The sequence below is a fragment of the Nuphar pumila genome, chromosome 13 (assembly GCF_984573655.1).
Source record: "Nuphar pumila chromosome 13, dmNupPumi1.hap1.1, whole genome shotgun sequence".
NCBI classification, from domain to species: Eukaryota; Viridiplantae; Streptophyta; class Magnoliopsida; order Nymphaeales; family Nymphaeaceae; genus Nuphar; species Nuphar pumila.
Window position 1 is genome coordinate 103,113,477 of NC_143261.1, and position 144,179 is coordinate 103,257,655.

General features: G+C 37.4%; 2 protein-coding genes across 3 annotated transcripts; both read right to left on the reverse strand.

Annotated features, from left to right (window-relative positions):
- Positions 1 to 982: 982 nt before the first annotated feature.
- LOC149819553 (uncharacterized) lies at positions 983 to 75,845 on the reverse strand. Of its 2 annotated transcripts, none has more exons than XM_089985728.1 (6): positions 74,957 to 75,845; positions 74,675 to 74,743; positions 73,708 to 73,869; positions 2,126 to 2,342; positions 1,619 to 1,927; positions 983 to 1,517 (listed from the first exon to the last, which is right to left on the reverse strand). In XM_089985728.1, exons 1-6 carry the CDS (start codon positions 75,716 to 75,718, stop codon positions 1,354 to 1,356), a joined length of 1,683 nt encoding a protein of 560 aa, XP_089841854.1. In that variant the 5' UTR covers positions 75,719 to 75,845; the 3' UTR covers positions 983 to 1,353. The 2 variants fall into 2 exon arrangements, with proteins under 2 accessions (XP_089841854.1, XP_089841853.1); XM_089985727.1 differs by having other exon boundaries at positions 1,619 to 1,957.
- Positions 75,846 to 115,571: 39,726 nt separating this feature from the next.
- UVH6 (RAD3-like DNA-binding helicase protein) lies at positions 115,572 to 127,261 on the reverse strand. Its single transcript, XM_089984798.1, has 11 exons — positions 126,321 to 127,261; positions 125,917 to 125,999; positions 125,416 to 125,819; positions 125,112 to 125,305; positions 124,701 to 124,881; positions 124,355 to 124,479; positions 123,689 to 123,778; positions 123,401 to 123,479; positions 123,146 to 123,222; positions 118,982 to 119,090; positions 115,572 to 115,879 (listed from the first exon to the last, which is right to left on the reverse strand). The coding sequence occupies exons 1-11, from the start codon at positions 127,124 to 127,126 to the stop codon at positions 115,766 to 115,768; spliced, it is 2,262 nt and encodes a 753-aa protein (XP_089840924.1). The 5' UTR covers positions 127,127 to 127,261; the 3' UTR covers positions 115,572 to 115,765.
- Between the last annotated feature and the right edge of the window lie 16,918 nt (positions 127,262 to 144,179).

The following is a 144,179-nucleotide window of genomic DNA, read 5'->3' on the forward strand; positions in this document are numbered from 1 at the left end:
TTTAAGCCTTGAATATTTATGAAAATCTTAGAATATTGATTTTTAAACCTTATAAAAACTACTCCAAGAGTAAGAGTCGATTCTTATAAAGTCAAGCATGCAGAAGTACACGTGTGGTCAGATTTAAGAAAACATGGAGAAACCCTTGAAAAGCCCGTGAGGTTGGCAGTAGGTTAGAAAAGTACTAGGTAGCTAGGTGATATTATACCACCATAACCTACGGTGATACACACTTGGTTTACATAAATCAAAGCTCCAAACACGAAATCTATCATTTTGATGATGTTTAACATGTCCTATTTACTATTTGCTTGTGTTAAAGTTTAATCAAATAGGACAGTATACTATTTTTAAGCCAGCCCTATTTTCGTGAATTGTGAGCCGCCGTCTCAAAAAATGAATATGATGGTATATTAGACATGAAAGAACCTTCTGTTAGATTAATCATTTGGTGGCTAAATCCATACAAACAAGAGTGTATTACCAGGCTCAACTTTCACTTGTCTTGCTTTTCTTTCTGACGACAGATTTGCCATATCTTTTCATAGGAGCCTTAGCTCCCACTTGAATTGTTTCAATATGATTATGTGCACCTCAGTCTCTGACTCCCTACAGGTGATCGTTTAGCCAGGGAATTCCAATTTCAAATGGCTTCAAGGAAAACGCACAGGCCTCTTCTTTGACTAAAAATACCAACTATTTATTTAAAGGAAAAGACTTCATCAAAGGGTTTAATGTCTAAATGCCTAAAAATTACAGCTAATAGCTGAAACAACTGAGATTATCATGTCCCGTACCCCACCAACAAATCAAACCCCAATAATGCCGACAATAGGAATTGGAGAATGAAACGACAGCTTTTGCAGTTCCGCTAATAGCTATTGGAGCGTGAAATTATTAGAACTTGTGATGTTGCAGCTATGAAAACAGCAGAAGACTTTCTCTTTCGGTTGCAAACAAACAGGAATAGCCAACACCAATATAAAATGTTCAAAGCTCACAAAATATGTGAGTGATGAATCACCAAGGGCAAAAAGTTCTTTTTTACAATTTTCCTTATCATCTGTGTTGCAAATAAATAGGAACTGACCAACTGAACTTCCTAAATCTGTGGGTGATCGGCCTTCAGTGCTCTAGTTTACAGAGAAAAATTTGATAAAGAAATATCAAAGAATGAATAAATAATACAACCTGCACCAATTTCTTTGAAGCAAAATTCAAGAATCAAACACAGCCTTGCAGTTCACAATCCCAAACGACTCATTTGTTGAGCTGATTATCCAGTAATGCCACTAAACAGGTTGATGCTTCGAGTGATTTTACTCTATGCCATCTCAATGCGACTGTCAACACTTAAAAACTGGAACCTGAGATCAACTTATCATGCAGTCCCAGTAGCCCACTGCTGCCAATAGATATGCGTGGCAACCGAGGACATTCAGGTGAGATGAGATTCACCCACAAGTTTGCCAGCGTCAAAAAAAATTGCTGCCCATTCCACAAAACCGATTTCATGCCTGAACAACAAGACAACAAGCAAAATTAATGATTAAAAGTGACTGCATTTCATGTAATCAAACAAATTAACTGAACATGCATAATGCATTCCTTGGCATACCGTGTAAACAATTCAATGGCAGCAAAGAAAAATGACATAAATGAGCCAGTCCGAATACAGAATTTTGAAGATAAACAAGATCCACACTCTGAATAGATTCAATAGATTCCAACAATGACTTTATCTTCTCCCTGTCTTGAAGTTTGATTGGAGAAATACTTGCAAGCACTTCTTTTAGTCCAGAGGCATTCCACTCTGAGGCACATTCCTTCAGAAGGATGGTTATCTCCCTAGAGGTTCCCTTGCGTAGAAGAATCCACGGTTTGTACAGTTCACATGTTACCTTCAGCACCTCTGAGGCTCTGTAAACTTCTCCAAGGGAAAGAAAATATATCATGCCTATACCAATCACAACATCAGGAATTAACCAAATGATATCATGCAAAACTAGGACAGCGCAGAATAGAATGGAAGGGTCCAACTTCTTGGAAATGTTCAAATCCATTCAAGCTGAATTTGAAGTGAATCAAGAATTTTACATCATAAAGGGATTTTGAGGCGATTTACCTCGGGTATCGTCAAGGATTGCTTTATCCACCTGATTCTCTAATGCTTGTCTCCAAATCAAAGCACCATGCTGCAATTCCTTGCAACATGCTGAAATTATCTTAGACCATGCACTTGTGTAAGCAAATTGCTCTTGAATGTTTGCAACGGCTATGATCCGTAGCACTGAAATAGTATGCTCAAATAATTCCAATGCTGAGCTCAAGGATTCTTTTGCCTGGTATAACCATTAAAAAACAAAATAAGTTCAATAAACTCAAGACGACTGAAAATGCAGGAGACTGCATTTAACATCAACCTAATTATACTACAGACACTTGCCAATACTGACTTTAATGGAGTCAAGTTCTAAAATTTTAGCTATCCTGTTAAAACTCAAAAATTTCTGCAAAGGTAAAAAAAAAAAAAAATCATCTCCAATGTAACTCATGAGAATGAGGCCATGTTTTAGTGGAGTTAAAATTAGAAATAATACAGATCATCTGTGCTGGATCTAGGTAGATCCAAATCCAGAACTGGCCTTCATCAATGTACTGTGCCCAAATCTAGGGCTGCAGAACAAGCCGAGCTTACTCGAGCTCCATTTAAGCTCAGCTAGAACTCATCCGAAAAACTAAACGAGCCAAGCTTGAACAATGGCACAAGCTCGATATAGATAAACAAGCCAAGCTTGAACAGGTCGGGCTTTTTCATTTTATGTTTAAACCGAGACCATACAAATGTGATCTATGTTCTTAATTTTATAGGGTTAGATCTTGGAGTGTTTGTAATAACCTCAAATTTTGTAATTTATTTATTTAAATTTATTTGAAAATAACGAGTACTTTTCTAATTTTGGGCCTCGGATCCATTACCGGATCCATAAAAAGAACATGTAAATAACCCACAATGGGGTATTAAAAATATACTTATAATAGTTATAAATAATTAATAGTATAAAAGAAAAGAAACGAAAAGAAAAACCGAGTATTTAAGGTTGGATCCGTGTTTGGATCCAAATGGATCCAACATAGGGATCTAAGATCCAAAAAAAAATGGTCTTTATATCCATATTCATAATAAAACTAATAATATAATATATGAATAAAATTAAAATTTTTTTTTATTATCCGAGGATCCGCAGTTGGATCCATTCGGATCCAACTGATGGATCCACATGGTTGGGGGTCGGGTTACGGGCCTCGGGTCCGGACCCGAGCCGCACCCCCTGTGTAACCCTTTTTAAAGAAAGGGGCAACCCGATAAGGGTTGCCCGTTAGGTCTTCAGCAAAACAGGAAAGGGGGGAAGGGGGGGGTTACGCAGGGCGTAACCGACCTCCCCCCATCTCGGCGTGAAGGGGGGAGGGGTCTTGCCCGATAAGAGGGAGTGGAGAGGGGACTCTCTTCACTCGCCTCTCTCTCTTTCCCTCATCTCCCTCGTGTCTCTCTCCCTCTACTCTGTCCCCATCTCTCTCCCTCGGTCTGTGTGGGTGCGCCGGAGGCAGGGAGGTCGCCGGCGAGTTTCTTTTGGCCACCAGCCACCCCAGGCCACGGCAAGCAACCTCGGTCACGGCAGCCGCGTGGAGCGACACCAGCAACTCGATCTTCGCGTCTCCAGCCTCCGATCGCCGGAAAGATCGCCGGAAAACCAGCGAAACAGGTACGGTGCTTCTTAGATTTCGGGTGAGGGATCGAACCTAGGTTCGATTCCATGTGGGGGTTTGAGGGTAGGATTTGGGGTTTACATCAACCCTAAACCGAAAACCCCAAATCTATGATTTGGGGGTTTTCGGATTTTCATCATCAAGGGGATGTGTGATTTCGATTTTTCTGAGAAAAAAAAAAGGTTTCCTGTGTGTGTGCAATTGATCCCCTTTGATGAAAATCTTAGAGATTTTTAATGGGTGTTTCGGTAGATGATGTTTTTGGACGTTGGTATTGTTTTTGGAGCTATATAGCCTTTGGATCTGTTTGTTTTACTTGTTTTTCTTCATTTTGGATTTTCTTGTGGTGTTTAGTATGTTTGTATTACGTAAAGAGTTGAATTGCTTAGGAAAAATAAATAGCCTGGACAGAGATTGCTAATTTGGGCGATTTTTCTTCAAGTTGGTATTTGTGAAATAGCAAAAAAAAACTGTTTTGGGGCACGTAAACTGTTGGGTTTCAGTGTTGATGTTGAATGGGGAGGAGGTTATGAAGGTTGTCAGAAACTCTAATAAATCAGATTTGGGGGATTCGGTTGTCATTATCAAATTAAAATAAAACTTTATTTGGGGTTTCGTTATCATTGTATGTGCATAGGGAGAGTCATGTATAACCTGACTTGGGTAGGTTACACGATGTGCATTAGGTGCATCATATAAGTCTTTATGAAGTTTCTTGTAGACAAAATCTTTTTATGCTATTGGATTAAAATGTTCATATTAAGCCCTTGAAATCATAACACCCAGACTTATGAAAGGCTGCATGATATAAATGAAATTTGAGTTGCAAAGCTGGTAGTCAAGAAGGTCCTAGAAAGAAGAGGTTTCTACCAGAAGATGATGATTTTTATCAAGATAGAACTTCATGAGTCTTGAAGGTAGGAGAACCGATGGCGTACAAGTAAATGTGAATTATGAAACACCGAATGAGATTTGGGAGGTGAATCAAATTCTGTCTGGGCACACATGACCTAGTGATTCACTAGAGAATGAATCAGTCCAGTTGCCTGTCTAATATCCAAATTTGTTGAAAAACATAAATAGGTGGTCGCATGGTCAATTTAGTGGTATTCTTTTTACCATTTCTTAAAGGACAGTTGATGAAATTACATAATTCAGGATATGCGATGTATAGAGGCAGCTATTTTAAGAAGAGAGAAAAAAAAAAAATGAAACACCGAAAACTCAGTAACTCTTGGGAATTAGAGGAAATTGGCCTTAATATGGATGCACCACATGCCTGATGATTATACCTGCAGTGATGATATGCACATAAAATTCTTGACTATTTAAAAGTTATTTTTCATGTTATTCAAAAATAAAATTTATGGTCATACTAAATTTCTAGATAAGTGGTTTAGGTTGTGTAGGCTAACGTGGTATAGCTCGGTTCTTGTGATGGATCAAACTTTGAGCATTTTAACAACATAGAATGCCTTGCTTGTTTTAGACTGCTTGTGCTGGTCATCCATGTAGACTGATGTTTTAAAAAAAAAAAAATATGTGCATGATAGCATGTTTTCAGCTGTACACTTATTATCAATTGTGATTGCTTGTGTGTCTAGCCTTGTATGTTTATTTCATTTTTTTTTAGGGAAAGTCTTGTATATTCATGAAAATGCTAATATGCTTAGACTTGATTGTTATGCTTGATTGGGATATTGTTGTCTAGTTGTTTGCATGGGCATGAGCAATCATGGAAGTAATGTTTGATTTCTTGAATCTACATGCATGGGTATTCACATGATATAATAAAATCAATCAAGGAATGACAACATGCATTTTGGTATAAATAAGTGAATCCTTGCACATGAATCTTTGAAGCCATGCTTGTGAGTGTTGTTTCATGACCATGGTTATATTGGCACATATGGATATGCATTTGGAAACACTTGTCGTGGAGGTTTATGCTTTCATTTGACTGTTATGATTATGGTACTCATGGGTGTGAGCATGATTCAGTTTTTATTAATTCTTCTTGAACCGGAACGCTTGATTATTGGGTGAATTGGTACATGTACACTCACACACTTAAAGAAACCATGGATTTGGTTAAATATGTGATGTAGGTAACACACACATATTGAAAATGCATATGAATGCATTATGACATGCATATGGTTGGATTTATGATAAGTGCACATGCCTTTGGCACTTTGGCTTAGTGTTATAAATAAAACACTACTTTTGTTTTGTGATGTGATGCTTCGATGGCCTAAATGGACTGTCATCGGCCTGGAGAGTCGTGGGTTTGGTTTTCTTTTACTTATGTTTTAAATGCATCACTTAAACCACATAAGATGGTTTGGGCACATTATTATACTGTTCTAGTGGTTTATACGGGCTAGAGTCCCGAATGGGTCCCTGCAAGGGCGGATGCGGGGTTTTCACTTTACTTTTGCATATGTGTGGCAAACTTAAAGAAATGGACTTAATGAATAAGAACAGTGTAATATACATTCTGGGATATCTCATCTGGAGTATGAGAATCTTAGATATCCGGTCTTGGGGAGACTGTGAGGATACAAAAACTCCGTGTGCGTTGTTGCCCCTGAACCCGATATTGAGGTTCTTCTCCTGGCCACGGTTTTAGGGAGAGTCCGCCACTTTACCCGGGAGTGGTGTGTTGGTCACAGCTGTGAGTTTGTTTTGGTATACCAAGAAAGTGGCGCCAGTGGATGTTGTTTTCCCTGGTGTCCCCGACTTTGGATGCTGTTTTCCAAGGTTCCGATGGATGGTGCTGTTTCCTGATATCGGTCGAGGGCTAAGTTTGGAACCCGGTAACAAAATACAAATTGTGTGAAGCTACCCCGGGAACCCTACTTAACCTCGGGGATTGTACCCGTTTGGTGTATCCGCGGGCCACTGTAATTAAAAAGAGGAACTTAAGGATGTGTGCATTTAATAGGACATGCATATGGAAAGAGGAAAACTTAAATGGAAGATAATAAATGGTTCATGCATTGCAGACAAATCATGCATATTCCTGCTATGCATTAGTTCATGCATATTTACCTGTTCACTTAGTTGTTTATGTTGATCATTGTATGATGTTGATCTATTTTACATTTAATTGCCTTATTGATTAAGTTATGATCAATGTTGCATATTTCGTGTTCCCTCCTGTTAACTGTTTAATTATGCATGAATGGTTAATTGACTTAAGAATTGAGTATAATTGTATTTCTTCAAAATATTACATGGATCTTATTTATGCTCTTTTTCTTATTTGATTCATTAGGGAAACCTGTACGCAGAATTCTTCGGATTTCTGACCCTCTTATTTTATTGGTTTTTTCCAGGCACAGGTGAGCAGTGAAGTCGACTAGCTTCTGAGGGATACGAGGGTCACAATTGTTTCAGACGGCTTCACTTACGGACAAAGTGGCTCTACTGTTATTTTCTTTTAGTTCTTCTGATTTCCTGCAATTTGATATTTCACTGTTGATATGGAACATATTACTCTTATTGATTCATTAATAAAAGAGTTTCAGTGGATTGGTTATGATTGATAAATGTAAGTTGCCTTGTGGTGTGTGGTTATCCAACTGAAATTGGAACTGTAGGGACCCCAGGTCTCTGGGAAGTTTTCCGCGACTCTTAGAAAAAAAAAATATTCCGCATTTTTCAAAGGTAGGAGTTGGGGTCGTTACAGTGTTAGATTCTTACAGATGGGTGGGCTTTTATAGTGTTGAAAAAACAACAATCCAAAATCTTTGTAAAATTTTGAGGCTGTAAATATCGTTTTTTCATAAAAAATACATGATCCTAGTAAATCGACTATGCCGAACACATCTACGGGATTGGAATTGCGAACAAAACACCAAAAAAGCTTAAAAGCCCATTTGGCATGTTTCATTTGGCTATTTCATTTAGCATGTTTGTGTCTTTCTTTCTCTCTCTCTCTCTCTCTCTCTCTCTCTCTCTCTCTCTCTCTCTCTCTCTATATATATATATATATATATATATATATATATATATATAACTCCGCCTGTGTATAACTGTTTAGTTATACACTGCCGGTCCCAAGCCCGGATAAAGGAGGAGGGTTGCGGTAGGCCAGTGACAAACGGGCAAGGGTTGCTAGGTCGTCGCCCAGAAGCGACGCGTCACACCGGCGCCCGGGTGTGGTGTCAAATAGGCAAGGGTTCCCTCACTTTGTTGGACGGGTGGTGGTAAAGAAGATAGTTCAAGACCATAAAATTAGGTTAGCCACTTGAAACATAGGGTCTTTAACTGGTAAGTTGGTAGAGTTAGTAGATGGTATGTGTAGGAGAAAGATGGATATTTTATGTCTACAAGAGACCAAATGGGTAGGTTAGAAAGCAAAAGTGATAGAACCTTGAGGATATAAGATTTGGTATATATGAATAAATAGGAATAAGAATGGAGTAGGGATTGTTATTAGTCGTGAGTTTATAGATAATGTAGTTGAGGTCCGTAGGAAGGGTGATAGGATTTTACTTATTAAATTAGTATTAGGTACGGATATTATTAATATTATTAGTGTTTATGCACCTCAAGTAGGTTTAGATGATTCCATTAAGCGTCAATTTTGGGAAGATTTAGATGGAGTAGTACAAAGGATATCTTATGGAGAAAAGCTTTTCATCGGCGGTGACCTTAATGGGCATGTAGGCATTAGTAGGGATGGATTTGAGTGTATCCATGGAGGCTATGGTATAGGAGAAAGAAACGAAAGTGGAGAAAGGATTTTAGATTTTGGTTTGTCTTATGATATGATCTTAGCAAACACTTGGTTTAGGAAGAGGGAGTCTCACCTAGTAACATTTAAAAGTGGGGTTAATACGAGTCAGATAGATTTTTTCCTACTTAGAAAGATAGATAGGGGTTGTTGCATCGATTGTAAGGTTATACCGGGAGAAAGTGTAGCTACACAACATAGAGTCTTAATTTTAGATCTTAGAATTAGAAAATGCCGCAAAAGGGATAGACATAGGATAAATCCTAGAATTAAGTGGTGGGCACTGAAATGAGCTAAACAAGGAATGTTTGTAGAGCAGGTAGTTAAGGAAGTTGATTAGTGTCTCGAGGAGGATTCAAAATCAATGTGGAATAAGATAGCGGGTGGCATGAGAAAGGTGGCTAAGGAGGTATTGGGTTAGTCTAAAGGTGGTGCACCGCTCGGTAAGGATACATCATGGTGGAACAAGGATGTCAAATTAGCTATTAAGGTTAAAAGAGAGTGTTATAGAAATCTAAGTAAGAGTCGTGATAATGAGAATTTGGAGAAGTATATGATAGCAAAGAAGGAAGCTAAAAAAGTAGTTCGGAACGCGAGGGATAAGGTATATAAGGAGGTTTATGACAAGTTGGATACCAAAGAGGGCGAGAAGGATATTTATAGGCTTGTAAAGATGAGAGATAGGAAATCGAGGGATCTGGGTATGGTTAGATGTATCAAAGATGAAACGCAAAGGGTTTTAGTCAAAGATGAGGAGATTAAGGAGAGATGGAAAGATTATTTTGATAAGCTATTTAATGAAAGTCATGCTCAGGATCTTGGAGTCTTCTCCATTCCTTTTCATGAGATGAATCGTGACTTCATGCGCAAGATTCAAAAGAAAGAAATTGCAGAGGCTTTGAAGAAAATGAAATCAAGAATGGCAGTTGGCCCAGATGGTATACCTATCGAGGCTTGGGAGAGAAAGGTTTAGAATGGTTGACAAATCTTTTTAACAAGATTTGGCGGACAAATAAGATGCCTAATGAGTGGAGGAGGAGTACTTTGGTGCCTCTATATAAGAATAAGGGTGATATACAAGATTGCACAAACTATCGTGGTATAAAACTCATGAGTCATACTATGAAACTTTGGGAGAGGATGATTGAGTCTAGGTTGAGGAAGGTTGTCATGATATCGGAGAATCAGTTTGGTTTTATGCCTGGAAGATCAACTATGGAAGCTATACATCTTCTTAGACAACTTATTGAGAGATATAGAGAGAGGAACATAGATTTGCATATAGTTTTTATTGATTTGGAGAAGGCATACGATAGAGTACCTAGGGATGTTCTCTGGTGGACAGTGATGAAGAAAGGTGTTTCTCTCAACTACATTAGTATAATTAAAGATATGTACGAAGGAGTAGTAACCAATGTCCGCACTTGTGAAGGGGTGACAACCAATTTTCCTATAACGGTTGGGTTACATCAAGGATCTGCATTAAGCCATTTCCTATTTGTTATAGTGATGGATGAGCTTACGAGATCAATTCAAGAAAATGTGTCGTGGTGTATGTTGTTTGCTGATGATATTGTTTTGATTGATGAGTCTAGAGTTGGGGTTAATGCTAAGTTAGAATTATGGTGACAGACATTGGAAGCAAGAGGTTTTAAGTTGAGTAAGAGTAAGACAAAATATATGGAATGTCGGTTTAGTAAGCAACGAAGTAGTGATGGGAGTGTAGTGAAGCTTGGTGAGCAAGAAATACCGGTGGATGACTGTTTCAAATATTTGGGATCTATCATTCAAAAGTACGGAGAAATGGATGGAGATGTAAATCATAGGATAAAGGTTGGATGAATGAAATAGAAAAGTGCAACTGGAGCGTTGTGCGGTCGTAGAATGCCATTGCGGTTGAAGGGAAAGTTTTATAGGACGATAATTAGGCCCGCTTTACTATATGGTACGGAATGTTGGGCTGCCAAGAAACATCATATTCAAAAAATGAGTGTAGCTGAGATGCGTATGCTTAGATGGATGTGTGAAAATACAATAAAAGATAAGATTCAAAACGAGGAGATACGTAAGTAGGTAGGCATTGCATCCATTGAAAATAAGATGAGAGAATCGTTTACGGTGGTTTGGACATATTCGGCGAAGGCCTAATGATGCTCCAGTTAGAAGGATGGAGAAATGAGAAAATATATTAGTTAAAAGAGGTCGGGGTAGGCCTAAGAAGACTTGGATGGAGATGATAGGAAAGGATATGAATGCTTTGAACCTCACCGAGGATATGGCATTGGATAGAAATGATTGGAGGAGAAGGATTCATGTGGAGGACCCAGAATGATTTTTTTTTGGGTTCATATCGCCGACCCCAATTGTTTTGGGATGAAGGTGTAGTTGTTGTTGTGTGTGTGTGTATATATATATATATATATATATATATATATATATATATATATATATAACGGTGAAAAATATAAATGTGATGAAATTCTTAGAACTAGCTATGAAATGTTTCCTTTGTCCCTCCAATCTGTTTATGAGCTTTGCGTATATGTGTGTTGCCAATCTAGTGGGTCTTCTGTAGATCTAATCTGCTCTGGTTCTCAAAATTAAACCCAGCCATATATGGATTTGGGTAGGGCTGCACACGAGCTGGGTTTAAGCTGAGCTTGGGCTGGTTCGAACTTGGCTCATGAAAAAATAACTGTTCAAGCTCGTCTCGGGCTTGAGCTGAGCTTGAAATGTCTCTGTTCGTGCTCGGATCAGCTCAAAATGAGCATCTTCACTTTTTCAAAAGTTTTGAGAACAGAACAGCTTTGGGATTTGATATCAGCACTTCTCTATAAATGCCCAATGTCTGATCCGTTTGGGTAAGATTCCTTTCTTTGATAGTTTGCCAACAATAAAACTACATATCAAACTTAGGGCGTCATATACCTATATGACCCGAGCTTAATCGGGTTAATCGAGCTTGATCAAGCTCATCCATTGAGCATGTTTGCATCTCTCTCTCTCTCTCTCTCTCTCTCTCTCTATATATATATATATATATATATATATATATATACATATATATATGTGTGTGTGTGTGCTAAATGAAACATGCTACACACACACATATATATATAGGGTTTATATTCAGTACAATCGATTGTACCTATAATCTTGTTTGATCGAACAATACAAGTTGTTTTGACACAATCTAACCTCTTAGAAGTGTTCAACATGCTTGATTTAGTAGGAATTGACTCTTGGATCATGTTTTTTCAACAAAAAAACATGCTTTTATGAGTCGGGAAAAACCAGAGTTACCGGAAACGCTTATAGAATAGGGGAAGCGTGCTTCCCCGGGACGCGTTTCGGAAGCGCGAAACGCAGCGCTTCCGAAACGCGAGGGGAAGCGCTGTAATGAAGTGCCGGATGAAGTCTCCAAGCGCAAAACAAGAGAGCACGCACATACACAAATAGCCACTAATGGGCAAAAGAACAACACAACCACTTAAAGTGGTAAGGCACCCAAAAGAAGAGGAAAAATATATATTCCACTCAAAAGGCTTCAAAGAAGCATACTTTACAATGGGGATAAACCCCTTTATTTATAGACAAAAGAGGAGGCCTTGGAAGGGCTCCTAGAGGGACGTTGGAGCCCTTCCAACGGTCATAAATATGACCGTTGGATGCTCCAACGTCCTCCTAGGTGGGGGCCATTCCAAGGTGGAAAAGAAAAGAATAAAGAAAATAAAAAAAGGGAAAAAAGAAATAAAAGAAAAGAAGAAAAGTTACAATATGCGATAAGAAGTAAAAAGACTGTTTTACCCCTATTGGTCTATTTTACAAAAGATATAAATATATATATATATATTTATATATGTAGATAGACACATAGACATATATATAATTAATATATATATGTGTATGTGTCGTGATCTATATATATAAATATATATATGTACAACATATTTTAACACCCCCCCTCAAACACACGGTGAGATCACCGAGAGTTTGCTAAGGAGAAAGAAGAAACGAGGCGATGGCAAAGCTTTGGTGAAGAAGTCCGCCAACTGGTATTCGGTTGGAACATAAGGCAATTGAATGGTGCATCGTAAGAACTCATCACGAACATAATGACAATCCATCTCAATGTGCTTTGTTCTTTCATGAAAGGTGTGATTGCTGGCAATGTAGATAGAGCTCTTGTTGTCGCAGCACAGCTTTGAGGGAGTTGAGAATGAGACTCTCATATCTTTAAGCAAACTTCTTAACCATACGATCTCCGTGGTGGTAGTGGCCATCGCACGATACTCGGCTTCAGTAGAAGAGAGTGAAACTTTCTGTTGCTTCTTACACCTCCAAGAGATAAGTGACTCTCCAAGAAACACACAATATCCTGTGGTAGAAATACGATCATCGGGGTTACCACCCCAATCAGAGTCAGTATAAGCAAGTAAAGTAAGAGGTGAAGAGGAGGGTAAGAATAATCCTTTTGTTATGGTGCCTTTCAAATATCTGATAATTCTCATGACAGCAGCCATGTGAATGGTGGAGGGAGCGGTCTGAAATTGACTTGCACTATGAACTGCATGAGAAATATCGGGCCTAGTGATGGATAAGTATGTGAGAGACCCAATCAATTGACGATAAGGTGTGGGATCAGCTAAAGGAGTGTCATCACTGGCTCTCATCTTGGCATTAATTATTTCTGGCGTCTCCACCTTCTTGTCATCAGTCAGTCTAGACCGATCAATAATGTCGGAGGCAAGCTTCATCTGAGAGAGAACATACCCTTTGGGGGAGTATGCAACTTCAATACCTAAAAAATATCTTAGATAACCAAGATCAGACATATCAAAATTTTCTTTTAGAATATTCTTAATAAGGTCAATACCTCTCTTATCATTACCTGTGATAATCATGTCATCAACATACAATAACAGAATTGTAATGTGATCATTAGAATTTTTAACAAACAAAGCAGTATCAGAATAACATGAAGAGAAACCATTATCAAGAACTACTTTGCTAAAAAGATCATACCAAGCTTTAGGTGCTTGTTTAAGACCATAGAGAGCTTTATTTAACTTTAGAATATTTCCTTTACCAATTTCAAGACCTGGCGAAGGATCCATAAGGACTTCTTCATATAAATTTCCATTTAAAAAGGCATTTTTAACGTCAAGTTGATATATAGGCCATTGTTTGATGGAGGCTAAGGCAATTAAAGTTCGCACACTAGTCATCCTAGCTACGGGAGCAAAGGTTTCCTCATAATCAATTCCATATTCTTGGGCATAGCCTTTTGCAACCAAACGAGCTTTGTATCTCTCAAGAGATCCATCACACTTGGTTTTAACTTTATATACCCATCTACACCCAATTGCCTTTTTTCCTAGTGGTTGGGGAATAATACTCCAAGTTTGAGCTTTGTTAAGAGCCTCTAATTCAGCTTTCATTGCATCAATCCAATGTGGATGATCTTTAGCTTCTTTAAAAGAAGTAGGCTCATGATATGAATGAATTAACATGAGACAAGCCCTATAATTAGGTGAGAAAGATTCATAAGATACAAATTTTTGTGGAGGTCTACTATTACGAGAAGATCTCCTAGGTGCATTAACAGGTTCTTCTAATGAGAGATCTTGAGAATATCTTTCAAGAGCAGGTTGATGTTCATTTCCTGACCGCCGGGTATATACATTTATTTCATTAAGATTTTCAATTTGAGAATCATTATCATGTTGAAGTATATCATTATGATGTGAGATGCCATCACAAGTATTATCGCAAGTAATTGCATATGGTGTTTCAACTCTAGGAGCAAGATCAAATAGGAAGGAATAGTCAAAGTCTTCTCTAGATGTGTGAACATCAAATCCATTTTGATCTTCAAGAAAATTTACATTTCTTGATATATAGAGTTTATTATTTCGAGTATCATAGCATCTATAACCTTTTTTATTTTCACCATATCCAATGAATGCACATTCAATAGCTTTAGGTGATAGTTTATCTTGTCCTTGAATAAGCACAAAACATTTACATCCGAATATCCTTAATCTATTAAAATATGAAGTAATTTTGAATAATTTTTCAAAAGGTGATACATTTTTTAAAGAAGCAGAGGGCATACGATTGATTAGATATGTTGCGGTAAGAACAGCTTCGGCCCAAAAGTTTTTAGGAACATTTTTAGAAACAAGAAGTGTTCTTGTAGTTTCAATTAAATGTCTATGTTTTCTTTCCGCAAGACCATTTTGTTGGGGGGTTTTAGGACAAGATCGTTGATGTAAAATTCCATTTGTTTTGAAATAATTTTGAAAATCTTTAGACATGTATTCTCCTCCAGAGTCTGATCTAAATATAGCTATATTGTTTTGAAATTGGTTTTGAATAAGAATATGAAATTCTTTAAAATTATTAAAGACATCGGATTTGTTTTTAATAATGTATACCCATGTATATCTAGTAAAGTCATCAACAAAACTAACATAGTAGGAGTAGCCTCCCTTGGACAGAACGGGTGCCGGTCCCCATACATCGGAATGCACAAGTTCAAAAGGTCTTTTTGACACAAAATTACTATGAGAATACGGAAGCGAATGAATTTTTCCAAGGATACAATCATTGCATGTGAATGTATTTGTATTACAAAATTTTTCCAAAAAAGGAAAGAGATACAATTTAGAAACACTAGGATGTCCAAGTCTTTTATGCCAAGTCTCAATATCTTTGGATTGAACATGATTACAAAATGATTTGGTTGGCAATGACAAAAAATCCATATAATAAAGATCCCCTCTTCTATGGCCTTGCCCAATCCGCTTCCCGGACCGGAGATCCTGCACATAGCAATGGGTAGGTGAAAAAGTGACATTACATTCAAAATCGGTAATTTGGGAAACGGAAAATAGATTTAAATTAAGTTTTGGAATAATTCGAATTTTGGGAACAAAAAATTCTTTGTTTTCATTATAAGTTTCCTCAAGATTCCCAATGCCTTCAACATCCAAGGATGTTCCATCGGCAGTGGAGACAAAAGATTTAAATTTGTTGAGACTTGTTTTTGATAAGAGTGATGCATTCGGAGTCATATGAAAGGAGGCACCCGAATCAAGTATCCAAGAGGTCATACCTGGGAAGGAGGAGATAGCGGCGCCGGAAGTGGATGGTGTAGAGGAGAACTGAGAGGAGCTCATCTTCATGAATTGTTGAAGAGTTTCGGTAAGATGAGCAATGGACTCTTTTATGTCACCATCTTTCTTTGAGTCTTCATTTGGAGGAGCTTCACCAACGGAGGCCACCTTCTTTTTAAATCTTGGGCAATCCGGACGAATATGGCCCGGTTCATTACAATTATGGCAAATAATTTTCCTTCCTCCACCACCATTATTTTTGAAAAAATGAGGTGGTTTGTATGGCCTTACATTGTTGCCGGGTCTAGACACGGCATGAACTTCATCAACATCTCGTTTTAATGCCAAACGAGTCTCTTCTTGACATAGGTCGGCCAAAATATCACTTAGAGGAGTAGAGGCCCTATGGAGAAGGGATCCTCTAAGTTGCTCAAATTCGGGGCGAAGCCCATGAATAAATTGGAAAAATCTTTCTTTTTCCATTTGCTCTTGCCTCATAGCAATAGCACTACCTTCCCATTGGGGTTCGAGAAGGACAAGTTCATCCCATAAAGAAGATAGGGCACTATAGTAGTCCTTAATACTCATATAACCTTGTTTGGTAGCTCTTACCTTTTCTTGTAGAAAGAAATGCCTAGCAAGGTCCCTTTGAGTGTACATGCCTTTCATAAAGAACCAAGCTTCATTAGCCTTCTTGAATTTGGCGAGATTTGCACAAATCTTTAATTCAACATTGTTCATGAACCATGCTAAAATTTTAGCATGCTCACTTTCCCAATCTTCTAATTTAGAAGAGTAATCAAGAATAGCCTTCTCTTTTTCCTCTTCGTTCAAAGCTTTTTCCTCATTACCTTCAAACTTTGTTAACTTCAATTGTGGTTCCGGAATGGTTCCACATACATAACCCCAAAGTTTTTTACCTTTGAAATTGTTTTCCATAGCGGCCGCCCACATGTGATAATTGGTCCCATCCAATTTGAATGAGAGGTCGATTTTTGCATCCTTGTTGGCCATTTGTAGAAGAGGAATATGAATGCACGAAAGAGAGGGATATTGCTTGTCAAAAGAAGATCCGTTGAAGCTTTATCAACCAAGGCTTTGATACCATGTAATGAAGTGCCAGATGAAGTCTCCAAGCGCAAAACAAGAGAGCACGCACATACACAAATAGCCACTAATGGGCAAAAGAACAACACAACCACTTAAAGTGGTAAGGCACCCAAAAGAAGAGGAAAAATATATATTCCACTCAAAAGGCTTCAAAGAAGCATACTTTACAATGGGGATAAACCCCTTTATTTATAGACAAAAGAAGAGGCCTTGGAAGGGCTCCTAGAGGGACGTTGGAGCCCTTCCAACGGTCATAAATATGACCGTTGGATGCTCCAACGTCCTCCTAGGTGGGGCCCATTCCAAGGTGGAAAAGAAAAGAATAAAGAAAATAAAAAGGGAAAAAAGAAATAAAAGAAAAGAAGAAAAGTTACAATATGCGATAAGTAAAAAGACTGTTTTACCCTTATTGGTCTATTTTACAAAAGATATAAATATATATATATATATATATTTATATATGTAGATAGACACATAGACATATATATAATTAATATATATATGTGTATGTGTCGTGATCTATATATATAAATATATATATGTACAACATATTTTAACAAGCGCAGGTTCAATTGAGGAAGTGCGTCCCCCTTTAAAGGGAAGCGCGTCCCCCTTTAAAGGGAAGGGCGTACCTCTTTAAAGGGGTACGCGTACCCCTTTAAAGGGGGACGCTATTATGGAAAGGTCGAGTTTGCCCTTAATTTTTTTTTTTACACATGAATATATTTTTTACCGAGGTTAAAATGGGTATTTTATAAAACCCGTGAAAAAATAAAATCAAAAGGGGCTTAGGGTTTTGTTTTTTCACGCGTTCCGACTCCTCTCTCTCTCTCTCTCTCTCTCTCTCTCTCTCTCTCTCTCTCTCTTGAGTTTTCGGCGAGCTCCGAGTTCCGGCGACCTCAAAAAATTCCGGTGGCCTCCACCGACTTCCGAAGATGTTCACCTTCAGGTACGCTATCCCCCTCTCTCACGCTCTGTCACTCTCTCTATCTCTCTGTCGTGCGAGCTCCCCTCCAGTCAGCAACACCAGTGGGATCCAATAGGGTAGTTTTGGGGAAAGTGATCAAGGGTTTTTTCTTTCTCGGTGTAGATCTATCGCAGGGTTTTTTTTTCAGGGTGTATATCAAGGGTTTTTTTGTTCCTGTAGATCAAGGGTTTGTTTGTAGTTTTTTTAGTTTCTGATTCATTATCGCAGCCGTTTTTTTTATTCATTCTGCATGAAGCAGTGGGTTGTTTTTTATTGTCTCCATGATACTAGTCTATTGATAGCGTAAGCAATGTAATATTAACTTCTTATCTAAACAGATGGTATGCATTCGTCACAAAACTTTTCTGATATAGCTGGATTGTTAATTTGCATTGGCCATTATGTGCTGTAGCTTCTTATTTAACTCTTCAGTTGTTTATGATATGATGGTGATAGTGTATGTGGAAGTTCATTTTATACTTCATCAGTTGGCAAAGAAAATCAGTGCACCGGATGGGGTGGAAGTATCATTAGAGATAACATGATATTGTTGATGGTTTTAATGATCTTAACTATTCTACACTGATGAATAATTTTTTTGCTAATTGGTGTATAACGGGTATAATATGCAATATTATTGTTTTATTGGAGAGCATTTGAGTGTGCTGTTCCCACATTTTAAAAGCTATTTCTTCAGTCCGATGTACAGTGAGAGGCTGAGAGCTGCTGGAGGATGTGAGCTGGTACAAATAGTAAATGAACATTATCATGAAGAAGATAACCGTAATGATTTAGAACCTCAGTTCTAAGTCTATTGTCTCAGAGATTAATGTTTGCCAAGGCTGGTAGCACTTTAATGTTCTCCATTTGTGCAAAATTAAGTTGATGGGTACTTGGAGAATTTCCCAATGAGTCGGGTATTGAACTTTAGTGGAGTCCTGAAAGAAAACTGGATTTATATGTTCTTGATCTGATTTAGCAGTTCAATCAAACTATTTTCTCTCTCTATATTCTCAGTTATTTATGTTGCTTGTTTCTTATTAGAACTTGAAGTGCCTGTTTGAGTATTTAGTTCAGTGATAGTCAGATTGCACGTAATTTCCCCCCCTTTTTTAGCTTAGTCTTTTGTTTACATCCCCATGCTTTGTGTTCTTCACTCTCCATTATTTACTGTTAATAATAGCTTTTTTTAAGTGTTTTAGGTTGATTCTGATACTTTTATGATGCAGATATATTTGCATGTTCTTTGCTTCATTAATGACCATCTCAAGCTATGATCACGATAATTCTGATGACGATGACGATTCTTTGTACAATTTGGAGCATGAATCATCTAGTGGTGTTGGGAAGGGCAAGAAGAGGTCTTCTGCTTGTCCATATCAGTTTGAGGACCGAAACGAAAATTGTTTTGATGAGGAAGATGAAGAAGAATATGACTTGGATGACTACTATTCTGAAGATGACCAAGATGATGAACCACCTAGCATGCATAAAACAACAATGCTATGGCGCCATGTATTGAAACAAAAGAAGAGTGGGCAAGGAAAGCAAGGTGGAACCCAAGTTTTTATGTGCAGGCACTGCAAAAATATTTATCATGGGTCATATACTCGAGTTTTTGCACATCTCATGGGATCTCCAAAGGGACAAAGTGTTGGGATTGCCTTTTGCCCTGAAGTTGCAAAAAATGCAGAATTGGCAAAAAAAATTAAGAGGCAAGTTCGTCGAGTGGAGGTTTCATCAAGTGCATTTGAGTTGAGGAGATCAAGAATTGATACTCCGAAGAAGCCTATTAGTATGACTACATCATCTAGTGGAAGCCGAAAAACAGTTGATATTCGTGATACCTTTAAAAAGGTAGAAAGAGATTATATAGATCACAAAATTATCAGATTTTTGTGTGCAAATGGCATACCTTTCAATGTGCTTCGATCACCATATTGGGAAGAGATGATATCTGCAGTTAGTAAAGTGCCCGGATATAAACCCCCATCATATGAAAAAGCGCGAACAACGTTGCTTGACACTGAGAAAGAGTGTGTTCACAGGGAGTTAAATGAATTTCGAGAAAAGTTTTAGGAGTTTGGAGTTTCCATTGTTTCAGACGGTTGGACAAATATCAAGAACAAACACTTGATAAATATACTTGCCTCAAACTGTTTTGGCTCGATGTTCTTATATGCAAGCGATTTTTCTAATGTGCAACAGTCAGCTGCAAACATTGCCGAGTTTTTGAAGACGGGATTTAAACTTGTGGGGCCTTCTAATGTAGTGCAAGTGATTACAGACAATGCAGCAAATTGCAAGTTAGCAGGTGAAGAATTAAAACAAATGTACAAGTATATTTTTTGGTCACCTTGTGTTGTGCACACACTTAATTTGATCTTCAAGGATTTGGCACATGAGTTTCATTGGTTGGGAGAAACATATTTGCAGAGTAAATAAATTGTGAAGTATATCACAAATCATTCAAAAGCACTAGCAATCTTTAGAAGCAATGAAAAATTAGAATTAATAAAGATTGCAAAAACAAGGTTTGCTTCACATTATACTACTTTGAAACGCTTGCTTGATGTGAGGGAGAGCTTAAGGCTCACAGTAATTTCAGATAGATGGAGTGATTGGAAGCAATCATGCACAGATGAAATTATGAAAAAAAGGGTTGTTACAACAGAAACAACTGTTCTTGATGAAGAATATTGGGATTCTGTACGTTTAGCATTATTGATTACAAAAACCATCTATAAGATGATTAAATTTTGTGATCAGGAAGGCCCTATAATTGGTGAAGTGTATGAAGGCATGGACAACATGTTGGGGAAATCAAAGACAATCTAAAAGGACAACCAGATTTATATGAAAAGATTCATAAGATTGTCTCAAATAGATGGGACAGAATGAATGTGCCTCTCCACATGCTTACTCCAAAATATTACGAGTTGGAGTATCTCAAAATCCCAGCAGCAGGAGGGGTCAAACGAGTTTCTGCTGGTAAAAATTTAATTCTATCTATTTAATAAAGTTTAAAGTTAAATGATTTAATTATTTTATTATTTCATTTGCATTTCTCTTGTTATAGTTACTAAACATTTTTTTTTGCAGAAAAGGATAATGATATCTTAGACGGTGCAATGCTTGCGCTTGAAGTCATATCTTCTGGAAATGAAGAGTTATCTACACTTTATAGGTCACAACTTGTGGCTTTTGCATCAAGAAGTGGAAGATTTAGCCGAAATGCAGCACGAATAGATGCACTGAATCCTACAATGTCAGTGCTTAATTGGTGGCGTTTTTATGGTGGTGATACACCGGAGTTGAGAGCATTAGCCATTAAGGTTTTATCTCAACCTATTAGCACATCTTCTGCAGAAAGAGTGTGGAGCACCTATAGTTACATTCACAATGTTAAAAGAAATAGGCTCAATGAAGATCGTGTTGATACCTTAGTGTATATTCATTCCAATCTTCGATTGATTGACAGATATAATTAAACTGTGTTGTACTTTTGTTTTGGTATTTTTTTTTCTCTTTTTTTATCATTGATTGTTTATTAGCATTCATATTTTATATTCTTGTTATAAAAGGTGCAACAATCGCTATAAAGAAGGGCCTAGTCGAAAATGGGATATCAATCCAGAACTTCCTATTGTAGAAGAAAATACGTTGAGATTAGAGGATATGCGATGGAGAGATTTGGATGATAGTGCACAACAATCAAGCACTATTTCCAAATCCAAACATAAAGATGCACAACCAAGAGCTCCATTACCTCCAATAATTATACGTACAAATGAAGTTCAAGAGGATACAAATCAATCCATCAGAGCTAGTAGAACTGCAGATATACAAGAGCGACCATCAGTTCCTCATGGTCGGATTGATCGTTTCTTTAGCCGGAGACCTAGGCAAGGTATGTTGATATTGTGTTTTTTATATTTTAAATTATGGTTTTTGAACATTTTAACTTTTTAACGTATTCATTATAGGAAATGAAGGAAGGAGCAGAAGACATGGTCGTGGAGGACAAGATGCACGTGATGATGCAGAAAGTTCGTGATCTATTGCTGACTTGAAGGAGAAGAGAAAGATGACAGATTGATGAACTCTTGAATTATTATTTTTTTTTATGATGTAGTTGGAGTTGTCCAACTTAAAAACTTTTATGTTACTTTTTTGTCATGGTCTTATAATATTTTTTTGGTATACTTTTATTTTGAATCTTGCATGATGAAGTGAAGTAGTGGATTATGTTAATTTTAAGGTTAGACTTAAAGTTTAGAACATTGTAGCTTATAATTTACAATTTAGAAATTTATAGCTTCTTAGGTCGCTTCCGGTTCGCTTCCTATGTCGCTTCCGAGACGCTTCCTATGTCGCTTCTGAGACGCTTCCCGGTTCGCTCCTAAGTGGTCCCACGCTTCCCGCTTCCTAAATTTTTGAAAGTGCCTCGCTTCCGCTTCCCGTATCGCTTCCCGCTCCCGCTTCCTCGACTGGCAACTCTGGGAAAAACAATGCCTTCATAGCTGTTGATTTTTGGATCGCCGGAAAAATCTATATACAGGTTGGATTTCGGTAATCCAAAAGTCGATTCCTACTAAACAAAACATGTAGATCACATCAATGGTGTTAGATGTGAGAAAAAAAATCCAAACGAGGTGACTCCACCCCATTTGCGATGTTGATTGCACCTACAACCAACTGTAGCAAATCTTAACCCATATATATATATATATATATATAGAGAGAGAGAGAGAGAAGGTAGTAGCTGCCTAAGGCAGCCTACCATGAGCAAAAAGGAGGTGGTGGGGGGGGGGGGTGAGTTTTTCCGAAATCTGACCGCACATATGTGTTCGACATGGTTTATTTGCTACAAAACAACACTTGGATCATGTTTTTCGATAAAAAACGTGATTTTTTAAGCCTTGAATATTTATGATATTGATAAAAAATTTACACCATCGATTTTCAAACCTTATAAGAACCTAACAGGGATCAGCTATTTGAAACAACCAATCACACAACAGCATTTCATGTGGGACCTGCACTCTGTAGCTGTGGGCCCCAGGCAATGTTGTCATATGATTGGCTAGTGTCACATAGCCATGGCACTTAGCCGCTCCTTTGATCTCAACTCTATAATACATGCATGTAGGAATCGAATGATGCAAGAGCCCATTCCTATAAAATTAAACACATAGAACACATTTGTACGATCAGTTCGAAAAAAATGTGGAAAAGAACCCTTCAAAAGCCCCATAGGCACTGATTGGTATATGCAGCTACTCTCTACACTATATATATATATATTGCAAGGTTGTTAAATGCGATGAGGCGAAGCGAGGAGTAAGCCTTGAGGCGTTGAAGCGTAAGCTTCATGATCAGCCTCTCTTGCAACACCAGAAGGAGAAGCAGAAGAAGAAAAAGGGGAAGGCGACCGATTCTGAGACCGAGGATACGCAACTCCGCTCGCTCATGAAGCAATTCCTCCCTGTCATCTCCCGCCTCCTGAAGATTTGCCATAACCTCCTCTTGAACCCGTCATCAGACGGAGATGATCGTTGTCGTGCCCTAGAACTCTTTGAGATCTTCAAGATGGCGCTCAACTACTTCGGTTGTATCTCACCCTGCCTTAATGTGAAATCTTTCAAGGCTGAACTGCAGAGGTATCGTCTCGTCCGTCGGTTGGAAGCCTGGAGGCTCCACGATGATGCGTGGGAGCAGTGCTACGTGATCCTGATGCCGGGCCGTTTTCATTTCTCTGGTCCATTGCAATGGGGTTGGTTGGTTGGACTTCGCGCGTACCAGTCAATTGTTAAAATACAAGAATACGAAAGTCATACTGAATTTAAGTAAGGGTACATTCATCATTAACAAAAAGAACCAAAACCCTGGGGTTTCCGTAATTTCTTTCGTTGTTCAATTTTTTTCAACAAATTTTTTAAATTTATTTCATATGATAACCCATCCACCATCCGTCGTCGTCCCTTTTTAATAATCATTTTTTAACTCAGAGAGAGAGAGGGAGAGGGATTTTAATAATCGTTTTTTTATAATTGCATTTGAAATTTTCACGCGTCTTGTAAGCTCGTTGGGTCGTTCTTCTTCGTCTATAAAAGGGGCACTCCTGCAGAGCGCCTTTTGTATCAGAACTCGCTCATTGTCTTCCTCGGAGTTGGAGATTGCAGAGCTCAACAAAAATCGTAAGATTTTTGGGGATTTTTAGTGTTTCGTGAGGCAGATTTCCTTTTCTGGCGTTCTTTTTTAGTTTAACAGAGAATTTGCGTTATTTTTCTTTTTCGTTACGTAGGCAGAGCGCCTTCTATATCAGAACTCGCTCTTCATCGTCCTCAGAGTTGGAGGTTGCAGAGCTCAGCAAAAATCGGTATGATTTTTAGGGATTTTATACGGTCTCGTGAGGCAGATTTCCTTTGTTGGCGTTCTTTTTTAGTTTAGCAGAGAATTTGCATTATTTTTCTTTTTCGTTGCGTAGGCGAAAATTTGAACCCAGAAGCAAAAGTCGAGAGAGAGGTTATGATCGAAGCTCGGGATGATTTGGAGATATTTTTGCCTTTTAGTTGATAAAATCCTGAAAAATTAGCATATTTTGGAATATTTTTGTTGTTTTTTTTAAGTAGCTAATTTTAGTGAAATTTTTGGTTTTCGGTACATTTTAGAGAAATTAGGTATCTATTGTCGAACGTTTTCGGCGTGGAGGCCGAGCCTGGTGACGCGGATGCGTACGCCTTAGAAGCGAAGCGCGTCTCGACGCGAGGCGCACGCTTCACCGATGTGAAGTGTGCGCTTCCAGATTCAAACGCTTCACTACAGCGCCTCAGTACCTTGAGCGTGCGCTTCGCCTGTGAAGCGTACGCTTCAGGTACTGAGGTGTTCGCCTCTCACAACACTGATATATTGTAGAATAAATAATAGAATATGCAGAAAAGAGAGAGAGGGAAAGACGTCAAAATCTTTATTAGGTCTAATCTCTTCTAGTTTAAATAGAGATTAGCCAAAAGAATAAATTTATATTTGGGTCCCTCATTATTTAGAAAATACCAAAACAGCCTTAAGAATAAATAAACTTTAACGTGGTTGACTTATCTTAACACTTCCCCTCAAGCTGGAGCATAGATATCAATCATGCTCAGCTTGCCGCAACATTTAGAGAAATTGGACCTGGCAAGAGGCTTCGTAAAAATATCTGCAACTTGATCCTCAAAGATTACATGCTTGGTAGAGATATGTCCAGCTTGAACCATATCTCTCTTATGTAGTGGCAGTCAACTTCAATATGTTTTGTCCTCTCATGAAATACTGGATTATTGGCTATATATGTAGTCACCTTGTTATCACACATCATCACCATAGGAGATGAAACATTCACTTGAAGATCAGTCAGCACAGTTCGAACCCACATCAATTCAGTTGTCGTTTGGGCCATAACTCTATATTCTGATTCGGCACTCGACCTAGCAACCACGGTTTGCTTCTTGCTTCTCCAAGAAAATAAGTTACCTCCCACAAATACACAGAATCCTGTGGTAGATTCTTGTAATGAAGTCCCAAATGAGAGAGGTGAAATCTCCAAGAGAAAGCACGGAAGCACGTACATACACAAGAGGCCACAAATGGGCAAAATAAACCACAAAAAGTGGTCAAACACACAAAGAGGTAAAAAAATATATTTTACTCATAAAATGCTTCATAAGAAGCTTAAAGAATACATGGGGTCATGCCCCTTATTTATACACAGCAAGGGACCCAAGGAGGGGCTCCCATAGAGTCGTTGGAGCCCCTCCAACGGTCATATTTATGACCATTGGAGGGGTCTAACGACTCTATGTGGACCCCTCTCCAACAATAAAAAAGGAAAAACAAAAAAAGTTAAAAAAAGAAAAAAGAATAAAGGAAAAAAGAAAGAGAAAGCATATCTAGAATATGCGTGTACATGTGAAATGACAGAAATACCCCTATCGGGTATTTACAAAATAAATATATATATTTATATATGTAGATAGACACATAGACATATATATGATAATATATATGTGTATGTGTCGTAATCTATATATATATATATATAGATATATATATATATATGTATATACATCATATTTTAACACCCCCCTCAAACACACGATGAAATCACCGAGAGTTTGCTAAGGAGGAAGTAGAAGCGAGGCGATGGCAAAGCTTTGGTGAAGAAGTCCGCCAACTGATATTCGGTAGGAACATATGGGAGTTGAATGGTGCCCCGTAAGAACTCATCACGAACATAATGACAGTCCATCTCAATATGGTTTGTTCGTTCATGAAAGGTGTGATTGCTAGCAATATAGATAGAGCTCTTGTTGTCGCAACACAGCTTTGAAGGAGTTGAGAATGAGATACCCATATCTTTAAGTAAGCTTCTTAACCATACCATCTCACTTGTGGTAGTGGCCATCGCCCGATATTCTGCTTCGGTAGACGAGAGAGAGACTTTATGTTGCTTCTTACACCTCCAGAAGATAAGTGACTCACCAAGAAACACACAATAACCTATGGTAGAAATACGATCATCTGGGTTACCCCCCCAATCGGAGTCAGTATACGCAAGTAAAATAAGAGGTGAAGAAGAGGATAAGAATACTCCCTTAGTTATGGAATTTTTTAAGTATCTGATAATTCGCATTACTGCTGCCATGTGAATAGTAGAAGGAGCAGTCTGAAATTGGCTTGCACTATGAACTGCATGTGAAATGTCAGGCCTGGTGATAGATAAATATGTTAGAGATCCAATCAATTGACGGTAAGGCGTGGGGTCTGCTAAAGGAGTGCTATCACTGGCTCTCATCTTGGCATTGATCACTTCTGAAGTCTCCACCCTTTTGTCATCTGTCAGCCCAGACCTAGCAATAATGTCAGAGGCAAGCTTCATCTGAGATAGGACATACCCTTTGGGAGTATGCAACTTCAATTCCTAAGAAATACCTTAGAAAACCCAGGTCAGACATATCAAAATTTTTCTTAAGAATATTTTTAATAAGGTCAATACATTTCTTATCATTACCTGTGATAATCATGTCGTCAACATATAGCAACAAAATTGTTATGTATTCATTAGAAGATTTAACAAACAAAGCAGTATCTGTGTAACATGAGGAAAAACCATTATCAAGAACTACTTTGCTAAAAAGATCATACCAAGCTTTTGGTGCTTGTTTAAGACCATAGAGAGCTTTGTTCAATTTTAGAATATTTCATTTTCCAATTTCAAGACCCGGCGGAGGATCCATAAGAACTTCTTCACACAGAGTTCCATTTAAGAATGCATTTTTAACATCAAGTTGATATATCGGCCATTGCTTGACGGAGGCTAAAGCAATTAAGGTTCGTAAACTAGTCATTCTGGCTACAGGAGCAAAGGTTTCTTCATAATCAATCTCATATTCTTGGGTGTAGCCTTTTGCAACCAAGCGAGCTTTGTATCTTTCTAGAGACCCATCACATTTGGTTTTGACTTTATATACTCATCTACACCCAATTGCCTTTTTTCCTAAAGGTTGAGGAATAATGCTCCAGGTTTGAGCTTTGTTAAGAGCTTCTAATTCGATTTTCATAGCTTCAATCCAATGTGGATTATCTTTAGCTTCCTTGAATGAGGTAGGCTCATGATACGAATGTATTAACATGAGACAAGTCCTATAATTCGGAGAAAAGGATTCATAAGACACAAATTTTTGTGGTGGCCTACTAGTACGAGAAGATCTCCTAGGTGGATTGTTGTCAATAGATTCTTCTAAAGAGAAGTCTTGAGAGTACCTATCAATAGCAGGTTGATGTTCATTTCCTAACCGCCGGGTATATACATTTATATCATTAAGGTTTTCAGTTTGGGAAACATTATCATGTTGTGGTATATCATTATAATGTAAGATGCCATCACAAGTAGTATCACAAATAATTGCCTCAGGGGACTCAATTCTAGGAGCTAAGTCAAAAAGAAAAGAATAATCGATGTCTTCCCTAGATGTGTGGATATCGAAACCATTTTGTTCTTCAATAAAGTTTACATTTCTCGACACATACAGTTTGTTGTTTCGAATATCATAGCATCTATAGCATTTTTTATTCTCACCATAGCCAATGAACACACATTCAAGAGCTTTAGGTGACAACTTATCTTGTCCTTGACTAAGTACAAAACATTTGCATCCAAAGATTCTTAGTCTATTAAAATCTAGAGTAATTTTAAATAATTTTTCAAAAGGTGAAACATTTTTTAAAGAATAAGAGGGCATATGATTTATAAGATATGTTGCGGTAAGAAGAGCTTCGGCCCAAAAGTTTTTAGGAACATTTTTAGACACAAGAAGAGTTCTTGCGGTTTCAATTAAATGTCTATGTTTCCTTTCCGCAAGACCATTTTGTTGCGAAGTTTTAGGACAAGATCGTTGGTGCAAAATTCCATTTGTTTTAAAATAATTTTGAAAATCTTTAGACATGTACTCACCTCCCGAGTCATATCTAAATATGGCTATATTGTGTTGAAATTGATTTTGAACAAGAACGTGAAATTCTTTAAAATTAGTGAAGACATCGGATTTATTCTTAATAATGTAAACTCATGTGTATCTAGTAAAGTCATCAATAAAAGAAACATAGTAAGAATAGCCTCCTTTGGACATAACGGGTGTCGGTCCCCATGCATCGAAATGCACAAGTTCAAAAGGTCTTTTTGACACAAAATTACTATGTGAATATGGAAGAGAGTGAATTTTCCCAAGAATACAATCATTGCATGTAAATGTATTTGTATTACAAAATTTTTCCAAAAACGGAAAAAGGTACAACTTGGAAATACTAGGGTGTCCAAGTCTCTTATGTCAAGTCTCAATATCTTTAGATTGAACATGATTACAAAATGATTTGGATGGCAAAGACAAAAAAACCATATAGTAAAGGTCCCCTCTTCTATGGCCTTGCCCAATCCGCTTCCCGGACCGGAGATCCTGCACATAGCAATGGGTTGGTGAAAAAGAGACATTACGCTCAAAATCGGTAATTTGAGAAACGGAAAAAAGATTTAGATTAAGTTTTGGAATAATTCAGATTTTTGGAACAAAAAATTCTTTGTTTTGGTCATAAGTTTTCTCAAGATCTCCAATGCCTTCAACATTCAAGGATGTTCCATCGGCGGTGGATACATATGGTTTAAATCTATTGAGACTTGGTTTTGACAAAAGTGATGCATTTGGAGTCATATGGAAAGAGGCACCCGAGTCAAGAATCCAAGAACTCATACCTGGAAAAGAGGAGATGGCGGCACCGGAAGTGGAAGGTGAAGAGGATGATGTAGAGGAGTTCATCTTTATAAATTGTTGAAGAGTTTCGGTTAGATGAGTGATGGACTCCTTTATGTCACCATCCTTCTTTGAATCTTCATTGATGTTTGGAGGAGTTTCTCCCACGGAAGCCACCTTCTTTTTGAATTTAGGGCAATCCGGACGAATATGGCCCGGTTCATTACAATTATGACAAATGATTTTTCTTCCTCCACCACCATTATTCTTCCAAAAATGTGGTGGTTTATATGATCTAACATTGTTGCTGGGTCTAGACACGGCATGTACTTCATCAACATCTCTTTTTAAGGCCAAACGGGTTTCTTCTTGACATAAGTCGGCCAAAATGTCACTTAGAGGAGTAGAGGCCCTATGAAGAAGAGATCCTCTAAGTTGCTCAAATTCGAGACGAAGTCCATGAATAAATTGAAAGAACATTTCCTTTTCCATTTGCTCTTGTCTCATGGCAATAGCACTTCCTTCCCATTGCGGTTCGAGAAGAACAAGCTCATCCCATAAAGAGGATAGAGCACTATAGTAGTCTCTAATACTCATATCACCTTGCTTGGTAGCTCTTACCTTCTCTTGTAGAAAAAAAGTGCCTAGCAAGGTCTCTTTGGGTGTACATTCCTTTCATAAAAAACCAAGCTTCATTAGCCTTCTTAAATTTTGCAAGATTTGCACAAATCTTCAATTCAACATTATTCATGAACCATGCTAAGATTTTAGCATGCTCACTTTCCCAATCTTCCATTTTTGAAGAGTGATCAAGAATAGCTTTTTCTTTTTCTTCTTCATTCAATGTTTTTTCTTTGTCTCCTTCAAACTTGGTTAGCTTCAATTGTGGTTCCGAAATGGTTCCACATACGTAACCCCAAAGTTTTTTACCTTTGAAATTATTTTCCATAGCAGCCGCCCACATGCGGTAATTGGTCCCATCCAATTTGAATGAGAGCTCGATTTTTGCATCTTTGTTGGCCATTTATAGAAAAAGGGTATTGAGACAAGAGAGAGGAGAGATATTACTTGTCAAGAGAGAATCCGATGAAGCCTTCTTCAACCAAGGCTCTGATACCATGTAATGAAGTGCCAAATGAGAGAGGTGAAATCTCCAAGAGAAAGCACGGAAGCACGCACATACACAAGAGGCCACAAATGGGCAAAATAAACCACAAAAAGTGGTCAAACACACAAAGAGGTAAAAAAATATATTTCACACATAAAATGCTTCATAAGAAGCTTAAAGAATACATGGGGTCATGCCCCTTATTTATACACAGCAAGGGACCTAAGGAGGCGCTCCCATAGAGTCTTTGGAGCCCCTCCAACGGTCATATTTATGACCGTTGGAGGGGTCCAACGACTCTATGTGGACCCCTCTCCAACAATAAAAAAGGAAAAACAAAAAAAGGTAAAAAAAGAAAAAAGAATAAAGGGAAAAAGAAAGAGAAAGCATATCTAGAATATGTGTGTACATGTGAAATGACAGAAATACCCCTATCGGGTATTACAAAATAAATATATATATTTATATATGTAGATAGACACATAGACATATATATGATAATATATATGTGTATGTGTCGTAATCTATATATATAGATATATATATATACATCATATTTTAACAATTCTCTATCCTCTACAGATCCAGCATCAGAGTAAGCAACTACCTCCAGGGTACCCCCTTTCTTGAATAATAACCCTTTTCTAGGAGAAGATTTTAAATACTTGAGTATCATCATTGTAGCATTCCAGTGTACCTCAATCGGTTTGTCTATGAATTGGCTAACCTTGCTTACAGCCAAAGCAATATCAGGTCTAGTCATTGTCACATATAGTAACTTCCCTACCAATGAGCGATAGCTCCTGCTATCAACAGGTTTTGACCCATCATCTAATAAATGAACTTTGTGATCCATGGGAATATTTGATGGTTTAGCTCCCAACATTACCATCTCTTTTAATAAATCAAGAACATACTTTCGTTGAGACAAAACCACGCACTCACTGCTCCTGGCCACTTCAATGCCCATAAAGTATCTAAGTGGACCAAGGCCTTTTGTAACAAAATGTTTTTGAAGATGAGCCTTTGTAGTTGCAATATCTTTCATGTTATCTCTTGTAAGGATGATGTCATCCACATATACCACCATAACGACTAGGCCTGAGTTAGTTTTCTTAATAAATAATGTGTGGTATGACGCTGACCTATTAAAACCAAACTTTGACATCACCTCAAACAACTTTTGAAACCATGCACGAGAACTTTGCTTTAGACCATATATCGCCTTTCTTAATCTGCACACCTTCTGACACTCCCCCTCAACCTCGAACACAGGAGGTTGCATGTAGACTGTCTCAGACAGATTGTAAAACCCGTTTTTGTTTTGTTGAAAAAAAAAAGGAACTCTTAGACCCAGGTCGGACCCGACCCGAATTCATAACCCGGTAGGGTTTTAAAACCCTGCCCGAGTGTTTCCCTTTCCTCCATGTAGCCGCCTCGCACGAGAGGGGCTCCCCGTAATCGACGGAGCCACGACCCTCTCCCCTTTTGTGCCTTCCCTTTTAAGCAGCACAGAGGGAGAGGAGGCCCTCACGGCAGCTCCCTTCTCCCCTCCCTCTATCGTTCGTCTCCCTATGTGCAGCAGCCGACGGCGCCGGTGAGATACAGGTACGCCTCCTCTCTTCGTCCCTCTGTTCTCTCTCTCATCCCCCCTCTGCGTACGTCGGGAGACCAGCTGGGAGCTGACGGCAGCTCCCTGCTGCGATTCCCCTCTGAGCCGTGATTGGGGTCGCCGGAAGACTGACAGGCGGTCGGCGACCCTACCGTGTCCCTCTCCCCTCTCATTTCTCTGCGTTCGCCGGGAGGCCGGCAGGACGCCGGAGGCCCTGTCGTGTCGCCCATCTTTTTCCCCTTTCTTTTCCCTTGTTCCGACCAACAGCCTATGCCTGTTGTCATTTTTCGGGGAGCACCTACTGGGCTCCGCAAGTCTGGCAGGAGCAGTAGGTGCTCGTCACCTGTGTTGAGGCGTCGTAGGTTCCCTCTTCTTCCGTTAAGGCCAAGAGGGACACTGGATGGAGTGCATTGGTTTCCATTAACCAAGGAAAGTCCCCGGGGAGATTCCTGCGAAAATTGCAGCCTCGAGAACGAGGGTTCGGGCTTCCCACCAAGCCCTCGCGAGAGGGCAGGGCTTAGACGCGTGTGGAGCCCCGGTGTCTGCCCTAATCCATCATTGGCCTTGCAGACAGTTATGGCGTTCGATCTACATTGTTTAGATCAACCCAACAGGGGCTTGGCCTGTATTGGCAGGAGCAATAAGGGCACGTCACCCTGCGTTGGGAGGTCGCAAGCTCCAGCCCCAAAGGCGGTTGGCGTAGTGGCATGGGTCCTAAGATACTAGACAGCCGATCTAGGTTCAAATCTCAAGGGCATCAGCCCTTGTGCGAGCCGAAATATGGTGATGCTTTGGGGCTATGGGATAAGCCCGCGTGCACTCTGAAGGCAACAACCATAAGTGCAGGCTGTGGACCTAAGTCCGTGCTCTGGGAAGTTATTTCCTGTTTTTCTTCTCTCTTTTAATCTTTTCTCTGTTGTGACCTCTTTCCTAAGTTCGGCAGACACCATCGACGACGCTGATTGAGTTGTTCCTCGCTATTGGCATCCTTGTGCTTTTCTTTCAAACGTCGATTCTAAGGTACGGGTTCTTCTTTGTGAAATTGTTGAGGGATCGGGTAGAGATGGATTTCCATGCATGCGTTTGATGAAAATCCATAGCAGAGTAGAGGATTTTGGAATTGGGCATGCTCATGTGAGCTGGATGGGTTTGGTTAGATTTTCAAATCTTATTTTTTTTATTGTGATTGCAAACTGTGTATTGCAAACTGTGTATGCGCATGTGAGTTGGATTGGTTTGGTTAGCCGACCAACAAGCCATTCGGTCCGGGATTGACACACCCGGGCAATAGCCCAACCTTTTGATGAATTGCTTAATTTGGCAGGTAGAGTGCAAACATGCTATATGCAAATTTTAATTTGCCAGGGGCATTGTTATGTTTATGCAATAAATCATGAAACTATATATATATATAAGTTTTATAAGTATACAAATGTATGCTGGTAAATCCAAATTTTTATTTCCTGTTAAAATGGCCATTATGTATGCTCATGTGAGTTGGGCTGGCTGGGTTAGTCGGCCAGCAGGCTGATCGGTCCGGGGTTGTCACACCCGACCAGTAGCTCAATGTCATGATGGATTGCGTGCTTGGCAGGTGGAATGCGAATGTACTACATGCAGAATTTAATTTGATATTAGTGCTATGGTTATGCAACAAATCTTGAAAATTATGTGGTTATGCAAATATTATGTGACTGGCGTTTCATTAATTATGAACATGCATAATGATTGGGTTGGTTCACATGTACACCCACTCAAGAGAATATGCATTGGCACAGATATGTGTATATTGAAGTAAGAAATACACATGGCAAAGATGCATATGATTTGGGAAATTACATGCCCATGATTTGCCTTGTTTTGCATGAGTGCATGTGCATTTGGCACATTAGTATGATGTTATATAACACATCCCTTTGGTTTTGGTATGTGATGCATCGATGGCCTAAATGGACCATCACCGGCCTGAAGAACCGTGAGTTGGGTTGTTTTCCTTATATATTTAATTGCATCACATAAACCACACATGTTGGTATTGCACACTACTACACTGTTCTAGTTGTCCTCACGGACTGCAGTCCCGAAAGGATTCTCGCAGGGGTTGATGTGAGCTTTTACCTTTACTTTTGCATATGATGTTGCAAAACTTAAAGAATTATCTCTAAATAAAATATATTAATAAAGAACAGTGTAATATACGTTCTAAGATCTCCCATCTGGAGAATGGGGACCTTAGAGTTCCGGTCTTGGGGAGACTGTGAGGATACAAAAACTCCGTGTGCTTTATTTTGTCCCCTGAACCCGATATTAAGGTTCCATCTCCTGGCCACGGCTTTAGGGAGAGTCCGATACTTTACCTGGGGGTGGTGTGTTTTGAAACAACTGTTGTTTTTTGTACCAAGAAAGTGACACTTGTGAGGGTGAGGTGTCTCTTGTATCCCCGATATTAGATGTGGAAGCCTAATGTTCCGAAGGTGATTCGGTCGAGGGCTAAGTTTGAAACCCAGTAATAAACTACAAATTGTGTGTTAAATTACCCTGGGAACCTAACTTGACCTCGAGAATTGTACTCATTTGGTGTATCCACGGGCAACGGTAATTAAAAAGAGAAACTTAAAGTCGTATGCATTTAATAGGGCATGCATATGGAAAAAAAAATTAAATGAAAGATAACAAAGTGAAACATGCATTGCACAGAAGTCATGCATTTTTCTGTTGTGCATTAGATTATGCATATGTTAATTATTCTCTCAATCAATACATGATGATGAATGTGAAAATGTTTACTTCTTATTGCATGTTGAAGTTTTATTACTTGCTACTGCTTTATTGTTTCTGCATGTTTAGCATTATAACTGTTGCAGGGAAATTTCTTAAATGCTATAAACTATCATGTATGTATTTCCCTCAAATGTTGCATGATATCTTATCTTAACCCTTTATCTCACATGTTTCATTAAGAAGTAGTCGTGCTCAAGATTTTGATTCTGACACCCTACTTCATTGGTTTTTCGCAGGAACAGGTGATCAGTGAAGTCGACAGTTACTGAGAGGGTGTGAGAGTCACACTGGGTTTTGACACCTTTATTGGGGGACAGAGTGGCGCTTTCTTTCTTTAGGTCTTTTAGTTCTAGTGTTCTTTTCATTTACTTGTTTCAGACAGTCATTACGTTACTTTCTATTGAATAGAACATTGTCGTTGGAATTGATTCATAAATAAAGAATTTATTTTGGTTCTTATGGATGATGATTGTAAGTTCGTTTGTGGTGTTTGGCTATCCAAATGGAATTGGAACTGTGAGGACCCCGGGTCTCTGGGTAATTTTTCGCACTGTAAAAAAAAAATTGTCGCATTTTCAACGGGTATGAGTTGGGGTCGTTACACAGATCCTCATATAGAAATGCATTTTTCACATCTAGTTGACACAAACTCCATCCATGGTGAACAGCTATGGAGAAAACAAGACGGATGGTGCCCATCCATGCTACGAGAGAAAATGTCTCAAAGAAATCAACACCATATGTCTGAGTATAACCTTTTGCTACTAACCTGACCTTGTATCTTTCAATTGAACCATCTGAGTTGTACTTAATGGTATATAATCATTTGCATCCAACAATATCCGCATCAAATGGGGGATCAACAAGGTCCCATGTCTGTTGAAACAGTAAAGCATTCATTTCATCTTGCATAGCCTGCTTCCACCTGCTATCAAGTGTTGTCTTTTGATACCTTAGAGGAATAGTTTCAATAGATAAGGCTGAAATAAATGCTTTTATCTGATTACCAATTCTGGCATCTGACACAAACTGAGACATAGGATATAAGGTACATTGTCGTGTCCCCTTTCGTAGAGCAATTGGTTTGTTATCATCAACAAGAATGTCATTGCTATCAGGAGCACTTACCTCAGGAGAAGAAGAAGATGGAGACACTGAAAGAGGTGGAGCTCTACGCACATACACCAATGGAGGATTGTGAAACCATGAGGCAGGTGGAGTTAGATTCGGTAAGGGGGGCATTGATTCCAAAGAAAAAGGAGGAACAGGAAGAGGAAATGAGTCATCTTGATCAGCTTGCATCCGAGCACCAGTACTGGAATAATATGTAAGAGACTCCAAGAAGGATACATCTACACTGACATACTTCCGACGGGAAATCGGATCATAACATTGATACCCCCTTTTGATTTTTTGGATAGCCTATAAACACACTTAGTAGCTTGAGGTGCTAATTTATCACAGTTAGGTTCGAGTATGTGCACAAAACAAACGCACCCAAATACCTTGGGCGAAAGAGAGAAGAGAGGTACATTAGGATACATGATTTGCAAAGGAATTTGGTCTTCCACGTATGATGAAGGCATGTGGTTGATCAAATAACAAGTTGTGGTAACCGCATCACCCCAATATAAAGCAGGAACATTGGATTGAATCATAAAGGTGCGGGCTACATCAAGGAGGCGCCTGTGTTTTTGCTTAGCCACCCCATTTTGTTGGGAAGTATAGGCACAATTGGTTTGAGGTTGAATGTCATGGTCTCGATAAAATTGCAATAATGCTTTGGTTTTAAACTCAAGGGCATTATCAGTGCGGATAATCTTGACAACCAGTGTTGTGAAAAGCGTTGAGGCGTAGCCAGGCGCTCCACCAAAATCTGAGGCGAAGCGTAAAGCGTAACCCTCAAAAAAAAATTTAAAAAAACTTAAAAAAACTTAAAAAAACTATAAAAAATATCTAAAATTATAAATAAATAAAAAATTTATCACTTCTAAAAGCTTAAAACTTTTAGAAGTTGAAAACATTTCTAAAATACCCTGATATTTATCACTATATTTACAAAACTTTTCCTTGCTTATGCTTTCTATATCTTAAATACAAGTACTCTTAGTTTCTATTTTTATTTTTAAGAGATTTTCCATGTTCTCTTTCCATTATTGAAAAGAAAATTACTGAAACCTACTTATTTTACTATTATTATTATATTGTATTTTTTAGTACAGAGATTTTTGCCAAGATTTATCTAAAAGCTTATAATATCCCAAGAACAAAGATTTTACCTACAACCAAGATATGACTATGACTGAAAGTTACACCCCCCCCCCCTAAAAAAAAGGTTTAAACTGTGATAATGGTTTCAGAAAAAATAAACGAACAAATAGTCAGTCATACAACACAATAATATTCATCAATCATTAAATTCATACTACATAAATTGTAATAATCTGCAAAGTAAATATTCAATAGTGCATACTGCTTAAGCAACATGAAGGCAGACAAATGACAAGTTCTCATTTGGCATTGCCAACAAAAAAAGTTCAAAATTTGGAGGAATAGAAAGGCAAAAGAATGAGTTATAAGGGTAGCTTGAGACTTACGTGCACAAGCACGCATGGAACAGGCTATGACCAGTCTAATACATATTTTTCTTGTGATATTGACTAAATTGCAAGTGTGTAAAGTTAGAAACTTTAAGCTTTTGTTGCATCATTTCATATTTAGGGAAAAGCAGGGTAAATTTACAGAGCACCAGATTCAGAACAAAATTGCAAAGCACAATCATCAACGTGTGTGAAAAAAAAAAATGAGAATTCACGGTTTTTTTTTCACACGCAGACTCTAAACATTGAAAATTGTAAAAACAACTTCTCTCCAAAGTTTCTGAAATCATCAACTTATGCTAAGACTGCGTGAGAGAAGACTGCGTGTGAAAAAAAAAGAGAGATGAGAGAGAGACAGTACCAGTTTTCGATGAGAAACGAGAGAGAGGCTGTGTGAGAGACGAGAGAGAGGTTGCATGAGAGACGAGAGAGGTTGAGCGAGAGACGAGACGAGAGAGAGAGGCTATGTGAGAGACGAGAGAGAGGTTGCGTGAGAGACAAGAGAGAGAGGCTGAGTGAGACAAAATAAAAGGGTTTAAGCCCTAAATTTTGGTCAAATAAGGGTTTTGACCCTTATTTGACCAAAAGCAATAAGGCATATACGCCTCCCTCGCCTCGAGGCGTGCGCCTCAAGGCCTATGAGGCGCACGCCTCGGGGCTTTTACGCCTTATCCTTGCGCCTCAAGGCATAAAGCCCCTTGCCTTGAGGCGAGGCGCGTTTTTTGCGCCTTGAGGCTCGTTTTTAATAACACTGAATGAGACTATTGGGGAATATAAAGCCTTCGCAAATCCTTTCTCTTATGGTTCTTCTGTGAAATTAAATGAAACGAACTATGCAAGGTGGTCCAGAACGTTTATGATGTCGGTGTCTGGACATTATAGAAAACATATTTTGTTGGAAACTGAACCAAATGATAAAGCGAGAAAATATATTACTTGGGAAGAAGATAATGACATTGTTATATCATGGATCATGAATAACATCAAACCTCATATTGCAGATGGTCTAATTTATTATAACACAGCTAAACAAATGTGGGACAATCTTCGAGATACGTACTCTCAAGAGACTAATGTGAGTCGTATTCTCCAAGTTGAACAGGAGATATATAATTTGCAACAGGGTGATCAGACCTTGGCCCAACACTATGCCTCCATTAAAGCAGCTTTTGAAAAACTTAATGCTCATAGGCCACTCTATTGTTCAAAACAAAAGGATCATCAAGAACAAACTATGGTTGCTCGGTTCCTCACAGGCTTATCTTCAGAGTTCTCAGTTGCTAAAGTTCAAATGTTGACCAGGTCTGATGTTCCTACCCTTGCTGATGCATACAATCGTTTGAGTAGACTTGCCATCTCTCTTCCACAATCTCAACCTACATCTCAGTCATCTGCTTTAGTTGTTCCATCTAGTTATGGACGAGGAAATACTCTGAATGTTAGAGGACGAGGTCGTGGAAGAGGTATGGGAGGTAGAGATAAACTCCAATGTACTTTTTGCGAAAAATCACATTATTTAGAAGATCGTTGCTGGGATAAACATGGACGGCCTGCATTTTCTACATTGAAGCCCAATGTTCCAAAAGCTAATGTTACAAAACTAGAGGTAGCGAATGAAACCAATTCTCCCAGTTATTGTATCACTCTTAGTCATGTAGAATATGATGAATTGATCGCTCATCGTCCTTCAAGTTCCTCTTCTCCTGTAGCTGGTGTGGCCTACTCAACAGGAGACCATCTTTCTCCCCATGATAGTAAGTAGATTATTGACTCTGGTGCATCTAGACATTTATGTAGAAACTCTCAAAAAATTTCAGATCTAAAGGCTATTACTGCACATCTGGGAGTCTCATTAGCTGATGGGAGTTCCTCCCCGGTTATTGGTCAGGCAAATGTTTTTTTATCCTCTTCCTTGCAGTTGAACAATGCCCTTCATTTTTTCAAAGTTTACTCTCAGTTAGTTGCCTTACGAAAGAGCTAAATTGTAGAGTGATATTTGATCCTGTGTGCTGTCATTTTTAGGATTTGCTGATGGGGAAGAAGATTGGTGGAGGCTATGAAGAAAATGGAGTCTACTATCTACATCACCCTGTGGGAAACATTTATGCTGCAGTCGATTATTCCTCGAGTCCTATTCAGTGGCATCATCGTCTCGGACATCCTTCATTGTCGAAGCTTCGTCGTGTCATTCCTCAAATTTCTTCTACTACATCATTCCAGTGTCAAGCATGTCAGTTGGGTAAGCATCATCGGAGTTCATTTCGTTCTAGTTAGAGTCAGTCCAGTCATAAGGTCTTTGAATTTCTTCATGTGGATGTATGGGGTCCTAGTAAGGTTCCTACCACGACCCAATGTCGTTATTATCTTGTTATTGCCGATGATTTTTCTAAGTTGTCTTGGGTGTTCTTAATAAAAGAAAGATCTGAAGTTATGAGTATCCTCAAATCATTAGTTATTGAAATAAAAACTCAGTTTGAATATGTTGTCAACAGTGTTATTAAAAATGCGCCTCGCCTCAAGGCGAGGGGCTTTATGCCTTGAGGCGCAAGGATAAGGCGTAAAAGCCCCGAGGCGTGCCCCTCAAGATGAAGCGCATATGCCTCATTGCTTTTGGTCAAATAAGGGTCAAAACCCTTATTTGACCAAAATTTAGGGCTTAAACCCTTTTATTTTGTCTCTCACTCAGCCTCTCTCTCTCTCTCTCTCGCCCAACCTCTCTCTCTCTCGTCTCTCATGCAACCTCTCTCTCGTCTCTCACGCAGCCTCTCTCTCGTTTCTCACCGAAAACTGGTATTGTCTCTCTCTCCTCTCTCTTTTTTTTCACACGCAGTCTTAGCGTAAGTTGATGATTTTAGAAACTTTGGAGAGAAGTTTTTTTACAATTTTCAATGTTTAGAGTCTGCGTGTGAAAAAAAAACATGTGAACTTCTCTCATTTTTTTTCACACATGATGATTGTGCTTTGCAATTTTGTTCTGAATCTGGTGCTCTGTAAATTTACCCTGCTTTTCCCTAAATATGAAATGATGCAACAAAAGCTTATAGCAAAGAAAGAAGCTAAAAAAGTAGTTCAGAACGCGAGGGATAAGGTATATAAGGAGGTTTATGACAAGTTGGATACCAAAGAGGGCGAGAAGGATATTTATAGGCTTGCAAAGATGAGAGATAGGAAATCGAGGGATCTGGGTATGGTTAGATGTATCAAAGATGAAACGCAAAGGGTTTTAGTCAAAGATGAGGAGATTAAGGAGAGATGGAAAGATTATTTTGATAAGCTATTTAATGAAAGTCATGCTCAGGATCTTGGAGACTTCTCCATTACTTTTCATGAGATGAATCGTGACTTCATGCGCAAGATTCAAAAGAAAGAAATTGCAGAGGCTTTGAAGAAAATGAAATCAAGAATGGCAGTTGGCCCAGATGGTATACCTATCGAGGCTTGGAAGTGCTTGGGAGAGAAAGGTTTAGAATGGTTGACAAATCTTTTTAACAAGATTTGGCAGACAAATAAGATGCCTAATGAGTGGAGGAAGAGTACTTTGGTGCCTCTATATAAGAATAAGGGTGATATACAAGATTGCACAAACTATCGTGGTATAAAACTCATGAGTTATACTATGAAACTTTGGGAGAGGGTGATTGAATATAGGTTGAGGAAGGTTGTCATGATATCGGAGAATCAATTTGGTTTTATGCCTGAAAGATCAACTATGAAAGCTATACATCTTCTTAGACAACTTATTGAGAGATATAGAGAGAGGAACAAAGATTTGCATATGGTTTTTATTGATTTTGAGAAGGCACACGATAGAGTACCTAGGGACGTTCTCTGGTGAACAATAATGAAGAAAGGTGTTTCTCTCAAGTACATTAGTATAATTAAAGATATGTATGAAGGAGTAGTAACCAATGTCCGCACTTGTGGAGGGGTGACAACCAATTTTCCTATAACGGTTGGGTTACATCAAGGATCTGCTTTAAGCCCTTTCCTATTTGCTATAGTGATGGATGAGCTTACGAGATCAATTCAAGAAAATGTGCCATGGTGTATGTTGTTTGCATATGATATTGTTTTGATTGATGAGTCTAGAGTTGGGGTTAATGCTAAGTTAGAATTATGGAGACAGACATTGGAAGCAAGAGGTTTTAAGTTGAGTAAGAGTAAGACAGAATACATGGAATGTCGGTTTAGTAAGCAACGAAGTAGTGATGGAAGTGTAGTGAAGCTTGGTGAGCAAGAAATACCGGTGGATGACTGTTTCAAATATTTGGGATCTATCATTCAAAAGTATGGAGAAATTGATGGAGATGTAAATCATAGGATAAAGGTTGGGTGGATGAAATGGAAGAGTGCAACTGGAGTGTTGTGCGATCGTAGAATGCCATTGCGGTTGAAGGAAAAGTTTTATAGGACCACTATTAGGCCCGCTTTACTATATAGTACAGAATGTTGGGCTGCCAAGAGACATCATATTTTCAAAAATGAGTGTAGCTGAGATGTGTATGCTTAGATGGATGTGTGAAAATACAATAAAAGATAAAATTCGAAACGAGGAGATACGTAAGAAGGTAGGCGTTGCACCCATTGAAAATAAGATGAGAGAGAATCGTTTACGGTGGTTTGGACATATTCGGTGAAGGCCTAATGATGCTCCAGTTAGAAGGATAGAGAAATGGAAAAATATATTAGTTAAAAGAGGTCGAGGTAGGCCTAGGAAGACATGGATGGAGGTGATAGGAAAGGATATGAATGCTTTGAACCTCACCGAGGACATGGCATTGGATAGAAATGATTGGAGGAGAAGGATTCATGTGGAAGACCCAGAATGATTTTCTTTTTTGGTTTATATCGCCGACCCCAATTGTTTTGCGATGAAGGTGTAGTTGTTATTGTTGTTGTTGTTAATATTTGGTGCTATTGAAGGCACAAAACTGAGCTAGAAATCATAGGTTCAAGGTTTTATCGTCTCAATCCAACCACATAGATATGTTCAACATGGTTTGTTTACTAAGGAACAAACCTTGGATCATGTTATTTCAATCAAAAAATATCATTTCTTGAGTCATGAAATTTTAGCGCATTGTGAGCCATTAATTTTTAAAGCCCTTAAAAAACTTGTGTCACAATCATATGATTCAAGACTCATTTCCTACTCAACAAACCTTGTAGATCAGATTCATAAGGTTTGGTTTATACAAAACGTCTAAAAATTATGACAAGGCACTTCATGTTATCGATAGCACCAAATACTAACCCTTTATATATATATATATATATATATATATATATATATATATATATATATATATATATATATATGTCCATGCTACAAACTACCCATATTGTATATCAATTGGGCATTTCCAGATCCAATTGCTAGGAATCGACATTTGAATTGTGTTTTCACTAAAAAAATATGTTTTTCTATGCTTGAATATTTATGAAGAATTTTGGATGTTGAACTTCAAATCCTATAAGAACCTACCCACATGTCTTAATCGGACAATCCACGAACCAAGCATATAGAACACATCTGTATGGTAATATTTAAAAAATAGAAAAGAACCCTAAAAAGAGCTGGTTTCATGAGTGCTTTGTTTTCCCCTAAAACTCTAGAATTTTAGCTATGTGAATTGTACTATGATTGTCTCAATGCAATGTAGTACTTTTGTCCATCTTTATACCCATTTCCTCCAATAGCCATCTTAGCGATATGATATGAACTCAATTGTGACTCAGGCCCATAGTGACAAAAGTTTAAAACACGGGTTTTTTTTGGCGGAAAACTCGTGAGATTTTGAATTTTTTTTTAAATCTCATGTTTTTTTGGCAAAATCTCTACAATAAAAAATTTAAAGAAAATATGAATAAAAATATTTAAAAATAAAAAACCAATTTTTCATGATAAATAGCCGTTTAAAACATAAATATTGTGTTTAAATTGTTGAAACTCAAATTTGGTCTAGGGTTAAGGTATTTCATATGGGGCACAAAGGAGAAGACGAGAGTGAAGCACACAAGTTATCGTGGGCTTGTATTTAATAAAGTCAACAACGAGAGGGTATCCTCTGAAGAATAATAAAGGGGTTGAGCCCCCCTTGTGTACAAACAAATGAAATTAATGAACTTTCTAAATAACCCCCAAATATTAGGTTATATACATTAGGTCCTAATACAAAGGGGTATTACATTACTTAATGTAAAACAACATAATACATAGACTTCAATACTCCCCTTCAAACTTGGGTTTGTAAACACATTTGCAATCTGATTCTTTGAGCTAACATGCTCCAAAGCTATAATCTCATCTTCATAATCCCTTCTTATATAATAAGAGTCAATTTCAATATGTTTGGTGCGCTCATGAAACTCAGGATTCTTAGCAATATGAACTACACTCATATTGTCACAATATAACTGAATCTTCTTTTCACATGAAATTCCTAATTCATTTAACAATCATCTTATCTAAGTAATCTCAACGGTGACTTGAGCCATAGCTTTGTATTCTACTTCTGCAGTAGACAAGGCAACTCTCAGAAAATCAAAGAGCTACAAAGAAAAACACATAACCCTATAGTAGAAAGTCTCTCTCTAGTAGATCATCCAAAATCAGCATCACAAAATGCTCTCAACTCGGTACCAGATGAAGCTGAGAAAAACTTTTCATAGTGCATTGAGTCTCTTAATACTTAATAATTCTGAGTACTGCTGTCAAATGAACTGATCTGAGAGCGCTCATAAACTGACTAACTATATGAACTACATGAGTTATATATATGGCTTGGATATAGTCAAGTATATAAGGCTTCCAACTAATTGCCTATATACTACGAATCTTTCAACTCCACTACATTTGTAACCTTCATCTTCAAATTAGTCTCCATGGGAGAATTCTCTTTTTGAATCATCAGCTAATCTTTTTTCACTACCAAATCTGTAGCATACTTATGTTGAGACAAGTACAGTCCCCTTGGGGAGTATACTATTTCAAGTCCAAGAAAGTACTTCAAGCGGCCCAAGTCTTTCATTTCAAACATGTTAGACAGTTTTTTTTAGTCTCTTCACCTTTCTTTATGTCATCTCCTGTAAGTATCATATCATCAACATAAAGAAGCAATATACATCTCTCAAGCGCTGAAGAAAATACAAACAAAGTAAGATCATTGTGACTATGCTCAAAACAGAGTGATCTCACTGCCAAAATGAACTTCTCAAACCAAACTCGAGGTGCTTGTTTGAGTCCATATAGTGTTCCACGAAGTCTGCAAACTCTACCTTTTGGATCCGAATATCCTTATGGTAGCTCCATATATACTTTCTCTTGCAAATCTCCATTAAAAATTACGTTTTTGACATCTAACTACCAAAGATCCAACTGTTAAACTACAGCCAGTGCTAGAAGTGTATGAATTATAGTCATATGAGCCACAAGAGCAAATGTTTCAGCAAAGTTAATTCCAAAACGCCGGTTATATCCCTTAGCTACTAGTCTGGCCTTATTCCTTTCTACACACCCATTTGACTTTGTCTTCACTTTATACACCCACTTGCTTCCAATAATATTTTTCTTTAGAGGAGGTTTCACGAGTTCTCGTGCCTGCATTCTTTCAAGTGCACTCATTTCATCAACCATGGATTTTTTCACTCATCTTTTCTTGATGCTTTTGATAGGACTCAAGCTCAACATACGAATGGATTAAAGCCAAAAATGCACGATGATAAAGAGCAAAGGACTCATAGGATACGAAATGAGAGGGAGGCACAAAGGATCTAGAACTTTTACGTACCTGAGATGGAGTAGAGAAGAAAGATGACAACTTTAAACTTTGTTGACCTGGATCAGCTAATGCGGGAATGGGATCAGAATTGGCCTCTTCACTTCCCTGCTCTTGCACTTGATCTAGAAAGAGAATTTCAATCACATCTTCATGTCGCCTTAAGTAAGACCGACCAAACCTATTTTCCCTAACAAGCCCATTCTCCCCTTGACCCTCTATTCCCTTTTTCATACCGTTCTTTTCTCTAAAAGGAACCAAAAAGAACAAGTCAACATTTCCTGTCTTTTCTTCATGCTAATTTAAGTATTGTGTATTCTCATGAAAACATGCTGAGATACCCATACTTTCTTTCCAACAGGATCATAGTACTTGTACATTTTCTGTCCATTAGCAAAACCAAGAAAACAACACTTGACAGCCTTAGGAGATAACTTATCTCTGTATCTTCCGAGTAACATAATAAAACATACACAGCCAAACGCCTTCAACACATCATAATTTGGAACTTTTCCATATAATTTTTCCTTGAGAACTCAAACAGGCATACAATTTATCTGATAAATGCTTAGTTGCATTGCATCTACCCAAAACTCCTTGGGTACTTCTCCAAACAGAAGAGCTCTTGTCGTCTCCAATATATGTTTGTTCTTTCTTTCTGCCACACCATTCTTTTCAAGGGTGTAGGGATAAGTTTTTTTGATGAACCACACCTTTCTCTTACAAGAACAAACGCACAACTTATATATTCACCTCCAGAATCAGTTTGAAGAGTTTTAATTTTACCGGCAAACTGATTCTCAATCATGGCACTAACTCTTAAAAATTTCAAAAAGATCACTTCTATTTCTTATAAAATATATCATTTAAATCTTGTACAATCATCTATGAAAGTGACAAAATAGGATGATCCTCCTTTTGACAAAACACGAGAAGGTCCCCACGCATCTGAATGCACCAAGTCAAATGGACTTTCTAACTCCCTATCACTAAACTTGAACTACAAAGCATGACTCTTAGCCGGTCTACAACTTACACAATCTTTTACATGATTTAACACAACTAACTTGGACTTTCCAACATTTCCTAAAGACACCAAAAGTTATAACTTAGACCTGAAAATATGACTCAGTCTCTAGTGCCACAAAACCGATTCATCTATGACTTAGGCTCCATATCCAGTTTTAGCTTCCTTTTTCTCACTCATATAATTCAGTCCAAGTAGTATAAGTCTCATCTCCTATGGTCAATCTCAATCTTCTTCCCCTGACAATTGATCTTGTACAATACAACCAACAGGAGAGAAGATAATATTACAGTTAAGTTTGGTAAGTTGACCAATAGAAATAAGATTCATAGCAAGAGACGAAACATAATACACTTGAGAGAAATTAAATTTTTTATTAGAATAAGAATCACTAAGTAATCGATCCTACTTTGAAGACGAACATAGAGGAATCATTCGCAATGCGAAAATTACCATGACAAGGTCTACAATTTGCTAGAAGAGAGTCATGAATGTCATATGACATAAATCCCCAGAGTTTATTAGCCAACCAGAGAAATGACCTAAGATACCTGAAAAAGCAGTACCAAATGAGGCAAGAGTGAACGAAGAAGAGGGGACAATGGCTGACTGAGCAAAAAGTTGCAGTTGTTGAATCTACTGAATCTCATGTTGAACTTTTTCTAGCCTCTAAAGCTTCCCACCACCTAATGCCTAACTACTAGCACGTGATAGGTCAACTAACTGCTCATTATTGGATATTACACCTTCATTCTCAGAAGAAGCTGCATATACCTCTCTTTTTCTTAAGAATTGGGCAATAATTTTTCATATGTCCAAAGTTCTTACAATAATAGCACTAAACAGAACTAAGGACACCTCTTCCACCAAAACTCAAATCTCCTCGCCCTATCCTACCACCACCTCTGCCTCCAAATCTGCCTAGACACAACCATAATATTATCTTCAGATGGATATAATCCAAGAGACTTTATTTTAATCAATTCTGCAATGACTTGGGTTACAGATGGTAAGTGAGAGCGATGGAGAATAACACTCCTTGTTCCATCAAACTCAGGTCTAAGAGCCATAAGGAACTCAATAACTCTGTCAATTTCCTTGTGCTTATCAAGAAGCCTTTGATAGGTTTGATATGATGTACAAGACTCACACTTCTTCTGACCCTCCACTGCATTCCAGAATAAAATTCTTCAATCGACTTGCTCCCTTGGCGCATGCTCCTCAACTCTTGAGTGAGTTGATAGTGTCTTGCCAAATTTTCTTGTTTATAGACTTGCCTCAGGTACCCCCAAGCTTCCTTTGCCTCATAAAATTTTGATATATTTATGGCAATTTGCTATTCCAATGACTTGAGAATCCATGCCTTGACTCTCGCATTGTTCATGACCCATTCTTCTATAGATCTATCAAAATCTTCATATGAAGCCTTGGGTTTTATCTTTGAGTCATTCAAGTAGCCTCCCAATCCTTTCCCCACAGTTATTGCTTCCATGAAGTCAACCCAATATGCGTAATTAGGACCATTCAATTTTACTAGAATAATTTGAATTGGAGCACTCTTTTCATTCTTACAACCTCCAACTACAATATCAAAGTACTGCACAAAGACAACAAGGATAGCAACAAGAGCCAAATAGAGGAGTACAAACCAAGCACCCCAAAACGAAAAACCAGATCAGACTTTCAAGATTTGTGAAATCTGGTATGAAAATCACGTTTCACAAACTCCAATATAGCCTACTAAGGAACACCCAATCAACCTCTCACAACTCCCTACTGAAAACACCAAGATTAGGGTTCTAATGACCCTCATACGAGATAACTTGAGGTGATCGTACGACTCACCCCTCCAAAAGCTGATGTCAGCTTGGCAGCAAATCCACGAACAACATTAGATCCAGCTCTTCCTTCTCTAATCCTTCTTGAGTCGATTCTCAGGCTCTGATACCATGTTGAAACTCAAATATGGTCTAGGGTTAAGGTATTTCACATTAGGCACAAAGGAGAAGACGAGAGTGAAGCACACAAGTTGTCGTGGGCTTGTATTCAATAAAGTCAACAACGAGAGGGTATCCTCTCAAGAGTAATAAAGGGGTCGACCCTCCTTGTGTACAAACAAATGAAATTAATAAACTTCCTAAATTACCCCCAAATATTAGGTTATATACATTAGGTCCTAATACAAAGGGTATTACATTCCTTAATGTAAAACAACATAATACATAGACTTCAATATAAATCACCATATTTATTTTATGCAGAAATTTAACTTTCGGGTAATTTCTTGCGATATTATTGTGCAATTTTCATAAATCTCGCGATACTCGTCACTATGCTCAGGTCATGGCTCTATACTCTGTTTCGATGGTTGACAAAGCAACTCCTTGTTTATTCCTTTTCCATGATATCAAAGAGTCTTCTAAGATATGCAGAAGCCTGATGTAGAATGTTTATCCGGTGACACACCTCCAAAATCTACATCACAATAAACTCTCAACTCCAAGGATGAAGAAGCAAAGAAAATAGAGCATAGTGCATAGTGTTCTTGTCATACCAAATAATTTTGAGCACTTTTGCCAGTGAGTAGATCTAGGTGCAAAAGTAATTTCAGGTCTGAAATAGTCAAATAGAAAAAAATTCCTATCAGCTGCATCTAAACTGTGGGATCATCAGGAAGCTCTCCATCAGTCTCCCTTAATACTTAGCTTACAATTAGCTTCCATAGGAATATCTAGATGCTTCCAATTTTGTCTTACTAATCAAATCTGCTGCATATTTGTGTTGAGTTAAAAGATAATCTCCCTCTCAATATACCATTTCAAGTCCCACAAAGTACTTTAGTTTTCCCAATTCCTTCATCTCAAAGGATTTGGCTAGCTTTCTTTTCATATTATTGTTAAAAAGTGTATATACACATAAATATAATTATATAATATAATATATTTTAATATATAATAATTTATATATTATTTATTTTTATTTTTATTTTTATTTTTCTTCTCTTTATTTTTTGTATTTTAGGATTGTCTAATTCATATTGAACTAGACTCAAAACTAGTCAAGATTTGACTAGTTTTGAATAGCCGTTGGAGCTAGTCCAACAGCTGGCTACAAATAGTCTTTTGAATAGCTCCAACTCTCGAGTCCTCTAAAAGCTCCTCTCTCTCCCTCTCTCAATGTATATAAGTAGGGGTAATTCTCCCCTCCTTGTAACAATGCTTCTTAAGCATTTTATGTGAATGAAATAAAGTTTATTATTTTTCTTTTGAGTTCTCTCATTTATGCCCTTTTGTAGGTTATGATTAAAGTGTCTTTGATAGACACATATTGCAAGCATTTGTGCTTTCGTGGAAGATCTTTGTTTCATTACATGGTATCAGAGCTTGGAAGCTTCTAGATCTTGGAAAGTTGATACCTCATTTTTCGTGTCATTCTAGCAAAAAGTTGATTTGTCTCCTTGTTCGTGATTCAAGTGCTCTTGTGCCTACATAGTTGAAGAAAAAAGTGGTTTAAAGGATCGTTGACTACTCAAAGATCATGATTGTGCTTTTGCTCCTTCTTTCTCTCATTTTTCTTCTTTTTCTTTTTCTTTTAATCTTCTCTCTTTCTTCTTCACCCTTGTAAGAATAGATGACAATGATAAAGTCATCATCATGCCCGTAAAACTAAATGATACCAATTATGTGACGTAGGCCTCAATTATGAAGCACTACGTTTGGGAGAAGGGGTCGTAGGGGTTAGTAGATGGTTCCGATTCAGAACCAAAATTAATTTTCACAAAGATTAAAAATGGGAAAGAGGTACCTCTCACAGAATGAGAGAAAACTAATGCATTAGTTACCTATGATAAAAAGTAGAAAGAATGGAGAATGGGGCATGTCAATATCATGTCTTGGCTAATTAATAGCGTAGATATCAAGAAATGATTGCAAAATTTAAGCATGCCAATAAGGCTTAAGAATATCTTAAAAATATGTATTACTTTAGACACATTGCACATGTGTGCAATTTACAAGACAAGGTGTGAACTATGACCCAAAAGGACAAAAGTATTAGATAATATTATAATGAGTTGTCAGAGCTATTGAGTTTCGCAAAAAACAACTCGATATGTAACATTTTTATCAATTTGTAAATGGTTTGAGACTGGAATTTGAAACAACCAAATTGGCCCTTCTACATGGAGGAAAAGTTTCCTCTATTGTTGACACTATTAAAGAATTGACTATGAAGGAAAATAGGCTAAAAAAGAATACTCCAAAGAACGAAAAGGATTTTGTTCTAGCCATATCTAGACCTAGCAATTATATGGAAACTTATAAGCCGCCTCATTTCGGTAGACAAGGCAATGATTATGACAAAAGGAAAGTCATTTGTCACCATTGTCATGAACCGGGACATTATAGGCCTCAATGTCCTGAATTAAAGAAAAGAAATAAAAAGAAAGTTGCATCAGTCGGTTCATCTCAAGAATCAAAAGATCAAGTCAATCAAAATGCACTTGTGTCTATGGCACAACTAATGAAAATTTTTCAACCTCTTCTCAAAGGAGCATCTCCTTCAACTAAAGCCTCAACCAGAGCAGTTGTTTCATCCTTCTCCGATCCTGATAACTTTTCTTGGGTTCTTGACTCCAGTGCTTCCTTTCATATGAAGTACATATCTTGAAATAAAAAGAATACGAAATTTTGAAAATTTTCAAAACTTTAAAAAAATCTTTATCCCAAAAGTTAGATATATTCACAAATTAAATCTAAATCTTTGATGTCTCTCAAATATTTGATTATGGGTGTACCATCTCCTTTTCTTTTCATGGTTGTTGGGTACAGGATCGCCAGTCAGGGAAGCAGATTGGCAAAGGCCATAAAGGACTCTACTATATGGACTTTTTGAAATTACCCGAGAATGCTTTTTGTTATAATGTTCAGAAATTGCATTTTGATCTATAGCACAAAAGACTTGGTCATCCTCATATATCAAAAATCCAGCACTTTCCAAGTTTAGAAAATTTTGTAATTCTGAAAATTTTGCCTGTAAAAATTGTATTCTTGGTAAAATACAGAGATTATCATTTTATGATAGAACTTTTGTTTCATCTAGATCATTTGAGTTAATACATTCAGACGTTTGGGTCCCGCACTAGTCATATCAAAAGGCGGATACATATATTATGTAATTTTTGTTGATGACTTCTCTAGGCATACTTGGATCTACTTAAACATAAATCGGAGGTCTTTTTGCATTTTCAAACATTTCACAGAATGGCTAAAAATAAATTTCAAAATGATATTTTCATTTTTCGAATCGACTCAGGGGAAGATTTTTTGTCAAAAGAATTTAAAGATTATCTCAATTTACACGGCATCACATATCAAAGATTTTGCCCATGTAACAAGATGAGTTCTTGGATTATCACCAAGGGAATCTTCAAATGAGACCACCGAAAGGATCATTCACATGAACCACAAGGATTTCATACACAATACCCAAGAAAAGGTATACCACAACAAGAGGAAAAATATAATTTTATTGATTGGGAAAACACCCACTAAAAACATTAAATAACAAGGGGGGGGGGGGGGAAACCCATTATTTATAATACAAGAAGAGGGAAAGAGGGAGTCGTTGGGCTCCCAACTCTCTCACTTTATGCTTTTTGACTTTGGTCAAAAAAGTATAAAGTCCAAAAATGTCCAAAAACAAGAACTCAAAAATAAAAATAAAGAAACTATCCTAATCCTAACTAAACTATATAACTAAAATAAAAGAAAAAGATTACATATGTTCTTACATTACATACAATGTTACATTATTTAACACTCCCCCTCAAACTTACAGTTGAATAACCAAAAGTTTGTCCAAGAGAAAGTGAAATTGAAGAGCAGCGAGAGGTTTGATAAAGAAATCTAGCAATTGATATTCTGAGGAGATATATGGAAGATCAATGGTGCCATGGAGAAATTTCTCTCGTACATAGTGACAATTCATCTTGATATGCTTAGTCCGTTCGTGGAATGTCTGGTTGTTGGCAATATAAATAGAAGTTTTGTTGTCGCAGCACAGCAGTGATGCTCTTGTACTCATAACACCCATGTCTTAAAGCAATCGCCTTAACCAGACTACTTTCATGGTGGTTGTAGTCATGGCTCTGTACTCGGCTTCAGTTGACGAATGAGAAGTCTTTTGTTGCTTCTTACACCTCCAAGAGACCAATGGTTCTCTTAAAAACACACAGAAACCAGTAGTTGAGTGTCAATCATTGGGATCACCTCCCCAATTTGCATCAATATAATCAATTAAATCTAAGGAAGAAGCAGCAGACAAAAAAAGTCCTCGAAAAATAGAAATTTTAATATATCTAATAATGCATAAGATAACTCTCATATAGACAGTGGTACGAGCATGTTGAAATTGGCTTGTTGTGTGAACGGCATGCGCAATGTCAGGTCTTGTAATGGAGAAATAAGACAGTGCCCCGACAAGTTGTTTGTAAGGTGTTGGATTTTCAAGTAGTTCTCCATCATCAATCTTCATTTTGACATTTACAACTTTGGAAGTGTCAACCTGTCTTCCATCTGAGATATCGACCTGTCAACAATATCTAAAACAAATTTAGATTGAGTTAGTAAATAACCTCTAGGAGAATAAGCAACTTATATTCCAAGAAAGAATTTTAGAAAACCCAAGTCACACATTTTAAAGTGTGTTTTGAGAAACCTTTTAATATTGTCAACTACATGTTTATCACTTCCAGTGATGATCATGTCGTCTATATAAAGGAGAAGAATAATGATACCTGCATCAAGAATTCTTAACAAATAAAGTTGTGTCAGTAAGACGAGATTAAAACCAAAATCAAGCATAACTTGATTAAACTTATCATACCAAGCTTTTGGGGCTTGCTTAAAGTCCATACAAAGTCTTATTTAAACGAAGAGTTTTTCCTTTAGGAATATTTTTGCCAGGTGGTGGGTCCATGTATATTACTTCAACTAAGATTCCAATTAGAAATGCATTTTTTACATTCATTTGGTATATATGTCACTTCTTTACAAAGGCAAGAGCTATTAGGATCTTTATTGTAGTCATTCTAGCGATTGGGGCAAAAGTCTCTTCATAATCTATTTCATATTCATGGGAACAACCTTTGGCAATTAATTGGGTTGTAAACCTCTCAAGAGTGTCATCACTCTTGGCTTTAACTTTGTACACCCATCGACATCCCATAGGATTTTTGCCTGTTGAAATATATTGAATGGTCTAGGTACTTGCTTTTTCTAAGGCTTTTAATTCTGCTTTCATAGCTTTGACCCATTCAGGTTGTTCTTTTCTTGCAACATAGTTAGAAGGCTTTTTGTAATAGTGTATCAAGGCAATGTATGCTTGATATTTTGATGAAAAAGATTTTTATGACACAAATTTTTCGAGAACTTTTGACACTCTAGATGACTTTCTAGTTGATATTTGTTTATGTTCTTTAGTATATTTTTCGAGAGCAGATGGTTTTTCTAAATTTCTCTGCCTATAATATTGAATACAACCTTGATCATCACTAAATGATTATGTACTTATCATATCATTTTGCTCATCTTGACTTTCATCAATATCACCTTCATCAATCTTTGGAACAATGTCCAACAAAAAAGAGTACTCATCTATTTCTGTAGGGTTCTCAGTAAAAGAACTTTCCTTTTTTCAGAAGGATACATTCCTTGATACATATAATTTTTTAGTTTTGAGGTCAAAACATCTATAGCCTTTTTGGTAACTTGTATATCCTACAAAGGCATAAGGAATTGCACGAGGAAAAAATTTATCATTTTTATCTGTAAAAATAAAACATTTACGCTCAAAAACCCTCAACCTAGAGTAATCTGGAATTCGCTTAAAAAGTTTTTCCACAAGAGAGATATTGTTTAGTGAAGAAGATGGCATTCTGTTAATGAGATAAATCGCAATTAGAGTGGCTTTGGCCCAAAAAGTTTTTGATACTTGATATGTAATGAGTAAATTTCTTATTGTTTCTATAATATGCCAATATTTTCTTTCAGCTTAACCATTTTGTTGAGAAGTATAGAGACATGATCTTTGATGTGTAAAATCGTAGAGGTTCAAATAACCTTTAAAGTCTTTTGATAAAAACTCTCCCCCTGAATCAGTGCAAAAAATTGAAATATCATTCTTAAACTAATTTTTTACTAGATTATGAAATATTTGAAAATGTGATAAAACGCTGGATTTATATTTAAGAAAATAAATCCAGGTATGTCCGGTAAAGTCATCTACGAAAATTACATAATACATAAAACCCCTTTTTGATATAACAAGTGCGGGTCCCCATACATCCGAATGTATTAACTCAAGTGGTCATGAAGAGACAAAAGTTCCTCATTGAAAAGGTAATCTTTTTATTTTTTGAAGAATACATTTTTCACGTGAAAAAGTTCCAAAATTACAAAAAAAAATCTTTGAAAAAAACTAGATATTGGATATACTAGGATGACCAAGTCTCTTGTGCCAAAGATCCAAGTCTATTTTCTGGACATTAAAACATAATGTACTCTTAGGTATTTCCAAAAAATCCATGTAGTACAAGCTTCCTTCTCTATGGCCTTTCCCAATCAGCTTCCCTGATTGCTGATCCTGCACTCGACAACTACGAGAGGAGAAGGAAACATTACGTCCATGGTGAGATAATTGAGAGACAGATAAAAGATTTAGGTTAAGTTTAGGAATATATCTAATTTGCGGAATACAAAATCTTTTTGAGTTTTAAGAAATATTTTCAAAATTTCCTATTCCCTTGATTTCAAGAGATGTTCCATCAACGGTAAAAACATTTGACCTATTTAAGTTACGACATTCGAATAGTATATCTATGTTTGGTGTCATATGAAAAGATGCACCAAAGTCAATGAGCCAAAGGGATTTACCGGGATCGAAAATGCCGACAGAGGAAACAACAGCTCTAGTGGATGAAGATGCTTCTTTGAGTAGTGGTTGAAGGGCCTCCACTAGCTGAGTTAAGGACATGCTTCCAAATGGATGTTGCATTTGAATCTTAAGGAGATTCAACCGAAGCGACCTTCTTTTCATTAAGTCTTCAATTTTAGACAATAAGTATTTACATGTCTCGGTTCTCGGCAATAGTAACAAATGACTTTTCTTTTTTCAACATCATTCACTTTCTTCTCGTCATTAGTCCTCTCATAGTGTGGAGGCTTGTATGTACTAACTGTTAAAATATGTAATCAAATCTTGTAATCCAATATATATTATATATATAAGGTAATACATATACATATATATAATATATGTATCTACCTATTATATATATTAAATATATATTTATTTCATTTCAGGCATGAAGGTATATTCATCTTTTTACACATTTTTTGAGAATATGTATGTATTTTTATTTTTTGTTTTCTTTTATTTTATTTTATCTATTCTTTCTTTTCGGTTTTAGCACATGGAGGGACCCACTCAATATGATTGCTGGGCCCTCCAACGGTTATAATTATAACCATTGGAGGGGTCCCAACGATCATATTGGGAGCCCCTCCATGGCCTTTCATTGTGTATAAATAGGGGAGTTCCCCCTTGTGTTTTGGCATGGCTTTGGGACAAAGCCCAAGTATTCAATAAAGCTTTTATTCATTTTTTTAGTGCATTTGTGAGATCGATTGATTTGTGCTTTTGTGCACAAGTGTTCTTTGTGTTCTTATTGTGAATATGTGCACTTGTCTTTCATCAAGAACATTGGGTCTTGATTATAGTATCTTGTTGAAGATACTTTTACATAGTATCAAAGCTTGGTTTGAGGAAGAAAGCTAGTGCATTCTCCACATTCCTGGGTGCATCGAAAAACGTGTCTTCAAGCCATTGAAGATTGGAATGGATCATTTCCTTCGACCAATATTTTAGAAGTCTTCTTTGTCAAAAAAGACTTAAAAATCTATTGAGGTATGTGTGTTTTTTTTTATTTCTATCCTCTAATGGGCGAAAAAGACTCTCACTTCTCCCTTGGGTTTAAACTCAATGGTTCAAAGTATCATGTTTGAGTCGGTAATATGGAAGCCCATATTAAAGGGAAGGGGCTTTGGGGGTATGTTCAAGGTTCGATACCGAAACCCGAACCAAAAATTACTATTATGGAAAAAAGAGATAAAGATTCTTGAAGGAGAAGAAAGGCAAAAAACTCTTGAAGATTATTCAAAGAAACATGACGAATGGGAAAAGAAAAACTTCAAGATCTTATCGTGGTTTTTCTCATCCGTTGAAACTAAGATCAATGCCAACATCATCAAATTCAAGAAAGCTTCTGAAAATTGGTGATATCTTGAAAAAATGTATACATCAAGAGATTTATCGCACAAGTACTACCTTCAAAAGAGGGCATTAACCCTACAACAAAATGAGATGACTATTCGATAATACTTTGCAGAGTTGTCCTCCATTTGGGATGAGCTTGCTATGCCAGAACCCAAATGGAGTGGTGAAGCTATCGAGCTTAGACACAAGCAACTTGAGGAAGATCATTTTTTTAACTTCCTAAATGGCCTTAGACCTGAATTTGAAAAAATTTGGTTCACTCTTCTTTCTTTTTTCACGTCTCCCTCCATTGAAGATATTATTACTAAATTGAGTGGGGAAGAAACCCGTATGGGTATTAGTAAGAGCAAACCTAGCATCCTTGCTACCTCTTCTATTCAAGAAGAAAGTGAAGGAGTGAATGTCGTTTCAAGATCGGATAACAATGTGAGGACTTACAAACCTCCTCACTTCAAGAATCAAAATCAACGAGAAAATGGGTACAATGAAAAAAGAGACTATAGCAAACTAGCTTGTCATTTTTTTAAAGAACCGGGACATATCAAACCTATTTTCCCAAAATGGAAGAAATTGCTTGCAATAGCTACCACATCTCAACCGGAAGAACGGCCATCATCTTCCAATGGGTCTCTCTCTTTACAACAAATTATGCAAGCTCTTCAACCTCTTCTCAAGGGAGGAACTTCCGGAGCCGCTATGACAACCTCTTCACCTCCCGGTAAGATATCTTGGCTTTTACATTCTGGTGCATCATTTATATGACCCCAAGTGCTTGTTCTCTTTCCAAATATTCTAAAAACTCTTTTCCATCTTTTGTCTCAACGGCGGATGGAACATCTCTTGAAATTAAAGGAATAAGCAATTTCGAAAAACAAGATTTTTTTATTCCAAAAATTAGATTCTTACCAAAACTAAATTTGAATTTGCTTTCGGTTTCTCAACTCTCGGACCATGGTTGCGATATAAAATTCTTCTTTGATAAATGTTGGATACAGGATCGTCGGTCCGAGAGGTTGATTGGGGAAGACTCTAGGAGAGGAGATCTCTACTATGTTGACTCTCTCCAAGTTCCCAAGAATCAATTTTGTAATGTTGTCCAAAATAAGGATATTCATGTATGGCATAAGAGACTTGGACATCACAACATTGTTAAAATTTCATATTTACTTTTTGTTAAACACCTTTGTAAAGGAGATTTTGTATGTAATGAATGTATTCTTGAGAAAATGAAAAGTTTACCCTTTTATCAAAGATCCATGTTTACAACAAAACCTTTTGAAATCGTTCATTCCGACGTATGGAGTCTGGCTCCTGTGATATCTAAAGGAGGATTCTCATATTATGTGATTTTTGTTGATGATTACACTAGGTATTGTTGGATATATTTTCTCAAACATAAACATGAAGTTTTTTCGACTTTTAAAACTTTTCATATGATGATTTTAAATCAATTCAATGAAAACTTAAAAATTCTTAGGTCTGACTCCGGAGGAGAATACCTCTCAAATGATTTCAAGAGTTATCTTGAAAGTTGTGATATTCTCCATCAAAAATCTTGCCCAAAAACTCCTCAACAAAACGAATTAGCCGAACGAAATCATAGGCACATTATTGAAACAACTTGAACTTTGCTTATTTCACAAAACATTCCAAAAAAACTATGGGCTGAGGCAGCCCTTACTTCGGTCTATCTCATAAATAGACTTCCATCAAAGAATTTGAACAAAATTTCCCTTTTTAAAAAATGATACGAGAAGAAACCTGACTATAGCAGGTTGAGGGTTTTTTGTTGTAAATGTTTTGTCCTTACGGATAAAAATGATAAGCTTTCTCCAAAAGCCATTCCTTGTGTCTTTCTTGGTTATTCGGAAACCCAAAAGGGTTTTAGGTGTTATGATGTTAGAAATGACAAATTATATGTATCCAGAAATGTGAGTTTTTTGGAAAATCTTAGTGGTTTCGAAAGTCTTAAAACTCATAATGAGAATGTGGATTATTCCTTTCTATTTGAATTGTTAGCTAAAGATGATGATACAAGTGATGATGAGTTCAAAATGACTCAAGTGATAATAAAATCGAGGAAACTGTCACCCCTTTGCTCTCTCCTCATCAATATATCGATGAAGGAACATCTAGAGATCCCATCACCTATATTCATAGAGATAAAAACACCTGCAAAAGTGCTCTTAAAAGATATGATGACACCAGTAGAATTGTCTCTCCAAGATAGGAGAACCTGCGAAAAACCGAAAGACCTAGAAAAGCTCCATCTAGGTTTATCTCATATGACTCTTTTTTACCTAAATATAGGGCATGTCTTAGTGTCATTCATTCTTACGTAGAACCTAGAAATTTTGAGGAAGCACGAAAATATTCTGAATGGGTAAAAGATACGGAGAATGAACTTGGTGTTCTAAGAAGAGCCAAAACATGGGAGTTCCAAGATCTCCCTAAGGGTAAGAAAGCAATAGAATGTAGATGGGTATTTAAGGTAAAAACTAAGAGTGATGGATCTCTTGAGAGATATAAGGCTCGATTAGTAGCAAAGGGATATAATCAAGAATATGGGATTGACTATGAAGAAACTTTTGCCCCATGTGACCCGTATGGTCATTGTCTGATGTCTCATCACCGTTGTCTCAATCAACAAATGGAACATCTATCAAATGGATGTTAAAAACGCCTTCCTAAATGGTGATCTGAATGAAGAAGTATATATGGATGCTCCCCAGGAATAAAGACTCTCAAAGGGAAAGTGATTCGCCTTTGCAAAGCACTTTATGGTTTAAAACAAGCCCTTAAAGCTTGGTATGATAAATTTAACTCCGTAATGTTAGAAAATGGTTTTCATCCTGTTTCACTGACACTGCCTTATTTGTTAGAAAAACCAATGCAGGGGTTGTCATTCTGCTTTTATATGTGGATGATATGCTTATAACCGAAAATGATTCTAAAGGGGTTAAAAGCATAAAATCAATTTTGAAAGATAAATTTGAAATGTCTGATTCGGGATTCCTAACTTATTTTTTGGGTATTAAAATAGCATATTCTCATAGAGGGTATTTTTTATCTCAAACTAAGCTTGCCTCTAAGATTATTGACAGGTTAGGTATTACGAATGATAAGGTTTGTGAAACTCCTGCTTTAGTAGGAGCCAAAATGAAGATTGATTCAACTCTCTGATCCTACACCTTACAGACAGCTTGTAGGATCATTGATGTATCTGAGCATTACTAGACCAGATATTTCTCATTTCTCATGCAGTTCATACTGCTAGTCAGTTTAACATGCACCAACATCGGTTCACATGAGTGCAATTCTGCGGGTCGTAAGATACATAAAGGGTACATTAAATAAAGGAGTATTTTTATTCTCTTCTTCTGAATTAAAATTAATTGCTTATACTGACTATGACTGGGAAGGTGACCCAAATAACCATCACTTCACCATTGTTTTTTGTGTTTTTTTAGGAGATTCATTGATCTCTTGGAGATACAAGAAACAGCAAAAAGTATTTTTATTCTCAACCGAAGCTGAATATCGTATCATGGCAACTACTACCATGGAAATTGTATGGATTCATCAGCTACTAGAAGACATGGGGATCACAATAGAAGGCCCCACCAAGCTATGTTGTGATAACAAAAGTGCAATATACATTGTCAGAAATCATATTTTTCATGAGCGGACTAAACACATTGAGATGGACTGTCACTATGTTCAGAAAGCGCATTTGAAAGGAGTTATAGATCTTCTATATGTAACTTCAGAATATCAATTGGCAGATTTCTTCAACAAAGATTTGTGTTCTCCGCGGTTCAATTTCCTCCTTGACAAACTTTCGGTCATCCTGCCCTAAGTTTGAGGAGGGGTATTAAAATATGTAATCAAATCTTGTAATCCAATATATATTTTATATATATAAGGTAATACACATATATATATAATATATGTATATGTATCTACCTATTATATATATATATATATATATATATATAAATATCAAATATATATTTATTTCATTTTAGTTGTAAGGGTATATTCATCTTTTTACACATTCTTTTTTAGAATATGTATGTATTTTTATTTTTTATTTTATTTTCTTTTATTTTTTTCTTATTCTTTCTTTTCGGTTTTAGCACATGGAGGGGCCCATTCAATATGATCGTTGGGCCCTCCAACGGTTATAATTATAACCGTTGGAGGGGTCCCAACGATCATATTGGGAGCCCCTCCATGGCCTCTCATTGTGTATAAATAGGGGAGTTCCCCCTTGTGTTTTGGCATAGCTCTGGGTCAAAGCCCAAGTATTCAATAAAGCTTTTATTCATTTTTTTAGTGCATTTGTGAAATTGATTGATTTGTGCTTTTGTGCACAAGTGTTCTTTGTGTTCTTATTGTGCATATGTGCACTTGTCTTTCATCAAGAACATTGGGTCTTGATTATAGTATCTTGTTGAAGATACTTTTACACTAACATGATTTTTCGGTCTAGATACAGCTAGAACCTAGTCCTCATCAGTTTTAGAAATATTCTTCTTGAGCCTATTCTCCTTTATGCTCAATTCTTCTACTCTGTCTTATATGGAAGGTACCTTTCTTCGATGAAGAAGAACGGATTTGGTTGATTCAAATTCCAATCTTAACCCACTAATAAAATAAAAGAAGTGCTCCGCATTTATTTGATTTTGGATGAGTTCTATATCTTGTGAACTAGGTTCTAGGAGAGTCAATTCTTCTCATAATTCAGACAAACTATTATAGTATCTTTAAGATAATACATTATCTTAAGATAATCCCAAGCATCGTTAGCATGTTCAAATTTTGCAAGACTTGAACATTTTTTTATGTCAACACTACTCATGAGCCAAGATATAATTTTGGCATGTCTTATTCTCTGTTCTTTTCACTTTTTTCATAATTGGTAATGGTTTTATTTTTTTCAACATCCGTGAGAGGTATTTCTTTCTCTCCTACCTTTGTAAGAATTAGTTTAGGTTCCAAATCGATTCCATCAACTAGTCCCCACAACCCTTTTCCCCATATAAGGTACTTTATAATTGAAGTCCATGTAGCATAGTTTGAATCATTGAGTTTAATGAGTTTAATGGTGGCATTATCATTATGATCCATTTTACAAGGTTTGGTTAAAGAAATAAGAAAGGAAAGAGAGAAGACTAGAGAAGAATAAGAGGAGAGAATATATACTCCACCACGGATAGTAAGTGTGAGTGCTCCTCCAAGCTTTCATGCTTTTGCACGATCACAATTTCACCTACACTTAAAAAAAATGTCACGCTTTCCGATGAGCCAAAAAATAGCTTGATCGCTACCGAGCTCTGATACCATGTAAGAAGATGAGTTCTTGGATTATCACCAAGGGAATCTTCAAATGAGACCACCAAAAGGATCATTCACATGAACCACAAGGATTCACACACTACCCAAGAAAGGGTATACCACAACAAGACGAAAAATATAATTTTATTGATTGGGAAAACACCCACTAAAAACATTAAATAACAAGGCGGGAAAACCCCATATTTATAATACAAGAAGAGGGAAAGAGGGAGTCGTTGGGCTCCCAACGGCTCTAAATAGAGCCATTGGGAGTCCAACGACTCTCTCACTTTATGCTTTTTGACTTTGGTCAAAAAAGCATAAAGTCCAAAAATAGGAACTAAAAAATAAAGATAAAGAAACTATCCTAATCCTAACTAAACTATATAACTAAACTAAAAGAAAAAGATTACATATGTTGTTATATTACATATGAGATTACATATGATGTTACATTATTTAAAAGCCCTCACGCACCACAACAAAATGGTTTGGCCGAAAACACTGATACATTATGGAAACTACTAGGACTTCATTGATAGCAAACCAAATACCAAAAGAGTTTTGGGCAGCAACCCTAACTGGTACCTATCTCATTAACCTAATGCCATCTTCTTCCTTAAAAAATATAACTCTAATTGAAAAACTTGTTAAATTACCTCCTAATTACTTCATGTTAAGAGTTTTTGGATGCAAATGTTGTCTTCACTAACAAGAATAATAAACCCTCCCCGTGCCATTCCTTGTGCCTTCTTAGGTTATGCAAATAATCAAAAAGGCTATAGGTGTTTTGATATTAAAAATGAAAAATTGTATATATCAAGAAATGTATCCATCTTGCAAAAACAAAGTTTTTTTTATTTTGAAAAGGCCAAGGAAGTTACCGAATATTCTTTTTTAATAGATTTAACTTCGAAATCTGATAGATATGACTATGAATGTAACCTTGACGATGGTCAAGATACCAATTGTTTACAATACTCAAGACATAGGGAATCCAATCTTTCATATGCATTGGAAAAATATTCAGAAGCACAAACCAGAAGGTCATCCAGAGTCTCTAAACCTCCTAGTAAATTTGTGTCCTACGAATCTTTTTCACCCACATATAAAGCATTTAATGCATTGATACACCCATATATAGAACCTGCATCATATACTCAAGTCAAAGAACATATAGAATGGGTAGAAGCCATGAGAACAAAAATAGAAGCCTTAGAAAAGGCTAACACTTGGACTATTCAAGATATTTCACAAGGAAAGAAATTTATAGGTTGTGAGTAGGTTTATAAGATTAAAACCAAGAGTGATGGAACTCTTGAAAGATATAAAACTAGATTAGTGGCTATGGGGTATTTCCAAGAGTAAGGCATAGCCTACGAATAAACTTTTGCTCCAGTTGTCAAGATGACCACGGTTAGGACCTTAATAGTCTTAGCTCTGTTATAAAATGACATATTTCAAATGGATGTCAAAAATGCTTTTCTCAATGGAAACCTATTTCAAGAAGTATATATGGTATATGAAAGCACCACCTGGTATAAGTATTCTTAAGGGTAAAACTCTTCGTTTACAAAAAGCTCTTTACGGTCTTAAATAGGCACCAATAGCCTGGTATGACAGGTTTAGTCATGTTATATTTGATATTGGATTCAGAACATGTCTGACTGACACAGCTTTGTTTGTTAAGATTTTTTTATGCAGGGATTATTATTATTATTCTTTAGATGGATGATATGATCATCACCGGAGGAGACAAACAGGGAGTTGAAAACATTAAAAAGCTTCTTAAAAATCATTTTGAAATAATTGATTTAAGTTTATTGAGATATTTTTTATGAACTGAAGTTGTTTATACCCCTCGAGGTTATTTATTATCTCAATCTAAGTTTGCTTTTGATATTGTTTTCTGGTCTAGAATTACAAATGATAAGAAAGTGGATCTCCAAAAGTTGTCCACACCAAAGTGAGAATCGATGATGGAGAACCTCTAGAAGATCACTCCTTACAAACAACTTATTGAAGCACTTTTCTATCTCTCTATTACTAGACCTGATATAACACGCATATACAGAGCTAGTCAATTTCAGCACGCTCTCACTTCTATTCACATGTGAACAGTTGTGTATTGTTAGATACATTAAGTCTTCCCTTTCACGAGGTTTCTTCTTGTCTGCTTCATCTTTATTAGATTTAATTACTTATATTGATGCTGATTATGGAGATGATCCTAATAGCAGGCACTCAACCATAGGTTTTTTTGTTTTCTTAAGTGAATTTTTGCTCTCGTGGCGGTGCAAGAAGCAGCAGAAGGTCTATCTATCATCAACCGAAGCTGAATATTGGCCACCACAACGATGGAGGTTGTCTGGCTCAGAAGACTGTTGGGTGACATGTGAAAAAATGTCACGACTGGGTATAGATCTCAGGATCCAGACCCAATTCGTTTTATATTAAACACATGCTCATTAATGGCATGTGTTGTAATTTTCACACATTATGTAATGGGTATTCTTGTACCCTAATTGTTGTATCTCTATATAGTTAATGAAAGACAACATCGTATACCTTAATTTGGGTTTTGTGCAACCACAGCTGACTCTCTCTCCTCTCAGCTTCTCTCCCTGTGAACGTATGGTGGAATACCATTCTCTAACATGGTATCAGAGCCCTAGATCCACCCTTGAAGATCACGGTCACCTCATGAGCATCCAGCCAAGGCTTCTTCTTCTCTTCTAAGGTACTTCCCTATCGGTTCATCTCATTTCTTCTCCTTTTACAATCCAAAAAAAAATTTGTTTTTGCCCATTAATCACCCATTCTCCTCTTCTCTTGGTTGTTTCTTCCCTCCATTCTCCTCTTCTCTTGGTTGTTTCTTTTCTTCTGCCGCCATCTTGGTTTCTAAAATCTGAATTTGTCAATCATATTTTCTTTCTCTCACTTCTCTGCATATCTTTCCCATCTCAGAAATCTGCATCTTGGTTTCTAAAATCTGCATCAACCCTTTCTCTTTTAAAATCTGAATCTGCATCTACCCTTTCTCTTTTAAAATCTGAATCTGCGTATTCACCCCTTTATTGTTCTAATCTCATACTGTTTGACGTGATTTCATTTTCTTTTCACATCACGTCCATATCGTTTCTCGATTTTTTCAGAAAAATAAGGTCAGTTTTAGATCTGAGTAAAATATCAGATTCTTTTTTCCTTTGGGTTTCCATTTCTTTTATTACTCTTTGCATTTTTCGAAAAGAAAAACGCATTACATTCAAACAATGTGTTTCTGTTTTCCTTTTCATTGACTGATCTTTATTCAGATTAGTTTGCTGCATAAACTCGGTTTCTGTCTCGGGTTGATCTGGAAAAAAAAAAGACAGTCGAGTTCTCTGAAACTGCGTCTTGGTTTTGACCTTTATTTCTGACTTTTATTTGTTGTTCTTTCAAAGTCTTGCTTTTGCCTTCAATCGCCTATGGATTCCCTTTCTACTTCTCAATCTGGTCTTTCTTCCAAGTTTTTTAGCCAACTTGTATCTGAAAAACTGAACAACTACAATTTTCTCACCTGGAAAAGACAAATCATCTCATTCATAAGAAGCTAGGACCTTTCCGAACATCTAGATGGCTCTGTTTCTGTTCCTCCAGAGTTTATTTCACAAGATGGCAAGACGGGGGAGGGTGACACTTCCATCACTTTTGTCAGAAATCCAGAATATATATCTTGGATGAAGCGAGATCAAGCTTTGGTTGCCTACATTACTTCCATCCTGTCACAGGAGGTGTTTGTGGCAATCCCAGATGACTGCACGGCTATGCAGTTATGGCATCGTCTTGTTCTGACGTATTCTCAAGTTTCTCAGCCCACAATTCTATTTTTAAAGAAAGAGTTTCAAATGTTGAGAAAGGACTCCATGATTGTCATGGAGTATTTAAACAAAATGAAAACTATCACAGATCAGTTGGCTATTGTGGGTTGCGCGATCAGTGATAAAGATATACTGCAACAAACTTTGAGTGGGTTGGGACCCGATTATCATATGATGGTTACTTCCTTGCTGTGTTTACCAGACTTACCTACTTTTGAAGATCTTCGTGCTAAGCTCTTACAATATGAGATGACTTTGAAAAGATTCTCTGAAGGTAATCACAATCCCATTGGAGCACACGATGTTCTTGCCGCAGGAGTTAACTATGGTCGAGGACGTGGCAGGTATGAATCTCGAGAAAGGGGAGGTCAAGAGGAATGGACAAGGAGCTCGTGGAATATTACCTACTCCCAGTATGTCTTCTAATCTGCAAAGGCAAAGAACAATACTCATCTGCTTTCTCTGCAACAAAAGAGGACACATAAAGGCAAATTGCTGGTTTAACCCGCAAAATAGAGGAAAGCAATTGGATACAAGAAAGGGAACAGATACATTGAAGAATACTGGAGAAGTCAAAGAACTGCTATTATCTGCCTTGGCTGAATTGAACATCAAACAGAATGATTAAGGCACTTGGTATGTTGGTAGAAATAGTATAGTCACTGGAGATGGGTCTCACCACCATATTTCGCACATTGAAAATTCTGTAATTCCTATGTCCAACTCTTCTCTTGCTCTTTCAAATGTCATTCATGCTCCTAATATCAAGAAAAATATTGTTTTTGTCTCTAAGCTTGTGGATGACATTAATGCTTCAGTTGAGTTTACTCCTTTTTCTGTTTGTGTTAAGGACCTTCACACGAGGGAAACGTTCGCTGAAGGAAAACGTCAAGGGAATATGCAGGTTCTAACAATGGGAATTCCTTGGTTGTGATGTCAAAGGTCAGCATAAATTCTGAACTTTGACCCATTTTCTCAGTCTGCAATTATCTTTTCACCCATTGATGAAAGTAAACATCTTGATAAATTTCACTCAAGCTATCACTTTTCCCTTTATTAAAACATAAGTATATTAATGAATCCATCCTTCTTGTGATTTTCATCCTTATTGTTGTCATTTGTTATTGAAGCAAGCAACACAACGTGATCAAGGTCTCCATCAGTAAGAGCATAGTTATTCATATGGTTATTGACATGCTCATGCAACTTCTATGAAAATATAGATGCTTACATAGATTTTTCTTTTTCACACCACCATACATGCATCCAACGTCCTATTCGATGGAAAATCCATGAGAATCCAAACAAGCATGAAACACCCACTCAACATGCTAATTTTATCAAGCAATAAAATTCTGTTTTGACATGTACAAAATTTTATTTCATTGTAAAGATGAAAAGAATCAAGAATAGATACATGGAGGAGTTGAGAAAACATGCATAAAAACACTTTTTCCATGGATTTCCATAAAAAAATATTGCATGGACATCCAATCTATATCAATTTCTCACTTGATTCAAGAGAGAAAACCCATACCATGAATGAAAACTTGAAGAAAAACGATAGTGGAAGTTGAAAAACGTGGGTAAATGGTTGGAGATGGCCCAAACTCATCTTCTTCCTCTTTTTTCCTCTCTTTTTCTCACTTTATCATTCCTCATTTTTTTCTTTCTCTTTCTCTTTTCTCTCTCTTTTTGGGGGTCTTTTTATAGGCCCTATAGGGGAGGTCGCCCCTCCCTTTCTCCAGCCCTAATGGACTCTCTCTCTCTCTCTTAGTTTCCTAATTTTTTTGAAACTCTCCCAAATGTTGACTTTTCCACATTTGAAAAAATTTCTTTTTTAAAACTTTTTCTTAAACTCTCTTAAGCAATAATAATGACTCTTTTAGGAAATCCTACTTAGCCCAAAAATGAAAACTCAAAATTAATATTAATTAATATTAATTAATAAAAATTATCTAAAGACTTCCAAAAAAATCCAAATTAACCCAGAAGGCTCCCTAACCTTATTAAACCCCAAAATAAAGCTTTAAATTAAATTTAAAGGTGAAAATCGTGGGGCTTGGATTTGGATCTGGATTCGAATCCACAAATCCAAACCCATACCCAAAACGAAAATAGATCCAGATCTAGATTAAATCCATATTAAAGTGGGTCCTACATAAGATCCAAATCCATAATAATTTGTATCTTATGCATCGGATCCAATCCGATCCAACTCCGGATCCGTTTCGACAAACTGTTCAATTTTCAGAAAAACGCGATTTTTGGGCTAACCGTAGGCCGAATTTAGAATAGTAAAATATCGTTGCGCTCAGAATTCCGAGATGCATCCAACGACATATAACACGAATATAAAATTCTGAATTTTGCTCAAAAACAACCCGAATTTCGCTTGAATTTAAAGGTCGAAAATAAAACTTTTTCTCACGTTTCGATTGGCTCATTTAGACCTAGTTGATGAGACCTGGGTTAAACCCAGACTCAAAAACATCAATCTAAAATCGAGGTTCAAACGATTTTTCTCCCAAACTTAGCCAAATTTTTGAAAATCTCAAATTTACCTAAATGTGAAAATATGTGACATTACACTTTGGCCCTTAAGTGGCATTATGTTCATGCTCTTGTTCTAGTCGCTGATACACTTGATTTTTAAGGTTTGGAGGCCTAGTGAAGTGGCTTGTGATGGTCAAACTATTGTTGAAGTTTGCAAAATATCATTTCTTGATATTTGTGAGAATTTAATTTTTATACTTTTCACAAGTTAGTGTTGATTTGCAAATATTATTTTTCTTTGTTATGTGAGATTTTTAAAATCTCTCTTTCAAATTTCTAATACTTTTAGTACTTGTTTTTATGGAAGATGTTTAGATAAAAAATCCAAGCATTTTCGCATAATCATAATAATCTTATTCTTTATATTGTGAGCCTTCATGTGTGTGCCCCTTTGTCGGTTTTGTGAGTATGTTTCTTAAATAAACACTTGTGTACTGTTATGATGGGGGCTTTGGTTCATAATTAAAGGTACTTGATTCTTTATATTAAATTCATGCATGTTATGTGCATTTTATTGATAAAAATATTTATCTTTTTATTGTTGTTCCATGTGCATTAAAAATGTTTTAATTGCATGACGCATATATTTGTGTATTAGCTTGGTTCACATAATTGTATGCATGAATTTAATTAGCGCTTTTTTTATACCTGATTGAAATGTTTAGGATATTATTTATGCATAATTGTTTATCTCTTCTCGATGAATCGTGTCCTTTAATGATCAAATTTTCTTATGATCAATGTTATGGTTTTGGAAAAATAAGTTGATTTTATTATTCAATTCATCTTTAAGGGATACTCCTCTTGATTCTCTTAAATGATTATCTAATGATTCAAAAATTATTACTATTTTGTTTGAAAAATTCTATTCTTGTTTTAAAATATATTGGTTTTAAAACTTTATAACTATTGGGCTAGGATATTTTTCTTGTGTACTTGGAGCATTCTGGTTTGTTCTTTCCTTAAAGGTTCTTAAAAATGTGATGGATTGAGAAAAGAATACATTTGATACATCATGGAGATAGCCAATGAAGGTGCTTGGGGATGATCACCATTAAAGACTAATATTTGCAAAATTCTCTGATATGCCATAAAGATGGAGATTTCCCTTGAAGACTTGGATTCTTTCTTTTGATTCTTTTCGTATTTCCAAACTTTCGGTGTGATTTCCCCCATCAAGTTTGAGGGGGAGTGTTAAAAATGTATGTGTATATATATATATATATATATATATATATATATATATAATATGTAATTCTTTTGTATTTTGTGCCAAAAAAGTTTTTATGTTTAGTTATTTTTGGGGTAGTGTTCAAATGAGATTTACTTTTTAAATCTCATGTGATTCCAAATCACATGAGATGCAACCAAACGTACCCTTAGTACACCAACAACAACTACGCCTTCATCCCAAAACAATTGGGGTCGGCGATATGAACCAAAAAAGAAAATCATTCTGGGTCTTCCACATGAATCCTTCTCCTCCAATCATTTCTATCCAATGCCATGTCCTCGGTGAGGTTCAAAGCATTCATATCCTTTCCTATCATCTCCATCCAAGTCTTCTTAGGCCTACCCCGACCTCTTTTAACTAATATATTTTCCCATTTCTCCATCCTTCTAACTGGAGCATCATTAGGCCTTCGCCGAATATATCCAAACCACCGTAAACGATTCTCTTTCATCTTATTTTCAATGGATGCAACGCCTACCTTCTTATGTATCTCCTCGTTTCGAATCTTATCTTTTATTGTATTTTCACACATCCATCTAAGCATACGCATCTCAGCTACACTCATTTTTTGAATATGATGTCTCTTGGCAGCCCAACATTCCATACCATATAGTAAAGTTGGCCTAATTGTCGTCCTATAAAACTTTCCCTTCGACCGCAATGGCATTCTACTATCGCACAACGCTCCAGTTGCACTTTTCCATTTCATCCACCCAACCTTTATCCTATGATTTACATCTCCATCAATTACTTCATACTTTTGAATGATAGATCCCAAATATTTGAAACAGTCATCCACCGGTATTTCTTGCTCACCAAGCTTCACTACACTTCCATCACTACTTCGTTGCTTACTAAACCGACATTCCATATATTCGGTCTTACTCTTACTCAACTTAAAACCCCTTGCTTCCAATGTTTGTCTCCATAATTCTAACTTAGCATTAACCCCAACTCTAGACTCATCAATCAAAACAATATCATCAGGAAACAACATACACCACGACACATTTTCTTGAATTGATCTCGTAAGCTCATCCATCACTATAGCAAATAGGAAAGGGCTTAATGCAGATCCTTGATGTAACCCAACCGTTATAAGAAAATTGGTTGTCACCCCTCCACAAGTGCGGACATTGGTTACTACTCTTTCGTACATATCTTTAATTATACTAATGTACTTGAGAGAAACACCTTTCTTCATCATTGTCCACCAGAGAACATCCCTATGTACTCTATCGTATGCCTTCTCCAAATCAATAAAAACCATATGCAAATCTTTGTTCTTCTCTCTATATCTCTCAATAAGTTGTCTAAGAAGATGTATAGCTTTCATAGTTGATCTTTCAGGCATAAAACCAAATTGATTCTCCGATATCATGACAACCTTCCTCAACCTATATTCAATCACCCTCTCCCAAAGTTTCATAGTATGACTCGAGCTTTATATCAAGATAGTTTGTGCAATCTTGTATATCACCCTTATTCTTATATAGAGGCACCAAAATACTTTTTCTCCACTCATTAGGCATCTTATTTGTCCACCAAATCTTGTTAAAAAGATTTATCAACCATTCTAAACCTTTCTCACCCAAGCATTTTCAAGCCTCCATAGGTATACCATCTGGGCCAACTGCCCTTCTTGATTTCATTTTCTTCAAAACCTCTGCAATTTCTTTCTTTTGAATCTTGAGCATGAAGTCACGATTCATCTCATGAAAAGGAATGGAGAAGTCTCCAAGATCCTAAGCATGACTTCCATTAAATAGCTTACCAAAATAATCTTTTCATCTCTCCTTAATCTTCTTATCTTTGACTAAAACCCTTTGCGTTTCATCTTTGATACATCTAACCATACCCAGATCCCTCGATTTTCTATCTTTCATCTTTGAAAGCCTACAAATATCCTTATCGCCCTCTTTGGTATCCAACTTGTCATAAACCTCCTTATATACCTTATCCCTCGTGTTTCGAACTACTTTTTTAGCTTCCTTCTTTGCTATCATATACTTCTCCAAATTCTCATTATCACGACTCTTACTTAGATTTCTATAACACTCTCTTTTAACCTTAATAGCTAATTTGACATACTCGTTCCACCATGATGTATCCTTACCTAGCGGTGCACCGCCTTTAGACTCACCAAATACCTTCTTAGCCACCTTTCTCATGCCACCCGCTATCTTATTCCACATTGATTCTGAATCCTCCTCGAGACACCAATCAGCTTCCTTAACTACCTGCTCTACAAACATTCCTTGTTTAGCTCCTTTCAGTGCCCACCACTTAATTCTAGGATTTATCCTATGTCTATCTCTTTTGCGGCATTTTCTAATTCTAAGATCTAAAATTAAGACTTTATATTGTGTAGCTACACTTTCTCCCGGTATAACCTTACAATCGATGCAACAACCCCTATCTCTCTTTCTAAGTAGGAAAAAATTTATCTGACTCGTATTAACCCCACTTTTAAATGTTACTAGGTGAGACTCCCTCTTCCTAAACCAAGTGTTTGCTAACATCATATCATAGGACAAACCAAAATCTAAAATCCTTTCTCCACTTTCGTTTATTTCTCCACTTTCGTTTCTTTCTCCTATACCATAGCCTCCATGGATACTCTCAAATACATCCCTACTAATGCCTACATGTCCATTAAGGTCACCACCGATGAAAAGCTTTTCTCCATAAGATAACCCTTGTACTACTCTATCTAAATCTTCCCAAAATTGATGCTTAATGGAATCATCTAAACCTACTTGAGGTGCATAAACACTAATAATATTAATAATATTTGTACCTAATACTAATTTAATAAGTAAAATCCTATCACCCTTCCTACAGACCTCAACTACATTATCTATAAACTCACGACTAATAACAATCCCTATTTCATTCCTATTCTTATTTATTCTTGTATACCAAATCTTATATCCCCAAGGTTCGATCACTTTTGCTTTCTTACCTACCCATTTGGTCTCTTACATAAAATATCCATCTTTCTCCTACACATACCATCTACTAACTCTACCAACTTACCAGTTAAAGACCCTATGTTCCAAGTGGCTAACCTAATTTTATGGTCTTGAACTATCTTCTTTACCCCCGCCCGTCCAACAAAGTGAGGGAACCCTTGCCTATTTGACACCACACCCGGGCGCCGGTGTGACGCGTCGCTTCTGGGCGACGACCTAGCAACCCTTGCCCATTTATCACTGCCTCCGGGCCTATAGAGTACAGCGCGTCGCTCAGTAGGGAACGCCCCAACGAAATTCTCATATTGGTTCATATTCATAGGGTGTGACTAAGTTTTTATGCTGGTTGTCACTGGCCTACCGCAACTCCGCCTGTGTATAACTGTTTAGTTATACACTGTCGGTCCCAAGCCCGGATAAACGTACCCTTAGTGTTGATTTTTTTTATGTGGTTTCCCAATCACATATTTGCACTCTCATCCCTACAATGGTGAGGGAGCTCAACAAGGTTCTCGCAATGGTCCCTCCCTCCCTCTTTGTGGTGCATCATCCATCAGTTGAGGCCTACTTCATCGACGCGAACAGCCCCCATCCATCTCGTAGTCATAAGGGCCATCTATCTCCTCCTCAAATACAGAGTGGCCCAACTGTCTTAGTGCTATCGCTTAGTAAGTTTACCTTCTGAAAAACATAGAGAAAAGAGCAACATGACACTTGTTAGATCAGGGTCTCTCCTAAATAAAGGTTTTAGGTTGCCTTTAGGTAAGGGGATTAATGAAATTTTTTATTTTCGCCCTTTACTTAATTGAGCCTGCATTTAGGATATACATTGATAGAGCCTAATTTTGTCATGGTTAGATATTTTACTATTGCTTAGGGAGTAAAGGGGATGTTAAAGTCCTTTTTAAGCTTTGAATGAATTGAAAGCTTTTATCTTTCTTTTCTGAAAAAAAAAAATCCAATTCATTGTCTTAAATTTAGATTTGTGTCATGTTTTTAAACGGATATCATTCTATCAATATATCAAGTTCATTCAACCTAAATCTGAAAAGAAACCCGACTATGAAACGAATTCAGTCAACTATGATGCTATGTTTGGATGCTGCATGGCATGCCTTCTACCTAATCATACTCGATTGAATCAGAACCTGCCATACTATTTCCCAAGTCAACTTCAGATTAGGGTTGATAATCAAACAACCTGTTGAAAGCCCTAGTAATGGAGAAGGTGTCAATCTTATAGGTACAGAAAGCATATATGTACATTTGAATTACATTTGAGCAATCTAATCTCAACAAATTCCAAGAAAAAAAATCAAATTTGAATTCAAGAATTCAATATCTGGTTTTAGTTTGTAGGTAGAACGCATCTCCCTTAAATAATCATGGTAGTGTAGTATCCCATTTCAACCATAATTGCAAGGAAGACAACAAGTATACAAAGAATTGCAAATTATACATATGGCACTCGTAAATAATAAACCAAATAAATAAAGAAAAACATACCAATGATATTTTATTTGATAAATGGTATTCTAGCACCAACTCTTGGAACTTCTCATTCATTGCTTCAAGAAGTTCTTCATTGTCGGCATTTCTAAGCGGATGATCCTCAAATAATTCATTTGACAAAGAGCTCTCTTCTTCATGCAGCTTTGCATAGCCTGCCTGAAATAGAGGTTAGAACTGGAAATTGAGAGAGTCATTATTTGCAGGAATACATGAAAAAAGTTGCATGAACACCAAGAGGGTGATTGCCCATTCAAAGAGGCAGCACAACGGGTAAACAAAGCAACGAGGCAGCACAAATGCAGTGGAAATTCCCCACTAACTAGATCTTCATATCTCAAGAGGCAAGGTACATATCCAATGATTTACAGCTTGAAGCTGCTAACTACAAAACCCACCAAAAGTAATCAAGATTCTGTTGTTTTAGCAACTACGAACTTTAGAACCACTCAACTTCCAACTATTAAGGTGCATCCAGATGCATCTATCTATCCAGAAAGCTGAGATAGAAAATTACATTTATGGAACACAATACAATTTCTAAAACTTATTGTGCTTTCGTGGATAAGTGGGATCAGTCAAACATCACCTGAACTTTAAATTTGCAATACAAAAATCCCACGTATCGTTCAAATAGCATTAAACTTCAGAATGTAGAAGACAATGTTTTCTTCACATTCAAGAAATTCTTATTCTTAAATTTTTTTGAATGGAGAGAAAATCTTCCATTGCAAAAAGGTCATGAGAGATCACCTAAACGTGACGACAGATAAAAATTATTAATCTTTAATTAGTTCACAATGGTTTCACATGGAATTGCTTTTGGTTTCCCGTTGTCCCAGAAACCACAACTTATATCTGCAAATTGTTCAGCAACCAGAGAGAAGCCTATTCCACCAACTCTAGTTTCAACTAAATCTGGCCAAAGAAGCATGTCAATAAACTAAAGGAGTTAATTGATCACCTGAATCTCCTGGTTGAGGGCCGTTGTCTTTGCTCTGTCACCAGAAAGATCAGCAAGCTTTCTCTCACTCTGACACGACGAATAAATTACAAAATGAAAAAAGTTCAAACCCAACTTCCCTCGATATTTTGACCAACATAGCAAATTAAAACATCGTAAACACATTTTTCTGCAGCTGCTGATTATTTTCCGTCAATTCATCGAGTGAAAAGTCAGGTCACCAATGAGAAATTTTAGACGGGAATAATAAATAGATGAAGCATTTCAAGCAAAACTTTTTACCTGAAGGGCGTCAAGACGTTGGAGCACATACTTTCGGGCTACTTGTTTCAACCGACAGTACAACACAAAAAAATCCCTAAAAAATGAATCCTTATCTTCGTCCGATTGGGAGGTACGTCGGACTTCAATTGGGATGCCATTCGTTGCAGTATCGCAAGCATCCACACTGTTATCCGAGAAGGCATCCTTGAATTCCCAATCCTTATCATCAGAATCATCCTCGTAACCCGAAACCCCACCTGGCGGATTCGCCTCTTCAGCAACCTGCTTGATCTGCTCAGCCTGACTGTACAAATTCGCGATCAGGTCACTGAAAGCCGAGACAGGTCGCTTCTTGGGAACCTTCGGCCGCGGAAACCCACTGACAACCGGCAGAGGCAGATCTTCTTCTGACTCTCGTTCATCTTCGCCAAAAATGGATAGGGGGATAGGCCTGGACGAGATACCCGAGGGAGAGGGGTTGGGTTTAGGGTCAGGGGACGACTGGCCCAAATGCCCAAAGGAATCAAAGAAACTGGTATTTGGAAAGGGAGGGGAGGCTAGAGCAGCGATGGGAAAGGAATCGGAAGGGAAGCAATCGACGAAATCGCCCCATTCGTCGTCCGAACTCGACGACGAAGGATGGTGATGGTGGTTCAGAGAAGACGCGGGCACGAATTTGAAGTCGCCGAAACCATCGTCGTCGTCGCCGCCCTCTCCGTTGTTTCCGTTGAGGGAGACGTTGGTATCGAAGAAACTGAACAAATTCTCCGTCTGCAACATCCTCGCTCGCCCTCAAGTCTCGCCTCGCCCTTCTCCCCTCTTAATAATAAAAGACAACAAAAAAAAAAGAATGTTCATCGGAGTGTGCACTGTATTGGGGCCGACGATGACCTGTCAGCCACCAATCACTTGCCCCAATACCGCCTATATGTTGGGCATAACTTTGCGTCTGTTTTGGTATCTGTATTGTTGCAAAATAAAGGTAAAATAAGAGAGAGAGAGATTGGATGGACCTTGCAAATTAACGCTACTACCTACTCAGATTATCAACTACAATAACTAAAATTTAAAATCGAATTTAATTGAAACTAAGAGAAATACTTTAATGACAAATAACAAGGAGAAATAAATTTGAGAAAGTCCCACCAAATATCAAAAGCTCCTTGTATGTTCCCCCGCTGTTTGCTACAGTGCATGTTCGGCACGTATATAAGCACGTGAGGCTCATATCCTCGTGTGTCAGCATCACTTAGCATCAAAGTCGAGTGCAATTGCTATCCTTTCCCGTCATTCTTACTATGAAATGATGGTTCGAGAAAAGGATAAAAATGTCCATCCAAAAAAGAAAAACGATGATTCAAGAAAAGGATAAAAATGTCCTTCATTCAGAAAGTCGAGGATGATGTTAACTCTTCAAAATCCAAACTTTTTTTGCACAATCTACTGTAACATGAGCTCCCTTTGACGATACACCATTTGTTGTAGTCTGTTGCCATTGGAGTATCCTTTGCCATTGTCTGGGCAGTGACAGCATTGTTGTCATCATTGGCTGCGTCTACCTTTTGGGTGTTTTTCCTCCACTGTCGGATTATCAAAACTCATATCATTTTGATGAGTTTCGTGTAAGGTTTCGCTTTGCAAACAAATCGCACTACAAGAAAAATGTTAATTAGCGACAAAAATTTGCGACAGAAATAATTCATCGTAAATTTATGATGGATTAGCTAGAGAAAACTAGTCATCCCTAAAGTTAGAATTAGTTGCAGAATTAGCGACAAAAAAATATGTCTCTAATTAGCGATAGAAACATTTCGTTGCAACTTCGCAATGGATGAGCGACATAATTTTTTCGTCGTTACAACGTCGCTAATTTGCGGTGGCGTTTGAGATGGAATATTTTTGTCACTACTTTTCGATATAAAACGACCAACTAGGGCACGAAATTCTCTCCTCCCCATGCTCTCTCTCCCATCTTCTGTCGATCGCTCTTGCGTTGCTCGCCTTCTCCGCCCCCGCTCTCCGACGACCCACCATCCGACAGCTCCCTCCCCCTCTCGTGCAGCTCTCCCCCTCCCTTTGTGATTGCTCCCCTCCTGTCCGACCTACGAGCTCTGGCCTGCATCTCGTCGGAGACCTCATCGACCACCTCCCTTTCTCCTCCCTCTCTTGTTCCCCCTTTGTCGCCCCTTTCCCTCGGGTGAGCCCTCTCTCCCACTCACTGTATTTTGGCTACCCAATGTTGGCGACCCCCACTCCGCGTCCGACCCTCTCAGGTGATCTCTTCTTCCCTCTCTGTTGTCTTCTTCATCTTCTTCTTTCTTCTTGTCTCTCTTCTCCTTCTCTGATTGTTTGTGGCCGAGGGGAGGGCGCCGCTGTCCTCCCCCTCGCTTGCTCTGGGTCAGGCTCAGGCAAGCCCACCCCACTCGCTTTCTCCCTCTTCTCGTTTGACAGGGGAGGGGCTCAGCCCCCTCCCTGTTTTCCCTCTCTTTTGGCATCGATTGGAGGGCATTGGCCCTCCGACCTCCCTTTTCTCTCTCTCCCCCCCCCCCCCCCCCCTTTGGCAGGGTCAGACTCGGGTTGGGCTCAGCCAAGTTGTCGAGCCCACCCCAGCCCCAGGCTCTGCTGGCTCAGGCCGAGCTCAGCCTGGTTGTCGAATCCACCCCAGCCCTTGGATTTGGGTTGGGTTCGACCAGGTTGCCTCATTTGTGTGTTGATTTTCAGCATTGAGAATCATGCAGGGTTGTTGTTGCGGGACAGTAGAGGGTATCCTTTGTGTTGTAAATTCCTGTTTTGTTCCTTTGGGTTGGTTTTGGTTCTAATGAGTATATATTTAGTTGAAATCGATTATCTTAATGGTTGTGTCATCACTGGGGTGATGCATGGAACAGTGTGTAGCCCATGGAGTTGCACCACATAGTTGTTCAATCTGTTTTGGACTTGTTAGGGAATCGCTTTGGGGGTTTGAAAATCGGGTTATCGAAGGTTTTTTTTTATATCGCTCATGTGCAAGATCATATCTAGATAAGTTGGTTGTTGTGTGTGCAGTTGTAGCGCTCTCCCCTTGTAGGAGGGACGAGTAGATTGCATCGTGTAGCACTTGCATTGGACTTTCAGGACTTTGAACTTCGTTTTACTTTTCGTCGCATCCAAAAAGGTAGGATTCCTAAACTAAAGTTTTAGAATGTTATTCGTATTGTATGATAGGAATCTAAATGTTAGAAATTGCATTGTATTGCCTATATAAATGTGCATTGTAGGTGCGTAGCATAGCAAAATGCGTGATGCTTAATGCTAAGCATCACATGCGACTTAAAATATCATGCGAAAAGAAACAAAAAAAGTGCAAATACAAAAGCATGCAAATCGGGTAAATACCCGTGGTGAGTAAGTGATGCAAGCACATCACATGTTATTTACTTTCTTAGATACAACACTTTTCTGCTCACACACTCACTTAGTTGTGGATATCTAAGATTGTTTTGCTAGAGTTTGGAGATCATGTTGAGCATGATTTGAATGTATGAGAATAGAAGTGCTCTTGTTTTTTTAGTTCGGAGACCATGTTAGTCATGGTTGTAGTTAGCGGGATATTGGAGTGTGTTTGCTGCAGGTACATATTTGACATTGTTGTGATATGAATGATTGTATGTATTACAATGTTTGACATGACTATTCATGTTTGACATGACTATTCATGCTTGCATGAAGTTATTTTCAATTTGATTATGCATTTCATGTGAAATTGTATCATGAAAATATGCTTAAAATGAATGTATCGTGTTTGTTAATGTGAGTTCATCTTTCTAAATATCCTTTTGATGTATGTAAATACGATGTGATGGTGTTACACGCGAAAATATTGAATTATCATTGCATGCATAATAGTTCATGAAATTGCATTTTATGTTAAGCATGTTTGTGGTAGAGAGGGAAAGAAAATTTACGCATTAACTGAAACAAAAAAATTGCTTACCAACAATCACCAAACAAGAATTTCTAACATATTTATAAACCACAACAAAGTCACCAACTCAACACAAGCAACAAGCAAAATGAAAACTCTATGACCTATAGTATGCAAATTATAGCAAACCAACAAGGAAAAATCAGTCATTTCATTCTCATTAACTTGAAAAAATGGAACCTACTTTGTAATTTCATCTAAATGTGTGGAAAATTACTTTTGCTTGATAGTAGTTTTTTTGAAGGTGAATGACATTATATATATATATATATATATATATATATATATATATATATATATATATATATATATATATATATATATATATATATGTCAAACTGTTGTGACCTCTGTATATTTCTATTAGCCTAATGCATCTCACATGCATTCTCATATGTATTCCTTCATAAATATATGCATTGCACTTAGACTTTGCATATGCATATCTTTCATTAGCATCTGCATTGTACTTAGGCATAATCATATGCATATTAGTTTTAACATGGCATTTTTAATTCCTTTTTTATATTTCGTATTTCTCTTGCCTTGTGTTATCTTATTTTTACACGTAAGCTTGAAAGATCATATTTCTTTCCTAGAGTAGGGAGTTTTCATATTTCAATTTCAATTTAAGACTGTAATAATTATAAATTAATGAGAATTTCTATCTTTCTGTTTAGAATATAATGTATGAGCATACAGTTCTTTAAATTCTCATAATTTCTTGTGACATTTCATTTTATTTATTCTTCAAAAGCATTGTGGTATACCACGAATGGCACGTGCACCTTTCTAATAAGAAGTAAATAACCCTAAGTAAATGATTCACATTTATAACCATAGTCAAAATGTGAACAATACTTAGGATTTTTATCTTTTATGGAATAACATTTGATTTTCATCATATTTTTTTAAATATCATTTCTTCCTCTATCAGAATTTAAGATATAAATTAACTTGAGATATATTTATGGGCATAGTCATGGATATATTAAAGGTTAATTTTATTTTAAATATTATAAAGGCAAAAAAATTTATTTTATTCTTTATTAGAACTTAAATATAGATTATATTATAATATATTTGTGACTGTAATCATAAATGTATTATGATTTAACCTTATTTCAATTCTATTAAAGAATAAAATCTGCTTTTAAATTCCAATCTTTAAATAAATTTCAAAGCATTCATCATTTAGGATAGAATTGCATTCTTTTTCAAATTATTTCAAATCATCTTCAAAATTTCAAGTGGTTTTTTAAATAAACTTTCAAAAATACAGTTTTCATTTCTAAATTCAAAATCATTTTTCAACTCTTATTTACAAATTCAAATTCATCTTCTATTCTCAATACCACTCAGTCTTTTTATCTTATTTCAAAAATTCTAATTTTCAATTTTTATTTCTGAATTCCACATTTCTGAATTCGATATTTTAACTTGAATTTCATTTTTAAAATTCCGATTTCAAAATCAAGGCTCAATTTCTATTCAGATTCAAATTCCAAGTCAAATTCCGAAATAAACTCAAAATTCGAATTTCAAAATTCAATTCAGTTTTCAAATTCTTTTCTGATTTCAAATCTTAAGTCAAATTTCAAATCCTAATTTCAAAATCCAATTTTAAAGTTTTATTTCAAAATTCCAAATTTCCAATTTCTAAATTCATTCTTTAAATTCCTATTTTAATCTCTATTTCAAACTCTAATTTCAATTTCCAAATTCATTTTTCATTTCAAAGTTAAATTTCAATTTCAATTTTAAAATCAATTCAAAGTTCCAACTTGAATTTCCAATCAAATTTCCAAGTTCAATTCTGATTTCACACATCAAATCGAATTTCAAAATCCCAATTTGAATCCAATTTCTATTTCAAATTCTAACTTTAAATTTTGAATTCCAACTCCTAAATTCAATTTTAAATTCCAGTTTCAAAGTCAGATTTCAATTAGACTTCAATTCAAAATCTCAATTTCAAATTTTTCAATTTCAAGATTCTATTTCAATTTCAAAATTCTGTTTTATTAATTTCACAACTCCAAATTCAATCTTTCATTTTCTAATTTCATTATTTTCCAAATTCCAATCTTGATTTCAAATCTTCCTTTCAATTCAAATTTCAATTTAAAAAACTCTCCAAATCAAAATTTCATTTCAATAGTTGATCTCAGTTATGATTTCAACGTGCAAAATTCAATTTTCTTTTTCAGATCTCAAATTCATTTCAGATTCAAGTTTGGATTTAGAATTTCAAAACTTCCAAATCAAGTTCAAAATTTGAACCACTTCTTCAAAGATATTTTCAAACTTGTTTCAAAATCACTTGGAACATCCAAAATTCTGAAATATTTCCAAAGCAAGCATTATATTCCAAACCATCATTTTTAAAGTTCACTGCACAAGCATGATTCAATGTGCATTCAGGATTTTAGAATAATCACTCAGACAAATTTAGGCAAAGCAAAAGGCATTGATTCGATCCTTGGTTCAATTATCCCTGGTAAAGGTGCCATGAACGGTTGAACCTTGTACCGATGAGCGAATCTCGTCTCTCCATTTTTTCACAAAAATTCAAAATGGAGGCGAGCTAATTTTTCAAAATATTTTTTTTTTTCAAAAAAGTTAAGTGAGACCTTGCAAAAGAGTTTCCTTTCTTCTTTCTTTCTCTTCTTTCTTTCTTTTTCCCCTTTAAAAAGGGAAAAATGTTGAAAGGAAAAGGGAAAGAGGAAAAGAAATTTTTTTGCAACAATCACAGAAGTGGTGACCGAGATGGGACCCGTCTTCGTCTGATCGAACAAATGCCTTTGCCTTGCTTTGATATTGTCTAAGTCATTATTCTACAAATGTCAGCTTCATTTTTCATGCAGCCTTAGAGACCAAGAATCATACACAACTGACATTGATGCATATAGGAGTAAGTATGGTTTGGTAGGACTATATTGAGGAGAATTTATCTATGCTCACTTAGACTTAGGTTTAAAATACAACTCTCCTCAATCTAGGGATTGAATGAAAACAATGTATGCAAGTCTGTGCTTCTTTATGATTTTCAAAACTCTATCCCTTTAGGACTTTGCATTAGAGCCATATGATTTTATTGCATGTTGAGCATGTTTTTCAAAAACATTCCTACCTATATTGTCCTGGTTTTCACGTTGCTAGGTTGTCTCACTGAACCATAGTTCGGGAAAGAGCCTCACAACTGGACCACTCTTTTGGGTTAACACCCTCTGCCACGTACTAAGGGCCATAGTCCAAAGTATATTGGTAGGCACTCAAAGATGTTGGAAAAACCATTACCTTAGAATCGAAGAATTATTCTTATGCCACGTACTTCAAACTTCGGCTTGACTATATCGGCGTATCTCGATTGAACTCAGATGATCTAAACCCTAGAGTTAGGATTAAGGTCCTACAAGCCTTTTCAAATACTGTATTTAGAGTCAACTTTTTAGGAAGTGTAGTTTGTGCATCCTTTTTTGTATGGCTGTGATATTGTGATGCTTGCTTATTTCTTATATTTCCTTATATTTTTTCTCAAAACCCTGGGTATTTTTCTTTCAAAATTTCCTCTTTATTTTAAAACCCCAGGTGTGTACTTTTCCTTTTTCTTTCTTCATCCTCTTCGGATCAATTTTTTCAAAAAAAACTGAAAATCCGTTTCTAAAAATCTCTTGAACTTTTAAAAATTTCAGGTGAGTATCTTTTCTTATTTCTAGATCTCAATCTCTTCAAATTCTATCTGTTATTTTTCATAAAGCCCTGAATTTTATCTTATCCTTTCATTTTCTCTGCCCCAGTATTATTCAATGGCGTCTGATTTACTTGATACCATCTTTCCCAAGGATCATTTCTCCTATCAGATAAGAGAAGGATTCCCAGATCGTCGGTTCATTCAGACTCTTCCCTTCTTCCCTCGGTGGTATTATTCTTGGTTTGCCACCTTCTCGCGTATGTTCCCGGATCACTTGGATGACTGTGGATTGGAGATGACATCGACAGTAGGCAAACAGACCATCAATGAAAATCTGATTCAAGCTATGGCAGAACGATGGAATCCACATACTTGCACATTTTGGTTTCCATGGGGAGAGATGACTCTACTGATGGACGAATTCAATGACACCATGGGATTACCAGAGCCAGCTGATCTTGTCGAGCAACAGTTTTTTATCAACATCAAAGGGGTAGATGTTCGAGATGCCTTAGCTAGAGCAACCAGGAGTAGATCTTGGCCTCTCACTGAAATGGATGGAAGCCAGTTCCTCGATTTATTTGGACTCTATCGCAAATATGGGGCATACGAGAAAGTTGATACCTTGTCTCGAGCAGCCAATGACAGAATTCAACATGCCATGGTCCTATGCACAGTGGGACTAGCTTTCTTTCAGGACAGTCAGAATTTCATCAATATCAAAGTTGTCCAACTCCTGCGAAGATGGGGAAGTAAGCAAACTCATCGTCTCTAAATCTATATGGCCACCTTAGCTTTTCTCTACCGGGGTTTGACTCGCTTTGCTCTTAGAGAGACTATCTTGGTAGAAGGATGCATCTATGCTCTGCAGTCGTGGTTCCTGCGACATGTGCCATCAAAGTTCAGTTCATTCAGATTCAACAACAAGAAGTCGCAGTCCACTCTTCAGTATCGAGCCTTAATTAAAAGTCTGCTTCAAGAGGAGATCGTTTGTGACTACTTCAACTGGCAGGAATCAGTTCTTCGCTACACCTATGCACGTGGCAAGCGCAATCGATTACTTGGTCCGTTCTTTTGCGTAGACTATCAGCCAAAAAGATATCTTAGGCAGATTTCGCAGTGGCAGGTTCATGATAACACTCGTTTCTCGATGAGTATTATGCCAAAATTTGATCTACAGTCATATCAGTGGTTCGAAGCATACTATGCGGCCAAATATACTTGGGACTCTTTCATTCCTCTTTCCTTATTTTCAAGACCTAATGTATCTTCTGAATATCAAGAGTAGTGGCAAACTGTCTGTCCACCCTCTCCTTGTCTTTGATCTGTTATCAATAAAATTTACTTTTCTGTTCTCCCAAAAGTTTCAGGCTAAATTTTATTTTTCAGTTGTTTTACTCCTTAATGAACAATGCAATGGTCACAATTCTTGTGACGACCTTATCTCTGGCAATGAGATATTTCCTTCAAATGCCAAATACTTCTCTATTTTTTTTCAAATACCCTTTTTTATCATGGTCGATGACCTTGCCTAGGTAACAAGGCATATTTTTTTCAGTTATTGTGAAAATAATAACACAATTGTGACAATTCTTTTGACGACCCAATCCCTGGTAATGGGATAATCTCTCTGAATTGTCTATCAAATCTTCAATTTTTTCTTTACTTAAATTCATCCTAAAATTTTTTCAGTAGTCTAATCATTCATTTATTCTACAAAACATTGACATTTCATCATGGTTCAGACAATGGCAGGAAAGAAGACAGTTCAGCAGCACAACGACAGTGAGGTAGAGGAGATGAATTCCCCCTGATCATCCAGGGGATAGGGCCAGAAAGTAAAGGACGATGTTGATTCAGCCATGTACAAATTATTCCAAAAAATGATGTCAAAGATGATATTTGAATAGGCTGAGGCAGGTCCAACGAAAGTATCCTCCAAAAGCAAAATCAGGAGGAAGCCCATGAAAAAAGCATGTTAGTATCAGCAAGAAGAAAGTTTAGCATGACAGTGCTTCCGAAGATACAGAATCGGTAGAAGAAGATTCAGAAGAAGAACAACCAATGTTCATCCCAAACCCTCTGCGACATTCTAAAAAGATGATAGAAGAGCCTGAATCAGTAAACAAAGCTAGATATGGGGTCCCAATAGAAGATTCAATCCAGGCACTGACCAAGATGGTCAAGGACTTACAAGTCCGAGACAAGGGAAAGAAAGTGTATACCAGGCAAGACTTCTATGTTGGATTGGATGGGGATGATAATCTAGAAAACCTCCCCAGGAAATTCATTAAGTTCGATGAATCAGGCGATCCCAAGACCCACCTCGCAATATTTTTCGCAGAGTGTGCCAGATTTAAAAAAGACAATCGTGCTCTTTTATTATGCTTCTCTCGCAGTTTGGAAGGTGCAATTTCCAAGTGATATGGTGAGCATATTAACCCCATTGCATTGCGAGATTTCTACAACGTTGTTAATTTGTTCATTGAGCGATTCATGTTTAACACATAAGCTCTACCCACGTTCAATCATTTATACAACCTCAAGCAAAAAAATAATGAGAAAGCCAGAAATTTAATCCGCAAATAGAGAAGTATTTGCAACAAAATGAGAAATCCCATCTCTGAAAAGCATGCCCTCCAAATTATTCTCAACAATTTCTCGCAGCCATTAAGAAGTCTCATTTCCACTTTTTCATCAAAATCATTCATCGAGTTAACAAAGCGGGCTGAGTGACTCAAAATGGGAATAAAAAATGGAGTATATGAAGGCATTACTCTTGTCAAGAATGCCCAAGACCAAAAGAAAAAGGCACATTTCACCTACTCAGCCGATACCTCCGGCAACAATCATGGCAGTAGCAGTAAGGGCAATAAAAACAACAGTGGCAATGGCAGTGGCCGAAAGGCAGATCAAAGCAAGGGGCAGAAAGGAAAGTTCTTTAAGAACAATGATAAACTTCTTCTAACTGAACCCCAGTAGAAAGGGAATTTTAAAGAAAAGCCCAAACACATCAATTGGAGTAGAGATCGCACATTCACTGTAGTGCCCCAAACCCCGACCTTGAAAAAACCTTTGGTTTTTGAGCAATTTTTTTTTATATAGTTTTTAAAATGAACAACGAAAAATGCAAAGAAAAAAGAGGTAAGCAAAGGTCGCAAGTCTGAGAGGGCCACAATACGTGATACATACAAAAAACAAAATCCAAATATATATACAAAGCCATAATGTTTTAAGGTTCAAAATAAGACAATATACAATATATCTAACAATCTCTCAAAATGAGAGGAAAAACCTCTCGAACCCCAAAAGAGAAGAAGCCGAGATCTGCAGTCTAAGTGCTGGTCCCCAAGCCTCCAACTATGCATCGTCGCATCGCAGCTGAACCTATTCGTCACCTGCATCCCCATCAAACATGATCAGAACTCTTGCGAGTTGGTGAAGAATAACAACAATGTATTACCATTATTCAAGGAAAAAGTATATAACATGTAACATATAAACTAACAGGTATATGTGCATGTGTCGGATAAGTGCATGTGCTACAAGTCTAAGCAGAAATGAAAGTAACAGGTGCAATAAAACAAGGAAGATTAAGAAAAAACAAGGAACTGAGCCGAACAACTACTGAGCAACAGCTAACTAAGGAACCATGAGCAAGACAAGTACAATAACAATACTAACACAATCAAGTAAAGTAACTAACACAGTAAGTTAGCTGTGATTGATTAGTAATTATATTCTTCTGATTACTCCTTCAAGTACACGAAGGAACCTCACATTCTGTGAATCATGCACCCGGCGTCTGTTATTCAAATTCTAATATGATAACCGGAGATGCTACAGACCAAGTAACTTTATGCGAGCAACATGCAACTAAGAGAACCCTCGCATAGGTAATGGATTTCAATCCACACAACTGCAGTAGTGGAGTTACCTTAACAGGTAACCTTGACCTTCCTAACTCTGAGTGATTGGAGGTCAAAGCATGCCTCAGCTCCTATAAAAACACGTGTCATAGTAACGACTAGTCACTCAGAGCTGTACCATCCACCCTCTCTAAGGTGAACCATTTTGTGAATGGGGAGCGGTGGTTTATCTTTCTTAGGCTGGTTTGACAATCATACCTCCTTCCGAGGTGTATATGCCTCGTGGTCCCCGTGGGGTACACAAATGAGGTCTTAGCCTACCCATTCACGTGCTCAGCCTCACACGACCACAAAAAGAGCATATCGCTTATGAAAGAGATCATAACACCATTTTATCATTTTCATTTCTAGGGTATAGACATACGTGAGCTCGCTCACGAACATGGGGCCTCCGCCCAAAGACTTCAGTAGAGTCAAAAAACCTCAACAGGTGTTTTGCTAATACCCTATGGTGTTCAAGTCTCAATCATAAGTTTCATCGAGTGTGTAGTGTGCATTCTATGCATTCTTCAATATAACGAACACAAGTACTGAAATATAACACTCGATGTATGCAATTGATGATATACGTGTCAAGATGTGCCATCGTGCACGTGCAAAACTAAAAGCCACATAATCTCAAGTCTTTCGCACAAGTATCGAACATAAGCAATGATAAATACATATATCTATGAAAAACTCATTTCAACATTCTTAAGTGATACAAAACTCAAATCGCATAATTTAGTCATGATTGCAAGTATATCAAGCTAGAACAAGTATAGAATGCTTTGAGAGCGAGCCATAACTGCGAATTTCCAAGTGAACGTATTTCAAACGTCATACATCGGCAAGTTTCGCATAGCGTGACCATTTGCATGGGAAACTTCATGATATCAACACACACACAGGTGTTGGGAAATGCAAATTGGAATATTCCCATACTTATGGGAATTACATTAGCATTTCCACGGTTGGTCGCCGCACTTGCGAGGAAATAACGATGCACAAATGATAATTTGCGATGAAACGGCTAAAACCTAAGACAGAGGAAAAAAAAGTATACGGGTGGGAAGCGTACCACTCACCAAACAACTCACCACAATATTGCTAAGACGGAACAATGAAGAGCCACAGGGGTTGCTCCGGGCCCACCCCGCACATTCGGCCATCCGAATGTGACGCACACAAGGGGGCACTAAGTGTTAGCTAAGCAAAGTGCTAGTTGTGACCCAGAAGGTCACAACCCACTGGTCTGGACATGCACCACCTGTGCAAGGTGTTCAAACCAGTACTTGTTGGACAACAAGCACAGGATACCTGAAACAACCTACTTTCATTCTCTTATTATTATTATTATTATTATTTTCTTTTCTCCTTTTTTTTTATTGCTTCGATTGGCAGGTTGGCGACAAGGATGGGATAGCATACCATAGGGTCTGGTCCTTTGGACCAGACCTTAGAGGTTTGCTAGGACCCTGGTCTGAACCTAATAGGTTCAGACTAGGTGTTGCACACAAGGTGCAGTCCAGTCTAAGGCCCAAAACAGTGGCCGACTAGGCCACTCGAGTGCTCTAGCAAACCGGTTCCAAGAGAAAAAGGTTCTGGTCCTTTGGACCAAACCTTAGAGATCTGAGGTGACCCTAGTCTGAACCCACAAGGTTTAAACCGGGTGCTGCTAAGGAGGTGCAGCCGGTCCAAGTGTTGGTACCCAGACCGACAAGGCTATCCGCGTGCAACTAGCACTCGGTTGCACTACTGTCGCACCAAAGCAAAACAAAAGGGGAGGGTATGGGGTCTGGTTATTTAGTTCAGACCACATGCCAGAACTGACCCTGGTCTAAACCCAGAGTTCAGACCAAGTGCTGCTAGAAAACAGCGAGGCACTCAGGCTGACAGGGCTACCCGGGTGCGGCTAGCACCTAGCGGCACTGTTGTCGCGCCAAAGGTGCCAGCAGGGAGCACCCGGTCGAGCCCCTACTCGGACCAGGGTGCTTCTGGCTGGGTCTGACCGAGATGGGTACAGACCAACCGAACACAACAAGCATAATGGTCATAAGAAAAAAATGAAACAACATAAATGTTGCAGCAACTCGAACGGCTAGAGAGGGTGGCAATGGCTGGAGTGGGCTACAACCGAGCCCAGTCTAGTACTTTAGTCACCCAAGGGTCTAAGGAGTTGTCCCAACCCTCCCCTAAACAGAAAAAAGGGGTTACAAATAGAGCACGCAACACCGAACTAAAAAGGGCTATATATGCAAGGCTAATGTAAAAACCGAAATTACATTTTTGGTTGCATGCAAACACACAAGAAGGAAAAATAAAAATTAATACGCATACGTTGGTTGAAGGAAAAACCTACAAAGGAAGAGCATAAACACAAATGCATTTTGATTGAGAACTAGCATGGAACTAAAGTAAAAACGTGAGGAAAACCGAATGGGGATTCAGTTGCTTAGAGCCCCTCTCCTTTCATGAACCAAAATAGAGGGATGCTCAAGCATTCCATAACAACAAACATAATATTTTAGCATTCAAAAATCTTAGGTGCTCAAAATGAAAGGATGCACAAGAAGATGAAGAGAAAAAAAAGAAAAAATATACTTTCATGCATTCTAGTCCACCAAGAGTCATGCATGCCTTGGATGCACCTGACACTCTTAGGTTCATGCTCATACCATATGCCAATCTCCACAAAAAATGAAAATACAAGGTTGAAATTCTCACCTTGGGATTTTGGATAAAGAGGGAGGAAAAGATTCAGTTGCAAGGCTAAGAGCTCCACGAGTAGGGTACACCACACCCTCAACACTCACACTCTCTTACACGGTTATGAGAGAGGAAGAAAAGAAGAAGAAGAATGAGAGAGAGAGAGAGAGAAAGAGAGAGAGAGAGAGAGAGAGAGAGAGAGAGAGAGAGAGAGAGAGAGAGAAATCGCCAACTAGTGTCTCTCTCTCTTTCTTGAAGGTATATATATCTAATGCCAAAATCAATGGGTGGCTCAGATTAAACATTAGAAAGATGGAGGGCTAGGGTGGCTTCACGCCCTTCCATGTGATGGCAAGCTTGTAATTGCCATGCATGACCGCCTAACTCCACCACTAATTTCTTAGAATTTGAAAGGTTTTAAAAAAAAATCAAATGTGCCATGGGGTTGCCGCCCCATGCACCCAATGAGGGCTCACCCCTTTCATAAATGCCTCTTTTTGAAATGGGTTTTAAGCTTTTTCGAAATCTCATGGGGTGCAGCCCCATGCATTCCCTTGGAATGGCGCCCCACCCTCATGATGATGCCCCATGCATGTAAACACCCCAATTTTTTCAAAAATTCCCTTTTTACCCCTGCCCCCAACTTCTGAGCATTTGGGTCAATTTTTAGTCAATTCTCGGATTCAGTTTTTGGTCGAAGATCCGAAATCTAAATTGAATTTCCATATCTGACAAAATCTCGGATCTTGATCAAATATCCAAATCCAATTCTGAGCTTGATTCTCTGTTTTTCAAATTCAAAATCTAAAAATACAAAAATAATTTTCTGAATAGCTTAGACATTTCATCCAGTATCTATTTGGATCCACTCCTCTCTTTCCCTCAATTCGAGATCCAAACTCGAATGTTTATCAAAAAACCCCGGATCCAGATCCATTTTGAAATTAAGTTTTAGAAATTAAACCATGTATTTTCACAAAACCTTCTTTTTGTAAAAACCTCAAATTTCAAAACAAATATCTTACAAAAATCTCTTAAAAACTTTATCTGGATCCCCTTTTTTTGCATTTGTAAGTTTTCTTTCAAAAGCATACATTTCAGAAAAGGAGCTCTACCCTTATTTCTGAAAAACTTTCCTTTTAAGACCACCTTTCTGGAATTTTTTGAAAGTTGAAGGACTCATTTTGAAAAACTTCTAACAACCTCCTCTTATAAAAAATGGCCATCTGGGGTCGATCTCTTCATCTGTTCTCACCCCAGCATCCCTCTCAATGATCCACTCTTCACCTCTCCATTCGATTCGTTCTCACCCTCCCATCGCCTCCTTCCTCTAGAGCTCCATCACGGTAATAATTTCTCATCCTATTCTCCTTCTTTGCTCTTTTCTGTTTTTTTTCACGAATTTCTTTTTTTTCTGCTCTTCACTGTTTAAAGGCAAGCATCGTTGTAGCGTCGATCTGCATATAGCAGCATCGACCTACACATTGCAATATCGTCATAATATTCATATTCCAACATTTTTTCTTCTTCCCTTTTGCAATTTATTTTTGAATCACTTTGATTTTCTCATGTTTTGAATACATGTTTATATCCGATTTCTTATTTTCATTTTAATTGTCCGTTACATGTGATTTCTTATTTGCATTTTTTATTTCCCCTGTTTATTCTAAATTTTTATTTACATTTGATTCCCTGTTTCATTTTGTACATTACATTTTATATATTTAACCAACATCGGATTCTCTTCTTTCTAAAATCTGCTGAATGATGATGCTTGGACACTTTTCATCCGATTTTCATTTTGTGCATCATATCAATTTGAACATCTAGTAGTGCTGATTCGATCCAGCAATGCTGATTTGATATAGCGATACATATTGATTTCAACAATGATCTATGTGAATATCGTGTGCATCTATCCTTATTTGTTTTCATCTTTTGCATCTGTGTATATCTCTTGTTAAAATTGATAAAATTTGCAAAATAGTTCAAGAAATGGTTTTTAGACTCTATTGGGTTAGAGTGACACTGAAAATTATGGTTTTAGCTAAATTGAACCGAACTGAACTAGATTGAGCTGGTTTTTAGAGTTTCAGAACTCAACTGGACTGACAATGCACTAACTCAATTGACCTTTCCGACTAAATTTTCAAAAAAAGATGCCATTTTTAGAGAAATGGTGCGGAATGGTCACTGGAGTGAAGTGAATTACGAATTTGAACTGGGTTTGAGCTGAAACAAAGGTCAGTAATACTGACATGAATTAATATCAAAGTTTGAACAATAGCTCAACTTACTGAACTCAGCTCAATTTCCGCTGAAAGAGCTGAAATGAGCTCCTAGACACTTGAAAATGGTTTTGAACTGAAACTGGAGTACTTGAACTCCTGGTGAGCTCAAGTTAGACTCTAGGGAATATGACTGACTGTGAATGATTGACTCAGAGACAATTGGTTTGGATTTGAGTGAGAAATGAGCTCATTTATGAAAAAATGATCCTATTTTGGCAGGAATTGTCAGAAATGAAAATGACCTTCTCACTGTGAGCTCTGATGAGCTTGAAATGACTGATATTTTAACTGTTCTGAACTGACCAATGAGCTTGGTTGACTTCGAATGACTGGGGTTCGGGATGACCTAAGGGTAAAATGGTATTTTTTTCTAGTAAAAATGGGTAAAGTGGTGATTTTCTGACACAGACTCAGGATTGGACTCCTACATTGACCTAACAAGGTTGGTACTGCACGAGGGGGGTTGTCTGAGCATGGATGAGAAAAATTTGGGGTGTTTACATAAAGGCACCAGCAACGATCGAACCTCATACCGACGAGCGAACCCCATCTCTTTATTTTTCGGCAAATATTTCAAAATAAAGGCGAATAATTTTCAAATTTTTTTCAAAAATTAAAGTCACGTGAGACCTTCGCAAAAGAGTTACTCTCTTATTTCTTTTCTTTTCTCTTTATTTTCTATATTTTATTTCCCCCTTCAAAAAGGGAAATAGAGGTTAGAAAGGGAAAAGAGAAGGGAAAAGAGGGAACCAAGAGGAAATTTTTTGCAATGATCATACCCGTGCATGGTGAGGACCATCTCCTTTCCCCTTTTGTTTTGCCAATCTATTCCTTGTTTCCTCTTTTTTTTTTTGAATTTTCATAGCATTGATGTTTTGTTAAAGCATAAAATGTAATATCGATTTGCCTATAGCAAAATAGGTTTGCATTTTGCAATAGAACGAAGATCCTTTCCTTGATATATTCTGTTCAGGGATTTGAGCCTCTGCCTCTGATTTCACAGTGAAATCTTAATCCACGTTAATTTCATTGTGAAATCCTGAGCCATATTTATTATGGAAACACATCATCCATTCGTTTCTTTCAATTCATTTTATCAGCCGATTTTATTCATTCATTTTACTTGTTACATTCCTCTCATTTCATCGTATTGCTTTCATTTTCTTTCTATTTCTCTGTTTAATTTCTGTTATATTGCGTGGGTGTATTTGTTCATCGTGTTCTCTTTCATTCGCTGTTGCAATTTTTTTTTTCGATTTAGCATCATCATCACGGTTTTAATATGAAGCATCGATAGGTGTATTTTCTCTGACATTTTCTTGCATAACACCTGTTCCTCTCGAAATGTTGTAAAATTCTTTAAGAGATTCATCAGGATGTCGCCCTTTTGTATGGTTGATGCGAAAGCTTTTAGTGGTTTCGCAATGAAGATAACAACTGATATGCAAGCTATTGTATATTTTGCAGCAAAACCAAGTGCATTCTATCGTGAGACCATTTCCTCTGGTTCATCATGAATGGACACCCTGATTCATTGTAAAACCAATTATCGACCCACTGATAAAATTATCTCATGCCAAAACTTTTGATATAATATTTGTGCATCAGCCAATTTCAACATCAGTATCTACCATACTTGATCTATTCCCTGTGTTTCATGTTTTCATATGCCCTGGCGTTAAATTTTTTTTTTATCCCATTCACGTTGTGCCGTTGTTGGATTCACAGCATCAATCATCTGTTCACCCAATATTCTGCATCATACATTTCCTGTTCATCGCATCTATTAGCCTTCAGTGTCTCATATCACAACATGCATAATGTCGTATTCACTGGATTCAGCAATCTAGTAAAAAAAAATCGCCCCAGCCCATCGTCTGTCTCACTAGATCCATCGTGAGCTCAAGATGTGAAGTCTTTTTTTCCTGAATATGTATAGAAATTCACTCTGCATCCAAATTGGACCCGGACATGCTGTAAAGTCTGAGTGAATTCCCTATGTGGAATACTCTGTTGGGTGTTGTGCACGTAGGACCGTTCAAGGGTACTTTAAGAACCAAGTTTTTTTTTTGTTCTGAAAGGCTAATGCCTTCTCCCAATTGGATCAGGAAGGCATGAGAATCATCAGGAAACGAGACCCTTCTGTTGCTATTATCACTGACAGGAATTTCCATGATTGTCAGAGATGGTATCCTGACTCCTACAATGTCAGTAATGTTTGCCATAAGTGGCCTGCGAGGTAAAGATAATGGTGTTGGTGAAGTTGCTGTGGCGATTGTTTCAATTGTAATCATCGCATATCTGTTAGCATACAAAGGTTCGGTACTAGCAAAGTAGCTTCCTCATTTGCACCAGCGCTGGCAATGTGGTTCTTCTGTCCAGGATCCATTGGATTGTATATATGATAGTAGTATCTTGAGGGCATTTAACCCATTCTACATCTATTACTTCTTTCAGAAGAACAACAGAAAGGTATGGTTGGCTCTTGGAGGCTGCATAACAGGTGATTCATCGAGTTGCTGTGCTGAGACAAATCAATATGAGAAGTCAAATTGTCATGAGAATTCAACTTGCTGAAGCTGACTTGCCATCAGCTTACTCATGTATTTCAGAAGCTGACCAATGTCTATTTACTAATACTCGCATCTCATATTGTTTGTCTTCCAATCGCTGCATCATTACACTCCTCACATTGGCGCCTGTTGCATTGTGTTCCACTTTCCACCACAGCATACGTTTGCGTTCTCATTTCCCTGTAGGACACGTGTTAACAGCCTATTTTCATTTTATGTTCAATATATTGTCTATGCTGTATTTCTCACTGCATATCATAATGCATTTCACTGTTAGCATCTAGGCAATATGCATTCAGGAATTATATATCTAGACCTCATCCACCTATGAGTTCATTTGCACAGATCTGTTGTAGAAGGCCATTCCATCATGAATTTCTTTGTCAAAACTCGCCTTCAAAACCATTTTTCAAATTACCAGATTATAGTTAGAAGATCATCTCATTTCACTGTTGTGGCCTCCTGTGCCTTGCAACATCGCAATCAGTCACAACAGTGTTTATATTTGTTGCAAATCAGCTTGCTGCTGTCAAAGGTAATTCCTCAATTCATTGTATGCAATCAATCTTTTGCATCCTTTGCCTTTCACAGCACTTTCACAACCTTTAACTTCATCTCTTCACAGTTTTTTACCCTCACATAGCAATTCATGTTTTCCACTATTCGTATGCTCGTCATAGCACCTTACTGCGGCATCCTGCTATAGCAACTCATATCTTATTATAGGAATTCACCCTTTTATTGTATATGCATTTGTTGACTCATTGCATAACCATTTTATAACTGATTCTTTCCTTGTATATTACCATGTATATCATCCTGCATTTAAGGCATTCTTACTTCAACAGGCTCCTGCCTGAGCCCTCCACCTGTTGACATAAAACTGGATTGACAGTTCCTGCATTGTTCCTTCTACTGTCACAAATAACAATTCCAAATTCTAATGATGATTCAGAGCTGGAATTAGCTCCTCTTGCCATATGCTTGCAAACACCAGTCCCACATTAGGTGATCATAGTAAATACAGAAACTTGCAGCAGTCTCTTAATATGTCTTAAGTATCCTTATGTACCACACTTATCTCTGTGGCAACCGATGATCTATAGTAACTGGTGTTTGCAAGCACAGAATGGGTGGAATCACAATCGCTTTCTTTCAGAGACATTGCTGATCTATCAAGTTTGATTGCACCTTTGCACCTCTCACACCACTTCATTCCCTTGCTCATTGCATTTACCTTCAGCTGCACTTACACTACTGCACCTCTACACTTCCACTTGCACATCTGCAACATTACCCATATCCCTTGCCACTTTCACAGCGCATCACCTGTCCACTGCACTTGCCTCACTCTTATTCACTTCATTGCATATCACTTCACTGTAAACACCCCAAATTTTCCTCATCCATTCTCAAATAACCTTCCTCGTGCAGTGCCAACCTTGTTAGGTCAGTGTAGGAGTCAAACCCCGAGTCAGTTTCAGAAAATTACCATTTTACCCACTTTCATTAGGAAAATTACCATTTTACCCCTAGGTCATCCCGGACCCTAGTCAGTCGGAGTCAACAAAGCTCACTGGTCAGTTCAGAACATTTAGAATATCAGTCATTCCAAAGCTCATCTGAGCTCACAGTGAGAAGACCATTTTCATTTCTGACAATTCCTGCCAAAATGGGATCATTTCTTCAGAAATGAGCTCATTTCTTGCTCAAATCCAAGTCAATTGTCTCCGAGTCAGTCATTCATAGTCAGTCATATTCCCCAGAGCCTAACCCGAGCTCACCAGGAGATCAAGTGCTCTAGTTTCAATTCAAAACCATTTCTAAGTGTCCAAGAGCCCATTTTAGTCCAGTTCAGCTCTTTCAACTGAAATTGAGCTGAGTTCAGTCAATTGAGCTAGTGTTCGTGCTTCGATTTTAGTTCATGTCAGTATTACTGACCTTTGTTCTAGCTCAAACCTAGCTCAGGTTCGTAACTCACCTCACTCCAGTGACCATTTTGTAGCATTTCTCTAAAAATGACAGCTTTTCTTGAAAATTCAGTCGGAAAGGTCAGTTAAGTAAGTGTCTGGTCAGTTCATTTGAGTTTTGAAACTCTAAAACCCAGCTCAATATAGGTCATCTCAGTTCAATCCAGCTCGAACCCCAATTTCCAGTGTCACTCTGACCCAGTAGAGTCGCGAAAACCATTTCTTCAACCATTTCGCAAGTTTTATCAGTTTTAATGCTTTTTAAACTGGTATAAGTGTTAATCGGGGTTTAAAATCCAAAATTCTTCATTCAGGGTCTGCATTTCGCATGTCATTTCTCATCATTTCATATCATTTCTCAGCATTTCATCACATTTCATTTCATTTTTGAAGTCCAGAACTTCAGTTTTATAAATTTCAATCCAGATCGAGTTTTAAAAGCTTTCAGAAATCAATTTCAAACCCCGGGTTTCCAAAATTGATATTTTTACCTCCGGGAGTCTAAATTTGAAAGTATTTTCTCGAGAAAAACAATCTGGATTTCTTTCAAAATCAAAATTTTAAATTCTACACTAGATTTGCTTCGCAACAGGGTACTGAACTTCAAAATCTGAGCTTGTTTTAAAAACTGCCAAAAATAGCTCGAAATAAATTTGGAAGTATTTTCTCGAGAAAAACAATCTGGATTTCTTTCAAAATTAAATTTTTGAATTCTACACTAGATTTGCTTCGCAACGAGGTATTGAACTTCAAAATCCGAGCTCGTTTTAAAAACTGTCAAAAATAACTCGTTTCATCTGGAATTTTTTTGAAAAGACTATTTTACCCCTTTAAACGTCAAAATGAATTTCAAAAGTGGAATTTAGACCCGCTCTGAGATGGCCCATCCATTTGCATTTTTTGTTTTAATTTATTAAAAAAAAAGAGATGTTTCTTTTTATTTGTTTGTTTTGTTTTATTTGTTTTTTTTATTATTTTATTTTAAATAGGTGGGACCCACAAGGTGGTCGCCCAAACCTCCAGCCCCCTCTCCTTTCCTTCCTTTCCTTTTTATTTTTCCCTTTCTCTTTCTCTTTCTTCTTCCTTTCTTTTTCTTTTTCTTCTTTCTTTCCTTTCTTTTCTTCCCTTTTTTTCCTTCTTCCCTTTCTTCCTTCCTTCCTTTCCCTCTTGCCCAGCCATTCACGTAGGGGTTTCTTTCCCTCTCATTCCATTCTCATTAAACCCTAAGTATTGAATTAATTAAAACCTAAGTTCAACAAAAAAATGAGAAAAAAGAGGAAAAAGCCATACGGCTGCCCACCTCTTCACGCCTCTCTCTTTCTCTCTCTCCCTTGATTCCCCCTTTGCTCCAACTTGCACCCACACCTCCACCTTGAAGGTCCAACACCACTCCAATGCCTTGCAGCAAGATCCATACCTCCATCTTGTTGCATCCAGCTCCCAGCCCTCCTTGGTCATTGCTCCAACGTCTCCAAGCCACCATTCACAACATAGTTGAAGCAGCCACCATTGCTCCAGCTTTGCCGTGGTGACAGTCATCTCCACCACAACAGCAAGTCCTCCTTCCTTAGCGCCATCTCCAATCGGTTCCAGCATCATCTCCAACCTACCAAGCCAAGGTAATAAGCTCTTTCTTCTTCTTCTTTTAGGTTTTACATGAACTTAGGGCTATACGGATGCGGTGGTCCATCCGTTCAATGGATGAAGCCCCTCATTCCGAATAGCTAAATCAAATTTCAAGTATGCCTCCCCGATTATTTTCTGTTTTCTTATTATTTCTCGTATAGCTTTCATGTTTAGTTTGCTTTTCATTCATTTCATTCAGTTAGTTGTCTTATTGAAATTTCATTGATAGTTTATAAATTTAAATTCATGCGTGTAGTTCAATTATAATTTCATATTTAATTTTCTGTTCATAAATCCTAAAAATATTATTATAGTCGTAGTTATGTGTCTGTGTTTCCCTGCCAAAAACTCAGGTCCGTTCGGGTTTCGGAACCCTCTTTAAAAAAATCAAATCCAAAATCGGATTCTGCCCTCCTGGAAAATCCAAATTCTTTTTTAGCAGACTTTAGAGCCCAAAATCACCCCTGTGGAGGATTTGAATTGTCCTAAAAAAAATCACAGTAGATTCATAATCGAATCTACTAATGATTTGGAAATGTTGAGGTTTTTCCAGTTAGTTTTAATCTCTGTAAAAAATCAGATTTCCCAGCTCCCTGGGAAAATCTCGATTTTCCTTCATCAGGGTATAGATAGACTCTAATGCACCGAAATTGTTTCTAACATGTTTTCCTATCATTTCCCAAAATTTGGGAATTTTTGGATCTGTTTCAGTATTTTTTTCGAAATTGTCTTTTCTGTCTGACAGATTTCAATATCCCGAAATTCTAGAGATTTAGGTCTCTGATAACAGTGTGATCATTTCCAAACAGTAACCCGAATCCCAATTCTTTAAAAAGAAGAAATATTACTTTGTTTATTAGAGACATTTTCCCACAATTTCAGCCATTTTCCCATCTGTTTGCTATTTTTCCCATATTTTCTCCCGAAACCTGTCTGTTTCCCCCAAATCCTAGAGTCGCCGGATTCCGATCCGACTTGCCGGAGTTGCACAGCTCCGACCATAGGTCAAAATCAGAAAGTGTAAAAGGCAAAAATCTTTGCCTTACTGTCCTATGTCACCCCATAAAATTTTGGAAATTTTTATGGAAGTTTGATATCCTAAATCCTCTTTAGAATCAACATTTTAGGCAAAAATCACAAAATTTAGGGTTTTTACTTGAATTTCCATATTTAAAAATACAAAAAATTATATTTTCGAGCTCCATTCTATTTTTAGGGATATTTTAGGTGTCCATGCCAAATTTGGCTTAATTCCAAGTTCATTGCTCCATGTGTTAGTTTATCTTTAAGTTCAGAAGCGAAAATCAGGCGAAAATCAGGTTAAATTTGATATTTTATGATATTTTCATCATTTTAAGATTTTTATCATGTACATTAGCATACAGAATTATATTAGGGTTAATTTCGATGTCATTTGCATTTCACATTTTTCATTTTTACAAAATTTATTTCAGAAAACCCTGGTTTCAAGGCCATAGTCTTGTTATCGGGGGTATTTTGGTCATTTTGACCTAAATTTCGAAATTTCAATTTCTAATTCTCCAAAATTTCATGCATATAATCATATTTTATCATATTATGTTTTATTTATTTAATTTGATTTTCAAATTTTCAAAATTTATAAAAAATCTTTCTGAAAACCCTGATTTCAAGGTCATTAGAGGTATTTTGGTCATTTTGACCTCAATTTCGAATTTTCAAGTTTATTTTCAAAATTTATTCATTATTTATCATGTTTATATCAAAGGGGGTATGATTTTGGGTTTATATCTGAATAATATCCGATAATTTTCCATATTTTCAGATAAATTCAGAAAAACCTACATTTTTGTGCTAACCTTGTTTTCTAGTTTTGCAGGAGCATTCAAGAAGAAGATTTAGCTTTTATTTCTTTTATTTCAATTCAATATAAAAATCAATGTAATATTTGGAATAAGAGTTATTTTTCTGCTTAGAATAGGGCTGTATTGCATATAGTTTAATTTCTGCAAAATTCCAATATCTGATGTATGATCCATGTGCATTTATTTCAAATCCACTATGGTTTACACGAATGGCACATGCACAAGCTTTTATGGAGTTTATAAACTCGGTGGAATTCGTATTTATGGCCATAGTCAGAATACGAAGAAAACCAAGATTTATGATCTTTATATCAGCCACATTCAGCCTACACTCTTAGGCTAACTTCAAAATGCACTGCATTTCTCAAAGTTTTAAAAGGATTTCCCAATTCCTCAATGAAATCCCCTTTTCAAATTCATATTCATTCATTCATATCATTCAAATTGCATTATTTTCAAATTCATTTTCCAATTTCAATTTCAGAAGAATCAATTTTCTCAAGGATTTACAAAGTCTTTCTCAGGATTGGATTTTCCCAGAATTCTAAATTTTCAAATGAGATTTCAAAGTATTTCCCAAGTTCAAATCAAGATTTTCCTATGTTTTAACATTCTCAAATTTCAAAATCCCAAGTTTTCAGAAATCCATTTTCTTAGAATTCCCGTTTTCCTGAGAATTCATTTTCCCTTTCAGAAATTCCTTTTCCAATGAACTTCCTGATTTTCTTAGAATTTTCAAATCCATTTCCTGAGAAAAGCAATTCCAAATTTCAAAATCAATTTTCTAAAGTTCAAATTTTCTTGAGAAATCACTTTCCAATGCAAATTTCCGATTTCCAATAAAATTCAATGTTTTTTCTCAAGAATTCAATTTTCAAGTACTTTTCCAATCAATTTTCAAGTATATTTCAATTTTCCAAAGCAAACATCATATTTTCTCAAACTTGCATTATTTTCAAATTTTCATAGCACAAGCCTGATTCTTTGTGCATTCTAGGAAAAATAGAGCATAATTTAGCTATTTGAGTCGACTTAAAGCACATAATTGGTCCTTGGTTCAATTACCTCTCGTAAAGGCGCCAGAAACGGTTGAACCTCGTACTGACAGGCGGATCTCATTCCATGAAATTTTCTCGCAAATTTTCAAAACGGAGGCGAGTTAATTTTCAAAAACCATTTTCAAAACTTAGGTCGAGTTTGACTCGCGAAATTCGTTTATCTCTCGCAAGGGAGGGGAAAAATTTTGCGATGATAACATTCACTTGCCTCTACACCATCACCAACCCCTTTGGTCACTTACCTGCATGCCATCATCTGCTGCACATTCACTTAATCACCTCTGCACTTTTGCATACTGCTCCATTCCATGTGCACCTGTACCTCCATCCCACATATTTTTTCTCATTCATTTTCTCATTAGTTTAGTGCATTATATATGCATTCTAATACACATTTTCTCATTAGTTTAGTGGATTATATATGCATTCTAATATACATTTTCTCATTATTTTAGTGCATTACATATGCATTCTAATACACATTTTCTCATTAGTTTAGTGCATTACATATGGTATTCTAATATACATTTTCTTATTAGTTTAGTGCATTACATATGCATTTTAATATACATTTTCTCATTAGTTTAGTGCATTACATATGCATTTTAATATACATTTTCTCATTAGCATAAGTCATGCCATATGCATCTCTCATTTAGCATAAGCGTAGCATTTTGCATATTCATTTCTTCACTTAGAATAGGCATGATCATATGCATTTCAGTGCTAATTTCTCTTTATATGTTGTATTTTTGTGCTAATTCATATTTGCTGGAGAATCTTAGAAAATTTTGATTTCCTTTCCTAGATTAAGAATTTTATTATTTCAAATTTCAATTTAAGATTGTAATAATTCTATATTAATGAAATTTTCTATTTTTCTGTTTAGAATAGAATGTATGAGCATATAGTTGCAATTTTAAATTCTCATAACTGTTTGTAGCATTTCATTTTCTTTTATTTTTCAAAAAAAAGCACTATGGAATAACATGAATGACACATGCACCTTTCTAATAAGAGGTAAATAACCTTAAGTAAATGATTCACATTTATGACCATAGTCAAAATGTGAACAATACTTAGGATTTTATCTTTTATGGAATAACATTTGATTTTCATCATATTTTTCTGAAATATTCTTTTCTTCCTCTATCAGAATTTAAGATATAAATTAACTTGAGATATATTTGTGGCCATAGTCATGGATATATTAAAAGTTAATTTTATTTTAAATGCTATAAAGGCAAAAAAATTTATTTTATTCTTTATTAGAATATAAATATAGATTAGATTATAATATGTTTGTAACCATAGTCATGAATGTATTATGATTTAATCTTATTTCAATTCTATTAAAGAATAAAATATGCTTTTAAATTCCAATCTTTAAATTCTTTTAAAGCATTCATCATTTATGATAGAATTACATTCTTTCTCAAATTATTTTAAATCATCTTCAAAATTCTAAGTGATTTCTGAAAATAAACTTTCAAAAATACAATTTTCATTTCTAAAATTCAAAATCATTTTAAACTTCCATTTATAAATTCAAATTTATCCTTTTATTCTCAAATCCATTGAGTTTTAAATTTTATTTCCAATTTTCCAACTTCCAATTCTTATTCTTGAATTTCACCTTTCTGAATTTCATATTTTTCATACAAATTCTTTATTTCCATTCCAAATATCCAAATTTTCAAATTCTATTATAAATTCAAAACTCAAAATTGTGAGTTCTTAATTCAATTATAAATCAAAGTTTTGAAATTCACTTTGAAATTCTAGATAAAATTTCAAAATCAATTCAATGTTCCAATTTCAAAATTTGATTCAATTTTCAAATTCTATTCCAATTTGAAATCCTAATTTCAATTTTGGAATCCAATTTCAAAGTTTATTTTCAAGATTCCAAATTTTTAATTTCTAAATTCATTCTTAAGTTCCAATTCCAATTTCAGTTTCAGATTCTAAATCCAATTTCAATTTCCAAATTTATTTTCCATTTCAAAGTTAAATTTCAATTTCAAAATCAATTCAAAGTTCCAACTTGAATTTTCAATTCTTTTCCAAAATCCATTTTCGATTTCAAATCTTCCTTTTCAATTCAAATTACAATTTCAGAAATTCTCAAAATCTAAATTCTATTTCAATCTTTGATCTCAGTTATGATTTCAACTTCCAAATTTCAAAATTTCCTTTTCAAATCTCTAGTTCACTTCAAATTCCAAGTATAGATTCAAATCTCAGTTTTTCAAATCAAGTTCAAATTCTGACCACTTCTTCAAGGATATTTCCAAACTTGTTTCAAAATCTCTTAGAACATCCAAATTTCTGAAATATTTCCAAAGCATGCATCACATTTAAAATCATTATTTTCAAAGTTCATTGCAAAAGCGTGATTCAATGTGCATTTTTAGGATTCTAGAATAATCACTTAGACAAATTTAGGCAAAGCAAAAGACATTGATTCGATCCTTGGTTCAATTTCCTCTGGTAAAGATGCCAGGAACGGTTGAACCTCGTACCGACGAGCGAATCCCGTCTCTCTATTTTTTCTTTGAAAATTTTAAAATGGAGGCGAGTTAATTTTTCAAAATATCTTTTTCAAAGAAAGGTCAAGTGAGACCTTGCAAAAGAGTTTCCTTCTTTTCTTTCTTTCTCTCTCTTCTTTCTTTCTTTTTCCCTTTCAAAAAGGGAAAAGGGCTGAAAGGGAAAAAGGTTGAAAGAGGAAAAGGAAAAAAAATTGCAACGATCACAAGAATACATACAGAGAGAGGGAGAAAGTGAAAACATTGCTAAAAGTTTCAAATAAACAATATTTAAGAAACTTCACATGTCAGTTTTTTATTTTTCCATTTTGACTATTTTAAAGAAGATAGATCATTTTGGGGATTTTTGCAAATTGGTCCCTACTTTCTAGGAATGGTAGAGGACCAGGGGAAAATGGGGTCCTGCCCCACCTCGCTTTGTTTGGAACGGGGATGGAGATCATTAAACGAGGATGGAGGTTAAAATCAAAACCTGTGTGAGGATGGTCTTACCCTTTCCCCCACTTTGCCTTGCCCCACCCTGCCCCGTCCCGTCTTGACCCCTGTTAGTAAAATGCTAAAATACTCTTTAGGGATGACAGTGGACGAGGAGAAATGGGGCCTTGGCCCGTTTGGACCAGAGCTGGGGGACATGAAATGGGGATGAAGGTGAGGATGGAGGTTAAAATCAAAACCCATGCGGGAATGGAGCGCAAAATTTTAAGATGGTGCGGGGGTGGAGACCTTGTCCTCAGCCTTTGCCCTAGTCTACTGCCTTATGCCATTTTATAAATGGATCCCTATATTTTCATTAACCCCTGCAAAACCAGTCCTTGAGGTTAGCTTTTCTGACGGTGATTGATAAAGGGCAGACAAATTGACAGTTCTACCCTTATAAGTGATCCAATTTGCAAAAAGTGAATTATGGGCTAATTTGCAACTAGTCAATACACTAATAACTATTTGATGAAGGGCATTTTGGTAAACAATTGTGATCATTGCAAAAAAAATTTCCTCTCTCCTTTCTTTCCTTCTTTTCTCCTTTCAGCCTTTCTCCCTCTTTGAAGAGGAAAAAGAAAGAAAGAAGAGAGAAGAGAAAGAAAGAAAAGAAAACTCTTTTGCAAGGTCTCATCTGACCTTTATTTGAAAAAGATTTGAAAATTTACTCGCCTTTGTTTTTTAAAATTTGTGGGAAAAATGGAGAGATGGGATTCGCTCGTCGGTACGAGGTTCAACCATTCCTGGTGCCTTTACCAGAGGTAATTGAACCAAGCATCGAATCAATGTCTTTTGCTTTGCCTAAATTTGTCTAAATGATTATTCTAAAATTCCTAAATGCACATCAAATCATGCTTGTGCTTATGAAAATGCAAAGATGTATGCTTTTGAGAAATGCTTCAGAATTTTTGGATTTTCCCAAGTGATTTTGAAACAAGTTTGGAAATATCCTTCAAGAAGTAGTTCAAAAATTGAACTTGTTTTAAAAAAAACTGAAATTTGAATCCAAACTTGGAATTTGAAATGAATTTGAGATTTTGAAAAGAAAACATGAAATTCTGAAATTGAAATCATAACCGAGATCAAAGATTTGAAATAGATTAAAATTTGAATTGAAGAAGGAAGATTTGAAATTGAAAATGGAATTTGGAAAAGAATGAAATTGGAAAATAAAGTGAAATCTTGAAAAATGGAAATTGAAAATAAGAGTTGAATTTGGAATTATTACTGAAATTGAGATTTGAACATTGAAATGGAATTGGAATTTGGAATTTTGAAATCATAACTGAGATCAAGGATTGAGATGGAATTTTTTATTTTTGAGAGTTTCTGAAATTGAAAGTTTGAATTAAAAAGGAAGATTTGAAAAGTAGAATTTGGAAAAGAATGAAGTTGGAAAAGATTGAATTTTGAAACTGGAGTTCAAAATCGAATTTGGAGTTTGAAATTTAAAGTTTAGAATGGAAATTGGATTCTAATTGGAATCTAAAATTGGCTTTGAAATTCGATTTGACATTTTGAAATCAGAATTGAACTGGGAAATGGAATTGAAAATTCAAATTGGAATTTTGAATTGATTTTGAAATTGAAATTTAACTTGAAAATTGGAAATGAATTTGAAAATTAGAGTTTGAATTTGAAACTAAAATAGGAATTGAAAGAATGAATTTAGAAATTGGAAATTTAGAATTTTGAAATAAACTTTGGTTTTTGAAATTGAGAATAGAATTTGAATTGAGACTTGGAATTTGAAATCAGAATGGAATTCAAAAATTGGTTTAGAATTTCAAAGTAAATCTCAAAATTCGATTTGGAATCTCAAAATGAATTTCAAAACTTTGATTTAAAGTTGAATTAAAACTCAGAATTTGAAATAGAATTCAAAAATTTGAAATGGAAATAAAGAATTTGAATGAAATTTGAAGTCAAAATGTGAACTTCAAAAAGGTGAAATTTAGAAATAAAAATTGAAAATTGGAATTCGAAAATAAGATGGAATTGAGAATAAAAGATGAATTTGAATTTGTAAATAAGAGTTGAAAAATGGTTTTGAATTTAGAAAATGAAAACTATGTTTTTGAAAGTTTATTTCAAAAATCACTTGGGATTTTGAAGATGACTTGAAATAATTTGAAAGAGAATGCAATTCTACCCTGAATGATGAATGCTTTGAAATTTATTCATAGATTGGAATTTAAAGGCAAATTTTATTCTTTAATAGAATTGAAATAAGATTAAATCATAATATATTCATGATTATGGTCATAAATATATTATAATATAATCTTTATTTAAATTCTAATAAAGAATAAAATAAATTTTGTGCCTCTAGAGGATTTAAAACAAAATTAACTTTTAATATATCCATGACTATGACCACAAATATATCTCAAGTTAATTTATATCTTAAATTTTGATAGAGGAAGAAAAGAATATTTCAGAAAAATATGTTGAAAATCAAATGTTATTTCATAAAAGATAAAAATCCTAAGTATTGTTCACATTTTGACTATGGCCATCAATGTGAATCATTTACTTAGAATTATTTACCTCTTATTAGAAAGGTGCACGTGCCATTCGTGTTTCACCATTTGTGATTTTTTGAAATAAAAATAAAGATGAAATGAGATGTCACAAGTGATTATAAGAACTATATGCTCATACATTCTATTCTAAGCTGAAAAGATAAAAATTCTCATTAACGTAGAATTATCACAATCATGAATATTGAAATTCTAATTCTCTAAACTAGAAAAACAATCTAAATCTTTCACGATTTCCCTGCAAAGAAATGAGTTAGCACAAGCAAAGGAATGCAAAATATAGAAGAAAAATGGAAAATACTATGCTAGGAACCAACATGCATATGATCATGCTTATGCTAATGATAAAATGCATATGCAAAGAACTATACTTATGCTAATGAGAAGAACATGCATATGCATCTAAGTATGATATTCATGCTAAATGAGGAGTGTATATGCATATGTAACACTCATATGCGATATGCATATGCATATATGTAATACTTGTGCCTATGTGCAAGTGTTGCAGTGCTGGGAATGTAGAGGATGTTGTAGTGAAAGTGTAAGTGATGATGTAGGTGCAAGTGCCAAGGTGTTGTATTGGTGCTGCTGCATGTGATGCAGGTGATGGGCAGCAAGTGAAGAAGTGAAGGGGCTGATGTGGGTGTAGAAGTGCTGAAGTAATAAGTGGAAGGTTGTGCAAGTAAGCGTGCTGAAGGTGAAGTGGTAAGTGGAAATGGAAAAGTGCAGAGGATGTGAATACACAGCAGCTATAAGCTGCTGTGAACACTCATAACAAGGGGGTTGTGAAGGGATATGTATGCTTGAAAGTGCAGGAGCAGCAAGGTGAGGAAGTAAAGGTGCTGCAGGGTGTTGTGATGTATTAGCTAAGAGTGTACCTAATGAAGTTACAGCAACCTGTGAAAAATGCTGTGAAATGTTGGCAAAGAATGCACTGGGTGAAGCTACAACAGATTGTAGAAAATGCTGTGAATTTGTATAAAATTACAACAACTCATGGGAGTGTTGTGCTGTAAAGGGGTGAGTGATATTGTAGTGTGAATGAGTAGTGGTGATTGCAGAGAAGAAAGTGCTGAGTAGATGAAGGGAAAATGCATGCTGGTATATGAGCACAAGAAATGAAAAAAAAGAAAAGGGGAGGCTGATGAATATACAACATGCATCATATATGCTTAGAGTGATTAATTCAGCCATGCGAACTAGCTTACCTTGGCACGGTAGGTTTGTGAATCCCTTTTAACAGCCATAAACCAATTTACAGAATCATTAGTAAAGGGATTTTAATAGTGCTAACCAATAGACTTAACCAATTGATTTCAGCAAAATGGCTCGGTGAATCAGAACAACAAATCAGAAATTTTACACAGCAAATCAAGTGTTTTTACATAGCTTCAAACAGTGAATTCCATCAGTATTATTTGTGGTATCTCACATCGGTTGAGCTCAGCCAAATTAATCGATTGATTTCAGCACATCACCTTGAAGCTTGGTGTGCACGAGACAAGATAACCAAATCATATACTGAGAATCCAGCTAATGGATGTGGACAACGATTTTCAGGATCAATTTTGCATAATGCTATGACATACAGAAAAATATGCAATGCATGATGATATGTACAGGAGATATGCATGGTGCAAGTAGATATTACCATTGAAGTTATCACAATTGATTTGGTGTTGAAGAATTGGCACATATCCAGAGAGGTTATTGTAAGAAACATCAAATTCAAGGAGATTGGCCAACCCAGAGAAAGACAAAAGAATCTCTCCTATAAGTCTATTGTGATCGAGCAACAAAATTCAGAGATTCGAGGCATTTGCCAGGGTTGCAGAAATTGTGCCAATGAGAGAGTTGTTGGAAAGATCAAGTGTCACAAGCGAACTAGATTGGCTAAACTGTGCAAGAATCTCTCCCGTTAATTGGTCTTCACCTAGAAGAACTGATTGTAGGTTCTTCAAATTCACCAACTGGTCAGGAATAGTTCCATCCAAATGGTTACCTCTAAAAAACAAATGACCAATATCAGTAGGGATTGGAGGCTGTGACAAAATCCATCATCTGAGGGCAGCTCAAGAAAAACCCGAGAGGTGTCTCACCAGAGATTTGATTAAAACCTGCATTCTCAGCAAAGCCTTGCAAAATCTCGACATGTTGAACCAAATGAGCCAGGAAGTGATTCATCAAACTGATTGTTACTAAGTAACAATCCATAAGATGGTTTATCAACCAATAACCCATCAACAATCGAAGAGAAATGCACCAGACCAGAAAGGTTATTCCAACTAAGGTCATGCAGAATGATGAAGCCATTGGTAAAAAACAAATAGAAAGGATTGATCATATTCATAGATTGAGAAAGAAGAACAGAGTACAGGTACTCAAGATTTTGATCTAGTTTCTGAGAATTCATCGAATCATTATACCAATTAACAAAAACAATATATGGCATTCCAACACCACCATGACAACCTGTTTCAGCAAATTTAGGCATCAAACCGGACAATGAATTTCTAGTCACATTAAAGTAAGCCATACACCAGCTGGAATGTGTCCATGCAAGCTGTTCGAACTTAGATCAACCAATGAAAGATTCTTACACTTGCTCAATCCACTGGGTATGATTTCATTAATGTAATTAAGACCCAAATTGAGGAGTTGGAGTTCACACGAATTTCTCCAATAGTAAGGCAATCTTCCATTGAGATTAGCTCTAAGCCGGTAGTAAGAAACATCAAATATGTATCAACATCAAGATGACTACAGTAAGTATAAAGAAATGTCGTTGGATTGTGTCTTGGCAAACAAATTGGTGAAAAGGAATCAGACATCCTGAATGATTCAGAAGATAACACAAAATTGGAAAGTAAAAGCATATCATCTGGATAAAGAGATGCTTTTTGGACTCCTACAAGACTGATAACTCTGCGTCTGTATATCAACATAGAAAATGAGACCCCTAAACCAGCAACATTTTGTAAAATAACACCCACCGCTTGCCTGGAAAAGTAGGTAAGAGAGGGACATATATCTATATGAATGAAGAAAAGTAGCTGGATTCCTTGTCAGCAAGTGGGTCAGATGTTGTATATGGCTCAACGTCTGTAATGATCTAATGCAAATTAACCATGATGCTATGAAATAGATACCAGGATGATGGCGATGTGCGATGGTGGTGTGTTGTGGGAAGTGCAGACACGACACAGGGAGTTGGTGTCATGAATGGGTTGTCGTGAGATTCAGTTAAACGAGTATAGACCTCACAATAATTCAAAAGGGACTTCATGATAAATCAAATGCAGATTGGAGTTCAAGACACGAACATATAATCAAAATCAAAAGACAATCAAGTGAAAACAGGAAATCGACAATCAAAAAGAGAGATAAAAAGGAAAACAGGAAATCGAAAATCAAAAGGAAATCAAACTGGAAAGAGGAAATTAAAAATGAAACAGGATATAGATTGAAATGCGATGAGATGCAAAGATGAAAACAGAAATGCAAGGGATCAAGGAAAACAAAATGCTATAAAGAAAAATGCAGATGCAAACGAAGAGCTAGTGCTGAATTGCAACAAAGTGCTAAGCGTAATGTGAACATAAATAAACTGAAGAAACTCAGAAATGACTTACAAAGAAAAGAAAAGTTGTTGGAATATAGATATTTCGTTGATATTGCACAACATGTAGGTTGATGCTGCTATATGCAGATCAACACTACAATGGGTGCGTTAATGGAACAACAGTAGGAAAAACCAGGAAAAACAAAATAAAAGAGAGAAGAGGAAGGGTATTCTTACCGTAAATTCGATAGACATGGAGCCTCTGCTTGTATGTCAATTGTTGGTTAACCTCCTTTATGTGGCCTTATGCGTGAATTGGTTTGAATTGAGAGGAGAGCAGGGCCCCTTCTGAGTGAATATTGCGTGAATTCAGAGGAGAGGGAGCCTCTTCTTTTGTGTTTACCTGGGTTGAGCTTCTTCACTTGGTGAGGGAAGAAAGGGGAACGAGAGGGAGAAAGGGGAATAGGGAAGAAAAGGGAGAAGGAGGCGATGGAGATCAGATCGAAGGTGGAAGGGTAAGAATGGATGAATAGCGACCTCCCCTGCGGTTGTTCTTATAACAGAAGGTCGTTGAGAAGTTTTTCAAAAGAGGTCCCTCCCATTTCAATAAATTTTAAAATGACAATTTTTGAAAGAGGATTTTTACAATGGTGGTTCTACTTACAAAGTTTTTTTAGAAAAGGGGATGAAGCCATTTTATAAAATTTTTCTTTTACATTTTTTTGTAAGAAAAACCTAAATCTATGAAGGATTTAAAATATTTTGTTTTACAATTTTGAGGTTTTTACAAAAAGAAGGGTTTTGAAAATAGCAGAATTGATTTAAAAATTGGGTTTCAAAACAAATCTGGATCTGAGATTTTTTGAGAAAATATCGAGTTTGGATCTTAAATTGAGATTGGATCCAGATAAAATATCTGAGCAAATATAAGGAATTTGATTTTTTTTTTTGAAAAATAGAAAATTCGGACTCAGAATCAGATTCGGATATCAGATCTGGATCTGAGATTGGGTCAAATATGGAAAAATGGATTTGGATTTCGGATCTTCAATTAGTGAATCAGAGAAATGAATGGACATTGACACAATTGCCCTTATGAATATCTCATAAGGTGAATGCTAGGGGCAAAAAAGGGATTTTTTAAAATTTTAAAAAATTTGGGGTGTTTACACCAGTTAAGTTTGGTCAAACTAATAGTTGTTGACAGAAAGACCAGATTGTAATAATGGCAAGAAATACAAGAATTGATTTGCAAAAGGGCATACGGTAAGAACTATTTAGCAAATTGGATATAAGGTGGACAACCATTAGCAAAAAACCTAGAATTTTAAAAGATGGAGAGCTAAATATGGAATTAAACGTGAGAGAGACTATCCCAGGCCGATCTTTCAGAATAGGGCATATGCAGTGCGGAACTCTACTGAGTGGAAAATGCATTGAGTGTAGGAACATGTGATATGTGGTGGTAGCATGGCATGCGATAGGCATCAGTATTGTCGTTAGTGCATCCCTGTGTGGTGGCACAAATGTGGAGCATTGTTCGGTTAAGCAGTGCCAACGGATCAGAGGATGTTGCCTTTGGAGATTTGGTTAAGGACGTTTCGGCTTGCAAGAGTTTTTTCATGCGTAGCGGTTGGATACACGGGGGTGCGTGTGGGTTAGGGCTAATTCCCCCAGGAATCACCTTAGGTGATTCCAACCAAGTATGGTGACTTGGGGCTAGGCGAGTGAATGCCTAGGCACCGACGAATGAGCCTGGGTGGTGCTCTTCGCTATGGTGTTCAATCATCAACTAGTTTTCGGACTGGGGGGCGCAAGGTCTTGTTCCTTCAGTGGTGAGGTTTTGCTATGTCGTGCGTATGGAGCTGTAATACGCTTCATGGCATGTAAGGTTAAGGCAAAGTTTATGCCTCTTTCAGAAGTGATAGCTGGTATGAGACGACTATGCACTAAGCGGCATGGACTACATGGAATGCACATTTGGAAATGCGCTTGATCAGCTTTCACTAGGCAGTTGCGCACAGAGGGGTGCGTAGGGCCAATAAAAATGATTCAGCATATGAAATGGTGTTGTTACGCAGCCTTTGGCCGTTAGGCTGGCTAGCTTAGGCAGCTTAATGCATCATGGGTTTGTGAAGCATTCTATGCCCGTGATAGAGGGATAAGTAGGCTTGTGGCGGTAAGGAAGGACTGTTGCATCACACTAGCTTTGAAAAAAGTAGGTCCGTGATAAATTGGCATCAGAGCAGAAAGATTCACAGAGACCTTGTTCTTCATTGTGTGCGACACTGAAGAGGACAATGATGGTTTATCTTGGTTACGTAATTTTTCGCAGCTGAAGTGTGGTTGGCCGAACACAGAAGCAAGATGTTGGCAGGGTGGTATGAGACATCTTGTCGATGAAAAGCAGAAGTGTAAGGTTGTTGTTCAGTTGACTAAGGGAATGTAGATAAGCCAAAAATTCCTACCAATTGTGCATTAGGCTTATAGGTAGAGTGTGGTGTTTGCCTTGTGCGTGCAGAGAATGCACGTTGGATTCAGCTGGATGGATTTGCACCTTTGGAGATAGGAGACTCAATTAAACTTCTAGATGCTCTCCTAAGATTGTGCATTAGCGGAGTGCCCACGTTGAGCAAAAGGCTCATTGTTTTGGTCCCTTAAGTTGCCAGATCTTCAATAGATTGCACGATAGAAAAAGTTGTTGTTCATGGCTTGTTGGTTCCTGCAGGAACGTTTTGCTGACTCTGAGAGAGAGTACAGTGTGATGACTTCGAGAGGGAAGTGAAGTATTGGGGCAAAGTGCCCTTATGAGGACGAGTGTCGAGGAAGACACTTTGAAGGACCGCATTGAGGTGATACGTAAGCAGATGTCCCCCACTTGAGGACTAGTTTGGACCAATGGAAAACCACATGTTGGTGCTTAAGGGAGTAGATATCCATGCGTCATGCATTGGTGATCGTCTTTCTCTGTGAGGACCACGAAGGGCTTGGACTTGCCCTTTCTGAGGTTGGAAGGCACCCCAGCCATAAGCATCAAGATGACAAATTTGTCGTGCAGGCGAGGATGACCTGTTTGTATTTGAGACTGCACTGAGGTCTCACGAGCAGAGAATGCTCGATGTTGATAAAGCAGAAGACCATTGTCTAAGTAATCAGAGATGCGTTAAAGGTATGAGACTTGGAGTGTTAAAGGTTGTAGTGATAGTGGATGTAAACCAGGACAAGTTGAGTAGGCTGAAGAAAAAGAGTAAACCAAAGATAAGTACAAAGGAAAATTGCATATTAGTGAAGACTGTGTTCTTACCTGCACCAGCATTGTCAAGGACGATAATGGTTTTGGGTGGAGGAAAATGTTTCGGGCCGATCTTTCGGAATGGGTCATGTGGAGTGCAGAGCTCTACTGAGTGAAAAATGCATCGAGTGTAGGAACGTGCGGTATGCGTTCGCTTGATCGGTGATGTGCGATGGTATCATGGCATGCGATAGGCATCAGTATTGTCGTTAGTGCATCGTTGTGTGGTGGCACAGACGTGGAGCGTTGTTCGGTTAAGCAATGTCAGCAGATCATAGGATGTTGCCTTTGGAGATTTGGTTAAAGACCTCTCGGCTTGCAAGAGTTTTTCCACGCATAGCGGTTGGACACATGAGGGTGCGTGTGGATTAGGGCTAATTTCCCCAGAAATCACCTTAGGTGATTCGAACCGAGTATGGTGACTCAGGGCTAGGCAAGTGAATGCCTAGGCACCGGCGAATGAGTTTGGGTGGTGCTCTTCGCTATGGTGTTCAATTATCAACTAGTTTTCGGAGTGGGGCCGTAAGGTCTTGTTCCTTCAGTGACAAGGTTTTGCTATGTCGTGCACATGAAGCTGAAATACGCTTCATGGCACACAAGGTTAAGGCAAAGTTTGTGCCTCTTTCGAAAGTGATAGCTGGTATGGGACGACTATGCACTAAGCGGCATGAACTACATAGAATACGCATTTGGAAATGTGTTTGATCAGCTTCCGCTAGGCAGCTGCGCACGGAGTGGTGTGTAGGGCCAATGAAAATGATTCAACACATGAAATGGTGTTGTTATGCAGCCTTTGGCCGTTAGGCTGGCAAGCTTGGGTAGCTTGACGCATCGCGGGTTTGTGAAGCATTCTATGTCTGTGACAGAGCGATAAGTAGGCTTGAGGTGATAAGGAAGGACCATCGCGTCGCACTGGCTTTGAAAAAAAAGTAAGCCCGTGATAGAGATAGAGTGACAAGGAATTATGTAGGTAAGCAGAAAGGTAATTTTGACACACGTTTTTCAAAAGAGCTAGGAGGGAGAGGAGATAGTGGGAGCAAAAATGGGTGGTTGTGGTGAGGTGGAGAGAGAATGTAACAGTTATGTAACTAACGTTAACTAGAGAGAGAGAGAGAGAGGGTGTGTAGAATGAGAGAAACGAGGGAGAGGAGAAAGGGTTAATGACGGGGCCACATCTTTTGAGAGAGAGAGAGAGAGAGATTTTCATGCATGCATGCATGTTTGAATGAATTCAAGTTCCTTATCTTAAAAAAAAAAGAATTCAAGTTTGGATTTAAGCTAGAGACCAATGAAAAATTGCCATCTAATATGACTTAGGCCTGGATCTGAACTACACATTATTTGGTGTTTTCTATATCATGCTCTGTTTGGAAGCCCGTGTTGGAGGGAGTTGTGAGGAGTCGGGAGAAGCAGAATTACTGAAATTCAAGGGAAATGAATTTGTGAGGAGTTGTGGACTCCCTCTTTTGTTTGAAAGCATAAATAACTTCAAGGATTACCATGTTTGGGAACCCATAGCATAGTATTTGGGCTGGGCTAGAGCTTATAAATTAGACCTAAGCTTGCCCCAAAATGATCTGGGCTGTGGCCCAGCTCGACCCGTATTTATATATATATTTTTATAATATATACATACATATATATTATGTATATATCACATAAAAATATAAGATTTCTTGAAGTAAAATCTTATTATTTGCTCAAGTAAAATAAGTAAATATAGGATTTACTTAAGTAAATGGGATAAAAATTTTGAACCATCAAAAATTTATAAACCCACTGGAATCCTTGTGATTCAAGGAGTTGCAAATACCTCTTTTTTTTTAAGATTTCAAATGAGTATTTTGAAAAAGTTAAGTCTAATGATTCCCAACAGAAAATCTCGCCTCCAATTCCTTTCAAACGATAGTTAATTACCCATATTCAGTGCCACGTCATATAATTGTGTCCAGTTACATCCCAACTCCTCCAACTATAAGCTCCCAAACAGAACCTAATAGAAATCCACTCATAACATTTAACTAAATTTGACCATTACAACTACATCATATAACATATTGATCTAGAAACATCTTAGGCTATGTTTGGGAGCTAAGAGATGCGGCCGGTTCCTTTTGAGGATGTAGGTGAAAATGACCCATATCCACTCTCAACACCGTTCCCATCTCAAAACAGTTTTCTCACACCTGTAAGGGTAGGTGGTACTAATTACACCCTCATTAAATACCATCTCCACTCTCATCACCTCCCATTTTCTGCTCCCAAACAGAGGCTTAAACTCAGATACAAGTCTTGCTGAGAAAAAAAATTATCTGATATGCATTCATATCAGCAGTAATTATATAACGAAAAATGGAGGCCGGACAGACTCCATTATCATGTGCCAGCAAGAATTTAAATATATGACTCAGCCACAATGCTTCATGAATTAGTTCTCTCTTGCTACATTTTTAATGTGATTAGGAATTATGTTCATCTTAGAGATGGGCGAGCTTATGTCTTACGTTCGGTAGCCCTTTCCAGTAAATATCAGCTCAACCAAATTTGCTATAGTGCCGCAAAGTGGTGTCTGAGAGAAAGAGCTTTCCAAACAGCTTTGCTGTATACATCAAACAAAAATGAATCGCCAAAAATAATGTTCGGGTACACATGTGTAGGATGGCACTTCACTCGAAGTTTGATAACAAACATTCTTCATAATCTGCAACCACCTAGGCAAAAGTATGGTGACTGTAAGTTATAAATATGGCCCAGACAGATAGGATCAGAAAAATGCATTGCCGCTCTGTGCTATCTTGATTAGATCTTCTTGTGATAGTAGGGTCTTCTTGCTACTGTTACCCGCCTTTTCATATGGCTGGGCCATCTTCCGCAGAAACTGCAAGGGAACAGAACAAACAGTAGCTAAACAACCAACCACAGAAGACAATAAAAAAAGCAATAATAGTTCATAGCAAAAAATAAACTGATCCATCCATATAAACTCTTCTTTAGAGAGTTCAAATATTACAGAAACACATGATCAACTAACCACCTTTAATGGAGGGATGATAACCCTAACAGAGAAGATGAATATCACCGACACTAGGACCTATAGTTTTAGTATAGCCACACTTATTAGGCAAGCTTACACTAGTTCATTAGTTTAAACCAACTTCAGAAAATGAATACAGTGAATTCCAAAAACTATTGATCATTTGCATTAGTTTTAACAGCACTAAAGGAAATAATATATCTTATAGACTTCAAAAAGTGGCAGGTATCCTCCTGAGTCCTTGAAACACAATCAAGTGAGTTCTAAGTTTCTAACACAGGTCATCTACAGGATAATGGTGATGATCCAAAGAACTCCCCAGATCTTGTTATGGGATTGTTCTAGGCAAGGAAATTTCTGGAGATTTCACAAAATTGGTTTTTATTGGGAAAATATTGTCAAAAAAAGACCTTGAAAAAGTTAAAAGGTTTCTTTGCTTATTATACTATATTTGGTTTATGAAATATTGGTAGATCTTCCAAAAACATGATGTCTAGAATTGTAATAGATGAATACATCACAAGATTATTAAGAGAAATGAAGCACATGAAACAAGGCCACAACTGAACAAGCAACCCCCAGTTTTCGCCAAAAAGCTAGCTGATACAACCACAGAGCACACCTTCTGCATCCAACACCAAAAAGTTCGAAATAAATACTGATTGAAGGCATGCCTAAGGTTTAAGACAACCTGAAGAAAACCATATAAACACACCAAATGAATAAAAATGGTTCCCATTGTCCAAGCTAATACTGGGATAACAGCTGTCACCTGGGTGCGAGTGCGGGGATTTGGCGCTTCCAAAAAACCCGGGTGTGGGGGTGCGGCAGGGGCAAAAATGTATATATATATATATATATATATTCCCCTGGCGCGGGTCGGGGGTCCAGTTTTTTTTTGCTGGTGTGTTTGTTTGAAGACTTGTTACCCACGTTCTGCTTGTTGTGTACTTTGGCACAACGGGACAAAATTGATGAACCGAAAGGATTGGCAATCTGATCGACCCAGCCTGCTGCGTTCTGCTGACTGTCATGATTCAATCATGTCTGAAACTCCTTGGTCTTCACGAAAAAAAATATAAGCGAAAGGTTTGATGTGGTTTGTTGGAGAGAGAGTCTTCACGAGGTCTACGACTCCACTGCCATGCCACTCCCTAGGGTTCTTCAAATTTCATTTTATATACAGTTGCACACAGATGACAGCTAAAAGAAATTTATTGGATTTGACATGTGGAAAAGAGAGGTCTACACAAGGCTACGGCTATAGCACCCATCTCGTCAGGAGAAAAGTGAATACTAATAGCCACCAAGGCTACCACCACCATTATCATTTATTATGGAGAGAGAAAATCCTTGACGAAGAAGGATCTGGATGGTTGAAGGATAAAGACTTCAAAAGGCTCTTGAATTTTGGTTTTAATTTTTGAGGAAGATGGATCATCATTTCCAAGTTAACAGTATGTTTTCCAACGCTGCAAATTATTAATTGTTTGGAGGCAGGAATAGCATGGGATGCCAACAAAGCTCGTCAGATGTTGTGGACACAAGTGCCCCTTTATAAAACAAGAGCAGCAGCAGCTGTCATCAGATTTTTTTTAAAAAAAATTCCGCAGCCCATTTCATAGGGCAAATTTTTTTAAAAAAAAAAAAAATTCCAAAAAATGGACCGAAATGACCCTGGGTGCGGTCAACGCACCCAGGATCGGGTTGACCGCACTCGGTGCCACACCCGCACCCACGTCGAGTCGCGTCGACGCGGGTGCGGCACCCTTGCTAGCCGAATCCCTGTGACATAGGATAACAGTAACCATCACTATTATCATAGAGAACAATGGTGTCACAACTGTCATCAACAGTCTGAAAAACAAATGATCAGCCCGGGAGCATGGGATAGGCCACCCAAAATAGAAACTCGGCCATATTTTGCAACATATATAAAACCCAAAATGCTAAAATAACCATATTCAAACTGCCTCAAAAAATAACCACGCCTAGGAGATGAACTTAGTGCGCCTATATCACATACGGGAAAAGAAACATAGGGTTAATTCAGGCACCAAGTCTTTGTTCATAAATCCAGCCACAGAATAGTATGCTGACAAATGCTACAGCAGAATGCTTACTTGGACCGAGGGAAAAAGACCAGAAAACCCAGGACTTTTCTCAGATTTATCAACCCTGATACCTGATAGCTGACAAAACCAGCTTACTTAACTAGACATTTAATCATTAGTTGATGCCAGATTTGCACCTGCATTAATAAGGAGGCTGGACAAGAGTTTCTCCATCATCCGGTTCACTGGGAAGTCCACATCCACTGATTCCCAACTCCAAACCATAATGGTGAATCAGAGTTGCACCTTACCACTGCAAGCTAATTGGCAAACACTACTCTCTCTCTCTCTCAGATTGGTTGAGGAAAATTTTTAATCACAAAATTAGAATCAATCAGCAGTTCACATTAGACTTGAACAGTAAAAAGATCATTATTTTGGAAAACCTCACGACATTTAATACTTTGGCTCCTCCATGAACTTCCCTGAGATCCCAGATATTTTAAAACATATAAGATAAGGAAAATATAAACTTCATAAATTTTGTAAAAAATTGAAAAAGACTAACATCATAAATGTCTTGAGACAGTATCTCATAATATTCTTAAGTTAGATCATATTCAAGAGTACATGTTTGTCACTCTCAACAGTGGGAAGCAACATACAGGTAAAACAAGCACGCAAAACAAGTTTTCATCAGGTAAAACTGAAACTAAATGATACATGTTTCGGCTAACTCATTTTAAATGTTGTTAGCAGAAACAATAAATTGCAGTCAATGGAAACATACTTGACGAGCTAAGTAAAACTGAAACCAAATGATACATGTTTCGGCTAACTCATTTTAAATATTGTTAGCAGAAACAATAAATTGCAGTCAATGGAAACATACCTGACGAGCTATGCGTAAAGCCATGTCAGTGCTCAGATCAATGTGTGCCTCATGTAAGTGTGACAAGATCCATCCAGGTAATTTTGATCGCTTATCATGACGATTATATCTGTAAACAAGAACTTTGTGTCAGAGACATTGATGGAATCATGTGATGAAGATTAAAAAAATATTATTCAACAAGTTGCACCAAACAAAATTTCATAAAGCACAAAACCAGAATAAATTACCGACTACATGCAAAGATTAAGATGGCATAACAGATCCCAGCATTATAAAGCTTATAGCCACAAGCTTATCATCAGTGAAGCAGGCAATTTTGGACCATGAGAAAACCATTTTGCTCCATAACATAATCTTAAAAATAGTTTCCACTTGTATGTTTGAGTAGTTTGACCAATATGATGGAAGCCCCTTTTTAAAAGGCAGCTCATTTTTGACAGGATACCTAAAATATGTGGGACATGCATTGGATGTTGAATCTCCAGTGACTTGTTTTGACACTGTCAGCATGTAAGAGATACACAGTCACACCCACAGATGAATGACAACAAAAGACAAAGGCATTAAGTTTTAGCCTTGGTCTCTCAGAGCGAGCGAGCGAGCGAGAGAGAGAGAGAGAGAGAGAGAGAGAGAGAGAGAGAGAGAGAGAGAGATGCCAAAATTAATTTGAACCAAGCAATGAAATTTGGCATGCGTAATCGACTGGATCATGCATCTTCAACAGTGCCTAGACTCATATTGCATCCTGTCCTTTTTCCCCACAAATATAGTTGAGGGATTAAGGGCCCCTCCTTTTATTGATTAAAATTGAATGTGTTGTGAAAGTCTGAGATATTACAAGTCTGGTGTGTCCTGTCAAGATGGTCCTCATTTGTTTGTGAGATATGCATCACAGAACAAACAGAAACACAGGAGTTACAAGCAAGAAAAAGCATAAATCCAAAAAAAAAAGCTGGATAAAGTCCAGACAGAGACAACCTCTGCACTCTGCTACAATATGCAGTGATGAAAGTGTTCGCAGGAGATCGAAAGACCGCCTGTTTTGGCAGTCTATGGAAGCCAATATTTAATCCAAGCAGTCCAGTTTCAGGCTTGAGATGGTCAGAAGTCACCTACTACATGCTTGCAACAACATGGTCACCACTGGTTCCATGTAAGTCATAAGCAATTCGCATGCTAGTCGACGTTCTGTATGACACCACTGGAATATCTAATTCACGAACACAGCCAAGGATGTGGAATAAACCTGAATTTCATCCAGCAATGCACCACGAGAAGGAGATGATTGTTCCAAGAGAGCGTCAACATATTTTTTTTAGCAGGCAGCCCAGATTTCACAGATAATTTGCTTTTGCAATTGTTATAATAAGCTCTATTTCAGAAAAAACATATTTTCCACACCACAATATGGAAAATCAGATCCCAACAAGTTCTAATCCATCTCCAGCGAAAAGCCCGTCTGAACCACCAATAAAGTTCTTGAACTAACTGATTGGGAACACACCTGCACTCGAGCTGATCCATGATGAAACTCCAAACTTTAGAGGTAATGTGGCAGGACACAAGGGCTGGTATGATTCCTCCACATACTTACAGAGGTAGCACCTGTTTGCTAATGGAATACCGCAATGTTGCAACCTGTCCAGGGTGGCCAGCTTGTTATCACAATTAAGATATAATGAGTTGTTCGTGTGGCAAATATGGGATAACTGGTGAGCATCCCAAAGGCAAAGAACTCTACATGTACCATCAAGCGATCAAGGCCTACACAACTGGTGATGATGGGATACTACTAGAATTGAAGCTTTAATAGTTCCAGCTTTGGTTGTCAACAACATGGAGTCTAAAACAAAAAATTGTGAAGGTTTGTGGATAATCAAGAGGCCTCTAGGTCTCTTTGGGATGCATTGCTGACTAGTCCCCTGACGTTCCACAATAGAAGTTTCACAGACAATTGTTATTAGGTGGTTGTGTGGAGAACTCATGAAGTCCTCTTAGATCTTTCTCATTATGTTATACTGGTAAAACTACAAAAGTAGAACCTAACTCAAGGAATAATGGTGCCTGGACAACCACAATGATATCTTTCAAAGGTAGGTTGTCACAGAACCTATGTCACATAGGTGCGGGTGCGGGTACGGGTGCGGATGCGGATGCGGATGCGGATGCGGATGCGGATGCGGATGAGGATTTTTAACAGTTTTAAACTTTTAAGTTATCACTACGTGTATTTGTGTGCATTTATGTATTTATATATATATAATATAGATAAAAATGGACTTGATTAGGGTTAACTGAATCTACTTTTGGATAGAAATGGACTTCAGTGTGGTTGACTTCACCTAACAGGAAGTTGTGTCCAAGTGTCGCACCCGTCTGGGTGCGGTGCCCTGTTAGAAGAGTCCGTGTGACATAGCACAAAACCAATGCTTGTTGGTGCGTTGAACACGGATGTCTAGGTCTAAGGCGTTGCTCAAATTGTTGAACATTGAGTACTTTTGCAATTGTTAATGATTTCAAATTCAATCATGAGTTTGGGCAAAATTTTTCAACATGGGTGCGGTGACAGAATTAAGGGGAGAGTCCACAATATTAGTCTTGGCTGCAAGAATGATTGCCATTGATGGTCACAACCCAACTAGTCGCAAAATGATGGAGTGGAGGTGGATTCAAAGGAAAAAAGGTCAAAGACTTGATTACGCACTCAAATGATAAACAATAAAGGATTCATTGACTTAGAGTCGAGAATACTCCAGGTTGTCTACACCAACTTGTGACTTAGAGTCCAGAATGTCATCTCCGTGTGTTCCTCATGCTTTCAAATGACATTTTGTATGCTGAGTCTTGGACCACCCAGCCTCCAGTAAAGGGTCCTTTAACACTGGGTGAGGCCTTGTAGGACATGAGGAAGGGGAATTGTATGTCAAACCATAGAGGTTATAGTAGTTGATGAAGTTCTCATACTCTACCTGATGAAACACCCATCATGTTTGATCTCGATTCCTGAAGTTGAGAATGAGATGAAAGTCAAAGGGACCTCCACACATTATGTGCAAATCATTTGTTCCATCCCGCAGGTAAAGTGAATGATTTTGAGGAGAGGACCTTTCAAACACTGTGCAACACCCTGAAAAAAACTCAAGGGTCCAAAGTTTACAGTGAAAAGGTCGGGTAGGTGAATCTGTGGTGGAATAAGGATCAATGCTTCAAGTTTCAGTTCCAACCTTGGAACCGTAGATTAACAACTAAAGTCCAGTCAACACATCAAGATCCTCAAAATATAATTAAGTGCATCTGTTATTTCCTAAAAGCCTGGATCAGGAACAAACTGTTTCAGGCACATAAAGAAGCATACATCAATGATGGAAGGCCAAAAAGCAAGTGAAGTTTGTCAAATACAAACTTAAAACTCCAAGAGTTTGGTGCTAATGCCACCAAATAGATCATCTAACAAAGTCCACCAAAACGGAGAGATCATACTCTTGTAACTTTGTGCAAGGATGATTATTCGTGATTTATCTGCACCAGCATCTAATCGAATGAAGACCATGTTGCTCATTAACCGAAATACCACTCACCACACTAGCCCAAGTCTTCCGAGAGGACAAAGATTTAGCGGACAAGCTGCTACGTCCTCCAAGATTGCGGGAAGCATTGTGCACTTGATCCCCACCAGGGGAAGAAGGTCATCATTGTGTTGATCCATCGTTAAAAAGTTGGACAAAGATTCACATGTTTCCATTAACCAATGTCAACATTCACATACAGTTTTTTGCATCTGATCCTTTTAACGCATCTTGTACCAGCTAAAGTCTTAGGGATTTCTTTCAACAGTTTATCAATGTTTGTGAAATGAAATAACATAACTTATTCATGACTCACGAATGGAAATCAAGGTAAGCTAGAAAAATCACAGAACACTAATTGACCACTTGGTGTCCCTACTGAGTGAACTCCTAATCCTGATTCCTATGTTGTATTTCTTAGTCAATATGTCAGTCCCACCAGATCAATCTTAGTCTTAGCCAACATGTCATTTCCACCAGATCAATCTTAGTCTTAGCCAACATGTCATTTCCACCAGAAAAATACAACTATGCACTGATGAACATAAATTTGTCTATTAACAAGATGAAGAGCAGATGAAGTCAGTAATGATACCTTTTGTCTGCAAAAATCATCATTCCATAATCTGCCTTTGAACGGATCACTCGGCCTACACATTGTGCTGCTTGTCTCTAAGGAAAGAATGTTTTTCATAAGGATACACATTCCACAAAAAATTGACAAAAGCTAAGCTTCAAGCAAAATAAAACTAAGAATGGAAAGAGACTAGATAATCACTTCAAGATTTCAAATTAAGATGAATGACAAAACATAATCACAAAAAAGAACACCATGGGGAAGGTATAATACCAATGCATCAAAAGTCAAGAAATCACTTTCTTTTATTTGAAATGTCTCTCTTAGGTAATCCAACCGAGCAAGCAAAATCCTGAAAACATAGACAGCAATAAAAGCTTTAAATGGGATGGCTGCCATATTAACCACTTCTAGACTCCTTGGTGAAGAAAATTACATAGAGAAACATGAAGAGAAAATAACAAGGTTAGAGCCTGCAGGTATCCAACACTTGATGGTATAACTTCAACTTACTAAAGCACTCATTCTGCACGACCAATAGGATAGAGTCGATAGACCAACCTGCTTTGTGTATTCTGGAATGGAATCCCAAACATGATTACAAGTCTCCCATAATGTCGATCAAAATCTATACCCTCAGCTACCTTTCCCCTGAAAATCAAAATAAAAATTTTACATGGATCCAATAGATACATTTCTACGAAATTTGCTTCAGTCAGACATGAATTTTCAGGAAGCACATATCAGAAAAATTAAAAAGGCCACATGTTATAGGCAGGAAATCATTGGTATCATCAAATTCTCCACATGACAACCTCCCAATCTAACCTCATTGTTTCACATAGTTTTCTTTTTATCATAAAAAAATCACAACATTTAGCATGTAGTATGTTTAAAAAAAGAGAAAAAAGAGAAAAAAGAGAAAAAAGAGAGAGCCTATAACAGACAAATTAATATAGTAGGGTTATCACATACAACTAAGTTTATAAAACCAGTTCTGCACATTCTTAGTAATAGGAATATTAGACATCCTTCTCATGAAAGACAAAGAGTAGAGTAACAAAGGCAAGAACTAAAAATCATATATAAAAGGGTTCCAGAATTAGGCTATTAAGTTTGATATACTGCTGCAGCATTTAAGAAAATAATAAATCTATCTACCTGCAGAACTCACTATTTTTTTTTAATGGACAGACCTCACTATTTCAGAAAATAACAAATAACTACCTTGCAATAGAGAAAAAAACAGCTCCTCTTCCACAGTCACATGCCCGGCGATAGTTATCCAGAGCCAATGTAGTCTCTACCACATCCTGGGTCTCAATAAAAACAAGCTTGTGTTGCATAACCTCCTGCAACAAAGTGAGGCATCATTGTATACCAGAAAAGGCCATTTGCTGAAAATCAACAACTCAAGTTAACAGTAGGTCATTGAATTTCATTTTTAACTTGCTTTTTATTTGTTCAATTGAACAAATATATCCTCTGTGTGCATCTGTGCGCTCCTGCACCCTCACACACGTGCATATGTAAGAACATTTCCGTCCAACAACTGAGAAATTAGACTCTTTACCTGCAAAATGCCCATTTCGTTCCAACTATTGACAATTCCATCCATGTATGAGTAACTGACAAAGAAACAAACAATGCCATCTGGAACTGAAGCCACCATCTCCAAAAGAAGTCTCCCATAATTTCTTACAATACCAGGATCAGAACGCATATCAAATTTCGTAGTGACTGGAAGCTGATCACTATTACAAGAATGGGAGAAAAGAGAAAACAAAGTAAACAACCATAGCTTAAAGGGATTTGGAGCATTGGCTACCAGATAATTGTAAAAAAGTCAACACAGAACGAAAAAGTTATCAGAACTCATAATTTAATGAACCTAAAACAATTATGAATATGTAAACCTCCACACCTGAGTCATAAACCTGGGAGCACAGAGACACATGGATATAGAATAAGACAGCAGAAGTACCTGCCACGGGTAAGAACCATTGGGCATATGCAATCTCTTGTTAAAGACATTGTAAGGCTCTGACTAACAACCGGATGAAAATTTAGAAGGCGGGGATAAAGGTCGATTGGGCTTAAAGTTCCAGATGTAATTATAACAGATTGGAAGCGCTGCAATACCGGCTTTATGGCAAGCGATGCATCAAGGCAGCAGAGCTGAATAACAATACGAAGGGGGAAAAAAAGTCATGCACTTGTTCAACAAAGCATATAAACAGTGAACAAGGTCATAAGTGAAGGCTAAAAGCAAAAGGGAGGACCATTACCTGCAATACGGGGTCTGGTATGTCTGGCATCCTCTCGTCATATGGTTCAATTATAATTGAAAAACCGTGAGTATATGTCCCTACGAGTGTTGCAAAGTCACAAACTGTCTGAATATGCAGGAACTCATCAGTATCCGTTATTTCAAGTGTCAACAAGAGAGAATGAAGGCGATCATAGCAAAACTTGAGCATTTTTTGATCGATTCCAGCCTGACTACTAATTGAAGCGACAAAAGAAACAGGTCCTTCAGTCTCTACATGTTCAACTTGTAACCTTCCCCTCAAATACTGGACCAATCTTCTCAAAACAGATATAAAATGTTCAGCTTTACGAATATTCCCAGGTACAGCCTCCCTCAAAATATCGTCAGGAAGTACCGGATTAGAGAGCCATGCATCAGTTACTGTGAATTAACACCGAGAAAAGGAAGGAACAGCTAAAGTTAAAAAACAAAAGACATAAAACTATTGAAAATGACACTCCCAAATGGCACCACATACCAGGCAAGTTCCCTCTCTGAGCCAAGCCCTCAACCAGCCTGTTATATTCAGCACGCAGTCTGCCGACGTCTGTAGCCTTGAACCTTCCTACCAATTCAAGTATTTTGGAGAATCAGTTATCAACATAATTTGTTCAGGGAGAAACTACAACAAGAATTGACGGTTGTAAAAGTCCAGTGCGTCGTAAAAAGAACTCCTGTTTCAATAAGACCAAGTGATTCAGGTAGCCGTTCGGTAACACATAATTATGGTAATAGCAACGAATCTTGATGTCTAGATAAAGAAACTCGGTAGCTTATAGCAGACGTTGCTATCGTTCAACTCAATTCTTCCACCTTCCCCCCACCACCCCAATGCTCACTCTGTTGTTCATCTACATCTAAGCACGGAGAGAATGTGCTTACTTCTCGACGGTCTGCAACATCTTGCTGATATTCCTGGTAGCGCCATCGAGCGTCTGCTGCCTCACGTTGACGCTGAGTGCCTCGATGCAGACGTTGTCGATGTTGTGGGCCTCGTCAAAGACGACCACACACTCCTTCTGCATTTCCTTGGAGATGATCCCTGCGACCTTGGGGTCGAGCAGGTACTGGTAGTTGTAGACGACGACGTTGGCGAACTGGATCGTGTGGCGGGCGAGGAAGTAAGGGCACCACCCCTTCTTCCTGCCGAAGCTGCGGAGGTCCTGAAGCGTGTAGACGCCGGGCGGCAAGAGGGCGTCAGAGTTCCGTTCGTACTCCTCGAAGAAGGGGCAGGTGGGGACGTTGGGGTTCTCGGAGGCCAGGGCGCGGACCCACGAGGCCGTCAGCTTCCGGCAGCCGGCGTCGACGCTGTCACGGGAACCGGCCGTGTTGACGGATTCGTTTATGCAGAGATTCTTGCGAGAGCTGAGGCCGACGGCGAGGAAGGACTGCTGGCAGTCATGGATGAGGCCGTGGAGGATACGGAGCTCGGACAGGACTTTCTCCATCTCATGGACGGTGCGGGTGCAGTAGATGAGCTTGGAGGGGGCGGAGGGTCGGCCAGAGAGGATGTAGCTGACGATCAGGGAGACGAGGGCGATGGTCTTGCCCGTCCCCGTGGGCATCTCCAGGAGGCAGTGTCCCCTGGCGTCTAGGGCACGCTTCAGCTCCAGCATGTACTGGTATTGCTCCGGGTATATGTTTTCGTATGGGAAGTAGACAGCCAGATCTTCCACCTGGAACTTCATAATCGTCGTCGTCGTCACCCACTCGCTCTCCCAAGGAACAACCCTTCCTCCCTCTCTGTCCGTCTGCCGAAAAAAGAGAGAGAAAGAGTGCCGGTGGCTGCTGATTCCGCACGTTCGTGTGCGTTCTCGGCCGACCAAGAGAGACGAGCCAGACCCTACCCAGGGCCAGGCGCCTATTTTTATTAATTAATCATTATTAACATAATTTATAAAAAGGAGACTATATTTTAAAGTATTTACAAACAGGTCCCTAACATTTGAAATATTCCAATTAAGCTCTTGAGTTATGAAATTTGAAATCAAAGCTTTGGCTGTCATAGATATGCAAAATTACCTTTTTAACCTTTAATGCAAAAATTCCACGTGCCTCTATGTTCCCCCCATTTACTCATGTTTAACCTAAACCCAGTTTGTTTGGCATATGTCAAATGATGTCGCCACATGTGACTAAACCGCCATTAATTTGATTGCTCAAAATAATTATAACACCAATTCGATTTAAATAACCTACGTAAGCAAGCATGAAAACACATGCATACAAAAGTAATAAAAAAGATAAGAAAACAAGACGGCACAAACCACAATTAAGATTTAAGCAGTTCACTCACAACAAACTACATCCCTGGGCAAAGTAGGCAAGCAAGATTTTAGTATCAATAAAGAGATCACAAGGGGCATATAAGATTAGGGATCAACAACCTTGCTTCCCGATGAATACCCAACACCACAATCAACAACCCCACAAACAAAGATTGCCACAACATATTTCATCGGTGAGATTCATGATAGGCAAACATCTCCAAAATTAAGGTATGGATGTGGGTAGCTTTTGAAATCAACCCCCTCTATTGGCAATTTCTATAATGATAAAAAGTTACCCATAAACATAAGTACGCATCACATTTTTTTTATTATTAATAAAACCCAAATGATTAAAATACCAGCAAACAGGTATCGTCCACTCTGACAAAACGTGAATCGATATTCAAAATCGTTCAATTCTGGGAGTTCTAGGTAAAGCAAATCATGTGATTATGATGATGGGTGATGATGAAGCATGAGGAATATCATCTTTGAGCATCCCAAAATCGTTCTCATCCCTCTTATTTGGTGTAAAGACATAAAAGTATATCAAAAGGCACAAAACCTAGGATAAAGTGGGTGATGATGTCCACCCTTGCACATGAACATATATGGATGATGATGAATAAAGTTGGTGATGCTGCAAGAAAAGTTGCAGGTGATGAGAAATGATCCTGGTACCTGCATTTGCAAGGAATGATGGTAACAATATCCAACTATGACGATGGTTATAAGATGTTGATGATTGGCAAAGAGGGGAAGAGTTGCAGACATTCTCATTCAAGTTTCAGATGGGAAGAGGATGAGTTAGAGTATCTATAGTGACGGCTCCAATCCATCAATTAAACAACAAAAACTGTTACTATAAGTAATAGTGATGGCTTAGTTTCCGACAATATAAGTTTTGTCACTATTACTTAGTGACTACTTAGAGTCATCACTAATCCCCTGTTTGACTATCACTATAGGTCCATACAAGTGACGTTGATGCAGAGCATCTCGAGACAGAAGTAGATTTGGATCCCAATCCAAATCTTCAGACTCAATCCGAACTTCGTTATCCAAGGCGATCCACACGCTTGCAGGACATCCTTGGTCCTAGTGGATCTTCCAGTTAGTCGATGCTTGCCGTGCTCTCTTTATTGTTTTGATTTCATTGTGGAATCATATTTTTGAACTTTGTTTCAGCAATAGTTATGTCATGTATTTTTTTTATTTTTTTAGGAGCCGGATTCTACGAATCCGGATAGTTCTGGTACCCTATAAGATTTTTTTTGGTACTAGAGGGTCTATGGAGTCCAATGATAGTTTTTTTATTTTTCGCATATTCGCTTCTCTAATGTGTTGGTGCAGGATTCATTTAACTACACGATCCCAATCTGAATCGAGATCTGTATTCCATGAGAGATCCTAGTTGGCGCCACATGAGTGTGGCTCATCTTGGACCTCATTCAAATCTTGTTGACTAGTCCAAAGTCAAAAAAGTATGATGTTGGAGATTTATTAGCCATTGGCAAAAACAAGGCCCATGCACACTCGTTTTTGGCGCAAGGCTTGGGAAGGCTCATGACCTCTTTAATGTGGCCCTTCCCAAGCAAGCAATGCCTTTAATTGAGAAGGTCGACCAAGGGGAAGGGGGTTGCTCATTCTTTTGAAAATTCGTGGGTTCTTGATGGTGGCTTTGGTTTTGCTGGAATTTGTAAGTGAGGTTGCTTGGAGGAAGACTCTTTGGTGTGAAAGGAGAATCGTGTTTCACCTTGTGAGTGTGACGAGTGAGTTTGTTGAGAAGTCATTTTGTCGTCGTTGCCCAACCGTGAGTTCGTGGTGGCTGAAATTCATCCCTACTGTTCGTGGGTTTCCTTGTGGCGTCTGTTGCTTCCCAACGACAGTCATTATCGATTTCAGCCCGGATATCACCATTGGTTCTTCGTTCTAGTCGTTTGCTACTTTTATTCGCATTTGTTTTGTGATTATTCATTATTTATCGTTGCTAAGTTGTATTAGATCTTTAGTGAGTTGCGAATACATGTTAGATTTGTTTTGTGTTTTCATGTTATGATTTGTCTTCATTGATCTTGAGTTTTCTAAGAATATTGATGTATGTGAATGAAACTCGGATCCTGTCAAAAAACCAAAATATTGTTATGAGATAATAGAGGTGTCTCTGATAAAATATTTGTGTCAGACTCAATACTGAACGAATTTTGGCGTTCTTTAGCTTCCTGAAAAGCTAAGACAATTTTATATAACTTTGTAGTTGAACGTTTTTCGAGATTCATTCATTTGAACCCCTGAAATTTGTTGTCAAGGTGTCGGACTGATGAAAGTCCATTGTCTCTTTTCTACTACAGAACTGTCGTAGTTATGTTTGGTATTTTTGCGTTATCGAAAGATTCCCTGCATGAAATTTAGATTTTTTTGATTTTGTGAAAAGCTAAGGTCTAATCCTACATCCTTCATGTTTTGAGTTTTCAATAAATCATTATCTTTGTTCATCAAAAAGATCAATCTCTCTGCTGCTGTCGTAAATCTAAAGTGTAAATTCCTTGACAATATTTTATATTATTTCGTAAATTCAAAAATTCATAAAGGATTGTAGAAAATTCAGAAAATTTTAATTCTTAGTATTCTGAAAAGGTCTGAATCTGACATTCGTTTTGTTAGTTGAGAGTTTTCGCAAACTCCAACGTTTGCAGGTCCAAAAATCCCTTCAAACAGTCTGTTCGTGGAATCCGATAGTCTGTGTTGGACTTGTCTAACAATCTCGTTTCTGAGTCCGTGGAACAGACATTCCTGCTCCAAATCTGATGTTTTTGGATTCGTTGGAAAGCTGTGCGAGTCGCACACAACTTTCATTTGGATCATTTCTGTCGAAATACAGTGCTCGGGTCCTGAAAACCTGTTTCTTAGAGTTCTATCCAGATTCTCTATCATTTAAGCTTCCGCGTGCGTTTAGATATGTTTGGATCCTAAATCGTAGATCGGTGTGTACCAAGTCCACACCGCATCATTGCATCAAATGTCTTCATGAGTATTAGTGATGGCTTTGTCATGACAAATACATGTTAATGGTGACGGCTTGAGCCATCACTATTCACGTCTTTAATCATTTATTTGGCACTTATAGTGACAGGCAAAACCATTACTATAAGGCCTATGTGAGCATATAAGCAATGGTGATGACTTGAGCCGTCGTCTTAAAAAAAAAATATAGTTGAACGACCTATTTTGGGATGTATTGATATAATGCATCTAACATTTTGATAGTAGAAATTCTTAATAAATAACTTTGAAAAGAACACAATGATAACAATAATATTGTTTTGACAATATTGAATCATGACATAACAATACACTTATTTTTAAGTAATTTGTATATAAAACACCATGAAAAAGCAACACCTCATGAATGCAAACATTGTTATGTCCACCAGTACCATCATATCCGTCATGCATTACTTGAAAACAACAACACCACGAACATGACAATGTGTCTTATTCTCCATCATTAATTTTAAAAAATAAGGATATGCATTCACTACAAGAAATCCGATTTTACTGGCGCAGCCTTTGCGCCAGTAAAAGTATATACTGGCGCAATAGCTGTGCCAGTAAAAGCCTCACTGGTAAAGGTTTTACTGGTGCATTTTACATTCCAGTGAAAAAAACTTTTTACTGGCGCCATAACTGCGCCAGTAAAACATTTAAAATGTTTTTTTTTTATTTTATTTCCTGGCACAATAACTGGAAGAGTAAATGAAGAAAGCATCTAATGAAACCAATCTAGATTTTGATTAGTTTAAATCACAAGAAAACTGAACACCAGTTCAGTGTGTAACAGAGACATGCTCAAAACGAGGATATGGAGTTCAGTCATGCGAGTCCAGTCAAAGATAAAAAGTACAGAACATATGAATAGAAAATAATCAAGAGTATTACTATTAGCCAGAATGACAATCAAAACTAAACAATGGTTCAGTTCGTTATAAAGAAAAATACAAAATGGTATGGAATTTAGTCACGTAAGTCCTGGATTGACTCGACCAATGCCAATTACGCTAAATGCAGGCCTCTGTAGTATTAACTGGATCTCCAGAACTAGGCACAAGGACCAAAGCCTAAATTCTTGTCCACAATTTGTAGTAACATGAATCTAGTTAAGGGAATATAGTTTTTTTGATTAGTGTGAAACATCATTATTCACAGAATCATCCGATCTCCATTAATTCCATTAATAGGATTTAAGTAGGTCAAGTCTGCAATGGACAAGGCACATCACCAAATTACAATCATTTAAGAAAATTCCATGCAGGCAACCAATAATGGAAACATAAAGCAGCAATTCAGCCAATCCTCTCATGCATTTCAGCAGTCAGCCCCACATGTCATCAGCATTTGGGGATTTCGAGTTTCCCCTAGTACTTCCTCCTGGAGACCTTGCCATATTCATAATGGGAAAAATCCAGGCAGGGCATCAAGTGTCAATGCTCAATTAGCAGAACACCATAAAAGTAGGATACAACAACCACCACTCCGTCCACCCTTGGGATAGCAATATGATGCACCATCATAGCACACATCAACACGCAACCAAAAGTCTAGAAAATAGTGAATAAAGTTTCAGAATAAATGTACAGAATCATACTTTTGGATACGGCCACTTGTAGTGCAAATTCCACCAATCAAGCAATGTCTGCCTAGCTTTTTTCGGCAACTTCCCTTTCTTCTTCTTCTTTGAGAATTCTTGTTTCAGGCTACTCAGGTAACCACTGTATTTACATAGAAGTTTCTTTTTTATATCATGCTTTTGACAATGGGAATTTGCATCTTGCTCTTCAATCTCTCCACCACTCAATTCATCATCTGATGATCCAGCTTGCCCATCTATGTCCACAGAAAACATCAAGAATTAATATTCATATTCAACAAATATTAGTACTAAAAAATACAGACCTGCAAATAATCAAGTCTATTGAGATTCTAGACAAAATCATTATGACCCGCCGCAGAACACACAAAAGCTAACAGATGCAAAGATCATCAGGTTAACATAATATTACATCATTATATTTACTTGATTGAATTGCCAATAGACCCAGCTGAATTGAAGAATCAACCTAGGGTGTTAGGATATGTTGTGGAAGTCCTAGGCCCAGACAAGCTTCTAAAAGCTCATCCCATGCTGAATGTACATGATCATCAGACCAAATCGGTGTGGTTTTGCAAATGGTTATATTTAAACAAGAACTGCACACCAAATAACAAAATTTAAAATCAGTTTGTGCACTCGTGTAGAATGGCAAGTCGGATCGTCTCCTCGAGAACAGGAAATAAGGTATACTATTTCACTTAAAAACCTCACTTTATTAATATTTCAAAAGATCCTAAACTAAGCTCGGGACTTTCTCTCTTCGGGCTCAATTAAAGAGACAATGATAGATATCCTCCACTCCAAAAAAGCAATCTCTAAGAGAAAATAGCTGCAAAACAAAATAACACAACTATACCTATACTAACAAGGCCATTATCAAAATAACAAAAAACCCATGAGACTAAAAATTAAAAACTCACACAAATTAAATCTAACTAAAATTGAGAACAACTGAAAGAAAATCAACAACTAATCAAATAATCAACAATAAATCTATCTAATTTAACACTACTCGAAAACAAAAACAATAAGATTATACTAACGGTCACAACTAAAAAAAACTAAATAAAAACATCTATATTTTTCTTGATGAAAAACAACGTACACACACGGACCAAACCTAGCTAACACTAATATATTGAATAACACGAAGCAACACCCCAAAACAATAAAAAAAACTAAACTATTCTACCCGAATTGCAAATAAAGAAAGTCGACTTCGGCAAAACCTGTCAACTTTAGGCAAATGATGGGCAAGGTCAAAATAGATCAGAATCTCTTATTTTGCAATAGACGTAGCCAATATCCTCTAAGTTACGTGTCCGCCTTGTCCCTGGATGAAACTCTACAAAAATTCACATGAAATGACGCACCAAGACGAGAAATTCACTTTACCGATTTCTAATTCTAACGATAATGCAATTAAAAATTAATTAAATAATACAAATCAATCTAATTAAATACTAATCAGAATGAAGACTATTCTAAATCAATTCTAAACTAAAAAAATAATCACTAACATGACGATGCAATGCTGAAAATTAATTAAAAATACAAGGAAAAATTAAACCGCATGCTAAATGATCTACCACTAACTCAAGCAAACACTCGGCTAAAATCGACTAATTTAATCCTAAAAACATGGATGAAAACAGAATCTGACGCAAAACAACACGATAAAATAAATTTTAATCTAACTACTCTTGAACTAAAATTAATAAACGACCAAAATGAACTAGGACACGCTAAAACCGCAGGACACACTATACTGATTGACGCTATTCAAGTAAATCTAATTTATCTAATTCTAATTAATCTAATCTAAATAACATTTCTAAAATACAAGAAAACAATTTAATTAACAAATTGATTTAACAAATTAACAATAAACTATATGTCTAATTGAATTAAATCTATTCTATGCCTAACTACAAGCAGTGGGTGAGAAGACTTACCCAACGAATTTTAGGAAGAAGAGAGTAGTCCACCTTTCTTGAAAACATGTACCCACATTTTTTTTCTTGTTGCACGTTGATATCCTCTTGTTGCACACGTCCCAGAGCCGAGTCTACGAAGGAAAAGATCGGTGGATAAGAAAAGATGGTTGGCAGTTGCTAGATGGGATTCTCGAAAGCCGATCAATGAAGGTAATTGACATTTTCATGCCAAATCCGATTTAAAGCTCCAAAAAAATGTACCAGCAACGATTAGACACAAAATACAACGAGAAGAAAAAAGAAAACACAAAGAACATGAAGATTTACAAAAGAATCACGGAGAAAAACGAAAAAGAAAAAGAAAACAATAAGAGAAACATGTATAGAAAAAGAAGAAGAGGAAGAAGAAAATGTGAAGATAGGAGAAGAAAGACACGACTTTCATGGCTACTAGATGAGTTTAGGATTGTTGTAGTTTTCTTTTTATATGAAAAAAATCATCTATTTCCTAAAACAACCCTCAGTTCAAGCTATTTTCAAGAACCAACTTCAACTTTGTAAAATTTGCAATTTACCTCTAGGTGCCATCTTTGAGGGTGATTCAGACTTTTCTCACCTTGGATCTTCGGATCTTGGATGGGTTCAAGTATGGATCTGATCCAAGGTCCATGGTGAAGGATTTGGGTCAGATCTGGATCCAAATCTCATCAAAAATTGATACATTACCTTGAAATAGCTCTCTCTCTCTCTCTCTCTTATTTTAACTCGGTTTTGAGCGAAATTCGAACCAAAGCCTCTTTGCACCTTAAACATCACAAACATGTATACTTAAGCCATAAAACCACATATAAATGCATGAATGTGTGATAAAATGATATGCATTATCAAATGCCCCCACGCTTTCTTGTTTGCTAGTCCCTGAGCAAACCAATCCTAAGCAACCTCTAACTAGATACGCTAAGAAACTGGAAATAGCAATGCATAAATTCAAAAGCAATACAAGTACAAATCCTAATTAGCCTAACTCACTTTCGTAGGAATCACAATTGCATTTAGCATATGCAAAAAGCCCTTTAAACCCTTTGATTACCCCAATGGGTGAGTTTGGTCTCGCGAGGGTTTGTAATGATGCTACCCACAAACATCTCTGTCATGAATATATACAGTCTTTTCCAAAAAGCATTAGGCATTCGTGAAAATGAGTTTGAACACATATTTCATGCAAATGCATTCTCATAACATGTTTAGAGTCTAACACGCCTCCATAGTAATAAAGATTTTCCTTCTACCTTTCTAGAGTTTACAATTATCTATGTTTTTTCCTTAGAAAATCAAGCACATTTATATTAGTCCATCTATCCTCGAATATATGTTTTCTGAATAGTTTTCAAAATTCTTTCTAAGCAATGAATTTTCATTAAGCTCTTTTCTCTTTTTTTTTCAATTCGAGCACTATGTTAATTTTCAAGCTTTCACAACCCATGTAGTGCGCATTGGGTCAGTGACTCCCAGGCCAGACAACCTTAGGGCACTAGATACAAAATGTCCCTCAGACTTAATCATTCGAGTCACTAAGATCTAGATTTTCATAGTTATACATAGTTTTCTTCCTGTCATGTGCAATGCCTAGACCTCTTAGGCTTTCTAATGGGTCCATGTAACGAGTGTTGAGCAGGCGACTCCCAAACCAGACGACTTTAGGGCACCAGGTGTAGAACATCCCTCGGGCTTACTTGCTTCAACCCACTAGGCCACAAGTATTGACTAGACAAAAAAGTTTGAGCCACCCAGTTGCCCTATTTGCATGAACGCAAGCAATTTGCATTGTGCTTGAACCCAGCTACTAAGGAGCACCTACGAATTTCAAGACAAACTACACATGTTTTCTTTTTCTTTTTATCACTTTATATTTTCACTAAGTTTTTCACAAAGTAACTGTTCGTATTCCTTCATGCAATTCAAAACAAACTCTAACAATCATATCCTATATTTTCTTTGAAATCCACATAAATAACCACTCCTAGATTGAAATAAAACAAAAACAATTTCACATGGGTTTCAAAATCCTCTAAATTGTATACCCTCCCCTATGCTTGAATGATATACTACAATGCTAGAATGCAAATGTCCATGCACACCTAAGAAATATAAAAGAAAGATGGGAGAAAGTAAAGATATAACATGTTTCTGCGCAGAACCCGATGAGCTGAATGTTGCCTTATTTGTGCACCACCGCCATGCACACGCAGATGCACGATTCCTTGTTGGTTTGGCATAAATTGCTCCCTTCAAGGTTTTATGTTGTCTTGTAACTCATAAACACTAAAAACGCAAAAGATTAAAGCAACTATTCATGACAATTTATTCAAAAACTAACTAACAACGAAAAGAAAGTAAAGCAATCTAATCTATTACACTCTCCTTCCTGTGAGCCATCTGAAATGTAGGGCTTGAGTCTTTGCCCATTGACCTTGAAAGTACCTCATGTGCGAGGATTGTACAGGGTCACTACACCATGCGGAAAGACCTCATGCACCACGTATGGACCATCCCATCTTGATCCGAGCTTCTTTGGGAAGAGCTGAAGACGAGAATTGAACAACCACACTTTTTGCCCAAGCTCGAACACCTTCCTAACAATGTGTTTATCATGAAATGCCTTGGTTCAAGCTTTATAGATCTTTGCACTCTCGTATGCATCATTTCTAAGTTCTTCGAGCTCACTCAACTACAATCGTTGCTCCTTGTCAACCTGGGTCATATCAAAATTGAACTTTTTGATTGCCCAGTAGGCCCTATGTTCCAACTCGACAGGGAGGTGGCATGCTTTTCCAAACACTAAACAATGAGGCGACATACCAATAGGGGTCTTAAAGGCAGTTTGATAGGCCCACAATGCATCATCAAGGCGTTGAGACCAATCCTTTCTGTCTGGCCGAACTATTTTCTCAAGAATCTTCTTAATCTCCCTATTTGAAACCTCTACTTGTCCACTGGTCTGAGGGTGATAAGGGGTGGCGAACTTGTGGTGCACAAAATATCTTTTCAGAAGAGAGGCAACCTGCACATTCTTGAAGTGCTTGCTACCATCACTAATCATCGCCCGAGGAATACCAAACCGACTAAAGATATTGTGCTTAATGAACTTAAGCACTACTTTATGATTATTGGTTTTGGTTGTTACGACATCGACCCACTTGAAAACATAATCAACCAGTACAAGATATATACACATTTTCGAATGATGGCAAGAACGGGCCCATAAAATCAATGCCCCAAACATCAAAAATCTCCATTACAAGTACGGGGATCAAGGGCATCATATCCTTCTTGGACATGTTTCCTGACTGCTGGCAATGAACACAGTGTTGACAGAACTCATGAGCATCCTTGTGGAGGGTGGGCCAATAAAATCCAGACTGCAAAACCTTGGTTGTAGCCTTTCTACTATTGAAATGACCTCCATAAACCAAAGAATGACAAAAAGTAAGAATGGACTCATACTCTTCCTCTGGGACGCATCTCCTTATCACTTGGTCTGCACAATACTTGAACAACTCCGGTTCATCCCAGAAATAGTGCTTGACCTGCGCTAAGAATCGATCTCTCTCATTCCTGCCCCAATGTGCAGGTAGTTGTCTGGTCACCAAATAGTTCACAATATTGGCAAACCAGGGCAACTGCAATGATTCTACTGCCATAATATGCTCAATTGGGAAGGAATTGTTGATTGGTCTCTGATTCTACTGCCATAATATGCTCATTTGGGAAGGAATTGTTGATTGGTCTCTGATCCATTGTGGAATCCACAATCAGCCTGGAAAGATGGTCAGCTACTACATCCTCGTTGCCCTTGTCTCTAATCTCGAGATCAAACTCCTGTAGTAGCAAGACCCACCGAATGAACCTAGGTTTGGTGTCTTTCTTGCTCAGTAGGTATTTCAAAGTTGCATGATCAAAATAGACAACTACCTTCGAGCCAAGTAAATAGGACCTAAACTTGTCTAACGTAAACACTACAACGAGCAAGTCTTTCTGTCGTAGTATAATTCATTTGAGCATTAGAAAGAGTCTTGCTCGCGTAGTAAATCACATAGAGCTTTCTATCAATCCCTTGTCCTAAAATGGCTCATATGGCATAATCAGACGCATCACACGTAATCTCAAATGGGAGCATTCAATCTAGAGACCTCAAATTCGGTGCAATGGTTAAGGCATCTTTGAGTGTCTCAAATGCCTTCCTGCACTTATTAAAATCAAAGGGTTGCTCTTTGGCCAATAAAGCACACAACGGTCTAGAGATTTTGTTAAAATCTTTAATAAACCGTTGATAAAAGCCCACATACTCTAAGAAAGAACGCACCTGCCTCACAGTAGTAGGTGGAGTCAATCGTGAGATCGACTCTACCTTGGCTCGGTCTACCTCAATCCCTCTCTTGGACACAATCCCCTCCTGAACCATAAAGTGAGTATTTTTCCAACTGAGAACAAGATTTGTCTCCATACGACGTTTGAGCACTCTGGTCAACATATGAAGACAATCATCACCATACACTGAAAAATCGTGTATGAAAATATCCATAACATTATCCACCATATCAAAGAAGAATGCCATCATGCACCGTTGAAAAGTAGTTGAGGCATTGCAAAGCTCAAACGGCATACGTCTAAAAGCAAAGGTGCCATAAGGACATTTAAATGTCGTCTTTTCCCGGTCATCAGGGTGCACTGCTACTTGATTTAATCCTGAATAGTTATCCAGGAAACAAAAGTAGCTTTGTCCAGTGAGTCTCTCAAGGATCTGGTTAATGAATGGTAATGAAAAGTGGTACTTTTGCGTTGCAACATTCAGCTTCCTATAGTCTATGTAGACTCGCCACCCTGTCGTGGTCCTCATAGGAATACTCTTCCCCTTCTCATTTTCAACTAATGTAAGTCCAAACTTCTTAGGGAACACCTGAACTGGACTCACATACTGACTATCCGAGATGGGGTAAATTATCCATGCATCAAGCCACTTAACCACTTCTTTCTTGACAACTTTCTTCATGTTGAGATTCAGTCTCCAATGCATGTCTTGCACAAGCTTAAATCCTTCTTCACAATAGATTTTGTGCATGCAAAAGGACAGATCTATCCCTCTGAGATCTGCCACCGCCCAACCTATTGTTGTTTTGTGCTCTTGCAAAACCTCGATCAATCTAGACTCTTGATTCTCTGTGAGGTTTGCAGAGATGATCACAGGCAACGTATGGTTGTCTTCGAGATATGCATATTTGAGTGAAGTCGGTAAGGGATTCAACTCAAGCTCTGGGGGACATTCTATTGAAGACTTTGTCGGTGTCTCAGCTAAAGCGGGGAGAGGCTCGAATCCTCCTCTCCAAGGAAGGGTACTGGAAACTATCAATGACACATTTAAGAACTCCCTATCTAGGCTATCTCCTACTTTACAATAAGCTTATAGTGGATCTCTAATCAACATTAAGTCAGAGTTTTCTTCCATCAAATCCTGAACAATATCCACATGTAAGCAAGTCTCATCTCCAGCAAGTCCCATGACAGTATTAAAGATATTCAATATTACTTTCCTGTTGCCAAATAAAACATCCATCGCTCCAGTACGACAACTGATACATGCATTAGTCGTTGCCAAGAATGGTTGGCCCAAAATGATCAGAGTTTGGTGTTGGTTGTCTACGTCCTCCATATCCAAGATAATGAAGTCGACTGAAAAATAGAATGCATCTACCTTGACTAACATGTCCTCAAGGATTCCTCTCAGAACCTTGATAGAACGATCTGCCAGCTATAGCGTCATAAGAGTCGGCTTCATCTCTCCTAATCCAAACGAATCACAAAAATACCTTGGCAAGATATTCACTTACCCCAAGATCTAACAACGCTCGCTCAATCTGGATATTTTATATGACACATGAGATAATAGGAGCACCAGGGTCCTTGAGTTTAGGTGGAGTTTAGTGTGGAAGCATCGAACTCACCTGCTCTGTCAGAAGGACCTTGGTAGCAATCTTGCCTCTTGATTTGCGTTTCTGCGTGCACAGTTCATTTAAAAACTTGGCGTAGGCAGATACTTGCTGAATGACATCAAGCAGGGGAAGGTTGTCAAGCATCTCTTGCATCTTAACCCCTTGCTTAATAATGCCTCTTGGGGACTCTAGGATAGAGTGGTTTCGGGATATACACTGGGGAATCCTCTTCCTTCTGAAGAGACTCACATCTATCCTTGCCTTTATCAGGGGTAGACGACCGAGCATAAGTAGAAGGTATGGTCTCGCCTGACTCATTTATCGTTTGTCTCAGAACTGACAGGTACTCTTGTCCACTCTTAAGGGCAATAACTACCTTAGCCTATTGCTGGTGAGGATCTACCATACACAGGCTAGAAGATATGGGATCCTTGCCCTTGGGGTTCACTACAGGTTGGCTCGGTAAACTACCCTCATTCCTCCTAGTCAATGCCTCTGCTAGTAGTCCAATCTATGTCTCTAATTTGACTATGGACTGTGTGGGGGAGTTTAGCACTTGGTTACACTTTTCAAAGGCAGTTTTGTTGGAGGTTTTCACCTCCTGAAATGCCTGAAGAAGTTTCTCCTCAAAGGACAACTGCTGGGTGGTCTCATGCGGAGCTACTGTGGGAAACATAGGAGAGGGTTGGGGATAGCTTGGCCTCTGATAGGTCTGAGTGAAAGCATTAGGCCTAACTTGCTGTTTTGGAGGGATAAAGATCGAAGCTTGTAGATTCTTTCATGAGAAATTAGGATGGTTTTGCCAACCCGGATTATAAGTAGCAGAAAACGGGTTGTTCACGAGTTTGGCGAACCCCTAAGCAGCTTAAACTTGTTCTTGGACAAATTCAGGATACTAAGATGCCGAAGGACACTCATCAACAACATGTGCCGGGCTAGCGCATAGAGTGCACACCATATGAGTAGGTGATGGGCTAGCAAGAAGTCGATTTGATTTCTGAGTAAGCAAGTCCACTTTGTTGTGCAACTCAACCATTGTACCCACCTCAAGAGCACCACCTTTTTGCACAATCCCTGGTGTGGCCCTCTCGGCCTGTGAGGTGGAGGTATGATGTAACAAATTCTCGCTCAAGGTGTCAAACAAACGCCATTCCTCATCCTCGCTCTTTAACATGAAAGTACTTCCACACGAAGAGTCAATCATCCGACGATTCTGTTCAGATAAACCGTCATAAAAGCATTGAACCAGTTGCCAATTTGACACCTGGTGATGGGGACACTTCCTAACGAGTTCCTTCATTCTCTCCCAGGTGTCATGAAATTGTTCACCATCGAACTCTATGAAGCTCGTGATAACTCGTCTAAACTGATTAATCTGACCTGTCAGGAAATACTTCTTGAAAAACTCATTCTGCATTTGATCCCAATACCCTATTTCTATGGTATCTAAGGACTTAAGTGAATATTTGGCCTTGTCCTTCAACGAGAACGGGAACATGGTCAATTTTAAGGCATCATCCCCGAAATTCTGGATTTTCACAGTGGAGCATACCTCAAGGAACTCGTCTAAATGCCTTCAGAGATCCTCTTGACTAAGGCCATAAAAGGAAGGTAACATCTGAATAACACTAGCCTTAATCTCGTAACGTGGTGCCCCTACATCAGGTCTCTTGATGCATGATGTTTGGGTGTACTATGTGGGTAGAAAGTACTCAATCAAAGGGCGTGTAGGTCCAATAGGCTCCATTTGATCATTCATTTCGTTTTGACCTCGAGAAGAACAAAGTAGTCTCTCAGGATCTTCGACAAAAGAATGCAACGGAAAGCCCAAAGATCTACACCCTTACATACACTGATGTCTGTTTCAGGTATGAGTGCACTAACTATTCTAAACAAATAATCTTAAATATGACAATGCAAAAGATCATGCACCAATATTTACTAACTAAGATAAAGCCTATATTTACTAACTAAACAAAAATATCAATAAATTGAATAATGAATTAGACCTTATCCGCGCCATTCCCTCGCAATGAAGCCAACAATTTGGTGCAATTTTGCAAATGATTATATTTAAACAAGAACTGCACACCAAATAATAAATTTAAAATCAGTCTGTGCACTCGTGTAGAATGGCAAGTCGGATCATCTTCTCAGGGAACAGGAAACAAGGTATACTATTTCACTTAAAAACCTCACTTTATTAATATTTCAAAAGAAAATAAAAGAATTACACTACATCTGTAATTACAATGCAATAAAAGTAAACACAATTAAAATGAAAGCAAATCCTAAACTAAGCTCAGGATTTTCTCTCTTCGGGCTAAATTAAAGAGACAATGATAGATATCTTCATCTCCAAAGAAGCAACCTCTAAGAGAAAATACCTGCAAAACAAAATAATACAACTATACCTATACTGACAAGACTATTATCAAAATAACAAAAAGCCTGCAGGACTAATAATTAAAAACTCACATAAATTAAATCTAACTAAAATTGAGAACAACTGAAAGGAAATCAACAACTAATCAAATAATCAACAATAAATCTATCTAATTTAACACTACTCAAAAACTAAAACTAAAACAATAAGATTATACTAACAATCACAACTAAAATAGAAACTAAATAAAAACACCTATATTTTTCTTGATGAAAAACAACGTACACACACACAGACCAAACCTAACTAACACTAATATATTGAATAACACAAAGCAACACCCCAAAACAATAAAAAAACTAAACTATTCTACCCGAATTGCAAATAAAGAAAATCGACTTCGGCAGGACCTGTCAACTTTGGGCAGATGATGGGCAAGGTCAAAACAGATCAGAATCTCCTCAATTTTGCAATAGACCTAGCTAATATCCTCTAGTTACGTGTCTGCCTTGTCCCTAGATGAAACTCTACAAAAATTCACATGAAATGACGCACTAAGTCACGAAATTCACTTTACCGATTTCTAATTCTAACGATAATACAATTAAAAATTAATTAAACAATGCAAATCAATCTAATTAAATACTAATCAAAATGAAGACTATTCTAAAATCAATTCTAAACTAAAAAAAATAATCACTAACATGATGATGTAATGCTAAGAATTACTTAAAAATACAAGGAAAAACTAAACTGCACGCTAAATAATTTACCGCTAACTTAAGCAAACACTCGACTAAAATCGATTAATTTAATCCTAAAAAGGTGGATGAAAACAGAATATGATGCAAAACAGCAAGATAAAAATAAATTTTAATCTAACTATTATTGAACTAAAATTAATATATGACCGAAATGAACTACGACACACCTATGTCACACGGACTCGGCTAGGGAGGTGTCGCACCCGAGTCAACACGCCTCGACACGGGTGCGACTTCAGGCACGGCCCAGACTCGGTCAACGGCGAGTCGGACTCGGTCAACACCGAGTCGGACCCGGTCAACGCCGAGTCGGACTCGGCCAACGCCGAGTCGGACTCGGTCAACGCCGAGTCGGACTCGGTCAACGCCGAGTCGGACTCGGTCAACGCCGAGTCGGACTCGGTCAACGCCGAGTCAGACTCGGTCAACGAGTCGAGGCCGAGTCCGTCGTTGTTTTGGACTCGATCAACGTTGACTGAGTCCCAAAATATCCATTTTTAGGGCAAAAAACAAAAAAAATGATCTTTTTATATATTTTTAAAAAAATATATATATAGCATGAGTCTCAAACATAAGCCCCAGAAAAAAAGTACAATTTGCAAAGTTTGTAAAAACACTCATGCTGGTGCCAAACTTTAGAGGACAATATCCACATATATGCACACACTGCATATATTATTATATATATATACATTTTAAAAAATATCTATATCTATCTATCTATCTATATATATATATATATATAT

Bases quoted from the DNA above. Each gene is read 5' to 3' on its own strand.
- LOC149819553 (XM_089985727.1), bottom strand. From the start codon at position 75,718: ATGTTGCAGACGGAGAATTTGTTCAGTTTCTTCGATACCAACGTCTCC. The intron at 74,744-74,956 runs GTAAAAAGTTTT...TCGTCGTGTCAG, and splicing joins AACGTCTTGACGCCCTTCAG to AGTGAGAGAAAGCTTGCTGA. The intron at 2,343-73,707 runs GTATGTTTTTCT...TGGTTATACCAG, and splicing joins TATCAAATAAAATATCATTG to GCAAAAGAATCCTTGAGCTC.
- UVH6 (XM_089984798.1), bottom strand. From the start codon at position 127,126: ATGAAGTTCCAGGTGGAAGATCTGGCTGTCTACTTCCCATACGAAAAC. The intron at 125,306-125,415 runs GTAATGGTCCTC...ATTGTTATTCAG, and splicing joins TACCAGACCCCGTATTGCAG to CTCTGCTGCCTTGATGCATC. The intron at 124,882-125,111 runs GTACTTCTGCTG...TTCTTGTAATAG, and splicing joins ATGGTTCTTACCCGTGGCAG to TGATCAGCTTCCAGTCACTA.